The sequence below is a fragment of the Myotis yumanensis genome, unplaced genomic scaffold (assembly GCF_028538775.1).
Source record: "Myotis yumanensis isolate MYYU_CA2020_CCGP unplaced genomic scaffold, mMyoYum1.0.hap1 SCAF_4, whole genome shotgun sequence".
Classification (NCBI taxonomy): domain Eukaryota; kingdom Metazoa; phylum Chordata; class Mammalia; order Chiroptera; family Vespertilionidae; genus Myotis; species Myotis yumanensis.
This window is the reverse complement of record NW_027223755.1, coordinates 67711786-67833681: the sequence shown is the minus strand read 5'-3', so window position 1 is coordinate 67833681 and position 121896 is coordinate 67711786. Positions and strand designations below refer to the sequence as shown.

The 121896-nt window shown below is 38.6% G+C and overlaps 4 protein-coding genes and 3 pseudogenes across 10 annotated transcripts; 4 read left to right on the top strand and 3 right to left on the bottom strand.

Annotated features, from left to right (window-relative positions):
- Positions 1-7245: 7245 nt before the first annotated feature.
- Positions 7246-61029, bottom strand: AP3S1 (adaptor related protein complex 3 subunit sigma 1). 6 transcript variants are annotated; one of them, XM_070412497.1, is made up of 7 exons: positions 60832-61026; positions 39052-39143; positions 33886-33997; positions 18354-18425; positions 17169-17276; positions 9272-9319; positions 7246-7879 (listed from the first exon to the last, which is right to left on the bottom strand). In XM_070412497.1, exons 1-7 carry the CDS (start codon positions 60898-60900, stop codon positions 7751-7753), a joined length of 630 nt encoding a protein of 209 aa, XP_070268598.1. In that variant the 5' UTR covers positions 60901-61026; the 3' UTR covers positions 7246-7750. The 6 variants fall into 6 exon arrangements, with proteins under 6 accessions (XP_070268598.1, XP_070268592.1, XP_070268596.1 ...); XM_070412492.1 differs by lacking the exon at positions 9272-9319 and adding an exon at positions 13667-13707 and having other exon boundaries at positions 7792-7879; XM_070412493.1 differs by lacking the exon at positions 7246-7879 and adding an exon at positions 13667-13707 and having other exon boundaries at positions 60832-61027.
- LOC139008386 (cytochrome c-like) lies at positions 29944-30319 on the top strand (annotated as a pseudogene).
- A 126-nt stretch (positions 61030-61155) lies between the features above and the next one.
- Positions 61156-72144, top strand: ATG12 (autophagy related 12). 2 transcript variants are annotated; one of them, XM_070412499.1, is made up of 4 exons: positions 61156-61547; positions 65978-66114; positions 70290-70352; positions 71781-72144. In XM_070412499.1, the coding sequence occupies exons 1-4, from the start codon at positions 61385-61387 to the stop codon at positions 71838-71840; spliced, it is 423 nt and encodes a 140-aa protein (XP_070268600.1). In that variant the 5' UTR covers positions 61156-61384; the 3' UTR covers positions 71841-72144. The 2 variants fall into 2 exon arrangements, with proteins under 2 accessions (XP_070268600.1, XP_070268599.1); XM_070412498.1 differs by lacking the exon at positions 61156-61547 and adding an exon at positions 61584-61788.
- Positions 72145-72510: 366 nt separating this feature from the next.
- LOC139008829 (large ribosomal subunit protein eL39-like) lies at positions 72511-77518 on the top strand. Its single transcript, XM_070412500.1, has one exon. The coding sequence runs from the start codon at positions 77122-77124 to the stop codon at positions 77272-77274; it is 153 nt and encodes a 50-aa protein (XP_070268601.1). The 5' UTR covers positions 72511-77121; the 3' UTR covers positions 77275-77518.
- A 1967-nt stretch (positions 77519-79485) lies between these two features.
- CDO1 (cysteine dioxygenase type 1) lies at positions 79486-92763 on the top strand. Its single transcript, XM_070412490.1, has 5 exons — positions 79486-79897; positions 83878-83955; positions 85443-85597; positions 90830-90999; positions 91886-92763. Exons 1-5 carry the CDS (start codon positions 79728-79730, stop codon positions 91913-91915), a joined length of 603 nt encoding a protein of 200 aa, XP_070268591.1. The 5' UTR covers positions 79486-79727; the 3' UTR covers positions 91916-92763.
- A 12357-nt stretch (positions 92764-105120) lies between these two features.
- Positions 105121-106466, bottom strand: LOC139008140 (large ribosomal subunit protein uL1m-like; annotated as a pseudogene).
- Positions 106467-118502: 12036 nt separating this feature from the next.
- On the bottom strand, positions 118503-119113 carry LOC139009443 (ras-related protein Rab-9A-like; annotated as a pseudogene).
- Between the last annotated feature and the right edge of the window lie 2783 nt (positions 119114-121896).

Genomic DNA, 121896 nt, shown 5'->3' with positions numbered 1-121896 from the left:
TTGGAGTCTGAGTGAGTTAAGTCAGCACCTGGAGGCCCAGCAGCAAGGTCCTAATGATATCTATTTCCAAACTAGTTAGCATGATAGCTATATATATATATTTTTTTAGCTCTGAAAGACACTTTTTGGGTTAGACTTCAATGAGATGTGGAGGGATAAAAGATGGAGATTCTTTTCTTTGCCAACTGGTTTTTTGATATGAGGAGCTTGAAATGACTGGAGGGCAGCTGTACATTAAAGGTTAAGATAATTCATGGTTATCTGAAGGAAGCATTTCATTTCTGGGAACCAAGTCCTCTACATCTATAAATCTTAGAGTTGTGAGGACAGGAAGCACAAACTCCCCTACATGGGTCACTGGGAGTGATGTAAGCAGAGTACTCCTACTCTACCGCTTAGTGTCTGGACTCAGGTAGTCCACCTGTTGGAAACAGAGCGCTATATAAGGGTTGGTATGTTACATCCTGGAGAATGTTCCCCATCTTCACAGAGTATCTATCATCATGTGTGCCTTTTTAAAAGACCATTATATTGCTCTATCAGTCCAGCAAATTCCGAGTTGGGCAGCAAATTACAAGATCAGTTGATCTCTCTGTTCTGAATTCACTGCTGCACCCCTTTTGCTATGAAGCCCTTTGTGATGCTATGTAGGATCCCAGGTAGGTGCTTGAATAGTGATGCTGGCTATGGCTATGCAGCCAGGAAAGAAAAGCTCATACCCAAGTTGTATCAATTCCAGTAAGGATTAATTCATTACCCTTTCTAAGATGGAAGGGGTCCAAACTTACTTGCCACCAAGTGGCTGCTTGGTTTTCTCAAGGGAAGGTGCTGTATCAGGGGCTCACCATTGATCTCTGTTATTGGTAGATAAAATACAAGGTGGAGCTAAAGTAGGTTTACAGTTGTAAGTACACAAAACAGTTTATTCTTGTATTATTATTTATTAATTGTAGAACTGAGGCTGCCACCCTGACATTGCAGTTAGTTCATTAAGATAATTTACCCATACAAACAACTGTAAACCTACTTTTGCCCCACCCTGTATTTGACACAAGCAGTAGCTAAATCAGCCTTGATGAGTAGAAGGCCCATGCTGTTGGACCATGGGTATCCTCCATTCCTAGCTACTTCATTCAAATTCCCATTGTGCCAAACACTGCAGTGGCCAATAACAGCCACATTAACACTTTGCTGAGTCATTCTACTTGGTGGTGTCTTTGCTGATGAGTAACATCCAATTGATTCAAAAACCTTCATATTTTCATGTTCATTCATATAGATCTACCCACATGCCTCTTCCCTAAACTTTTTGTTCCTGATCTTCTAATCTTTCTTCTTCTAGGTCTTTGGTTAACAACCAAGCCATTAGCTACTGCCTGAGTCTACGTTGTTGATCTGCTCAAAGATACCATATCAGGCACAGCAACTACAAGTGGAGTTACAACTTAGTAAAATTTGGGGCAGTCCACTGTCATCCTCCAGGATCCAACTCTAGGGAACAGACTGGCCAATGAAATGGGGATGTGATGGAGACCACCATTCTAGCATCTTTTAGGTGTTTAAGTGTGGCACTAATATTTTTCTCCTCCCCAAGATGCATATTGCTATATACTTATTATTGTGGCTGACAGTATGGGGACAATTTCTAAGCTTCCACTTAATCTTCCTTTCTACAATAGTTCTTATCTCATAGGCCAAGGAACCACTATAGAATTTCCCCCAAACACTAACAGATATATTGAGTGATGAGGAAAATGACCTCTAGGTGGACCTGTGGACCCAGTGGACTCGCTGAGCTAGATGTGGGCCAAGACTGAACTTATTAATCAGCCCCCTTATGCTCCCACTCTAATACAAACTGGACCTTGCCATGTTTTTGGCTCTAGCTACAACTTCCTGCTCCCTGCCCTGGACTTCTCTGCCACCACAGTTGGAATGTTATAGTAACCTTCTTGGCACTCCTATATGCACTCTAATAGGGACAAAATGGGCATAATGTTTGGTCTCTAGTTATCAACGTCAACTTGGAAACAATGCCTAATAATCCTCAAAATATTGGGTATTTTCTATTTCCCAGTGTATGGTTACCCAAGTCTCTTTAGAGCAGTGGGAAAATAATTAACATGCACTTGCTGTGGTGTGCAGGGTCCTTCCTCTTTCTGTCAATCAGTGAGTTCTGGGTCTGAGAACTAGCTCAGGAACAGAAACTGAACAAGAGTTCATAACATTTTATTGTGATGGCTGCTCTCAGCCTCTTGATCATCCATTTTTTTAAAATTTTATTTCTGATTATAAGATTGGGCAATGCCTTTACTGGTTGGCCATCTATCTGGTGCTTAGGGTTCCATTAACCATCTCCATAGCTTTCTGCAGATCAGGAACTGAGGCTGCCACCCTGACCTTGCAGTTAGTTCATTATTTACCCACTTTGCTCCTGCCAGTTAAGTGCCACAAGCTGGTATCTATTATTTCAGGATCCATCATCTCCATTGTTATTAGGGCACCCAGATCTATAACACCATTTCCTACCATAAGTCCTGGCCTTAAGAAGACAGCCACTACTGAACTTGCTAAATACCCAATGGGGGCTTCAATCTGGGAACTCATGTTCTTATGATCTACATAATCTTCAAAAAAATTTTTTTATAATTGTCTCCCCTACATTTTCTTTTTCTTCCTCTTCTGGAACTGGTCAGAGAGTGAATTACCTATTGGACAGAGAGTGATCCTCTAATTTTACCTTTTCTTATCCATCTATTTGTCTTTTTTTCCTACTTTCTGGGAATCCTCTCAACTTTCTCATCCATTCCTTCATTAAATATTCCATGTTATACTACTTAAAAATATGCCCAAGAGCTTCATCTTGTTCCCCAAATGTTCCTTTCTTGCTCCTATTCTTGACCTTAGCCTGGGTTCCCTAAAAGCAGAGCCTCGAAACAGGCTTATACACAGGCAATTTTGAGAAGAATGTAATACCAGGAAAGTGTAGAAGACGGGCACTAAATGGAGGAGACAAAGTTTAAAATTTAAAAGTAAAAAGAGGATGCAGATAACTGGCTCTCAATCCCAGAGGACTTTCTGAGAAATCTTTATATATATATATATATATATATATATATATATATATATATATATATATATATTTTATTGATTTTTTACAGAGAGGAAGGGAGAGGGATAGAGAGTTAGAAACATCAATGAGAGAGAAACATCGATCAGCTGCCTCCTGCACACTCCCCACTGGGGATGTGCCCACAACGAAGGTACATGCCCTTGACCAGAATCGAACCTGGGACCCTTGAGTCCGCAGGCCGATGCTCTGTCCACTTAGCCAAACCGGTTAGGACGCTGAGAAATCTTTTTGAAATATTCTCAGAACTCTAAGGTACAAAAAGGAGAAATACCTATTCAATTCACAGGTCTCAGATTGGAGTTAATTTTCCCTCAACTCCAAATTGTGCATATAGGAGTGTCAAGGTTACTACATTCCAGTTGGGGTGGCATAGAAGCCCAGGGCAGGGAACAGAAAGTTGTAGTTAGAGCCAAAAACATGGCAAGGTCCAGTTGTAGTTGACCATGAAGAGTTAGTTACTGCAGCAATGTCTGGACTGAGGTTTCTGGAGTGATACACAAAGGGTGTCTGATACAGTGGGACTAGTAATGACTACTTTTAGTTTTTTAAGGTCTTTCCTGTTAGTTTCATTATGTTTTGTGTAGGTCTCTATCTTTCAAATCAGCAGCTCTCCTCAAGTGTTTGATGATCTGTGCTGTGTGCTCATATGCGAGGCCCTAAAAACCAGACTGCAAGCTATGTGTGCATGGGAGAGGCTTTTCAACAGAAGAGCTCTAGTGAAGGATGATATGGATAGCCCTATCAGTAAGAAAATTTAAAACATCATTAATTGTAGGTCTTTTCTCTTGGGCGAATTTCCCTGTGGAAGAATAGACTACGATTTCCTGCTGAGAATAGGGTATAAGCCTGACTGCCCACAATCTGGGTGCTGTGGGGACAAAGCACCAGTGAGAATGTATCTTTAGGGTAATCACCTGGCTCCTAGTTCAGTTCCCCTGTCCTCAACTGTGCTTGTACCTGTAGTCTCCTGTAGGGGAGAATAAAAGGCTAAGGCAATTGCTAAGGTTTGTGATATGGTGAATGGGATAGACAGACTTCTAGATAATTCTCCCATTTTCACTTGTATCTCCAATTCCTAAAATCTTCAGGGTTCTGCAGTGCAAATCCACATGCTTCCACAGTTATTCTACTGCCAACTTAAATTTCAGCTACCTCAATTATATACCTCTCACTTATGTTTTCCAGTTTCCAAAATTATACACCTGTTATCATCTCTCTGATTTTTTTTGACCTTTTGGATTTATATTATTATTTAAAAATTCTTTACCGTCATTCACTTCAGTGTGGTCTGAGAGAACACAAACATAAATGTGTTTAATAATCAATGTTTAACTGGAAGTTTCTGACTTGTTACTTCCCAAAATATTAAAAAGTTTTAAGAGTTATTTAATAGCCTGGCTGACGTGGCTCAATGGTTAAATGTCGACCTGTGAACCAGCAGATCACGTTTGATTCCCAGTCAGGGCACATCTCTGGGTTGCAGGCGCTATCCTCAATGGGGGCGTGCAGGAGGTAGCCAATCAATGATTCTCTCTCATCACTGATGTTTCTATCTCTCTCTCCCTCTCCCTTCTTCTCTGAAATCGAAAATATATTTTTAAATAGTATCCCTTATTGTGCACCATTCATGAATAAACAGTGTAAATGACTTATAATTAGGGCCATTAAATAACTCACTCTCCCTTTTGCCCTTTCTGCTATGGCTCCTTAATGTTTTTCAAACATCTCAAGCATGCCCTTACATATCTGGGCCTTGCCAATGCTATTTCCTCTGTCTGGATTACTCTTGCCCCACAAATCTCCACAACTCCCTCCTTACTACTTCCAGGTTTTTATTCAAATATTACTTCATCAGTGACGCCTTCCCCTACCCACTCTATGGATCACAGTAACAGCCCAACTCACTCCCTAACTCGCTACTCCCTATACCCTTTTCTCCAGCGTTATCTATCTCCACAGTACTTATCATCACCTGACATATTATATATTTATTTGTTTGTGGCCATTTAAATTTATGCTATAATATAAACTATTTTGTTCCCTGCTATATCCAAGTATAGTGGGGCCTTGACTTACGAGTTTAATTCATTCCGTGACGGAGCTCGTAACTCAAATTACTCGTATGTCAAATCACCAGTGAACGAGTGAGACACGAGATGCTGGACTGATGTTGTGGCGTTCTCTGTGACGTTCGCTGCGCCAACTAGCAGTGGGGTATCTGAAGCTGGCTCATAACCCAAATTTTAGCTCGCAACTCAAAGCAAAAAAATCAGCTGAGAGACGGCTCGTATCTCGAAAAATTCGTTAGTCGGGACACTTGTAAGTCAAGGCCCCACTGTACCTAGAACAAGCCTGGCACATAGCTGATGCTCAGTATTTACTAAAGGAAAAAGGAAGGGGAAGAGGAGGAATGTTGATTGGTTGTTTGAGCATTGTATTTCATAGAATATAATGGAAATAAAACCCTTTTGATTGTTTCTTTAGATTAAAGTATGATCTTGTCCAGAGGTTTCCCTAATATGGGCACATCCTTAACAAACAAAACGTAATCTTCCCATAATCCCCCCACCCCCAAAAAAAAGAAAGAAAAAAGAGAAAGGAGGAAATACTGCCAGACTGCCAGGCACTGTGTGTGGTACTGTATATAGCTCCATGAGAACGGGGACTTACTCACCTGGTACAGCAGGCACTTAAACTTTGTCGAATGACTGAAGACCAGGGATCTCCCCGAATGTTGCTTTGTATAACCTTCCTCTAAGACTTTTATACATCTGTGAACTGATGGAAATAATCACCGACTGAATTTCCTGTTGCCTCAACAGGAAGAGGCTTAGAGTCAGATTAATTTTATTTAGAAAAAAATAAAGTGACTTTGCTTACATCCCACAAATCTAACGAAATGTTTCAGAGAACATTTGGGGAGGGAAGACTAGAACTGTAAGGAAAACCTTGGTCTAATTGGAAGAGGAACCCCACCCACTGTCCACAAGGTAAGACCAAATAAGAAAATGTGGGCCAATTATGAGAAATCAGAATACGAATGTTAGGGCTTAGGAAAATAGTATAGCTTTGACTTTGGGATGGGCCAATCAAAAGGAGTTCCAAAGGGTTTTGTGTTCAAAAGAAACTAAGTATTTGCTAAAATTATTTTTCAATATCTGAGCAAGAAGAGAGCAGACTCAAGGTTTAAACCTTTATGTATAAAATGGATTCTACAATTTTTAGAAAAAGATGTCATGTCCCATTCCAAAACTCATCCTAGATAATGTGTTACGAGATACACTACTTTTGATTCTGAAATAATTGAGCTTTAGAATAATTCAGTGAGTTCCCGAATACAGTGAAACTGCAGTTCTTGAACTTAATTCATGCCAGAAGGCTTTTCGAGAAGCGATTTGTTTGAAAACTGAATCATTTCCCCCCAATTGGAAATAATGTAAATTGAATTCATTCATTCCAGACCCCCAAATGATTCCATTTTAACCTTTCTCAGTTGCATTGTTTTGTGAGCACTTTCATACTCTTAGCATTTTAAAGTTGTGCTAATCGTCAATTTTGTATGCCATTTTCAGTAGCCAGATCAATTATTTTTTTTTTAAGCTCTATCGTTGTTCTCACAACTTTCCTTTCCATTTTGCTGCTATCACTAACCTCCGTAGGACCCATGGGGACTTACTGTAAGTATTTAATAATAACAAGCAGCAACAAAAGAAAACAAAAAATATTCACAGCACAATTTCCTGAGATGTTAACAATGTGAGGTTTAGCGGTAAACTGACTCAGACTTGCATATTCTCTCCTTTGTTTGCCACCTGAGAAACACGTGACTGATTATACAGGTATCTGCATGAAAGGGTTGTCCAGTTGAGAACTGAAGTATTTTTTGACCACCGAGACATTTTTTCTGTGAACAACTTGGTCAAGAATTGAATTGTTCGAGATGGGAGATGCTCGAGAACTGAGGTCTGACTGTATTAAAGACAGAAGTATAAATTTAACACACTGTCATTAACAGCTGCTTAACAGTGATAAAATACACTTTTATTTACTTTGTTGAGTAGGAGGGTCATAAAAAAATTATTGCTAAAGTAGATATCAGGCGAACAGAAAGGTGCTTTAAGAGTCCAGTTACCTTGGAGTTTATTTAAACTAAGAGGAAAAGGTCATAATGTTTTCATGCAATACATACTTGATTCTTTAAATAACAATTGTGACAAATAACAGAAAGAATTAAGGAATGCTATACTTGTGATCCATACAAAACTCCAGCAACATTTTGAGTAGTACATAATTTAAAGAAATGCTTCAAACACTTTTCGAAATACTGTTGTTGCCAATACATAGAAGCATGCCTTAGGTGGGCATAGGAATGCAGTTTAGAAAAGAAATTTTTTTAAAAATCACACTGAAACTACTCAATTTCTTTAAAATCACTGAACAAGAAAAACAACATTGAACCACCATACTGATTTTACACAACTTCTATACAGTACCTTGACTTAAATCCAAGAGCAAAAGTTAAGACTCTCCTCCTCTATTTTTGGTAAACAACTGCATGGTAAACTTAGATGACTTTTCCCCCTGGATTTTACCTGGGAGTGGCCTTTTAAATTTTTTTTATTTAAAAGAGGGCAGGTTTGGCACTTTTATACTGATGTCACCAATGTTAATATTTCTTGGGATCTCAGGAAGATTCATATTCTTTACAGCTGAAACAGCACGGGCTGGAGCTCCTGCTAAGCCAGCCTGTATACAAAAGCAAATAAAAGAAAAAGAAGATGTACAACTCAGGTGTAGCTCACCAAAAAACACTAAGAATGGAGGACAATAATAAAAGATTTTCATATAACAAGCTAGAGACCAGATGGTAAGTTTGAATTGATATGGGATGGTTACATTGAAATACTAATCTATAAAGAGAAAACAGTTGACACATTAAAAAATACAGTGAATACATGCAATGACAATGTAAAGATTTAAACACAAATTAAACTGTACCACTTGTATATTACACATAATATTCAAGTGACTAAAAGCTAGATCTCTACCTAATATCTTGATATAATTGACATATAAGCATGAAGCATATTTTACATTAGTTCTCTTTATTGAACATCTCATAACAATCATGATATATTCGGGGGTTTTGCTTTTAAAATGGCATTTATTATCAATACATGCTGTGAAATAAAAACGAAAAGTAATAGATCATGCTTGTTTAGTTTTTTTACTTAGGGCTAATGCCTTAAAACAATAATTTTTTTTTTTTTAATTATGGAGACTATTCTAAACTTAAAGAAAGTTCTAGGACACTTAAAAAAATCAGGCTTTTAAAGTAAAGCCTCAATCCAAAGAGAACAGGTCTGCCGAAAAATGAAACTGCAACAAGAGGATCATTCCAACCTTTTATGCATTAGTAAAGATATAACAATTAAAAATATTCTGTCATATCAAGTGGATTCAACAACATATATTTAGTTTACAAAATACAAATTTAAAGAATAGCATAAATGTAAAAGATAGCATATATAAAATTTAAAATTTATAAATAAAATTTAAAATTCTCAGTACCATTATTGTACAATATTTGGCTTTTATCTTAGTAGGAAAATTTATAATTTTGTGAAGTAATTTTGAAAGAAAATATGCTTAAAAATAAAAGAAAAATGAACACATATCATTTTTCTCAAGTAGCTACATTAACAGTATTTGTACTTTTAAGGATTAATTTATATACCAATTCAATTTCATCAATTTTTAGTCATGCTATATAGTAAAGCCAACAAACATCTCAATTCTGTGGCATACATTGTCTTGCACAAAGATGACAATTAAGTAACAAAAACAAATCTTCAACTTTGATTAGATTACATATATATAGGGGTTGGCAACAGTAGGTTTACAGTTGTTTGTATGGAAAATAATACAAATAATCAATAATTAATAAATAATAATAATGCAAGAATAAACTCTAGTTTGCTTACAACTGTAAACCTAATTTAGCCCACTCCTATATAAGAAGCAATGTTCATGTTAGTAGGACACTAATTTTAAAGTCCCGTTTTGTAATTTTAGATCATTTTTCTTATGTAATCCTACCTCTTTTGTTAATTAAAAAAATAATAATAAAGCTGTTACCTGAGAAAAATCTTGACTGATACAAAATAGGCCAGTGTAAACTATTTGCTGAATAAAGGATACAAACATTGTTAAGCAATGAAATAAAAGCCATGGATTATCAAGTCAGAATTGGAAATAATAGAAAAATCAGTAAAGTAGTATTAATAGAGGTGGTTCACACAGGCAATGCTAAGGGTGATATGGACGAAACACTCCATACGCAATTAAAGACTTAATAGAGCTGGGACTTCAATTTCTGTAATTTAATAGGGATTAGTTGTTTTGATGTATTATTAAAAATTTGATTGACCTCTACATTTATGCCTACCTGAAGTAATGCAGTTTTTGTTACACCTTACTTTTCTCCCATTGCCCCCAAAGACAAAGATATATATGAATATTACTTAGGGTAGCATAAATCATATTGAAAAGGGTCTTTAAGCTGATCATTTCAAGAGAATCAAAGAATAATTAAGTTCAAATAGCTTTCCCATGTTATAGGCTCTCTTCCTTTTAACAGGAAGTATGTTGTCTGCCAACGGCACAAAAATTATTTTACAAAATCACAGATATCCTGGAACTAGTATCATTTTTCGAGGTAGAATGAATTTTATAATTTTTCTAAATAACAAACCAATTTGCTACTATTGTTACTTTGAAATTTCTATACAGGGTACAAATGATGACTAGGCTATAGAAAAGTATTGTTTAAGATATTTAAATATAAATATTTTTAAAGGTATAAATTATTAGAGGATTTTGTGAAAAAGAGAAAAGATAAATATGTGTGTGTTTTACTGGATGCTATGATTTATATTATAAATAGTTAAAGTAATTGTTTTCAGTATTAAACTAAATATAATTGTCAAGACGCCTTCTTTTCCATAATTCCCTATATGAACAGCTAAACTGAACTTAAGCAGAGAAAATGAGAATAAAAATGCCGTCTATTAGGTTTCATTAGATTAAGTAATTTCTTTGTGACCAAAGATGGTGTCAACAGTTGGTTACTAATGAGAATATATAAAATCAATAGAGCAGTAGATTTAAGTAGTATATTTGTGCCAAGTTCTTATTATGTAAAACCAAAAGAAGTTTCTAAGTACAACAAATTACAATTCTTTTAAACATAAGCAGCAAGCCATAGACATGCAAAGGATGATAACTACTCAGAACACGCAAATGGATTAAGAGAATCAAATTATTTCTCAAGCATGTTCAATACTTTTGTGTAGAATGTCATGAATTTAAATGGTACAAAATTTTAAAATTGTGATGTGTATGTCAATTAAATTGTAATTAAAGAAACATTTTAAGAAAGCAGATTCTACAGAATATAAAATGTTAAGGAAAAATACAAGAAGGACTGTTGATTACTAAGTAGATGCTTATATGAGCTGTTAATGTTTATATACAAAAACTTAGGGCTTAAAAAAAAACAAACTTCATGTTACCAGGTAGTCAACATCCTAACTGCTATAAAATCAATTTCATTTTCAGACTTCCATGAAAGTGAAGTCTGAAACATTTTATTAAAGAATAAATCATAATTTGCCATTAGAAAATCAATTTGCCAACACTGAAATATAATTTTCATCTTAGTTTTCTTCTCAGTAAAGATATATTCAAAGCAACAAGACAACTTACACTCAAATTTATAGAAATGAGGTTTACCTGACTTCTTAGTAATTTATACAATTTAAAATGTAAAATGACAGTACAACATAGTTCTTAAAGATTTAGGATTACATAGTTGACACAAGCAGAAAAAAAAGGAATGAAATCCTACTGGAGAAATAACTTGTTTCCATCTATGTTATTTTACTTGAGCACCACCATGGCACGTAAACTGCAGCAACTCCACTAACAAAAACAAATATATGAACCCAAAGCTGTTAAGAGTATGAATTAGATGAAGGAATGAAGTACAGTATATAAAAGAATGGTCATGTTTTCTCTCCCATGAGATTAAATAAATTAACAGAATTAAGAGAAAGAAAACAAAATGAAGTCTGCAAGTATACCAAAATGAGGCCAAACAGATAGAAGACTTATACAGACATACTCTTGGAAATTTCAAGCACTGGAATCACAAAGATAATAATGGATGGATATGATTTTTTTTTAAATTTTGTTTTTAAATTGCCAGACCCAAAAATAAACAAAATATGTGCAAGCAAAACTAAAAAAGCAGCATTACTAAAATATATTTTAAAAAATCTGAAAGCTCCCTTTTCCTCATGCAATAGCAATTAACTTTCTTGAAGGGGAAAGGAAAGAATCTAAATATTTATTTTATCTAAGACATAAAATACCAACCTACCATCTTAAAATATTTTTTAAGCCTGAAATATAGCATAAGAAGATGGTAGTTGGAACAATTTGTACATACTAAAACCTTTACCCACCCTTCCTTCTGGAAGTTGGTATATGCACAGTCAAAATTTTGACCTAACAGCAAAGTGAAAGAACATCAACATTAATAAACACAATATTAAATGGTTTCAGACTCAAAATCATTAACAAAATAATGGCAGATTTTTAAACATGTTTTGAATGGAATAGAAAATGCCAATATTTTAATTTCTGAATGTATGGTAAAATAACTTTTAATCTGGGAATTTATAAGAGGCTTGCTCTTTGCTTTAAGGGCAGTGCTTTAATACTGCAATTATAAACAAAGAGATGAGAAATAGTGATGACAATCCTCTAGTGAGTAAGAATATGGTATTTTATTAAAAATTTTATCAACATTAGAATATTTTATATAATCTTCATTTATAGTTTAATTTCTAGCACAAGAAGTGCCTGTGTGAAAATAATATAGTAGACTAATGCCATTCATGGATTTAATATAACTATTTTTGACCTCAGGGGTCCCCACTGTAATTTTGTAGAACAGAATAACTGCATGTCAACATAGAGGGGCAGAACCAACTCACAGGTTGACTTCCCAACATCTGTTACTTAAGTCCCTTTTCTTATTCTATACTCTTTAAAAATAGAAACTTGATTTTAAAAAGTAAAAAAGCCAATTACTAGTTCTAGGTATGGAAGTTAAAAGACCCAAGTGGTTGATGGTTCTTTGTTAGAAAATAGCAATTTAATATAAATTAAAAACTGGAACACTGGCAGTGATTTGGATCAATAGAATGACTTATTTATTTTCTATTGCAAGGATAAAGTAATATGGATCTAGGGACCAAATGTGGTACACCCAGCTTCACAATATAGCCTATGATCCTGGGATAAGATCTTAGAAAATCACCTGTCTGATGCTGCTTCTTAAACACATCCAGAAAGCAATAATTTAGTGGCTAAATAGCCATATTCTCAGTGACATTTTCCTAATGATAAGGTAGGTAATCTAACTTGTTAAGTTGATAGATTTTTTTTCCTTCATAGGGCTCAATAAAGTATTTTTATTTTGAAGTTTTTAAATGGGGTCCTATAAACATTTTCATTTTTCCTGAAATGGCTTTGTACAAAAAAGTTGTTGCTCATCTACAGAGAAATGTTTAAAAAGTAATTCAAACAGTTAACTATGGTGTAAAAAATTTTTTTCGGAGAAAATTTAGTTTCGCAAAGCTAGTAGTCTATTAAAAACATTTCTAATATTTGCCAATATGCTTCGCAAAAACACTCAAAGTTTATAATATTTTTTGTCTTATTACGATATGTTTGGATGTTAGAAGGTTCCTACAGTAGAAATCCACTCTATTTTGGTAAATATATTTAATTCCATTTTTTAGAACATTTAATTCAATTTTAATAATTTCTGATCTTGTTTTTTATTGGCTACTTTTAATATGTACCTATTAGTCAAAACTAGTAAAAGCAATTCTGTTAAGACTTTGGAATTGCAGTACTATTTAACAGTCACTGTTCTAAGCCTTCACTGTTTCCTACTTTGTATGCAAAACTTTGAAGGCTCAGCTTTTGGGTTTTAAATTCACAGTTTCCAAAACCTAGAAGGCAATTTTGTGTTAGAATCCTAATTTAGAAAGATGAGGGGAAAAATCTATGAGTGTTAAAGTAAGATTGGTTCTGCCACATGATGCTCAAAATAAATTCTAAATTTAACATACCAAATAAATTGTCATTTCTACAAAATGTAATGTCAGTTAAATGACAATGTTTAAAAATAATAACAAAAAACTTAATCTTTCCTTTCACAATGCAGGCAGACAAAACAGAACAAAGATGACATTGATGATATACTAGAAAAATACACTAAGTCCAATAAAAGATGAGGAAACTACAAGGAGAAACTAGAATGAAAAATAGGCTACAGGGACTATATGGGTTCATTAACACAAAGAATTTTTGAGTCTGGCCTACATAATTAATTGCCTTTGACATCATTTTGCTTTCCCTTTTGTTAAAGTACATTTTTCTCAAAGTCAGCAATACCTTGTCTACCTGTCCTGTCTGGGAGATTGAAAGATAAAGGTCTGTAAAGAGAAGAATGGAAAGAGCTAGAAAGATCAGATGTTCGGAAAAAAAAGAGGACTAACTTTAAAAAAGTAGTAACTGAAATCAGAGTCATTTTTCATCTTAAAAATAACATGAAATACATAAAAACTAACAAGTCTCCCCAACCCATCCTCCTCCACCCACAGGGAGTCCTTTCATTCCTAGGCAACTTCCTGGGTGCCTTTTAGACTTTTCCCAAATCCCACCAACTTCCCAGCTTAACCCCTCCTTTCACAAGATCCCAATGTTACAAGCAAACCATTTTTCTATCAAAGCAGGATAGCTGAAAATACACTGAAAGCATATCTTTGCTTCTTCTCTCTTTAACCAGTTAACTGCCACGATATTTTGAATTTGATTAAAAAGGTCCACTGTATGCGTCTATAGAAGCTTATTGCGTACAAATGGTTAAAGATCTGGGTGATCTTTGCTCCTACCTGTCTAGGTATTGGGAATGAAACTGGTTCACTTTTGATTGTTCTCTTTTGATTGATACTACCATTAATCCAAAATAATAAAATTTTTGAAATCTGACAAAGTAAAGGCACCTAGATAGACCTATGATATATTTTAAGAGCTTATCTTAAATTAAACCCAGGCTGATTTTTAAAAGATAAATGCTATTCTACATATCACTTAAATTAACTTTAAAAATAAGATAACCAGATCTTGTCATCAATTATAATACTCTGAATTTTAATTAAGCCTTTCATGGTAAGTTTTTGTTTACATAATAGATCTTAATTAAATTAGTAATTTTGGGTTATTCTGCATTCATATGTTTGGTAGATATAACCAATTTAAGTAACCTGGAAATAGAACTCACATGAAAATTTCTGACATTTCCGTGTGTCTAAAATAAAGCTGGTAGACTTCTAAAGATACTTAAAATATATGAAAATTACTGAAAAATTACAAAAAGTCAACATTATATTTCAACACAATTTCTTAAAATATGATCAGGACTAAAGAGTCTCACTTTGACTTTTTTATAACTAAATATTAGCAGACATCACATATAGAGAAACACTTACTGAACATATGTTGGGTTTTATCCCCAATCAGATTTAAAATATACTTTCTTGTAAAGGAGACAAAAAACAAAACAAAACTAATGTGGTAGCAGATAACAACTAACTATATATTAAAAGATTATTAGTGGATGAAAAATGGGAGTATTCACTAATATTCAGAACTATTTAAAATAGTATAGTATTCTTATAACTTTCTATCAAAAATGTAAATTCTGCATTTCACTGCTCTTTATAAATTAAAAAACTGCTTAACAAAATATCACTGAATAACCAAAAAACAAATATCCATTATGCAATTATTATAGGTCTTTTATGACTTTTGTCAATATTACATACATCACACACTAAGGAGAGAAAAAAAAAGAAAAGGACACCACCAATGGAAAGGTGTTTAAATACCTGGAAATTTTCAATGTGAAAATTCCAGGCAAGAAGTCTATATATTTTTACAGATGATTACACAGAATTGACATTATCACATCCATTCATTTTATAGTGATTAATGGATTGTGTCACTGTCCGTCTCTTGGCATTTAAAATCTGTAACCATCGTTTTGTAATGAAAAGTTTAACAGATGATATAAATTGGCGAGATGGATTAGAGGAGATGTCTGGGATTTGTGTTGCAGCAGAGATGGAGTGGAGGTATTTAGCCTTCTGCCCTATGGTGCCACTGAGAAGGGACAGGACCTTTCGGAGGTACCTGTGAAGAAAGGGGAGCAGGACCTCTCCCTCCTCCAGATTCCTACCCTCTAGTGCCAGCCCCCTGTGAACTTCATCCCAAAGTGGAGCCGGGATAGAGCACAGGTTTGGGTGCTGGATGAAAGACAAGGGGGTGATTTGTGAGTCCCATGTAAATTTGTACATTGAACTATTTATGTTTGCATATATATTTGGTGTGCATGTAAAATGAGCCAATAAACCAGATTGTGTGTAAAAAGAAATTTTCAAATTATAATTTTAAGACTTTGAAAAACTACAGCTTAGAGTTTATAGTAAATCTTTTACTATACATTATATATTGCAAACCAACCACACTAAATAATATTCTGAATTGTTTTCCTTGTCCTAGTTTAATCTAGTTTATATTTTCCCCTTTCAAAAACCAATGCTTGAAAAATTGGCTGTAGAACACACAAAATACATAGTTACTTAAAAGAGCCATAATTTTAAGCTCTTCACTATTATAAGTCTCTCCTTTGGAAAACCAATAGGGATGGTAAATTGAGATAAGAAGAAATTTTAAATAAAACACTGGTAAATGATTTTATCAAAGTTTCAACTGTTTTTAACCCTCAGATTTCAGATTTATCCACCATCCTGTGTTTTATTCAGTTCTAATGAGCATAGTATTTATTTGTATTAAACTGATCCTTTAAAGTACCAATAAATTAATAATTCTTCAGAACTCACCTGTTGTGAATTAATGCTAACAGTTTTAATATCTTGCTGCTTTTATAGTACTTTATACCAACCAAACATCTGAACTTGTCCTAATAATTATAAAATATATTTTCCTAATCTGAGTTATGACTATAAATACCAAAGGTAAGAGTATCCTCAAACACATCACTGAATGAGATATTAAGATGTTATCTATCTAAACTTCTGCTACAGTAATAAATAACCAAAATAATATGAACTTGAGTGGCTCTGCTAAAGCACCAGTCACTAATATTCAGCCTAGTACATGTGGGAGGAGTCACTAAATTCCAAAGTAGGGTTTTATACAATGCTAAAGTGCTGGCTGGTCCCCATTCACCTAACCTAACAGAACAAAGTTAGCACTGCATAACTAACCAAATCTTTCCTTTATAGAATACAATAAAAGCCATGAATATATGTATCAATGAATAAAATATATGACTTAGCAAACTGGTCAGTGACCTTTGGGTAGGATCCAGAATTAAAAGATTAAGGCACTGAATTTCCCTTTTCAATATGTACTCAGGCTTGCTAAGCACCTATTATAACTTACTATTTCCTCATGAGAATTCCATTGCCTTTTCTTTCCTCTTCCAGAAATAGTTTTATAATGCTAAATTTATATATCTTTAAAATATAAGTTTTAAGATGTCCTTGATAATTACTGACTAATGTTTTAGAAAGCTAATATTCCATTTTCAAGTAAATAATTTCATTTTTAAGCAGTAAGAATTTGGAATTGTGTTAATTACCCAAGGCAGGTATGACCATGGCTAAAAGAAGGATGCACAACTACTTGGTGGGTAGTAGCCACAGAACATCTGGCATACTACAATATGTATATCCCACTTAAAAACTGGATAAGCATACCAATTGTACCTAAAGGTGATACTAAAGGACAAACAGTGAAAGCTACAAATCATGCATAACTTATGACCATGTTTACCACCTTCACTAACTAGAGCACTTTCTGCTCTTACCTCAGATTTCTCCAGTTTATTTTGTGCATCAATTTGTGTAACAATCTCATTCATGTTGGTCTCCAATACCATTCCCCCCATCACCATTTCTGCAAGAATATTGTGAACCTAAAGGGAAAAAAATAATACACGCCTATAAAGAAAACTCACTATAAAAACGTTTCATAATTCCAGTAGTTTTTGGTTTAAATACTGCTGTGTCTACTTTATGAGCTGTATAATAAAATAATTTGGAATGAAGGCTTAAAACCTGCTTTCATCACTACTGTGAAGCTTTAGGCAGTTATATATAACCTCTTTAAGTCTTATTTTAATGGGCTATAAAACAGAGATAATAATAGCATCTCCTTCATAGATTGCTGAAAAAATTAAATGAGGTCATCCATGGAAGTACCCAAAACAAAGTAAATGATCAATAAATATTAGCTACCTAATGATTTTGTTAGAGAGAAGAAGTGAGAGATAGAAACATCAATGATGAGAGAGAATCACTGATCAGCTATCTCCTGTACACCCCACAACCTGGGCATGTGCCCTGACTGGGAAACGAACTGCAACCTCTTGGTTCACAGGTCAACGCTCAACTGAGCCACACCGATCAGACAGAAGGTAAGGTAATTTTTTAAAATCACTTTTTTGCTAAAAATTTAGGCCACTTATTTCAGACTATTTTATTCAATGGCTTAATAATTCAAAGCAATGTTAAATTACATAACCTTAATACAGAAAAAAATCTATATATAGTAAAAGTGGAATCTCTTTCTTCTAAATTCTGTATTACCAATACCCAATAATACTGATTAGAAAACTCAGTCATTCTTCCCTTCTCTTACCTCCAGCTTTCAATAGGCTATCAGGGTCCTACTCTACTCTCTTTCATCCTTACTATACTGTCTTAGTTCATTTCTTTCTGGACTACTGCAACAGATTCCTAAATTGATTTCTCTGTTTTTAATCTCCTACTTAACAATCCAACTTCCAAAAAAGAGCTACCACTCCTTTTCTGTCTGTGAAAATATCTACTAATCCTTAAAAATCCAGTTTAAATGTAATTTCCTCCATTCACACAATCCTAGGAAGAGAATAAAAATAGCCTTATTCACTAAATACATTTTTACTTTGCAAATAAAACAACATTTTTCTCAGGTAAAAAGCTTAGAAGATTTGACAATATAGAAGTAGTACCTTGTCTACATGGAAAATTAAATCCAGTTCACAGACATTTTCAAAACACTTGTCTAATGTTTCCACAAATACCTAAGGAAAAAGAAAAGAGAAAAAGTTAAAAGCTTTTGAGAACTGTGTAAGTTCATTCAAATCTATTATCTATAAGGCAGACAATCTTGTGACAAAAACTTTTATAAATCTATTATTACACTAGAGGCCCGGTGCACAAAATTTATGCACGGGAGGGGGATGGGTGTGTGTGTCTCTCAGCTCAGCCTGCACCCTCTCCAATCTGGAACCACTTGGGGGATGTCTGACTGCCAATTTAAAACCCTCTCACAATCTGGGACTGCTGGCTCCCAACCGCTCACCTGTCTGCCTGCCAGCCTGATCACCCCAACCGCTTCTGACTGCCAGCCTGATCACCTCCTAACCACTCCCCTGCCAGCCCGATCGTTCCCAACTGACCTCCCCTGTCGGCCTGATTGCCCCCAACTGCCCTCTCTTGCTGGCCCAATTGCCCTCAACTGTCCTCCCCTGCCGGCCATCTTGTGATGACATGGGGGCGGTCATCTTGTGAGGGCATGATGGTCAATTTGCATATCACCTCTTTATTATATAGGATATCTGTTTTTTAATTAAAACATTATATTAAGTGCAAAATAAGTAATTATAAACTATTCTTCATGTAAACTACTTTTCAATACATTAATATATAAAACAAACATAGCTGAAAATAAGAACTAGAAATTCTTAGCACCTTTTACCTACAAAGCACCGGAAAATACTCAAATCAAACTCCCTATCCTCATGTGAGGAAAAAGAAAGCTTATTAGTACTTTATCAGGCCTTGGCTTGTGTGGCTCAGTTGATTGAGCATAGTCCCATGAACCAAAAGGTCACTGTTTTGATTCCCTGTCAGGGCACATGCCCAGGTTGTGGATTCAATCTCCAGTCAGGGTGTGTGTGGGAGGCAACCAATTGATATTTCTCCCTCATACTGAAGTCTCTCTCTCTCTCTCAAATCAATAAAAAACATATTTTTTAAAAAGAAGAATTTTATCAGGATAGATGGGCATAGTCCAAGTCACTATCACATCTAATGTAACCAGTAATTTCCAATTAGCAAATCAGTATAAAAGATCTCTAAAAATTACTTATGGAAAGAACAGTCTTTGGAATCAGACTTCCTGGGTTCAAACTCTGGCTTGAATACCTTCTATGACCATATATGAGAAAGGATTAACTCAGCCAACATGGCTTGCTGAAAACTACACATTCCCCAAAATGATCTGATTTCAGACTAGCCCTCAGCTAGCTCCTGGGAACCGAGCCCTTGGAAAATTCTGTCTGACAAGAGTGTTTAATGGGCCTGTGGTCTTGGGCCACACTGTACATATGAGCAGTTTATGCTACCAATATGATTTACGGCAAACATCTCTTTTTCTCTGAGGTTCAGGAACTTAATAATCAAGGTCAGTCACACAGGTGCTACGTACCTATATGACTGACCCCCAATAAAAATTCTGGACACCCAGGCTAAGATGAGCTTCCCTGGTTGGGGACACTTTGCACATATCATCATATATCACTTCTGGGGGAATTAAGCACATCTGTGTGACTCCAGGGGGAAGGGACACCTGGAAGATTGCACCTGGTTCCATCAGACTTTTCCTCATATGTTTTTATGATTTTACTCTGTATCCTTTCACAATAAACCCTCACCATGAGCCTAGCAACTTCTGAGTCCTGTGAATCCTAGTAAATCATTCAGATGACCTTGGGACCTCTGATACAAACAATTTCTAAAATTCTACCTATTTGTATTTCTATTCCTACTATCTTTCTCAATGGTAGCTTTCACAGACAGAGTAACTATTCAATTTATCATCCAAATTGGGGGAGGGGGGGATTAAGAGTAAAAAAGAGCATCCATTAATTATTATTATCCTACTAGAGGCCCAGTGCACGGAATTCATTCACTGGGTGGGTATCTCTCAGCCCAACCTGCCCTCTCTCACAGTCTGGGAGCCCTCAGGGGGTGTCCTACTGATGGCTTGTGGGGAGCGGGCCTAAGTCACAGTCTGACCACAGCAGCTCGGAGCACGCCCCCCTGGACAAGTCTGTGGGTCTACTGGGGGTCTTGCTCCCAGGGCAGGCAGTGCAGTGTGCCTGCCCTCAAACCCCTGGTGGGAGTGGTCTCGGGGTTGGGCAGCACCAGGGCTGAGGGGGTGGGGGTGGGGGTTCTGAGCTGCGCCCCCAGCCCTGGTGTGTGGTGTGTGTCCGCTGGGGCTGGAGGCTTGCTCTGAGCTGGTCATGATGTCCTGGCCTAATTTGCATATTTCTCTCTTATTATATAGGATATAATAAAAGCCTAATATGCAAATTGTCCTCTTGGGCGCTCGTTCGACCAGGAGTTTAACTGGGAGACCAGGAGTTCAACCAGGAGGCCAGGAGTTCAACCGCTCACTATGATGTGCGCTGACTACCAGGGGCAGCACTGAATATGGTGGCCACTGGCAATGTGGTGCTGGCAGCAAGCGGCAGTGGAGGCACTCTGGTACTGATAGGTCCGACAAGAGCGGGACCGCAGTGGGATAGTGGAGCAGGTGAGTGGGTGGTGCCAGGCTAAGGCGGGTGTGAGCGGGGGCCCAGGTGCTGCCCAGGGCCCAGAGGTCAGCTGGAACCTGCCCTTCCACTCCAGACGCTCGTGCTTTAATCGCCAGCCAGGCCGAGGGACCGTACCCATGCATGAATTTAATTCACCAGGCCTCTAGTTATGTTATAATAATAGATGCAATGTTATCATAATAAAACAACAGCTTGCAACAACAGATGTGAGCAGGACTGTTCCTAGCATATTGAAATGTATGGTCACCCTATTCATAGGTGATCCAATGGGACAAAGAGTAAATTCTAAATAGCAGGTTTCTTGCTATAACTGCTCTTCAGTAAAATGTCATAATTACATATTCTTAATTTAGGAAAATAATTCCTAAGACTTAATGCACTCAAATGTTAAATTTGGCTTTAAAGAAATCAAAGACCCTCTTCAAAAAACTTTCCAATATGAATAACACATGGACACAGACAGTATGGTGGTAGAGGTATGGGGTGGGAGGGCAGGGGCAGGTAATAAAGGGGTCAGTGGGAGAAAAAAGGAGACATATCTAATACTTTCAACAATAAAGATTTTTTTAAAAACTTTCTATTACTTTTCTTTTCATTTAGCAAAATTGCTTAATATAATTAGAAATCTAGAGCCCCTCAAATAGATACATACTGTCAATCTGTTACATGGAGAAGGCCAATACAAAACTAATAATCTATAAACTGAAGTAAAAAATATAAGAAAATAAATTAATGGTTCTAGCCAGAACAAAAAAATAATAATAAAGTTGCTATTGCACCCTATTTCACAAGGAGAAATATTTTTTTAAAAGCAAAACACTAGTAGTGAATAGTAAATAGCACCCTCTTGTGTTTCATTTTTAAAATGATATAAAATTTAAAGTCAATTTCAATATAACAATTATTTACTAAATAGCTACTCATTAATCTATGGCTTTAAGGAATTCAAAGACTAGTGGAAGAAAAATTATTTTTAATTTACTAAGAGAATTGTGTTTTACATTTTCCTTCATTTTAATAATACCTAGTTTAAACAAAATAGCTATTTAACTCTAAGTCTCAGTTTCTTCATTTGGGCATATTCATGGCACCTATCCCATAGAGTTGTTTTAGTGATTAAATGAATAAATATAAAGGGCTTCAAACAGTGTCTCACTAAATAAAGTAATACATATACATTAGCTAGTACTATAATACTATATATAAAATTTCTTTCTGAGTTTGGGGACTTTGGTTAAATTTCAGGAGGACTTTATCCTACTGTTTCTAAGATATAATATTAAATGAAGTACATAAATGTAAAACTAACAAGTTATACGATAGAAAAGGTCTTAAGCCCAAGAACAGTAGGAATAAACTTAAGAATACAAATAGAATGGCAAATAGTCTAAAAAAAATATTTTCTTAGCAGCAAGATATTCTAGAGCAGTGGTTCTCAACCTTCCTAATGCCACGACCCTTTAATACAGTTCTTCATGTTGTGGTGACCCCCAATTTCATTGTTACAAATTGAACATAATTAAAGCATAGTGATTAATCACAAAAACAATATGTAATTATATATCTGTTTTCCAATAGTCTTAGGCGACACCTGTGAAAGGGTCGTTCGACCCCCAAAGGGGTCGTAACCCACATGTTGAGAAATGCTGTTCCAGAGAGATAACTGGTTTCACTCAAACCAAGAATAAAATATGCCACTAAAAATATACCAATAAAGCTAGGGAAGAGAGACTGAACTTAAGTACCTTTAAAGAAAAATTATGAATGTAGCCTAGGTACACACTCCAATGTATACCACTGAATAATATTCATAACCTTAAAGGTATGACTGGATTTGCACTAAACCTGACCCGGACACTAATGTGCCAATGATTATAATCCTAGTAGAAATAGAGATATTTATTGTGCATATACTATGAGAGAGAGAGAGAGAGAGAGAGAGAGAGAGAGAGAGAGAGAGAGATGAGAAACTTCAATCAGTTGCCTTCTTGTATGCACCTCAACCAGAGATCAAATCGGCAACCTAGGTATGTGCCCTGAACAGAATTGAACCCACAACCTTTTCGTGTATAGGGCAACACTCCAACTGAGCCACATCAGCCAGGGCTAAATTTTCAATTTCAATATGAAGGAATTAAGAGTTGATGAAGGGACTACCTGTATTTTATATTCATGTCATAATGATTCTGAAAGAGATCACATCACTGATTCTTTTTGTGCGATTATTTCTCTTAGAAAAGGTTAGTAATGATAAACTATCATTTATTGAGTCTATACTATTACGGCAGTGTTACTGTTCCCAGTGCTTTAAGTAGATTATTTTTTAACCCTTCACAGTAATCCCATAAGGCAGGTATTTTTATTAACAACTATTTACTGAAGAGTAATCTAAAGCAAAAAGTTAACTACTAACACAGTTATGTAGTGAAGTCTTTATTAAATTCCAGAAAGTCTCACTGCAGAACCAACATTCTTATTTACTAGGAATAATCCTCTCAACAACAATAAAAAACAGCACTTTGTTTTCAATGTAGTAAAAAGTAATTATTTAGAATATTTGGAAAATACAGAAAAGTATAAAGCAAATTTTTAAGTTTCCATATTTTTACCACCCACATTAACCTAGAATTGTACAAAACAAAAACTGCTTGTACTATAGGAAATTACATTGTAGCCCCTGCATTGAAGTGATTTAATATTATTTGTATGTTGGATTTAGAAATCTAAGGAAGAACTGGGGCTTTTAGTTTGTAAGACTAATATATCAAATGTTAATTTTAAAAATGAAAGTAGCCTCTGATTATTTCTTTTTCTGCACAAAAGCCAATCATGATAACATTTTAAAACACATATTGATATAAATTATTAGAACTATATTTAAACTTCCAAGCAAAAGTTGATTTAAAAAATGGTATCTGGCCCTAACTGGTTTGGCTCAGTGGATAGAGCGTCTGCCTGTGGACTGAAGGGTCCCAGGTTCGATTCCGGTCAAGGGCATGTACCTTGGTTGTGGGCACATCCCCAAGTAGGAGGTGTGCAGGAGGCACTGATCGATGTTTCTCTCATTCCCTCTCATTGATGTTTCTAACTCTCTACCCCTCTCCCTTCTTCTCTGTAAGAAATCAACAAAATATATTATAAATAAATAAATAAATAAATAAATAAATAAATAAAAGTGATATATGGCCTTGCAAGATAGTCTACCTATAATTAAACATGGTACACTTGATGTTTTGATCATTGATTTCAAACAAAATAAAATGAACAAAAATCTTAGAAAGTTTTCCACTATACAATTTTGACTAATAAGTACATAAGGCATGATGGGAAAATCACTATTTGGCAAATACTACAAATAATAATTATTTTGGGCAAGAGTTATCAAGAAGTTAAATTAATGACCAAAAACATGATTAGGAAAAGAGTATTTATGTAGTCTCTAAATTACTCCCTAAAAAATACTTTTAAGCACAAAGGGAAAATGGAAGTTTACAGTAAACCTGACAGGTACTATTTTAACCAAGAAATCAGAATAAATATCACAAGTAATGGGACAAAAATGATATCATGTACCTCCTGATATGATGCATTAAAAAGGAAGTAACATCACTTCTATGGTATTCTTGCTAAAAATACGTAACATGATTTAATTATTAAGAAATATCAAACAAATCCAAACTGAAGAATATTCTACAAAATAACTGGCCAGTACTCTTCAAAGAATCAAGGAATGAAAGACATGAATAAAAGACAAAAATTGAAGAACTACTGCAGAGTAAAGGAGACATGAAAACTAAATGCAATATGACCTGAATTGAACTGTGAATGAAAAAAACATTATATTAATGGGACAGTTGGCAAATTTCATATAATGTCTTCAGGTTAGACAATAGTATTGTATCAGTGTTAACTTCCTGATTTTGATCACTGTGCTTTGGTTATATGGACGATGTTAAATTTGGGGAATCTGGATGAAGATAGGATAGGGAAGAATTATTTGTATTATATTTGCCATTCTTTTGTAAATCTGAATTAATTTATAAAAAATAAAAATTTAAGGAACCCCAAAACTTGAATAACCAAACTCAGAGGGAACTCTCCTGCTCTATATCCAATTCCTTCCTGAAAACCTACCATTCTACACTAGGAAATAAAGAATTCACCTTAAAGAGAAACACTATAAGTTAAGTTGTTTCCTCTCTCTCAAACATATTTTGAAGGATAACAATTAAATTTTAAGATGCTTCCAGCTCCAAAATTCTGACCTTAGGTACCTGAGTTCCAAAATACTTCCTTCACCACTATTAAGTGAATAATAAGAATGTCTACTGCATTCTAGGCTCTATGCCATCAGCTTCACATATATTAGCTCTAATTCTTACAATGCTGGCAAGGTAGGTATGAATATCAGCCCCTACAGATAAGAATATTCAGGATGGATAAGGTTAAGTAATTTGCTCAAAGTCATATAACTGTTAGATGACAGAGCCAACAGTCAAATCCATACCATATGACTCCAAACACCAATTTCACACTATGATGCCTCCCAAGAGAACTGTTGAGATGTCAACAAAACATGTAAACTCCAATAGCAAGTATCATCAATTTGATTCCAGGGTTTATCATGAAGAAGTAGCAATGCAAATAACAGAAAAGTAAATTTTACATTTCTAATTATTGAAAATTAGACTTCTCAACAAGAAAAAAAATAAGAAAAAAAATCTTAGAAATGCTGAATCAGTCTAACAGTCTCTAATTCAATTGTTTACAGAAATATTGTTTGGTTTCATATATATATGAAACTTATCTTTCTGAAAATGAAAATTTTTAATACTCTGGTAATATAGTATAGTGTAGCAAGCAGAATTTTCCTAAAATGATCTTCGGCACTCATTCTGGATTACCTGGAAAATAAACCAACTGGGCCAGTGCTCCCTCTTTCGCCAGCAGGAGGAACTGCACCAGAACTCACCTTCCCATGGGATCAGGGTTATATCCACACCCCCCATCCCACAACCGCCCAATAAGAAAGCTGCAACCTCCCACATGCTAGTCAGCTGAGTTTCCCAGATTACACTTAAAAACAGGTGGCAACTGAACCTATACAACCTAAAGCTTAAGTAGTGTATATGTGTCACCTCACTGACAAGGGTGCTTTCAAGCCTACAGAATAATAATGTGGGGTGGGGTGGGGCAAGGCCTCCATTGGCACACCATTCTATGTTAGGTAGCACCTACCTCAGCACAATTTCCTATGAGATACTGGGAAGATTAGGTGATCTTTCTTCACCTAAGTATTCTTGGCTTACAAACTAAGTCTATTTCTTTTTTTTTTCTATTTCTTATCATATAACTCTATCATCATGTAGAATTTATCCAAAGCCATCACACACATATATAGAATAAAAAGATTCACAAATTCTTATAAAAGTGAAAAAGATAAAAGGACTTCTTATCTGATTCAATTTGTATACTAATAATACTTCATATGACTTCCTTAAAAATATATGCTTTAATGATGTTAGCTAAAAATGACTGACATAATTTTTCCACAAGCTTCATGTACAATATCATTTTTTTAATCATCACCTGAAGACATGTTCTTTGATTTTTAGAGAAAGGAGACAGAGACATCGATGTGAGAAACACTGAACACTTGCCTCCTGCACACATACCGACTAGAGCCAGGGATTGAACCCACAACCTAGATATGTGCCCTGACTGGGAATCGAACCTGAGATTCAATGTACAGGATGACACTCCTACCAACTGAGCCACAGCAGCCAGGGACACAATATCTTTTTTAATACCTGTACTTATTCTATGAGTTGGTATTATCATTACCCCCATTTTGCAAAAAAGAAAAAAAGAAAAAAAAATATGATCAAAGAGGTTAAACAACTTGTCCGAAGTTATATACCAGTACAAAGTGGAGTCTGAATGACTTTAACCACTATTAGCTTGCTTTTATTCACTGATCTTTCAGACAATCTCATGAGGTCTATAGACAGCAAATTGAAGCAGGCATAGTTTACAGATAAAAAAAGTCAAGGTCTATAAAGATTAACTGATATGCTCAATTTCATACTAAATTAGTATTAGCAGCCATCCTATCTAATAAAGAGTGAATATGCTAATTGACCCTCACACCATCACAAAGATGGTGGCGCCCACAGCCAATAAGGAGAGAATATGCTAATTGACTACCCCGCCCTCAAAGATGGCGGCACCCACAGACAATAAGGAGGGGCTATGCTAATTGACTTCCCCACCCTCAAAGATGACAGCACCCACAGCCAATAAGGAGGGAATATGCTAATTGACTGCCACGCCCTCAAAGATGGCAGTGCCCACAGCCACAAGATGGTGGAACCCAGTCCCCTCAGCCCTGCCGGCACCCTGCCTCTGGAGTCCCCCAGTCCCCTCAGCCCCCCAGCTGCCCAGGGCCGGCCCAAGGCGCAGGCAAGCCTCAGATGGCAGCTGCAGCAGAGGTGTGATGGGGGCGTCGCCTTCCCTTGATCGCCAGGTTGCCTCCCGCCCCTGAGGGCTCCTGTACTGTGAGAGGGGACAGGCTGGGCTGAGGGACCCCCTCCTCCAGTAACTAAAATAATTTCACACTTGGTACCATAGTAATAACAAATGCTATACATGGAGCTCTAGTTTGTATGTTTATTGTAACATAGCCAAAACTTATCTTTCTATATCTATAGAAAAGTTTAGCTGTTAGTTATCAATTATTTCTAAACTACAACTGAACAAGACTGATGGTGATTTAATTGCTACATGGGGTCCAGTAAACAATTACAGAATTTGAAATCACCTAGTGAATTTTTATGCCTCCATTAGTTTGGCATAACAAATTAATTGAGGACAATATGACTGCTTATAAATAACTCATACAACCAACATTAATATTTAATGAGCTTCTATTCTCACTCTGTAAATATTTTAACATTCCCAATGAAGATATGCTACAATAGAAAGGACTCTAAAAAAAGCTAGCTATCAACTCTGAAATTTGCTTATTTGGCAGTCAATACCACACTAAAATAGTACACATCAGATACAAATAAGGTTACTTTTTCCCCAACTTATAAAGAATTAAAAAAAGGAACAAGAGAAAACAGAAGCTGATTATTCAATTTTAATTCAATTCAATGCCTTTCTCAGATTTTATATAACATATAAAGTCAAATCTGGGACAGCATGCATGTCTTAGAAGCATGAAATCTTTGCATAAAAATATGTCCACGATCATCTGAATGGTCATTTTTAATATTCAAAATACCAAAATTAAACATATATTTAGTAATTATATGTTAATGTTTAATAAGTTTTCTCAATCCGCTTTCTAAAGAACATGCAAAACCAAGAGATTTTGACCTAAACTCTCTTGGTTTATAATTTTCCACACTTACTTTTTACATATCACTTGCCTTTCTCAAAACTAGAGGTTGGACAAAGCAAGAAAATCAGTTCTAAATAAGTTCTGAATAGCTGTTTCATGAAAGAAGGAGAAACAATAAGCTACTTCTTTCCATCTTTGTTCACTCAATGTTTTTAAAGTGACTGACTCATGCAGGAGCATTCCCTCATGATAACCTTAACTCAATAAAATTATTTATAGCAACTACATTTTTTTTACTGTTAGTTAATACGTTACATAGCAACCACTATATTTTATCTTTCTAACTAACTCTTCTCCTAATTAACCTTTGGGTTTTGCTGTCACTTATTTTATAAAAAATGGTAAATATTAAGCATTCAATACTACATGCATTCATTCAACAATCACCTATTGAGGATCTACTACATGCCTGGACCTTTGTACACACTAGGGATAAATAAGTGAACAAAATAAACAAAAATCCTGACCATCACAGAGCTTATATTCTTGTAAGGATAAATGACAATAAACAAGATAAAGTCAGTCAAATATATGGTATACTAAATAGTGGTAGGTACTAAGGAAAATAATACAGCAGAAAAGGGGTTAGAAAATATGAAAGAAAAGGGCTTCGGAATACATATTGAGAAGGTAACATCTGGGTCAAGACCTGAAAGAATGGAGCCAACCATGGAAATATCAAAAGGAAGAACAATCTAGGTAGAAAGATTAGCAAGCACAAATGCTCTGATGTAGAAGCATGCCAGTATGTTTGAGGAACAGCAAGGAGGTCAGTGTGGGTAGAGAAAAAGGAAAAGAAGTAGAAGATGAAGTAAGATAATTAGGGTATGGGGAGGGGAGTCAAATTATGTGGGGCCTCATGGGTCATTTGTAAGGAATTTGGCTTTCCCTTTACTCTGAGTGAGAAGAAAAGCCATTGAAGAATTCAGAATGGAAGAGTGTAAGATGTGACATATTTCAATAGTATCACTTTGGCTGTTTTACTGAGATAAGACCAAAGGGAAAAGACAGTGGAAGCAGAAAGACCAGTCAGGAAACTACTGTTATAATCCAGCAAGAGCTAGTGGTGGCTTGGATCAATGTAGTGGCAATGCAGAGTGTAATAAGTGGTTATATTCTGTATATCCAACAGGATTTGCCAAAGAGATGGGAGAGGTCATAAAACCAATAAAGCAATACAGAAGTAGGATGAAAACCAGGCAAGTAAGGTGTCCTACCAGCCAAGCGAAGAAAAATTTCATGAAGAGAGTGATCAACAATCTTAATCAAATAAAGGACTGATGAAACTGATCAGCAACTATAAGCTGAAAACCTGACTAAAGTGTGTTCCAGACAAAAAGGAAAAGTTGAGACATTTTATACAGACGTCTTAAAAGTGTTTTTGCTGTAAGGGGTGGAGGGAGAAATGAGGCAGTGTCTGGAGAAGGAAGTAGAGAGAGGTCTTTTTTTTTTTTTTTTTTTTAAGATGGGAGAAAATATTATGGGCTAGTGGGAATGATCTAAAAATAGAGGGAAAATGGGAGCAAGTTCAGTTGCACCAATATGGATACGTAGGCGCAGATGGGGCATGTCCTTGGACTTAGAAAGCAGGACGTCTGGCTTGGTGAGTGGGAACCTCTGTGTAACATGCGACCAAAGAGCAATTTAAAAATGAATGATGTTGAGAAGGGCAAGAAGATTTTTGTTCAAAAGTGTGCCTGGTGCCATTCTATGGGAAAGGGAGGCAAGCACAAGACTGGGCCAAATCTCCATGGTCTATTTGGGTGAAAGAAAGGTCGGATCCCTAAATTTTCTGCCAATAAGAACAAAGGTATCACCTGGGGAGTGACGGAGTATTTGGAGAATCCCAAGAAGTATATCCCTGGAACAAAAAATGATCTTCGCTGGCATTAAGAGGAGTGCAGAAAGGGCAGACTTGGTAGCTTATCTCAAAAAAAGCTACTAATGAGTAATAGGTGGCTACTGCCTTATTACAACCAACGTCTTATGACATTTTTTATTTGTACCATATTTAAATTGATCTCATACACCAGAAATCAGATCATGAACAGCTGGTAAAACATTTCTTTTGGGCAGTTCTGATTTAAATAAGATTGGCATGTGGTTAAATTAATATAATCAGCATTTTGAAACTTGATGGTAATTTTGGTTCAGCAAGTGCTATCATTGTTTTCCCCTTCTAAAAATATGATTGGCCTTGATTCATAATGTTTAACTTTTCAGAGAGATGGTGGATGCCATCAAAAACCCTGTAGGGGATTGGTTTTATACTTAGATTTATACAACTGGTGTATTAATATGTTTAAATACTGAGGAAATCCCTTTTCTATTTCTTAGACCAGCAAGACTTGCTTGTATTTCAAGTTGTGCTCATTAACAAGATATGCTGGCAGTGTCCATTTTATCATTTTGGTCCTAACTATGCCAATTCAATTAAAATTCCCTATCGAAACTGTTGCCTTTATCTAAAGAGTTGCCTTTTATTTAATAAAAGGCATTTCAGTGTGATTTATGTATAATACCAAATAAAGAATACTTAACACTTCTCACATTTTATAGATGATCTCTAGGGTCAAATGCTTTTAAAATTCAGCATGAGCCCTAGTCAGTTTGGCTCAGTGGAAAGAGTGTCAGCCCTCAGATTGAAGGGTCCCTGGTCCAAATCCAGTCAAGGACATGTACCTCAGTTCCAGGCTTGATCCTCCACTTGGGGAGGGCGTGTACAGGAGGCAACCAATCGATGTGTCTCTTTCACATAGATCAGTGGTTCTCAACCTTCCTAATGCTGCGAACCTTTTTTTTTTTAAATATATTTATTGATTTTTTACAGAGAGGAAGGGAGAGGGATAGAGAGTTAGAAACATTGATGAGAGAGAAGCATCGATCAGCTGCCTCCTGCACATCCCCTACTGGGGATGTGCCCACAACCAAGGTACATGCCCTTGACCGGAATCGAACCTGGGACCCTTCAGTCCCCAGGCTGACGCTCTATCCACTGAGCCAAACCAGCCAGGCACAATGCTGCGAACCTTTAATACAGTTCCTCATGTTGTGGTGACCCCCAACCATAAAATTATTTTCATTGCTACTTCATAACTGTAATTTTGCTACTGTTATGAATCGTAATGTAAATATCTGATATGCAGGATGTATTTTCATTGTTACAAATTAAACATAATTAAAGCATAGTGATTAATCACAAAAACAATATGTAATTATATATGTTTTCCGATGGTCTTAGGTGACCCCTGTGAAAGGGTCGTTCGACCCCCAAAGGGGTCGCGACCCACAGGTTGAGAACCGCTGACATAGATGTTTCTTTCTGTCTCTCCCCCTCCCTTCCACTGTCTCTAAAAAAAAAAAAAATGGAAAAATACCCTCGGGTGAGGATTTAACATAAAAAATTTTCAACATGACAATATATAGTAGCAAACTTTGCTTATGAATTCTTTAAGTCAGACTAAGTTATAATTCAGGACTGTCTTGAACCAGTTATTCAAAAAAACAATTATAGAATTACTGTATATATTTGTGATTGGTAATGGTGCTGTTGTCAACTTACTAGAAGGATTAAAGTAGAGAATAGATTATCAACACAAAATTGTGAATTTTGTGATCATAAGGCTTAAGATAATTTTTAAAAATCATAGATCAAGAAATAAATAAAAGAGAGGGGAAATGACACAGAAGAAAGAGGGAGAATTGCTATAGCAACGAGGAGAAAACTAGTATATAAGTGGGTGAATTGGCCTTAGCTAGGAGTACAGTGAGTTCACTTCTCATAGAAGAGAGAACAGAGCACATGGACACAGATGTTCTCCTCTGATTGCTTCAATTTTCTCAGTGACCTAGAAAGCAGAGGTGCTAGAAGTGCTAGAGGTTTAAGGAGAAAGGAGAGTGTATCAGTAGTTGCCTAGAGTATGGACCAGTGAATGGACTGAGTAGCATTAAGGACTCTTGGAGATTAGGGATTATGAATTTAAAGTAAAGCCACAGTAAGTATGGTTATGTTTTTTCCCCCTCTTTGTATGTTGAAACGTATAGTTACAAGAAAAAAACTGAGCACTATATACAAGGCTATGATTATCATGATGACTAAGAATTTAAGCTGGGTAAGGAAAGTCAGACATCAGAAGGATTGGGAACAGTGAAAATAAAACAGGTTTAAAAGACTTAAGATCCCAACAGGCTCAAAGATTTGTAGGAGTAACAGAAATTGTGATATGAAAGGTAAGAGGTGGCAGAGAGTGCAAACTGTGAAGTTGAAATGATGGAGGAATTGAAGTGTGAATAAAGACAAGATCAAGAAGTAAGTAGTGAGGTAGGGTAAAGGGCAAAATTTATTGGAGAAGAGGAATTCCAATGTTTGAAGACACCAGTGTACTGAAAGAATTATCCACATGAACACTGAAATCACAAGCAGTATTGAAGTGAAGGCAGTGAATAATTCTTCATTTCTGTACATAATGTGAGCAGAGTTACTGACTGTCTTTATTGTGGACTATCTTTTCAAGCAAGCTTGTCTAGCAAACAGCCTTAGAAAATGGAGAATGTCTCCCTCCAAATCAAAGGGTAGGTTTACTCTTAGAAAATATTATCTTCCTCCACTTCAAGGGCAGACATGCTTAGTGTCCACTATCAAAGATTCAAGTTCCCTAAGGTTGTGGTTCCTCTGCTATCATTCAATCTACTGTGTATGCAGGTATCACATGGCCCTTTTCAAGTCACACTTTGGAAACTGGGACTTGAGGACCCAGTGTAAGCAAATGCTTTTACTTTGGCTACTGCTTTTGCTGCTAGTAATAAAGTCCTTTGTTTCTGGCCCAGAAATCTCTCCTCTTCTGCCAACATCCATGAAACTGTGATAGTTAACTTATTAGCTTGCAAGTAAGATAAAATCTCAGACCCTTGAAAGTTTTTCATAGAATCTCCAATGAATGGAAGGTGGGAATAAAAGATTACTGCAACAGGATGGGTAGAAGGTGGTATAGTTTAATAACGTGAGATAAAGTTTGGAGATGTTTTAGAAGAGATAATGATCTGGAAAAAGCAATGAGAAGAGAAGCAAGGGAAGACCTCCAGGATCAATGTTATAAAGAAAGCATGAGAGGCAATGTTACAGAAGAGGTTGAAGATAAAGAGAAATTTCCTGATGACTGACCTTGAGATCCAGGGACATTATGAAAGATTTTCAGGAGACAGAGAGGAGTGGGTTTTGGGGTCAAATCTGGATACACATGGTAAGAGATTCATGACTCTTGGGCTTCTTATGGTGACTTACATGAACAAGAAAAAAGGAGCGTGATGAAATTAGTTGTGATTAGTCTTAATCAGATTAAGTTAGTCTACGTGTTTTTACATCCTTCCTCCCTCTTTTACCCACCCAATACTACTATGGAATGCTTCATTTCTTACTAAACAAAACATCATTTTAGAAAATTTGTAACATACACATTTTTTTAAATGTAAATGGCAAAATTGTTATTTAAATAGAGGCAAATGTTAACTTACTTGAATTAGATCTAAAATGCCAAGTTCACTTTCTGAAGAATCCACACAGAAGACAAAATATAACGTTGCATAATGTCTATAAATTAGTTTGTTGTCAGATCCTCCAATTAATCTAAATGACAAAACAAAACAATTGGAAAATTATAAGAACAAAATGAAAAACATTTTCATTAGCTCAAGCAAACTGATAATTTACTTAAAAACATTTTATAAAATAAAAGGTAACATTTACTGGCATAGCATTCAAGTGATCTTGTATCAAAGACTGAATAAATTAAGGTGGTTGTTTTCTTAAAAAATGTCAAGTAAAAGATGTTGCTGCTTCATTTTAATTCATTCATTCATTAAACTATCTACTGAGTATATACTATGTGTCAGACACGGATAGTGGATAAGGAGCAATAAACAAACATTATCAGAGTGGAAAGCACTACATAGAGAATCAAAATAAGATGATACCATATTGATGGGTTCATTACTTCAGATTAGATGTTAAGAGTGATATTTAGGCCAAGATCTAATAATAATGAGGCAGCAATGACAGAATTTAGAGAAGAGCATTTCAGGCAGAGTAACTAATAAAAAGGCCATTTCATCAAGAACAAAGTATGGATGTTCAGGGAAGAGAAAGGCGGTCTATAGACAAAGAAAGATTAGTAAGCAATGAGGTCAGAAAGAGGGCAGAAATCAGATGACAGGACATTTGAAAGTGCTTACTAAATTTAATTACATAAGTCACAAGCTTAAGACTGATTAGAAATGAGGGGAGAAAAAAAAAAGAATGACATTTCTTCTTAAATTGGACAGATTTCCCAACAAAATCTCCAAAAACACATTTTGTTTTGAAATATAAATGCAAAACAACAAAAATTGAGCTAAGAGATATTAAATTCTTTCATCCAATGTTTTTACTTATATTTGTTAAAATTACAGCATTTTATAAATAATCTTTCCAAACATCTTACATTTTTCTAAGTACAGTTTAACTATCATAGTTAAGTTTACAATAATTAGTTTGTTCATCTTCTCAAAAGACCCTCTAACACTAACATAAAAGCTAACTGAACACTCAAAAAAGGGAAAATGGTATATATTACTTACTCAGTAAAATAACACTGAAACCCTAGCCAGTTTGGCTCAGTGGATAGAGCATCAGCCCATGGACTGAAGAGTTGTGGGTTTGCCGAAACCGGTTTGGCTCAATGGATAGAGCGTCGGCCTGCGGACTGAAAGATCCCAGGTTCGATTCCGGTCAGGGCATGTACCTTGGTTGTGGGCACATCCCCAGTAGGGGATGTGCAGGAGGCAGCTGATTGATGTTTCTCTCTCATCGATGTTTCTAGCTCTCTATCTATCTCCCTTCCTCTCTGTGAAAAATCAATAAAATATATTAAAAAAAAAAAAAAAAGAGTTGTGGGTTCAATTTTGGTCAAGGGCACATACCTCAGTTGCAGGCTCGATCCCTGGTCCCGGTCAGGCAACCAATGGATGTGACTCTCCCACATCAATGTTTCTCTCTCTGTGTCTCTCTCCCTCCCTTCCACTCGCTCTAAAAATTCAATGAAAAAATATCCTTGGGATGAGGATTAACAAAAAAATAAAATAAAATGGGTAAATAAATTTAAAAAGTAATACTGAATTTATAAGTTCTATAGAAACAATTTATCTTATGTTCTCTAATAGCAAAAGGAGGAATAATTTTTGACAAAAATTTTTTAACTATGCTAGATGTTTATAGAAAAGATTCAATTAGAAAATATGTATACTTTAAAGATTCTCTGACATTATTTTTATAGGTTACTAGAGGCCCGATGCACGAAGATTCATGCAAGAATAGGCCTTCCTTCCCCTGGCTGCTGGTACCACCTTCACTCTGGCCGGAGCGGCCTTTCTGCCTTGGTTCTGGCCCAAAGCTGCCTTTCTGCCTTCCTCCGCTGCCTAGAGGCCAGGAGTGGCTGGGGTGATGTGGAAAGCCTGTGTTGTTGCCATGGCGCAAGTGTCCTGCACCGCCCCCAGCCGCTGGGTGCCTGCATATGCAAATTAACCCGCCATCTTTGTTGGGTTAATTTGCATACTCACTCCTGATTGGCTGGTGGGCGTCGCAAAGGTACAGCAATTTGCATCTTTCTCTTTTATTAGTGTAGATTATTGCAATTGTTCCACGAAAGACACAAAAAGAGCACAAGCAGCAGATTTTGCTTCATCAGAAATCAGCAATTTAGCAGTTGTCTTAAACTTCTGTTTGGCTGTTTTTAAGAAAGGACCAAATTTTGGTGTTATTAAATGGCTATTAATGTTGTTAAAAATGGCTATGAATGTTATTAAAAGAAAGCAAAGATATTAATATGGCAAGTATATATTTATCTTTAAAAATATAATTTCATCTTTAAACTACAGTACAATACAGATAAATACTGATACAAATTCTTATATGGAATGCAATACACCATATAAAACCACAGAATTTTAGAAATCTTCTTAGTCCAAATACCAGATAAAAACTGCGATAGAAGATTTTAAGTTACCTGACCAAAAAAGCCAGCGTGTTAGTGACATAACTAGGACTAAACCAGATGTGTATTCTCATCTCTGATGCAATATTTGCTATCTACTTTTTATAAGGTTGGAAAAGAATAATCACAAAGTCAAGCCATAATTTATAGTTGAAACAGTGCCTGATTAGATCAATCAAGTTTTTGCATGTCTATCATATGCAGCGCACTATGGTGGGTGGTAGTTTCTTATGGGATAAGAGATTAAGAGACTGATATGACAGAAAGTAATAGTGATGGCAAAGACATTAAATTATAAAGGTGTAAGAGAAATAAAAAAATACAATTAAAATATAAAAACAGAAACCAGGTATACCTGTCTCAACTATTAAATTGATAGTCATAAGTTAATAGCAAAATTTACAAATATTTATCAATTTAAGTGCAGCATGATATAACCTTTTATGAAATAAAACTTTCTACATGGTAAAAAGTAATTATGTTCAGATAAGAGTGACTTCTCTATTATCCTATTTTTCATAATATGCATTATATACCTTAAAATACTAAAGTGTAGGCTTCTTTGACTAAACCTGTGATTATTTACAGTGGGACTCGTTAAAGTTCAGTTTTTGAATTGTCAATGAGGAAATTTCTTAATCTTATTAAGAAATCAATTATAGCCCTAACCAGTTTGGCTCAGTGGAAAAGCGAGGCCTGCAGACTGAAAGGTCCCAGGTTCGACTCCGGTCCAGGGCATGTACCTTGGTTGTGGGCACAACCCCAGTAGGGGGTGTGCAGGAGGCAGCTGATCGATGTTTCTCCCTCATCGATGTTTCTAACTCTCTATCCCTCTCACTTCCTCTCTGTAAAAAATCAATAAAATATATTTTTTTAAAAATCAATGATATAAACATGGGGGAACATTTATAAAACTATTTGAGAGCACATTATTTTCATGAACCCCATTAATTTAAAAGTATTTATAATAGTTGGCAAGTTAATTATAAGTAATTTTATTTTTTAAAGTTATTTTTGTTGCAGTATGTGTGACATGTAACACTACAAAGTATAAGTAATTCTTAGTTTCTCATTTAAAATAGAAAAATATATTAGCTGAATTCTAATCTATATACAGAAATGCCTATACATATACACATAGACATAGATTTAAAAAGCAGACTTCAGTCTTGTTTGTAATAATAAAATAAAGTATGTAATCTAAAATTTAATGAACAGATCTATTCACTCTAAGGCAGTGGTTCTCAACCTTCCTAATACCGCGACCCTTTAATACAGTTCCTCATGTTGTGGTGACCCCCAATTTCATTGTTACAAATTGAACATAATTAAAAGCATAGTGATTAATCACAAAAACAATATGTAATTATATATGTGTTTTCCGATGGTCTTAGGCAACCCCTGTGAAAGGGTCGTTCGACCCCCAAAGGGATAGTGACCCACAGGTTGAGAACCGCTGCTCTAAGGACTAGCCTGTAGTCATTACAAAGAATGAAGTTGCTCTAGATATGTTTATAAGGCAAAGCTTTTCAAATTACTAAGTGAAAATAAGAAATATGCAAACTAGCATACATAGTTTGATCTTAAGATCACACTTTTATATGTTAGTCAATGCAAAATTAATTTTCTAGAATGACACACAAGAAATTGGGAAGGAGAACTAAAATTCGGAGAGACTCTAATTTACATTTTACATTTTATACTTCCTTATAATGTTCAAATTTTCACCATATACATATATTGCCTTATATAAAATCCTATATAATAAAGATGTAATATGGAAATGGTTGTTACACCATGAAGCGTTAACGACCGACCTTATAAGTACCGGATCAGGGATCACAGGAGGGTGAGGCAGCGAGATACAAGTGGGCAGAGAGCTACAGGAGGGGGCAGGGGAGAAAGCTATGAGGGGAGGGGCGGGGCGGGGGGGCGGAGGGAGCTACAGGAGGGCGGGGCAGCAGGCGGAGAGCTACAGGAGGGTGGCAGCGAGCTACTGGCTACAAGCAGGTGGCAGAGAGCTACAGGAGGGGGCAGGGCAGCAAGCTAAGCAGGGTGGGGGGCGGAGGGAGCTACAAAAAGGCAGGGCAGCGGGTGGAGAGCTACAGGAGGGGGCAGGGCAGCAAGTTATGAGGGGGGCGGGGGAAACTACAGGAGGGCGGGGCAGCGAGCAGAGAGCTACTGGAGGGCGGCAGCAAGCTACTAGCACATGGATTCATGTGCAGGGCTACTAGTACTTTTATAAAATTCTTAAAAAGAACAAACAAGATTATATATCTTTAAAAAAATTTTTTAAGTATATTTTTATTGATTTCAGAGAAAAAGAGAGAGATAGAAACATCAATGATGAGAGAGAATCATTGACCGGCTGCCTCCTGCATACCCCACATGGGGGACTAAGCCTGCAAACCAGGCAAGTGCCCTGACCGGGAATTCAACCGTGATCTCCTGGTTCATAGGTTGACGCTCAATCACTGAGCCATGCCAGTCAGGCTAAAAAATTCTTTAAGTTAGATTTATAGCTAACATAGTTGGCAATTAATTCACCTGATGAAATTAATTAAAATTAAAAAAACTTTTACCATAAACAGATTAAACAGTATATATTCTAAACATACAAAGATTAGAATTGTCTATGAAATGCTTTACTTACAATCCTCCTTCTAAGAAATTACAAACATTTTCATCTCTCTTAGATACCAAATGGAATGTCTCCCTGATGATTTGCTGTTGTGTATCTTCACTCTGAGAAAGAATAATTCATATATGTTAGGATTGGATTTGTAGGTTTAACAGCATTTAAAATTTTTAAAAATAGGTTTCTGGTTAAGATAGTGGAGTAGTAAACGCTGTGTTCATCTCCTCCCACGACCACATCAAAATTACAAAGAAACTATAGGAAAACCATCATTGAGAACCTTCTGAAGACTAGCTAAGGATATACTGAAGTTCCATAACTAAGGATATACTGAAGAAGCCACATGGAGTCAAGGGGAGGGGGTGGGGGGTGAAGATGCCAAATGGGCTGGTCCCACACCAACATGTGGTGGCTAAAAATCGAGAGGGGTATCTTGGCTGCTTAGGTGCCACCTGAGAAGCGAGGGGTCCCAGCCCCACACTAGGCTCCCCAGACCAGGATTCCAGGGTTGGGAAGAGAAGTCCCCATAACTTCTGACTATAAAAACCAGAGGGATTGTGACTGAGTGAGATGGAGGGTTGCTGGAGTTCCAAGCATTTGTCTTAAAGGGCTGGCACACAGACTTACTTGCTGACAGATTTACTCGCTGTGGGGAGGCAGCTCAAAAGGTTCCAGGGACATACGGAGCACACTGATTTATCTGGCTTCAGAATGAGGGCTGGAGGGGCAGCTTTTGCCCAGACAGAAGTGCTGGCAGAGAACACTGTTCCTTTGTTGATCCCTCTCTCAACCCAGCCTGCACTCGCAGGTGGGTGCTGCATCTGAGCCTCCATCCACCTAGCTAACAGAGTTAACCCAACCCTGGTGATTCCCTGAGACCCCACCTCACCCAACTTGCAAGTACACCCAAGCTGCTTCCAGTGGCTTTTCCATACAAACAGCCTGTCTTTGGCTCATGCTTCAGACTTTCCCAAAATCTCTTAAAGGTTTACAAATCCAAAGAAGCAGCATCTGTCCTTACTGTGCCCTGTTTCTCTTGCAAAGAAGCCCCAAGCCTGACAATAGTGGTAGCCAGCCTCAGTCACCTTAGCCCAGGGGTGGGCAAACTTTTTGACTCGAGGGCCACAATGGGTTCTTAAACTGGACCGGAGGGCCGAACAAAAGCATGGATGGAGTGTTTGTGTGAACTAATATAAATTCAAAGTAAACATCATTACATAAAAGGGTACGGTCTTTTTTTTTTTTAGTTTTATTCATTTCAAATGGGCCGGATCCGGCCCGCGGGCCGTAGTTTGCCCACGGCTGCCTTAGCCTCTCCCAGGCACCTCCAAACCCAGTCAAGGGGCAACTATCTGTAGATCACTTTGCAGCTCATACCAAGTAGCCCAGATAGGGCAAAGGCAACAGCTAACTTTGGCCTGCACCAGAGTCCCTCCCAACAACTTTAAAGGTTGGGATATACTCGAAGTGCAGACTTTGCAGGTGTCAGAATACTAAAGCAAATCCTCCTCTGTAGGGCCACCCTCTGCACAACAGCTCCTCAACTGTGGTCAGAGCCAGTCCTCACAACCAATCAGCCTGAGGGTCAATCTCTCCCACTGATGTGCCAACAGTAATCAAGGCTCAACTTCAACAGGAGGGACACACAACCTACACGACTGGCTCACTAGGCCCCTCATGACACTTAGTCCATAAGGCCACTCTATCAAGACCAAGAAACATGGCAGCTCTACCTAATACACAGAAACAAACACAGGGGAATAAAGAAACATGTCCCAAATGAAAGAACAGAACACAACTCCAGAAATAGAACTAAACAAAATGGAGATAAACAATCTACCAGATGCAGAGTTCAAAACACTGGTTATAAGTATGCTCAATTATCTCAGTGAGATCAACAAAGAGACAGGAAACATAAAAATGGAGAAAGAAAAGATAAAAAAGAACAGTCCGAAATGAATAATACAATAACTGAAATGAAGAAAACATTAGAGAAAATCAACAGTATATTAGATGAATCAAAGGACTGAATCAGCAATTTGGAAGATAAGGCAGGAGGAAACACCTAATCAGTATAGCAGAAAGAACCCAAAAACAAAATAAAACAAAAAAACAAGTATTGTTTCAGGGGCCTCTGGGACAACTTAAAGCACACCAACATTTGCATCATAGGAGTACCAGGAGGAGAAGAGAGAGCCAGGGATTGAAAACCTATCTGAAGAACTAATGACTGAAAACTTCCATAGCCTGGCAAAGGAAATAGACATATAAGCCCAGGAAGCACAGAGTCCTAAACAAGATGAACCCAAAGAGGCCCACACTAAGACACATCATAACTAAAATGCCAAAGGTTAAAGACAAAGAGAAACTCTAAACAGCAGCAAGAGAAAGACAGATAGTTACCTAACTATAAGACTGTCAGCTGATTTCTTAACAGAAACATTTCAGGCCAGAAAGGATAAGCATAATGTATTCAAAGTGATGAAAAGCAAGGGACGACAACCAATATTATTCTACCCAGCAAAGCTATCATTTAGAATCAAAGGGCAGATAAAGAGCTTCCCAAACAAGAAAAAGTTAAAGAAATTCATCACTACCAAACCAGTGTTACAAGAAATGTTAAAGGGATGTCTTTAAGAAGAAAGGAAAAAAGATCAAAATCATGAATAATAAAATGTCAACAAGTACATATCTACCAACAATTACTTTAAAAGTAAATGGAGTAAATGCTCCAATCAAAAGACATAGGGTAGCTGAGTGGATAAGTAACCAAGACCCTTATAATCGCTGCCTAAAGAGACTCACTTCAGATGGAAAGACACACAGAGACAGAAAATAAAGAGATGGAAAAATAAATTTTTTAAAAATGGAAATTAAAAACAAACAAACAGCTGGGGTAGCAACACTTATACCAGACAAAATAGACTTTAAAACAAAGGTTATAACAAGAGACAAAGAAAAACCCAGAAATTTCACTTCTTGGTATTTATCCAAAGAAATTCAAAGCACTAATTCAAAAAGACAGAAAAATCCTTATGTTCACTGCAGCATTATTTACAATAGCCAAGATACAGAAGCAACTTAAGTATCCACCAATAGATGAATGGATAAAAAAGAAAGGAAGGGTACATATATACAACGAAATATTACTCAGCCATAAAAATGAATGAAATCTTGACATCTGCAACAACATGGATGGACCTAGAGCATATTATGCTAAGTAAAATAAGTCAGCCACAGAAAGACAAATACCTTATGATTTTATTTATATGTGAAATTTAAAAAACAAAATAAATGAACAAATGAAACAAACAAATTCATAGATACAGAGAACATTTTGATGGCTATCAGATGGAGGGAGGTTAGAAGAATGGGTAAAAAAGGGTAAGAGATTCAGAAGTACAAATTGCTAGTTACAAAACAGTCAATAAAAAGCATAAGCTCAGGTGAGGATTTAAAATAATAATAAATAATATTGTAATAACTATGTATCATGTCAGATGGGTACTAGATTTATTGGGGTGATCACCTTGTAAGTTATATAAATGTCTAATTACTATGTTGTACACCTGAAACTAACAATATTTTATGTCAAATGTAATTGAGAAATAAAAAAATTACCAATAAAAATAATTTTTAAAATGCAAGATAGTGATATCTGTTGGGAAATTCATCTGATAGTTGCTTGAAGAACTTACATATCACATCTCACAGAAACAGAACCCAACATTTTCTTATGAAAAAAACAAAACAAAACAAAAATCAATGCTTTAGCAGGGGTCCTCAAACTACGGCCCACGGGCCACATGCTGCCCGCCGAAAACATTTATCCGGCCCGCCGGGTGTTTTTGCCACTGCTGCCTGTTGCCTAGCAGCCGACTAATTTTTTTTTAAACTATAGTCCGGCCCTCCAACGGTCTGAAGGACAGTGAACTGGCCCCCTGTTTAAAAAGTTTTAAGGACCCCTGCTTTATAGTTTACCACTACAATATAACTAGCTTATTTCTACGTTTCAAGACCAACAAGAAAAATATTAGACAAGGGAATTATAGACATTAGTAAAAGGGACACTAGATATTAAATAGTTAAAGTCCACTGTTTTATAAATGAGTAAACTGAAATAGAGAAGTTATAAATAATTCATATAGCTAATCTATTTTTTAATGGAACAAAGTCTGGAGCTTCTAATTAAGTAAGCTTAACTAAATGCAAATTGAGGTAAGAGGCCATCCATCTTACTCAACTTTATATGTTATCAGAAAATGGGTTCTTGTATGTGCCCTGACTGGGGATCAAACCTTCAACCTTGGCATATTGGGATGATGCTCTGACCAACTAAGCTGACCAGCTAGGGTGCAATATACAGATCATGTATCATAAAAATGTACACTTGAAACTTATAAGATCCTATTAACTAATGTCCCAATAAATGTAATTTAAAAAGAAAAATGGAAACCAGAATAAAGAATAAACTATGTAAGATGCTCATGTTCTCACAGGAACAAAAGAGAAAGGGGGGTGAGGGGAATCCCCTGCTAATTTAAACTATAATCACATCATCAAGTACCCATACTATTGATGAAGACATGTAAATATGTCTAATAATATCAAGTATTGTCAAGAATGCATAACAACAAAGCACTTATACAATACTAGAAGAACTGTAAATTGGTACGACCTCTTCTGAAAACAGATCAGCATTACCTAGAAAAGCTAAACATGCAAGTACCCTAGGACAATGTTATTCAACTCCTAGTTATGTCCTAGAGAAATTATAAAAGATGTTTGCAAGACTGCTTATAGCAGCACTGTTTGTAACAGTAAGAAAACTACAATGTAAACGTCCATTAATCATAGAATGTATAAATAAACTGTGGTTTATTTGTGCATGGAACATTACACAGCAACGAAAATGAATGACTACAGTAGATATGATGCCAATGGTGATCTTAGAAATGTTGAATTGGTGTGTTTTTTTAAATTAAGTCACAGAAGACTATAAACATCATCATTCTATTTTTAGTTCAAAAACATGCAAGACTAAACAATAAATTGTCTAAAGACAAAAATATGTGGCAAAACAAAAATATAATATTACTTTAAAAATTCAAAATGGTAGTTATAGAGAGGAAACAGGATGAAATAAAAGAGAAATACAGAAAGACTTCAAAGTTATTGGCAATTTTTCTGATAAAAAGGTGGTGAACGCATAGTAATGAGGGCACTACTTATCACATTTTACAGACATTTATTATATAAATATTCTTTTGTACCTATTCAATATTTCATTAAAAAGTTGAAAGGGCCGAAATCGGTTTGGCTCAGTGGATAGAGCGTCGGCCTGCGGACTGAAAGGTCTCAGGTTCGATTCCGGTCAAGGGCATGTACCTAGGTTGCGGGCACATCCCCAGTAGGAGAGGTGCAGGAGGCAGCTGGTCGATGTTTCTCTCTCATCGATGTTTCTAACTCTCTATCTCTCTCCCTTCCTATAAAAAATCAATAAAATATATTAAAAAAAAACAAGTTGAAAGGGGGGAGCCATGTATAAGACAGTTGCCCTTTTCCTTCATGATGTTTGCTTTATTGTCACCTCCTTCTAGTCTTCATCTAGAGCAGCGGTTCTCAACCTGTGGGTTGCGACCCCTTTGGGGGTTAAACGACCCTTTCACAGGGGTCGCCTAAGACCATCGGAAAACACATATATAATTACATATTGTTTTTGTGATTAATCACTATGCTTTAATTATGTTCAATTTGTAACAATGAAATTGGGGGTCACCACAACATGAGGAACTGTATTAAAGGGTCGTGGCATTAGGAAGGTTGAGAACCACTGATCTAGAGCTAAATGGTGGCCCTGGGATGACCTTATCTACTCTTGTGGTTTCTTTTTTTTTTTTTTTTTAATTAAATCTTTATTGTTCAGATTATTACATTTGTTCCTCTTTTTTCCCCCCATCCTCTCAGTTCCCACCCCACCTTCCGCCCTCACTCCCCACCCACTGTCCTCATCCATAGGTGCACGATTTTTGTCCAGTCTCTTCCCGCATCTCCCACACCCCTTTTCCCCCCAAGAATAGTCAGTCCATTCCCTTTCTATGTCCCTGATTCTATTATAATCACCAGTTCATTCTGTACATCAGATTATTTATTCACTTGATTCTTAGAGTCACTTGTTGATAGATGCATGTTTGTTGTTCATAATTTGTATCTTTACCTTTTTCTTCTTCTTCCTCTTCTTAAAGGATACCTTTCAGCATTTCGTATAATACTGGTTTGGTGGTGATGAACTCCTTTAGCTTTTCCTTATCTGTGAAGCTCTTTATCTGACCTTCAATTCTGAATGATAGCTTTGCTGGATAAAGTAATCTTGGTTGTAGGTTCTTGGTATTCAGCACTTTGAATATTTCTTGCCACTCCCTTCTGGCCTGCATAGTTTCTATTGAGAAATCAGCTGACAGTTGTATGGGTACTCCCTTGTAGGTAACTGAGTTTCTTTCTCTTGCTGCTTTTAAGATTCTCTCTTTGTCTTTTGCTCTTGGCATTTTAATTATGATGTGTCTTGGTGTGGTCCTGTTTGGATTCCTTTTGTTTGGGGTTCTCTGTGCTTCTTGGACCTGTAAGTCCATTTCTTTCACCAGATGGGGGAAGTTTTCTGTCATTATTTCTTCAAATAGGTTTTCAATATCTTGCTGTCTCTCATCTTCTGGCACCCCTATTATTCTGATGTTTGTACGCTTGAAGCTGTCCCAGAGGCTCCTTACACTATCTTCGTATTTTTGGATTCTTTTTTCATTTTGCTTTTCCGGTTGGGTGTTTTTTGCTTCTTCGCGTTTCAAATCTTTGACTTGATTCTTGCGCTCCTCTGGTCTGCTGTTGGGTGTCTGTATAATATTCTTTATTTTAGTCAGTGTATGCTTAATTTCTAGTTGGTTCTTTATCACAACATGGAGGGTCTCATTAGATTTCTTGAGGCTCTCATCAAGTTTATCAGCAGTTTCTAGAAGATTATTGAAAGACCTTAAAAGTGCGTTTTTTAGCTCTATATCCTCCATTTCTGTCATGTTTCTTTGTCTCCGCATTTTTTTATGCTTTCTTGGTGCACCCCCTTGTGGTCTTTGTGGGCAGTCTTGTTGTAGTTAAGCCTTGATTGCTGCCAGCAATACTGGGGGTAAATTGTCCTCCAGGCTAACTGGCTATGAGAGTCAGCTGTGTCTGCAGTGGGAGCGCTTCTGTGCTGGATCTCTAGGGCGGTGCTAATCTAGCCTTTGCCTGAGGCTATCCGGCAAATGCCCCTGTGCAGGGCTTGGGCGGGGCGGGTCCAAGGGGATCTACAGGGCGGGGCGGAGCGAGCAGTTATGGCTGCTCTCAGTTCCATCCCCAGCGGCTCTGCAACCGCTGCAAACCTCGGTGAGAAAGCTGCCTTCCCGCTTCTCTCGTTTGAGTCTGGGTCCCTAGAGACTCGCCCGGATCTGGAGCTCAGAGTCTGAAACTCCCTCCCGATTGAAAACAACAACCACGCCCTACGCCGCCGGCCCGCTCCACATGCACTCCGCACCTTAGTATTTCACTTCAGCACTGTACCTCCTCTGAGTCTGGGTATGGTTTCCTCTTTCCTCCTAGTTGTAGAACTTCCACTCAGCCAGCCTTCCTGTGGTTCTGGATGATGTCCATTCCGTCTTTTAGTTGTATTTTTGAAGTGGTTGTTCGAGGCAGCAAACTCCGGCGTTAACCTATGCCACCATCTTGGTTCTCCCTATTCTTGTGGTTTCAACCATGTTATTATCTCCCTAATCTTTAATTCTCCCATATCTCCAGTGCCTAAAAGAAGGCAACATTCTTTTCTGAATTGGGATAGTATTCCCAGCTTCCAACTATACAGCTCCACTAATAGCTATAAAGTCATATTAAAACCCACTTTTTGAAGACTAAAAACATTACATTTTTTTCTAAAACCAATTTTTCTTACTATATTCTAATCTCAGTTAATAACATCACCATTCACCAGACTCTTAAGGCAAAAATCTTTAAGGTTCCTTTCCTTTCAATTCACATGTACATTCAGTCACCAAGTCCTGTTAATTCTATTTCAGAAATAGGAAAGCTAGATTAAAAGACATTACCTCAACTCAGATTCTTATTCTTACTCAGAATACTGTAAGAACCACCTAAATGTTCACTCTGTCACCTCTCTCTACTCCATCCTACAAGCCACCAGAATTACTTCCTAAAAAAACAGCACTTTTACCTACTTTCTTAAAGCCCTTTCATTTGATCTAAAAAGTTTCCATTTGATCTAATATAAAGTCCAAACTCCCTACCATGCCATAAAACACCCTCCAAAATCTAACTGAGACTTATGTCTCAAAATCCATCTATTTCTTCTTCCCTATACAATCTTCTCCAACCATATTGAAGTTCTCGCCATTTACTCCCTTCCTGTTTTCCTACATCCTCACTCCATTCTCTAACAACATCCTTTTAAGACTTAACTGAAACATGATAATTCTATGAAGTTCTTTTTTACTTTCTCAGGAAAAATTAGTTCCTTCTTCTTCATTGCTTCCTTGGCATTATTTCTATTCCTGTTATACACTTATAAGGAAGTGTTCAAATTTCCTTTGTGCATATCTGAATTCTACCAGACTCTGAGCTCCTCCAGGTATTCTTTGAATCTGAAATTCTCAACAAGTGGCTGGCATAGAGTAAACAATAAAAGTGTGCTGAATAAGTGAATATGTAATCTAAAAGATAGGATCCACATCCCTTTATCTTATCAAATATCTAGGTTATCTTACACACACACACACACACACACACACACACAGCGGTAATGAAGTAAAGACAATACAATGTAGTACTTAAAAGTATGAGCCTTATTCATAAAAATTCCTGCACAATCTTTCATGTTGGCTAGATGCAGAAGTTCTCTTGATTCCTTCTCAAGAATGACAAACAAATGCTTACATGGAAGGTTCTATCTGATCAGGATGACCAATACTGGACTTTATGTGAGTAAGAAATAAACTTTTATTGTGTTACGCCACTAAGATTTGGGGGATTGTTGTTACACCAATTGCAATTCTTATTCTAGCTAAAACTGCCTGATCAACTCAAGTAAAGCTCATACAGACAACTCCTAATCATGGATTCAGAGCTTCCAATTAGCTTTTAGTATCCTAGCCTTAGATAAGAGCAGACAACCAAGGATATTGGACAGCTAACATAAAAACTAAGGACAAAATGGGGGGGGGGGGGGGGGAAGCAACTCAGAGGAAACAAACCAAGTAGGGAGAAGAAAATTTTAAAATATATACCATTAATATCAGAGAGATAAGAAAGGTAATACAACTATGAAACAAGAAAAGAAAGGCATACTAGTAAACAGTAACATTCAGAGATCAAAAAGGTGCTCATGAAAATTAAAAATATAAGGAGAAATTTTAATACTCATGAGAAAGACTGAAAAATAAACTTGAGAAAAACATCCAGAAAATAGAATCAAAGGGTAAAAAGATAGAAAACAGAAGAGAAAGGATTAAAAAAGTAGGACAGAGCTGAGGAATGCTGAATAAAAGTTTCAAAAAGAGAACACAGAAAACTGATAAATTTTTCAAGCAAGGAGGACAAGAGTTTTCAGAATAAAAGGGCCCATCAAGTACCCAGCACAACTGATGAAAATTGACTGATAGCAAGGACCTGTGAAACTTTAGAAACTGCAAACAAGAGTTTACATGCATTCTGGACAGTAAAAACAGATCACATGCAAAGAATAAGTACTCAGAATTATTACCGGCTTTTTGATAGCAATACTGAAAACTAAAAGGTATGGAGCAATGCTATAAAACTGGGAATCAAAATGCAGGGTGATCAGATTTCCTACCACTGTTTCATAATCAAAGTCAAAAGAGATATATTTCAGTTAGTCACAATTCCTAGATTACATCAGTCTAAAGACAACTAGTTACAAAAGTCTATATTATAAATACTTCTTGATGCATGAATGAAAAATGAATTTTAAAAATTAAGTAACCCACTAATAAAACTTTCTCTTTTCCTATGTTCCTTTCCTGACCTTATCTATATATATAAAAGCCTAAGTGACCGGCCGACTGGCTGGTAGCTATGAAGAGCAATGACCACCAGGGGCAAATGCTCTGAGTGGTAGCTATGATGCACACTGACCACCAGGGGGCAGACACTCAACGCAAAGATACTCAATGCAGGAGCTGCCGAGCTGCGGTGACTTGGCAGCAGCGGTTCTCGGGTGACTCACCCAGAACCAGAGAGGAGGGAGCCCGATTTTGGGGTGCATCACCCGAGAACCGCCTTCTTGCAATCCGGGACCCCTCGGGGGATGAGAGCTGGTTTTAGCCCGATCCCCGCAGGCCAGGCCGAGGGACCCCACCAGTACACAAATCCATGCACTGGGCCTCTCGTACAGCAGTCACCAACTGGTGGTCCGTGAACCATTGGTGATCTGTGAGGTCTGAAAGGTTGGCAAACGCTGCTCTACGGGATGTCATAAAAGGCAATGTCAGAACCAAAACTTCCCTCTTAATCCAACAGTAAATAAGTCATTATCCTTATTCCTCCCTCCCATGTACACTCAGAGAAGAATTTTTTTAGAATATAAAGGATTACCAAGATGAAAAGAAACAGATCCTTTCTCAAAGCTTAACACAAGAAATAAAACATGAATATAATTGTTTTTTAAACTTTTATTTAATGTTCTATATATTGCCTTTATATACCAAAAAAGAAATAGATCTTTATTATCAAAATTAGAGGGCTATCCCTGACATATGAATAGTACAAATAGTGTCATAAGAACTAAAGGGGAACAAAGACTTTCAGCAGCAAGATTATCATCTTTAAAAGTGGCATACATTTAGGAAGGTCCATAAAGAATAGGTAGAATTCAGAAATACAAAGAACAGACAGAGTAAAGTTGCATGACATTTGAGGCATAAAGAAAAATTTGAGCTAAAGATTAAAATCGGGAAAACAAAAATCACATGGGAAATAATTAGTTCTTTGTGCATTAAAAAGAATAGAAGTCTGAAGATTAAGCTTCAAAGCACTCCAATAATGAGGAATCAGGAAAAATCCACAAATGTGATTTTTTTGCCAGGCTTCTCCCAGGTAGGAAGTCTGGCTAGAGACTTGGTGTATTTGGGTAGGCCTCACTTCAGGTGATCAGGATGGGGCTATCCTTAAATCCCAAAAGTTGAAGCAAGGTTCCAAGACAATTTAATGGGGAAAAGAATAGTCTTTTCAACAAATGGTGCAGGGAAAACTGGATATGAAAAGAATGAAGTTAGATCCCTACCTCATACTATACAAAAACTCAAAATGGATCATAGACCTAAATGTAAAAACTAAAACTAACAGTTATTAATCTTTATGACCTTGGATAAAACAAAGATTTCTTAGATATAACACCAAAAGCATGAGCAAAGAAAAAAAAAGATAAAGTAGATGACATCAAAATTTAAAATCTTTGTGCTGCAAATGATATCAACAGGAAAATGAAAACAACCCACAGAATGGGAACAAAATATTTGCAAATCATATATCTGATAAGAGATTTGCATCCAGAATACATAAAGAACTCTTACAACTCAATGATAATAATAAAAACACAACTTAAAAATAGACAAAGAATTTGAATAGACTTTTCTTCAAAGAAGATATGCAAATAGCAATAATCACTTGAAAAGATGCTCAACATCACCTGCCATTACAAAAATACAAATCAAACTCACAATGACATGTTACTTGACATCCACCAGGACTGCTAGAATTAAAAAGACAGACAATAGCAAGAATTAATGAGAATATGGAGAAATTGAAACTCTCATACATAGCAGATGGTAATGTAAATGGTACAGTCACTTTGGAAAATAATCCAGCAGTTTTTTGAACAATTAAACACAGAGTTTCCATATGGCCTAGCAATTGCACTTCTAGATATATACCCAAGAGAAATAAAAACATATTTTCACACAAAAATTTCATATGCGTTCACATGAATGTCATAGCAGAATTATTCATAGTAGCCAAAAAGTAGAAACAACCCAAGCATCCATCAACAAAATGTGGTATATCTATATAATGAAATATTTGGCCATAAAAAGAAATGAAGTATTGGTATATGCTACAACATGGATGCCTCCTGAAAGTATCATGCTAAAAAGCCAGTCACAAAAGACTACATATTTCATGATTCCATTTATATGAAATGTCTAGAATAGGCAAATCTATAGGCACAGAAAATAGATTAATGGTTGCCAACGGCTGTGGGGAGTAGGGGTTGCAGATTGTCTGTTAATAGGTACTACGTTTTATTTATTTTTTATTTTTCATATACTTTTATTTATTTCAGAGAAGAAGGGAGAGGCAGAGATAGATAGAAACATCAATAATGAGAATCATTGACCGGCTGCCTCCTACACACCCACTACTGGGGACTGAACCTGCAACCCAGACATGTGTCCTGAATGGGAATCCAACAGGGACCTCCTGGCTCACATAAGCTCAACCACTTAGCAACACCAGCGAGGCTAGGTTTTATTTGGATTGACGAAAATGTCCTAAACTTAAATTATGTGCACAATGGTGAATACAATAAAATTAGGTAATTCTTTAAAAAGAAAAAGCTGGGGCAAGTTTTATAGCTACACTCTTTCCTAAAAAGTCTCCCTATAGATATATTCTCAGAAATAATAGTGGAGGAATTTGCATTTTGTAATAAGAAGGAAGTTCATTCCTAAATAAGACTCAGATAATTTAAACATTGGAATATTTGAGAATAAAAATAAAAGAGGCAATTCAGTCTGAGGAAATACAAAGAATAGCTGCGAACAATCTCTGGAATGTTCTACAGTTCCTTTAGCTACATACTCTTCCAAATTTTCAATTGGGGAAGATGAAAAAGTTCTGGAGATAGATGATGGTGATATTGTACACAATGTGAATGTACTTATTGTCACAGGACTGTACACTTAAAATGGTAAATTCTGTTATATATATTTTACCTCTGCAAAAAATTATTTGAAATAATCACACTAAGATACATTAATGACAAGAAATAGCAAGACATATATATGGTGGGATGAACTAACAATTTTTCTCACTTAGGTACCACACAGGAATCAAAATGATCAATGGTTCTGGCAGACTGGTAAAGAGCCCTTTCTTCCTGGGCAACAAAGAGAACAATGACTGACAGCTACTGATTCCTGTAATTACACCAGATTTCAACCAAGGCAGGAAAGATGGAAATGCTTCTTAGTAATAATAGAACTGGTCTAGTGGGCTTCACATAACCTCTGCATGCCTCTAATTAAGAATGTGAGATGTCTAGGAAAAATAAATTATTTTCCTCTTGACTTGTGTTATTTACAAGTGTCTTAGAAAATGGAACCAGCTTGATCATTGGACTCAGTACAGAGGCTGCAGAGAATTGAAGCACTCACTTTTACCTTTATTCATACCTTTCCAGAGCCTAAGATAACTAGGTAGAAAAGAAAATAACTGAGCAGAGACAGCATCACTGCCTCTCCTGCAGAGGCCAGAGGCATTATTCAATTGTGCAAAATACAAGTAAGATTCAAGAAGAAATATCTTTTCTTGTAGAGTGTTGGGGATAATGTCATCAGACTGAAAGGTCTGAAGAAGGGGCTGCATGATTTGGCATTCAGGCCCAATCTGGCCCTGTCTTTCTCTCGGACCTCATCTCTTACCACTCTTCCCTGTAATCACTCAGCTTGCCTTCTTGCTATTTCTCAACACACCAAATTTGCTCCGATTTGAGGGATCCTGCACCTTTTCATGCCCCATACATTTTCTTCTCAGGTATTCTCATACACTCCTTTACCTCATTCAGTTCTCTTTTCAAATGTCAGGTTCACAAAGTTTTCCCTGATGATCTTATCTAATACTAGAGGCCCGGTGCACGAGATTCATGCACTCAGGGTGGGGGGTCCCTCAGCCTGGCCTGCGCCCTCTCGCAGTCCGGGAGCCTTTGGGGGATGAACGACTGATGGCTTAGGCCTGCTCCCCACAGTCAGCAGTCGGACATCCTTAGCGCTGCCTTAGCACTGCTGCTACAACCGCTGCACTCCCCAGTCGTTAGCCCAGCTTCTGGCTGAGCAGTGCTCCCCCTGTGGGAGCGCACTGACCCCAGCCTCTCCCCCATCATGCTTTATCCCATTACACTGTTTCATTTTTCTTCTTTCATAGACTAATCACAATCTTACATAATTTGTTTACTGTCTGTCTTCTATCACTAGAATGTAAACTCACAAGACAGGGATAACATCTATTTTACTTAGCACAATATTACCAGTGCTTAAAACAGGGCCATACAAACACAAATATTTGTTGAAAAAATATGAAAAGAGAAAAAGGAGTGTAATGCTCAGGTCAGATAATATGCAACAAGGCCACTTCTCTTCTTAAGAGACTGTCTATAAGTGCCTCCTTGGGCGTCTTAAGAACTTAATACTCTATTAAATAGAATGATGCCTTTTATTCTTCCTGCAGTCGAAGGATTTGGTAAGGGGAAGGCTGAAAGGGCAGAATGGGCAAGGAATGTGAGTTTTATATAACAATTAGAGGCCCTGTGCACGAAATTCGTGCATGGGTGGGTCCTTAGGCCTGGCCGGCAATCAAGGCCAATCGGGGCCTTCCGGCTGCCATCCAGAGCCTTCCTGCCTGCTGCCGGCTGCCAACCGGGGCCTTCCTGCTGGCTACTGGCCTGGGCCTTCCTGCCAGCTGCTGGCTGGGGCCTGCCAGCAGGGGGGAGGGACCATGGGAGGTTGGCCAGCCGCAGGGAGGGACCAGAGAAGGTTGGTCAGCTGCGGGAGGTTGGCTGTGGGAGCGCATTGACCACCAAGAGGCAGCTCCTGCATTGAGCGTCTGCCCCCTGGTGGTCAGTGCACATCATAGCAACTGGTCGTTCCAGTCATTCCGGTCACTTACGCTTTTATATATATAGATATGCTTGAAAGGGACTGGTTCCTCTTTGGTCTACAACTCAGAATCACCTTGGCTTATTGGCAGCAGATAAGAATTCCATAACCTACAAGTACAAAGACGACTACAAGTGCTTACTTTCCAACAAAAATTAGCAAATACTTCCCTTCAGGATCAGAAAAGGGTAGGGCCCTAATACACTCAGTTTACATATATGAGTTCAATTTTGTAAAAAAGAAAGATATACACAGATAAAAAACATAAGCAAATTATTAAAGTGCTATAAACATATATTAAAGTATTATTTAAAGTTATTTTTTTTAAAAATATTTTTACTGATTTCAGAGAAGAAGGGAGAAGGAGATATAGAAACATCAATGATGAGAAAGAATCATTGATTAGCTGCCTCCTGCACACCCCCCTACTGGGGATTGAGCCAGCAACATGGGCATGTGCCCTTGACCAGAATCGAACCTGGGACCCTTCAGTCCACAGGCCGATGCTCTATCCACTGAGCAAAACCGGCTAGGGCTATATTAAAGTATTTTTAACGATTCTAACAATAGAGTACCCAGACATTAACAAATCTGGTTATCTTAAAGCCACAAATTTTTAATAAATCCAGCAACGGCTTTGATGCATTCATTTTGTGATACTAATGTCTAAAAAGTATATACTCTTCATTAGGACATTCTGAAAGGAAATCTAAAGAGTGGAGAAAATATAACTAAATGTTAATAGCTATCTGTAGAAATGAAATCAAGGATGACCTTTCAGATCTTAATACTTCAACATTTTCTACATTATCACAAAAAAGAATACATTTAAAAAATAAAACAAATGCTCATGGAAGGAGACCTGACTTGGGATGGAGAACACAACAGTACAATATACAGATGATGAATTATAGAACTGTACACTTGAAACCTATATAATTTTATTAGCCAATAAATTCAATAAAACTTAAAACAATAAATACTTTAACAATCAACAACTTTGCTAAAGAAACATAAATATAAACACCCTAAACAAGGCCTTTCTCTGTTTATAAAGTCCAAGGAATGACCTATCCCACTGCCCAACTTATAATCCTCCCCCTAAAGCCAAGAATCACTGTAATTTTAAATATTTTAATTCTTCCTTTAATTTTCGACAGGTTTAATCTTAATTTTTTTAAAAGCAAGTCTTCAAGCATACTACCTATAAAAACTGTGATCATATTAGAATGGAAATGTTCAATGATCCTTTGATATAAGAATACCTTGAACTAAGATATTTTGTGTGACATGTTCAGAATCACAAATTTCAAGGACCATTCCTGATATTAACAACCTCAGAAGCAATCTAAAATTACAGAGAAGAAAACATTAATATTTATTCAAAATAAATAACATGAGTTAATAGAGCGAGAATAGTGGACACCTGTTTGCATACCCAATGTCCATTCTTCTCTTTCACCTTTCCAACATAACACCAATTTTATTTTTTTTAAATATATTTTATTGATTTTTTAGAGAGGAAAGGAGAGGGATAGAAAGTTAGAAACATCCATCAGCTGCCTCCTGCACACCCCACACTGGGGATGTGCCCGCAACCAAGGTACATTCCCCTGACCAGAATCAAACCTGGGACTCCTCAGTCCACAGGCCGACGCTCTAGCCACTGAGACAAACTGGTCAGGGCGACACCAGTTTTATTCATGTTTCCATCCTCATCCTCAGTTCCAAGGGTAGATCCTGATTAGTGTAAGCTACTATTGGTCTTGGGTAGGACTAACCAGACTGAAGGGAAAGATATATTCTAGCACTGCAGGAACCATCACTCCTTATGGACTGAATTGATTACCACTGATTTCAAGGAGGAAATCAGCTTTTGGATATCAACTTTGTGAAGAGCAAGAGAGAGTAAGAAATTGGATCTATAATGAAGTCACTGATTTGCTAAATCAAGTAATTGTGGAATCTGTCTACTTACTCTGCACTTCCTATTATGTATACTAACAGTTCTTTCTAAGCAAAATTTGAGTCAGACTACATAAAACTCAACTTATGTATCCAAAAGCATCCTAACTAATGTGACAAGAAACCAAATCACTTGGGATTATCTTCTTAATAAAGCAGCTCAAATACTATGTGTTTATATAATATGTGTTGCCTTGGCCGGTGTGACTCAGCTGGTTGGGTCATACAAAGGTTGCCGGTTTGTTTCCAGGTCAGGGCACATGCTCAGGTTTCGGGCTCGATCCCTTCCCCTCTGTATCTGTAAGTCTGTTTCTACTAAAAAAATTATAATAAAAATATATAGTATGTGTTAATACCTTAATTAATACTTAGAACTGCTGACAATTCTATCTTGATCATAAAAATAATTTTAAACATACCATCTGAAACATTGTCTTAACAGCCACTAAAAAAGACATCAGTAAATATGGATGCATCTTTCTTAAAGATTTTTTAAAAGAAAAAGTTATACATACTTTTAATACTTTATATATCTGTTATGTAAACAAATTCAAAAAACGAAAAGAACAATCTTAGAGTTCCTTTCTGCATATGGTTGCCAAACAACTGAATAATCAGATACCGTTTATATGAAAATTGAGGCAACATGTATATGTAACCATTTGAAAACTTTCCTGTTTGTACTTGTGTATGTGTATATAAGCTTGATCACGAGTATACATATGCAAACATACACAATCTTTTTTTTTTTAATCCTTACCCAAGGATATGTTTTTATTAATTTGAGAGAGAAAGGGAGGCAGGGAGGGAGGAAGAAAGAGAGAGAGAGACGAGAAACCTAGGTATGTGCCCTGACCGGGAATTGAACCAACAACCTTTTGGTGTACTGGATGACTCTCCAACCAACTGAGCCACCCAGCCAGGGTTACATATACAATCTTTTAAATCTGTGGAAACAACTAAGATAATTCATATAAAAGGAAAACATTTTTTACTATTAAAGTGATTCACCGAAGGATATACCATGGTTCATTAAAAACACAGGAATCATAAACAGGTGTGTTTTTTTTCTTGACTGATGGCTATGTAAAAATATATCTGCTTTAAGAAATATTAGTCTCATTAGTTATTTATAGTAACACACAACTATTGCCAGGCAAATATTAAAAGACTAAAAACATTTGAACTTGTACAGTCATAGCTTAAAGATATAGAAGGCAAAAACAAAAGAGAATTTATTCTGAGTCTACCCTTGACTTCTTAATGTCGACTCTTGCAGAATGAACCAAAAACTTCAGTTTAGCCAAATATGCATGTGACTCCATGTGTCTCACACATAATAGCAGCTTGGAGGCACAATCAAATCTAAAAATTTATTACAGCAGGAAATGGAAATCTGCACTATTAAAGGGTAAAGGTGAACATATAAATTGTTATATGAGAGGAAAAGTGAGGAATGAAAATCCAATGCAGTAGGGGAAGTGGGTTGTTAAGCACTATTCAAATTGCTCAGTGTTAAACCATTATTACTGAATTCAAATCTCAGTACTCTATCAGGATATGAAACTGTTAACCCACCACACCCCTAAATATTGCTTAATAAATTAAACACAAACTGTCAATCTTATTGGATGTGCACTTCTTAGAAATTTCTTTCAACTTAAAACAGAAACAGTTGATGTAACAGCTATTCCATCACTACTTTTGTTGTAAAGGCATGGATTTTGAGAGCCTCTCATCAATGGAGGACGAAATTTTAAGAACTGGAAGGAAATTTAGGAGGTCACTTTTAACCCAAACACTATCCCAAACTAGGAGACATTTAGCAAAGATTTATTGAGAGGTCTCTACTAGTATAGTCAAGACTCATTATTGATTGCTGGGGGTGACACAAATAAATCTAAAACCTGCCTCAGGGAATCTATAGAATGCCCCAAAGGAATTCTAGGCTGAGAAACAGAATATTAGACTGTAATAAATATAATGTAAAATCCTAAGAACAAAGAGGCTTCGGGGAATGGTTAAGTGATATCTGAGTTAGGCCTGGAACAAAGCGTTGAATCTAGACATTTGGCAATGGAAGAAAAGAATATTTCAAGCAGTGAGGATAGAATAAACACTGACTCCCTATACAAATACACCCATTTCCAACTACTCCCTTACTGGTACATATTCTGCTCTTGCCATGCCAGGTTTCCTGGTGTTCCTTAACATTTAGGCAGGTGCTTCAAATAGGCATTGCCATTGCATCTCCTGCTTCCTCGGCTTGGAATGATCTTTCCCCAGATATCTGCAAGCGGGCTTTCTTACCTCTTTCAAGCCTTTGCCCAAATGTCTCCTTCTCAATGAGAACTTACCTGCCTACCCTATTTTTTTTTCTCGTTTTAAATAGTTCATTGATTTTTAGAGCGGGAGGAAGGAAGAAGAGAAAAACATCGATGTGAGTGTATAACATCGATCGACTGCCTCCTCACGCCATCTCCTGGGAATTGAGCCTGAAACCGGGGTTTGTGCCCTGCCCAGGAATTGAACCAGCAGCCTGTAGGTGCACAGGAATACTGCCCAACCAACTGAGCTACACAGGCCAGGGCCTGCCTATCCTATTTTAAATTATCATCCTTGCACTCCCTGTGACCCTGCCCTGCTTTATTTTTTCCACATCACTTGTAACCACTTATTAATTTTGTGTATCCCCAACCCCAGAAAGAATAGAAGTTATGTTTGTTCATCTTCAGATTTTAAAACACTGCCTGCACTTGGTAGGCATAAAATAAAAATTTGTTGACAAACTGACTGAAATAAATGGGTGAAAAAGATTTCTGCCCTCAAATACGTTATGGTCTAGTGAAGGAAGCAAGTATATAAACAAAAAAATAACCTCCCATTATTTTCTGAATGACAAAAATACAGTTGGCAAAACTCAATTTATAAAAGACTAATACACAAAAACAGCTCTGGCATCCCTACTTCTACATGGCCAGTGACCACTAGATCCTTCTTTATACACCTCTCGGCCCCTGACCCCAAGAACACTGTCATTTACCCAATGGCCAAAATGACACCAAAGCTGCCACTGTTGCCAGAACCTCCTCTTCCCACATTAACCTTCACTGCGACCTCCTGGGTTAAAGGTAAAACATATTCTATTCCCATTGCTAGACAAGAGAAAGATGTATTCCTGCATTTCCAGATGAAATTCATTTTTCTGTAGATGGTTAAATTATAAACGGCAAGAACGGTTACACTGATATTATGGATTAGGCAAGAAACCTATTTTTAATATTGCTTAATTACTAAGTGTAGACATGGAAAAACAAATGTTTGAATTCTCTTTCATCGCTGGAACATACTTTTTTTATACTGCGAATGAATGGCACAAGCAAAATGGTTAAGAGAAAGTTCCTTCAATAAAGACTAGTACTATATTTTAGGCAAATGGGTAACACTGTACAAAGTTAAAGGCATGTTTTTTAAACCCAGAAGGATCAACTAGAATTTTATCCCGGATTAAGGAATGATGTAGAATTCTTAAATAAAGCATTAGCATTTAAGTTGCATTATACTCAAGCCACACAGTAGTAGAAAATGTTCTTTATCGCTAGCAACAGCAAAACTAAGGAAATGAGCAATAAGCTCAAGATTTCTCACGTCAACTAACACCTCCACAGACTGCATTATCATTTTAGGCAAAGTGACATTTTCACATTTAATTTTTAATAGCAGGAATGATTTATATCTGGGACTAACCTGCATAAAAGTGTTAGCCTTGGCTCAATTTAAATATTTAATTGAAGGTTCATTTCTGGCTATAAGCAAACAGCCCCAATACTGCACAATATTTATATCTTTACATAAACCATACCGATGATAGCCCAACATTATGTATTTTATCTAAACAGCGAATTTTGCCCTCAGATAGGCACTGAACCCTCCCTCCATCGTTACTAAATTACTTACTAGTATCTTTCCTACCTTAAGATCTCCTGCATTTTAAAACAATATTTACGCTTCTAAAAGCGTTTTTATAAACATTACTCTTCTTCATAAGTGGAGGAAAAACTATAAATTAGGACAAATTCTCTTACAAATTAGAGAGACACCAAACCAGCAGCTTTCAAGTACAGAATCACAGGTCTGGCCAGTCACCCACAAACGTCAATAATAATTAATTTAAATAATAATTAAGCAATTTACAGCCACTAAGAGAAGAGCCCGATGAAAGTGTTAGTTCCTCACTTATCTTTTTTTCTTTAACAAAGAGACACGTGGAAGTCAAACTGGGCAGTGGACCACGTATCACCACATAGAGGAGAGAGAGAGACTGCCCAAAGCGTGCGGTTCCCAGCGCGCAGGAAGCCGAAGTTCTGCGCGATGAGAGGGTGAGATGAAAGCCCCAGCCCGTCTGTCCACGGAGGAGAAAGCAGTCCCCCAGGAAAGGCTGGGAGTCGGGGAGGTGGGGCTGCGAGACCAGCGAGCTCCGCCGTCTTCCTCGCAGGCGGGCACGGGTGTCAGGGAGACAGGCGCGCAGGTGGGCTCGCGGGCGCAGGTGGGCTGCAGCCCCGACCCGCGAGGGCCCGCGCCGGGACGTCTCCCGGGCCTCGCCCGCGCCGCCGGGAACCACTCAGGCAACAGACGGGCGGAGGAGCCACCCAGGCAGAGCCACGTCGGAGGATGCGAGCGCGGCGGGACGTGGGCACCCGCTCACACCCACCGGGAGGGAGGCTGACCACCCGGGAGCGGGAGGCAGCTGGGGCGCGAGAAGGGCCGCGCGTGCCGGAGGGAGTCGCCCTGAGGGCGCTGCCTGCAGCCCACGACTCCCCCTCGCCCGCATCGGCGGCGGCGGGATACTCACGTACGGCTGGTAGAACTTGGAGAGCCGCGGCTTCCCGTGGTTGTTGAAGATGAGGATCGCCTTGATCATGGCTGAGCCGGGCGGACCGGGTGGGCGCTGGGGGCCAGGGCGGGGGCGGGCGCGCGAGCCTCGCCTCGGGATCTCGCCGGCGATCCTTCCCAACCCGCCCCCTCCCGCACGCGCGCGCGCCCCCGAGCCGCGGGGCGGGCCCTGGGTGGGGAGGGGCGGGGCCTGGGCGGGGCTGGCGCAGAGGGAAGCGGAAACACTCCAGGCCACGCCCACTGGCCAGAGGGGCTCCTGCGCGCTCCCAGGTCTGTGGCGACGCCGACCGCCGTCGCCTCCCCGAGTCGCGCTGCTGTGGGAAAACAGCAGTCGCGGTATTAATGGTCAGGGCTCTACGACAGGCTCGACATAGAAGGTAGCCGGCAATCCCAGCTCTCACTGTGGAGTTGGGTCCCCTTTCGCCGTCGCCAGCCTGACGACTTCCTGGCGCAAAGCCCGCCCACTGCACGCTGAGCCCCCCACTTCCTCTCTCGCCTCCCCCCCGAACAAGATGGCTGAGGAGCCGGAGGCCGTGCTCCCGCTCCCTCCTTCGGGTGCGGCGGACGGCGAAGGGCCTACGGACGTCTCCCCAGGAACAGCCACGCCGGAGCCCCCTTCTTCCGCCGCAGTCTCCCCGGGAACGGAGGAACCTGCCGGCGACACCAAGAAAAAAAGTAATTTGGAGAGTGGTTTCTGGGCAGAGGCGGGAGGTGTAGGTCGCTTCCCACTGGGGATGGCGGCCAATGAAGAAGCAACATTTAGAGGAAGGCCCGTGCCCGGCGTGGTGTGTGACGGTTAGGAAGGGACGTGGGCGTCTCGGCTTTGAAGACCTGCCTGTGGAGGGCCTTGCCAGAGGCCGTTGCTGGACGCTTGGCCATGTGGTGCGGCCCTGGCCTGACCTCAGACTTTCTCAAGGTGGGAGCGGAGGGGGATCTCGGGAGCCCCAGGTACTTAGCCCGGTAGCTAAGTAGAATAATGATTGAAGATGATAGGGCTAGTTCACGCCTTCCAGCTAGTTAGTTCGCAGGGGTTTGTTTTGTTTAAAATACCAATTGCGTGTGAATTCACTTCTTGAACCAAAAAACTGAAATTTTACCCAAAATGAAGAATGTTAAAGGAAAACTAAAGGCACAGGCATCGCCTTTCTAAAACAAAACAAAACAAACACACACACACACACACACACTCACACACACAAACCATTTTGGAACCTTTGTGAATCGTCATTGTGTGAACTCGCTGTCATCTACCCTGTCATCGCTTGAGAATTCGTTGCCATGGTAAAATCCAGACATTCCTAAGTTTACTTGCCCTGGAGCAGCACTCTGTGTAGAGTTGCTTATGAGAAAAGCTTCAAGTCGGCACCTATAATTCAGAAAGGTGGACCCGGGGCCTCAGACACGTTTTGCCAGTCCAGAGGCTTAGCCCAGGTATTGGCAGGTGTCTGCTCAGTGACCTCACAGCCTGGCATCGGACGTCATTTTCTTCTGCCGCGGGAGGTAGCTGTTTCCTCCAGCGCTGCTCCCCGCCCAGGTTAGACGGCTTCTCCATTTGGGGGGAATCTGTTGTTGTCCCCACATGATGCACTGCTGGAGAAACAAACCTTTGATTATTTTTATAGATAACCGCTAGAATCTTTGTTGAGAAGAATTCCATGAGTTTTACAGAGTTTTGTTCCTTGTTTCTTCCATTTTTATTGTAAGCAGGAATAGACTTTAAAAGGGCTTGTTTTAAGCTCTAACAGTCTTAGTCAAAAGTGTACTACTACTCCCTGAAGATAGCTTTGCAAAAACAGTGGCTAAAGATGAATGACCTGCAACAGGGATACAGCCTGGGGTTATATGGCATGGTCTCTTGGTTCCAAAATATATGTGCGTGTGTGTGTGTGTGTGTGTGTGTGTATTTTTTAAGCCGTCATTTAAAAATTGGTTCTTTTTCTGGCTCCCATGAGCATTTGAGTTTGCCTCTCTGATGGTATAAAACTTGGTTTCTAGCTATTGGATTTCTACCCTGACATTGTCATCCTTTTTTGAGGACCTCTTCTGATGAAAGAAGCTTAGCTGTTACATATGCTTCACTTCTGGTTTAATCTACAGAAGAACAAAGATTGTTGCAGCAAACCGAGGTTGTTGGTCCTGGCCTCACATTAGGACCACCTCAGGGAGCTTTAGAACATACCTGTGCCAAGACCCTACTTCCAAACATTCTGTATTCTTGTAAATTAAATTTGTTCCCCCAGTTGCTCCTAATGCATAGCTAGGATTGAGAACTGTAAAGCAAATCATCTTTAGAAATTAAAAGAAGTAGTTACAGTTTAAATAAATGTGTCCTCTAGCTCCTATCCCTTCCAGTTTTTTTTTTCCTGCAGTAGTACAGCTCATAATATTTTCTCCTTCACTTTCTTGAAATGCTCAGTTGCAACTGAGTTATTGATAGCCTCAGGAGATTGAAGGGGGCATAGAAGGTGTTACTCAAAATCCCCTCATTTATCTTTCAATTCATCTCTGTTTCCTGGATAACTGAAGCTAGAGTTTTTAGTGGAGGAAGGAAGGTAAACTTTTTCAAGAAGAATACAGTGTGCATTATGTGTTCCAGGTGCCTTCATTCCCAGGGTAAACTTGAATAAATTAACCTCTGACTCCATTGGATCCCAATTGTTAACACCAAAGACTGGGACAAGAGAGATGTAATATACTAGAATTAACTTTAGGGGGCAGCAGTACACTATTTTGCTTTCACTGTTGCTTTTGATTGAGAGAGACGTCTTTTTTTTCCCCTTTTTATTGAGTGTGTTGGGGTGACATTGGTTAATAAAATAATACAGGTATCATGTGTACAGTTCTATACTACATCTGTATATTGTATTGTGTGTTCACACACATCCTTTTAAGTATAGTAACTTCAGGAGGCAGATTCATAGGTTGTGTTTGTATTTTGGATTATTGAAACCTTTAATTTCTCTAATTGAAACTTTTTGGCCCCTAGTTGTTTTTTCTCCAATAATTATTATGTTTCTTTATTAGAAATGTTGTTATAGAAAACTTGGTGGTTACAAAAAGTACCAGTAAAACCAAATATTAATCACCTATAATGTCACTACTGAGAAATAGCATTTTGGTGCACATTCCACATTTACATGAATATGTGTTTGTGATGGTTTTAATGAAATTGAGGTCTTATTATACATGCTGTTTTATATTAGTACATTTTGATAACTTTTCCATGCTGTTAAATATGCTTTTATGCCCTAACCAGTTTGGCTCAGTGGATAGAGCATCGGCCTGCGGACTGAAGGGTCCCAGGTTCGATTCCGGTCAAGGGCATGTACCTTGGTTGCGGGCACATCCCCAGGAGGGGGTGTGCAAGAGGCAGCTGATCGATGTTTCTCTCTCATCGAGGTTTCTAACTCTCTATCCCTCTCCCTTCCTCTCTGTGGAAAATCAATAAAATATGTTTTAAAAAATATATATGCTTTTATAGCATGTTTTCTTTAATGGCAACTTATAATCTTAAGGTTCAAAAAGTATGAGTTATGAGCTGATACTGTTCTAAACGCTTTACATGTATTAACTTATTTAATCCTCAAAACAACCTTATGAGGTAGATGCTATTGTCTTCATTTTATAAAAGGAAAAACTGTAGCACAGAAACATTAAAGAATTTATCCAGAAATATATACATAGCAAGTAGCAGAGCCAGGATTTGGAACCCAGGGACTTCAGAGTGTGTACTCTTTATGGAATTATGTAAATTCTATTATAGATAATATCATTTTTCAACCAATCCCCTCTAAATACCATTGTTGAATATTTAGATTTGCCAGGTGTTTTGTGTTTTTTTTTTATAAAAATAAATGTTTCAATAAAGGTGAAATCCTTCTAAGTGAATCTTTTTACATCTCATATTTTATGAGACTAGATTCCTAGTACTATTATTATTAGTACTAGAGACCCAGCGTGCACGAAATCGTGCCTGGTTAGGGTCCCTAGGCCTAGCCTGGCCTCAGTCGCATGGCCTCTGCCGCCCTGCAATGTTACGTGAAGCTCCCCGCCCCAGGGCACTCTGCGATGCTCGCAGCCCCTCAACTGCTCTGCAAGGCTCCCCCCACCCCCACCCCTCGACTGCTCCGTGAAGCTTGCTGCCCCCCTGCAAAGCTCACCACTGGATGCTCCGCGAAAACTCGCTGCCACCCAGGTGACTGCTCCTCTAAGCTCACGGCCACCCCGCGAAGCAGCCCACCACCGCAGCTCAACAGTCCCCAGTCCCGCCCCGCCACCAGCCCCCCCCTCATGGTGAGGGGCTCAGGGTCGGGGGGAGGACCAAGAGGTGCTCCATGCACTTCATGGTGACTGGTTGCCTGTTCGGTCGTGACGGCACCTAGCTCTTTATATATATTAGGATTATTGGATCAAAGCATATCTTAAGTATTTGGTAATGTATTACCATATCATTCTCCAGAAAGGGTGTGCCATTTTTTTATTCCCAACAGTAGTGTCATCTACAGTATTATTCTAATTTTTTTGCTAATTTGGTTGGTTGTAAAAAGCCATGACATTATATATGTGTGTGTGTGTGTGTGTGTGTGTGTGTGTATACATAAATATATACATAAAATACATTTTTATTGGTTTTAGAGAGAGAAGAAGGGAGAGGGAGAGAGATAGAAACATCAATGAAAGAGAAATGTCAACATCCATTGACTGTTTCCTGCACACCCCCCATTGGGGATCGAGCCCGCAATCCAGGCATGTGCCCTGACCAGAAATTGAACCAGTGATCTCTTGGTGCATGGGTTGACGCTCAATCACTGAGCTATACCAGCCTGGCGACATTTTATATATTTTTACATATTTATTGACCATTTCTATTTTATTATTATTAAAATGAAATTTAAAATTACATTTCATGGAGAGTCCTTTCTGAGACTGTAGAATCAAGGGGGGGAGAAAAATGACGAAAAAGAATCTTACAACCTAACATTTGTATATCTTAGACATACCTCCAGTATCTTCAATATATGTACTATGTGTAGATTAAAGGTTTAACTTTTCTAAAGTCATTATATGTTGTAGTGTAATTGTTAATTTTTTTTTCCCTTTTACAGTTGATATCCTGCTAAAGGCTGTGGGAGATACCCCTATAATGAAAACAAAGAAGTGGGCTGTAGAGCGAACCCGAACCATCCAAGGACTCATTGACTTCATCAAAAAGTTCCTTAAACTTGTGGCTTCAGAACAGTTGGTATGAAGCCAGTGCTGACTATTTCCCTCAATTATCTATAATGGTTACTAGGCAATAATGAATAACTGTTGTATATAGAAATACATATGGAGCCATATATTTTTACTTCAGTAATGTTCTTTTATTTCTTTTGTTGGTGGGATTTATGTACTTTATTGAAGGATTCTCTGGGGAACTCTGAAGTGAAATGAATTTTAGATTTACATTTACAATGTGAACTGATTTTTTTTTTTTTACCACTGAGATGGTTTTTCTCAAAAAAGTCACTGAATGCCCACGCAGAAAGATCTATCAGGGAACGTATGGAAATATTTAGGTTTTATAATTTGTTTTGATATTAATGTTGTTTCCTTTGTGTTCTATTAAGGTAAGCAATATGTCCTCGCCATATGTTATGGAAGAACTAAGAGATATTCTTATTTCATATTAGTACATGTTAAACACTTCATGGTAGCAGTTGGAAAGATTAATATTTTAAATGCCACTGGTTTTTAACTTGGCATTCAGCTACAGAAATTTAAATGTCTACTTGTATTTGGAATATTGTAGCATTTTAATTAATATAGCCGACACCTTTATTGGCAGATCACATCTTGGCCAATATTAATACTGATCTAGTAGTTTGGCTTTAAGTACCTCTCACAAAATGAACATAGTTGCAAGAGTAAGTATAAGATAGATCAATCACTACAAGTCATTTGAGGAAGAATAGCATAGAGCCTGGGATTCCTCCAAAGGAAGATGTTTAGAAAAAGTGTGGAAATATTTGAGTTTTGCAGCTGAACATCTTCCTCTGTAATCAGAGTGAGAAAAGCATCTGTGTTATTACAGTGCCATATAGAATTTAATTGTCAGAGATGGGCAAGAAGATTATAGTGTCATTCACATGCATATTGGAGCTAAACCCTCAGGAGCAGAAGACCTTGCCTAGATAGAGTTTGCTCAGAGGTTAGAGCTTCAGCCCATGGACCAAAGGATGTCAGGTTTGATTTACAGTCAAGGGCATATACCTAGGTTGCAGGTTTCAATCCCTGGGATAGTGCAGGAGGCAACCAATCAAAGTGTCTCTCTCACATCGATGTTTCTCCCCCACCCTTTTCCACTCTCTAAAAGCCAATGGTAAAAGTATCCTTGGTGAGGATTAAAAAGAAAATCATTATTCTTTAAAACTAAAATAACTTTATCTTCCCAAGTTCTAGCATTTATTAGCAAGATTACATTTTGAAATTGTTACTTCCATGGAATTTTAAACTAGCTGAATTGCTTTTTTTTTTTTTAATTATAGTCACTTTCAGTTCCTGACTCATGTTATAAATTGTAATGAGTTCTTATAGTTCTGCTCCATTTACTCTACTGTCCCCTTAAGACTAAAACCATCTTACTTTTGCCTACAAAGTCCTAATTATTCTTCCACCTAGTTAAATCCTATTTATTATCTCTTAGAGAAGGCTTTCCCTGATGTTTTTGCTAGGTTAAATTAATGCCACATCTGTTGTGTACTACACACCTTGTCAGATGCACTTTTTTCATCTATAGTCTTATCTGCATGTGTCTGCCTCTCCAGTAGATTGAAAACTCATTAATGGGAGTCATATTAATCTTCACAGTTCCACACCTTGGGAAATTCCTACCACATAATAGATAGTGAATGTTTGCTGAACTAAAAACTGTCATTAAGAGCCCTTCTCATTTAAAATGTACCAGAAGAATAAACTATCTATGTTCATTCACAGTTAAACTGCTAGGACCTAAAGACAGATTCTTATATCTGTTCTAGAGGCCCAGTGCACGAATTCATACACAGGCGGGGTCCCTCGGCCTGGCCTGCAATCAGGGCCGGAAGGTTGGCCAGGGAAAGAGGGCCTCATGAGGTTGGCTGGCCGGGGAGGAGGGGCCGCAGGAGGTTGGCTGGCCGGCCGGGGGGCGGGGGGAGGGAGGGGGCAGGGAAGATTGACTGTGGGAGCACACTGACCATCAGGGGGCAGCTCCTACGTTGAGTGTCTGCTTCCTGGTGGTCAGTGCATGTCATAGCGACCAGTTGTTTGGTTGTTTGGTCACTTAGGCTTTTATATGCCAGTATATAGATTATAGAAATTCACATTTAAATGCACACTGATTTCTAACTTTATGAAGTTTTTGTTAAGAGTATTACTCAGCCTTAACCATTAGTTGATATTTATACATGAACTTTTTAAATAATAATTAAAACTAATGTATATTGAGTACATATACCAGGCACTGGTGCTATCTCATTTTATGTTTCCCAGCAGCTCCAAGAAGTATAGGTGCTATTATTTTCCATATTATAAATAAGGAAACCAGCTGAGAAAAGGTATTTGTGTTTAGAGCCAGAATTTAAACCTGGATCTGTCTCAGTAGAGCCTCTGTTTTTAATTACCACACTGAATCACGTAAGGGAGAAATGTAGTCATTATTTGTTTTTATTACAGTTGGTGACCCAAATAGTGTCTATCAACCAACTGTTTATTCTGATATTATTGGGTTTTAAAGGCTATATTATATATTAAGTCCAGGAAACTTTAGTCTTAGAATTTGACTATAGACAAAGGATCAACCAACTATTCTGATATTATTGGGTTTTAAAGGCTATATTAAGTCCAGGAAATTTTAGTCTTAGAATTTGACTATAGACAAAGGTAAATTGATATGTTACCTGCAAATAATGTTTTATTTTCTAAAAGGAAAATTATCAAAAGTTACTAAGACACTGTCCTTTTGTATCTGCAGTAATTTTTTTAAGTACAGGTTTCCACCACTATATAAAAGAAGAACATTCCTATGAAATCTTTTCAAAGCCAAAATGGCATAAAACAAAAAAGTAATTACGATTAATTTATGTGAAAAAATTTTGTGCATACTAAGATCCCCTCAAATAACCCACCAAACCATAATACACTTATCAAAAGTTACTAAGACACTGTCCTTTTGTATCTGCAGTAATTTTTTTAAGTACAGGTTTCCTCCACTATATAAAAGAAGAACATTCCTATGAAATCTTTTCAAAGCCAAAATGGCATAAAACGAAAAAGTAATTAGGATTAATTTATGTGAAAAAATTTTGTGCATACCAAGATCCCCTCAAATAACCCGCCAAACCATAATACACTTAATTATATCCAGTTTTATGCTAAGCATAACACCCTTATGAGCTCTTTTAGGCATTCTGATATTTTAGGTCACATCTTGCTAACAGATGTATAAAATTGAGATAAAGCACAGATGCTTACAGACAGAGTCCAAAGCTATGGTGGCTTAATGCCAAGATGCAGAGTGTAGTTCTCAGTGAAAGAGATTGGCGGCAGGGCTAATCTCACCATTTCTATAATGGCTCACTGCAAAACATGCTGAACGTTATTTTTGCTTTCTTCATAAAAGTGAAAATCCTCTTAGGATTTCTCAGTTAAAACAGGTACTAATGTAGGTCATTCATAACATGAACTTTCAAAAAGCAGAGGATACATGTATGAGAGAGTTTTCATGAAAACAGACTAAACTGGAACATTGAACAATGAATCCTTTAAAGAACAAGGTTATAAGAACATTAGGTTTCATTATGTTACCATCTTATTTAGCTACAAGTGACTTTACAGTAGTGGCACCCAGCCTGGAGTTCAGTACTTTTATGAGTTTTCAGTGGTGGTAAAGGTAAAAAAAATCCAACTGTATGTTATTAACCAAAAATGCTCACACTATCTCAAAGATTTCCTGTATGTTATTAATCCAACTGTAAGTTATTAACCAAAAATGCTCACACTATCTCAAAGATTTTCTGCTTTTATACTGTATATGAAGTTTTGTTAGGAAAAATTCTGTCTTTAAAATGAGTAGTTGGAAAAAGTAATACTTTTAATAATTTCTTGAATAAATCTTCAAAAGCTATTTGTAAAAACATTTAAAAGTTATTAGTTTTAATAAGTAGGAACTACTGCTCTAGAAGCAAAAAAATCTGGTTTTATTCCTCCAGGTAGGAACTAATCTTCATAAAGATCTCATTAGTTGACTGATTTATGAGAAGTAGGAAAAGGAGTTTAAGGAAATTTCTTTCAATTCTGAAGACAAAGAATTTGAAAGAGCTGGCTGATTGAACCCCAGAAAAATGCAAATTAATCGGGATACCAGTAAAAATGAATCGCCTTTTTTTTTTTCTTTTGCAGTTTATTTATGTGAATCAGTCATTTGCCCCTTCCCCTGACCAGGAAGTTGGAACCCTCTATGAGGTAAAACATAACTGCTTTATTTTTTTAATAAAAGATGCACATCTGTGAATAGTATTATTAATTAACATCATTATTTTAAGAGATGCTATTCTTAATTGCCTCTCAGGGAAAAAGATTACTTTCTTGTTTTCTGTTATATCTCTTAACACCTTGAACATTTACTACCTCAATAAATTACTCAGTGATTAAAGAATTAAGGAATGAATAATACAAACAGAAGATGTCCAGAAAATAAGGACTTCTTTTTTGCCTAATTTGTTTCTTTTACATTGTTTATATAATTAGTAATCCAGATTTGCTTCCAAGAAATTTAAAAGAAGTCTACATAAAAATGACTGTATTCAACATACTAACAGTTTCATGACAAAAATTATTATAGTATACACATTAGCACTGCTAGTAGAAAACAGTATATACATTACAGTTAAGAGATACAGAGAAAGGGCAAGATTAAAATATGTAAGCCCATCCATGCCTATGATGTTTAAAGGACAGGTTTTATTCAACACTAGAGGCCTGGTGCACAGATTCTGCACCGGTGGGGTCCTCGGCCTGGCCTGCAGGGATCAAGCTGAAACCAGCTCTCTGACATCCCCCAAGGTGTCCCGGGTTATGAGTGGGCAATTCTCAGGTAATGCACCCCAGAATCAAGATCCCTTCTCTCTGGGTCCAGGGTGTGGGTGAAGCAGATTCAGGGCCGACAGTGCCCAGCGGCAACCTAACCCATGGCTGATTCCATGAGGAATTGGGCTCCCTCCTCTCTGGGTCTGAGGTACAGGTGAAGCAGAATCAGGGCTGACAGTGCCCCATCTACAATCTCTAACCCACAGCCGATCCCGTGAGGCTCCCTCCTCTACTGGTCGGAGTGTCATAGCTACCAGGCAAACAGTGTAATGGTCACTTAAGCTCATATATATAGATTACTAGAGGCTCAGTGCATGAAATTTGTGCACTGGGTGGCGGTGTCCCTCAGCCCAGCCTGCACCCTCTCCAATCTGGGACATTCCTCTCACAATCCGAGACTGCTGGCTCCCAACCGCTCACCTGCCTGCCAGCCTGATTGCCCCTAACAGCTCCCCTGCTGGCCCAATCGCCTCCAACTGCCCTCCCCTGCCGGCCTGGTCACCCCCAACTGCCCGCCCCTGCAGGCCTGGTCCCCCCCAACTGCCCTCCCCTGCAGGCCTGGTCATCCCCAATTGCCCTCCCCTGCTGGCCTGGCCCCTTGTGTGAGGGTGTGGTGGTCAATTTGCATATTACCTCTTTATTACATAGGATGATTACTGGTATGTTAAAATAGCAACTTGCATCTTTTGAAAGAAATAACTTTGTAGATAATTTACACCTACATGTATAAGGATATTTATGATATGTATAACATTTTTCTGTCATCAAAGAATTAAGTTTGTTGCTGTTATTTTCTTTTTGTAGTGTTTTGGCAGTGATGGTAAACTGGTCCTACATTACTGCAAATCTCAGGCATGGGGATGAACGACAGAGAAAAAGATCTTGATAACTAAAAAGGAATCTTCACAAAGGACACAGCTCTGAAAAGTTTGATACTTATGGCAAGATACTTGTGGATATGATCTCAGCATGTTATCTGCTAAGACCCATGTTTATGCATGTAAAAAATCCATAGAGTTGACCCACAAAAATGTGATTTGCATTAATACAGGAATCATCGTGAAAGATTGACATTAGAATATATACAGTACTACAACTATTGCTCCAGATATACCTCCAGGATATTGAAAAGGAGACTAAGATTGTATAAAGCCTCTTATTTATTTTTTGTGTGTTTGTTTAATTTATCTTTATTGTTGAAAGTATTACAGATGTCCCCTTTTTTCCCCCATTGACCCCTTTTTGGCTGCACAGGTCTTCACCACACTATTGTCTGTGTCCATGGGTTATGCATATAAGTTCTTTGGTTAATCCCTTCCTACCCACCCCACCATCCCTCTGAAATTTGACTGTTAGTTCCATGCTTCTATGTCTCTAGAGCTATTTTGTTCACCAATTTATGTTGTTCTCTAGATTCCACATATGAATGAGATCATGTGATACTTGTCTGTCTCTGACTGACTTATTTTGCTTAGCATAATACTCTCCAGGTCCCTCCATGGTGTGTCAAAGGGTAAGAGATCCTTCTTTTTTACTGCTATATAGTATTTCATGGTATAAATGTACCACAGCTTTTTTTATCCACTCATCTACTGATGGGCACTTGGGCTGTTTCCAGATCTTAGCTATTGTAAATTGCGGTGCTATGAACATAGGGGTGCATATATTCTTTTTGATTGGGTTTTTAGGTTTCTTAGAGTATATTCCTAGAAGTGGGATTACTGGGTCAAATGGCAGTTCCATATTTAATTTTTGAGGAAATTCCATACTGTTTTCCATAATGACTGCACCAATCTTCATTCCCACCAGCAGTGTACTAGGGTTCCCTTTTCTCTACATCCTCACCAGCACTTGTCATTTGTTGACAAAGGAGGCAAGAGCATATAGTGGAGTCAAGACAGTCTGTTCAATAAGTGGTGTTCGGAAAGTTAGGTACATGCGAAAAAATGAAATTAGACTACCAACTTACACGGTACACAAGAACAAACTCAAAAAAAATGGTTAAAAGACTTAAATGTAAGTCTTGAAACCATAAAAATTCTAGAAGAGACCACAGACTGCAAAATCTCAGACATCTCCAGTAGCAATATGTTTGCTGATACATCTCCTAGGGCAGGGGAAACAAAGGAGAAAATAAACAAATGGAAATACATCAAAATAAAAAGCTTCTGCACAGCAAAAGGAACCATCAACAAAATGAAAATGGAGCCCACTATAGGAGAATAAATTTGGCAATGATACATCTGATGGGTTAACATATATAAGGAAGTTGTACAACTTAACAAAAGGAAGACAAACCAATTAAAAAATGGGCAAAGGATATACAGATGGCCAAGAGACATATGAAAAAATGCTCAATGTCCTTAATCATCAGAGATGCAAATTAATACAACAGATACCACCTCACACCTGTCAGAACGGCTGCCATCAACAAATCAACAAAACCTCTTTATCAGTTCTTAAAATGACTGAAATTGTTTACTTGTAGAATTAGCACTGTAAAAGTCAGTTTAGTTTACTAAAAGATTATTTTTGTGCTGCTCCTGGGAAGTTCAGTTTGAGGTATGGGATATACTTTTTCTTGTATATATTTATATCTACAGTATTATGAAAGAAAATCTCATTGACCTGCTGGCTTTATACCTTACATAGTCCAGTAGAGGGCAGCCCAGATGGCAGAAATAAGCAGTTTGGTTTTACCTCTTTGCCAGATGATAATGGAGGAGAAAACTATTTCTAGCAAATACCTAACCAAGAGAACATGTATGTTGACACACTGAAAGACTGCTTTAGAGAATATGCAAGGTTTAGATTTAATTGTTTTATTGTGAAAAAAATTTTAGACGAATTATACACCTATTTTAGTCCTAACATTTGATGATTGTGGAGTCCCAATGTTTATAGCTATGATCGTCTTCTGTCTCTTTTACAGTGTCAAAAGTACTCAAGTAAACATGGCAACATCTTTGAGTTTTTATAATGTCTTTTTCAACTTGAAAATACTCAAAGAAAAACTGAACAAAAGCCTTAGTTTTACGTGTATTTCATGCCATAACTAAAAGTACTTTTTTTTCTAATGCCATTAGACTGGTAATTGCTTGAGGTGAGATTTAACTTTTTAAAAATTCTGTATTATATTTGTAATGCAGCATTAAAAAAGCATTCCAATAAATTGAATGGAATGGCCAAACAGAATCTAAAGTATGTACAAGAATTCTCTTAAGTGTTTGTTTTCAAAAATAATGTACTTTATGATTAATGATCTGCCATACATTAGCATTAGGGGGGTGCTAAGGAAGAATTCCATTTATAGTGATGAAATTGCTGTTCAGTTCTCATTTTCTGTCCAAGAATAAATTCTTTAGTCCCCTTATGCCAATGTTCTGGTGTAATAAATTAATACAGCTAGTAATTAGCACTGGAATAGTACAGGTTGAATTGTGCAAATTTATCTTGTCAGATTAGGTAAGAAATTTATATATATGTTGGAAGCTGGAAAGTATACTATCATTTTCAAGTCAAATAGGTTGGATGTGGATCTGTTCTGTAGCTTCCTCCATTAATAGTTACTGAAGGATGTGAATGTATTTATATACATATATATTTAACAAATAGCAAAAATGTGTTTAACTTAATATTTGCCACTAAGGTTTTAAGTGATGGGATATTTACTACTTCAATAATCAAAGCTATTTGAGTTTGAGTTTGTGACATCAATTTAATTGTTCCTTTTTGATCTAAAGAACTTATTAATTAAATCTAAGGTTAGCTAAATATGTATATACCTTGTGGGGTTTTTTTCCTAATAACCTTGAAGATATAGTACAGGGTTTTACATTATTACAAACCATATTTACACTATTATCTCTTTTACACTATTATCTCTTAATCCTTAGCCAAATAATTAATTATTCTGTGCTAACTTTGCAACACTTACTTGTAAGCCTGGATCCCCTAAGTTGCTGGGTGATGGGCACCTTATACACAATTCACAAAACTTTTTGCAGATGTCTGGTTTAAACTGTTAACTGTAATTAAACTTGGCAGGGGGGAGAGGGTTATATTTTGTTTTTTATGTTCATGAGAAAATCATTGTCAGTAATGTCATGCTTTATCTTACTGTGCAAAGATGACCCACAACATACAGAGGGCATGTAATTATTAGAATATTGTGCTTCCATCTTAGAAGGTATCTACACCAAGAACTTCATAATGAGTTCCTCATATTTAGGGTATAAATTAAGCTAAGAATATCTGTAATCAAAATAAGATTGGATACCTGACCAGCTGGTGTGGCTTAGTGGTTGAACCAGGAGATCTCAGTTTGATTCCTGATCAGGGCACATGCCCGGGTTGCAGGCTCCATCCCCAGTGTGGTGCGTGCAGGGAGTTAGCCGATCAATAATTCTCTCTCATCATTGCTGTTTCACTCCCTCTCCCTCTCTGAAATCAATAAAAATATATTTTTTAAAAAAGATTGGATACTTCTGGAATCTGAATTTCTAGAAGTTTTAACCCTGAAGGGACCTTAAATATCTGCTCTAAGCAGGTTAAAAAACTGAAAAGTGCAGACTATGCCTTCGATTATATAGCAGTTCAGTTGTGTATAACCCAAAGTGGGGAAGTGCATTGTTCAAGGGAAGGGGTATGACAGTCACCTTTCATATAGCTTCATTTTTCAAGAATTATACTGGGTAAGCTTCTGGCAACAAGTAAGTCAGCTACAGACCACATAATGGGAGGAAAAGTATTCAGAAAGCAGTACAGCATGTTTAGTCCTACAAGTACTATTTCTCTACATCAGTATTCAACCCACACTGGATTACTCACTAGTCTCTGAATGTGCTTGTTTTTTCTGTTTCTTAACCCATTGTATGCCATAAGCATCTGTAGACGCAAGTGTTGAACCTTCCCCACAAGGCACTCGCATCTATAAAAAAATGCTTTCCCAAAGTGGCAGCCCTGACCAACTTTAAAATCCTTTTTCATGAGAATTTTCAGCTGAAAATATTAAAGAACACCCAAATTGTGAGTAATATATTTTTATAATCATTGAAAATTGATTTTTTAAATTAAGAATATCATGGCATGTGGGGATGGTTTCCATTTTGATGCGTGGCAGTTAACTTGGTTAAATCTGCTCATATAATTCAGTATGGAAGTGCACTGACCTTCCCCCTGTCATATCCTGCCTCTGCCTAATTATATTTTAACACTTCCTTAAAGCTTGTCTGAATCAGTCAAGGGGGAGATGTTCTGTCTTGTAAGAACAGTTAGAGTAAACTACCACTATTACAGCACTGCTGCATACTACCTTATAAATATTGTGTCCAATACCCTTTCATGATTGTAATGTCCCTAAAAATAGGATTTTGGGTTTTTTATTTGGTACCCACGCACATAATACTTAGTGCTTTGCCTTACACATACCTAATCAGTAATTCATTATATATTAAGTGAATGAAATTAAGTGTGGCTTTCAAAGTATAATTTAACTTTGAAAAACAATAATAAAGGAAATTTGTGTAGAGTAGTCCCCACCTTACCCCTGACCTCCAGTAGATTCCTAAAACCCTGGATAGAACTGCACCCTATAGGTATTGTTTTTTCCTATACATACATACTTACGATAAAGTTTCCCATACATAGATATACCCATACCTATAAATTAGATACAGTAAGATTTAACAATAATAAAATAGAACAATTATAACAATATGATGTAATGAAATATGTGAATGGTATCTCAAAATACAGTTCTCACCCTTCTTGTGATGATGTGAGATGATAGAATGTCTGCATGATGAGATGGCCTCCCATATCAGCAAAAGCTGAAGACCTAGCAAGATCTTCTGTGATGAGTCCCCACTTGTAAACCCTGCCATGCATATCCATGTTCATCTGTGTTATTCAAAAACTAAGCTTGCTCCCCATCCTAGGGCTTTTGCACTTCTGTTTCCTCTACTTGGAAACTTCCCTCAGAAAACTATGTCTCACATCTTTCAGTCCCTGATCCAATATCATCATCAAGAGTGTTCCCCTCCCCACCCTGTCAGTGCCACTAAATACGTCCTTCCCGCTTCCTTCTCTCTCTCCTTCTCTCTCTCCCCGCCATTGAGGTGCGCGCATTCGCTTCTCCTTCACCATGTCTTCCCACAAGACTTTCAGGATCAAGAGGTTCTTGGCCAAGAAACAAAAGCAGAATCAGCCCATTCCCCAATGGATTCGGATGAAAACTGGTAATAAAATCAAATACAACTCGAAGAGACATTGGAGAAGAATCAAACTGGGCCTATGAGAAATCACACATGAGAGATGACTCACATATTTATGCTGTATCCAGGTTGCCTACACCCTTAAATGATTGAAAAGATGCTACTGTCTGGACAGTTGGGGCATTTTAATTGGAAGATTAATGAACTTGTGATTTTGCTCTGTTGATTTTTTCCCCCTGAAATAGTAGGTTGGTTCAGTACTAAATGTGAGATCTTTAAAAAAAAAAAAATGTTCCCCTAGGCCAGTGGTCGGCAAATCGCAGCTTGTGAGCCACATGTGGCTCTTTGGCCCCTTGAGTGTGGCTCTTCCACAAAATACCACATGTGGGCGTGCACATACAGTGCTATTGAAACTTCGTGGCCCATGCGCAGAAGTCGGTATTTTGTGGAAGAGCCACACTCAAGGGGCCAAAGAGCCACATGTGGCTCACAAGCCGCGGTTTGCCGACCACTGCCCTAGGCCCTCTAAAATACCACCACCCTTAACTGTCCTCCCCCTGCTTTAGTTTTCCTGCATTGTAAATAGTATACAGTATTTGTGTCCACTTCATGTATACTGTATGTAATATTTCTTGGTGTGTCTACCTGTGCCCTCCCCCCTGTTAAAACATAAACCCTGTGAGGGCAGAGACTTCGTTTTGTGAGCAGTGTCCGGCATGTAGGGCATGATTTTAAAAATGGATAGATAGGTGTATATTTATAGACCTCTATTCTGGGTCCCTCCTTTGGATACCCACCCCATGTCAATGACTGTCTTAGAATGTGTAAATCATTGCCCTGATCAATGCAGAGTACAGTAAAACTACCTCTCTGGATCTAAAGTATTAAGTTACTAGATCCTCTAATTGCAACACATCACAAAAGGTTGTCTTCTGGCATGGTTTCTACCCAAAGTCCTTTCAGAACAATGGTGATTGAGCTGTCATTTGTACTTCTGAAGAACATTGTTAACACAAGTACATTTGTACATAATATATACACTCTACATACAGGGGTGGGCAAAAATAGGTTAAATTACCAGCCATCATTATCTAAAAGATACATCATAAGTAATAAATCATTATAATGCCAGTGAATAGAAAAGAATAAATTTCTGTGTACTTACAACTGTAAACCTACTTTTGCCCACTCCTGTATATACATACATTAAAGCAAAGTCTAGAAGAAGAAAAAAGACTAGTCTTCCAGAAGTTTAAACCTTTAATAACCTTGAGTGCAAGTTATTCCCTGGGTCCATTAATGAGAAAAAAGGAATCTACACTTGCATTTCTTCTGCCCCTCACATTTTTCTTTTTTTCATTCATACTTAATTTGCCTTGTTTTCCAAGCACTGCTTCTAGAAATAATGTATTTAAATAGTCTAGTAGAACACTTTAAATACTGCATTGGGAGAAAAAAAATACCACACTCACACACACACACACAGCATTTCCTTTCACCATGAATTGAAATATCAGGTCTTTCCACTGAATAATTTTTAGGTAATGTTTGATTTTAAAATCAAAGAGGGATACCTGGCCTTCTATCGATCTACTTGCTAATCTAGCTGGACAGCCGAGTCTCCTTTGTCAAAATGTACTTTCAGTAGAGTACACAATACAATATACAGATGATGTACTATAGAATTGTACACCTAACACCAATGTCACGCCAATAAATTCAATAGAAGGTGTTTTTTTAATTGAAGACTTCCACTTCTTTTCACCTTAGCCTAAAGCATATTACCTATAGTTTCAATCGATCAAAACAGATCTCCATCTTGGAAGTGGAATCCATCCTCAACCTTCACAAGCTCTTCACAGTTCCCCAGCTCTCTCTGACGGGTAGGGCCCCCTTCCTTCTTCACCATCTACCCCCAGCCGTTCTCTCCCGAACCCAGTGGTCTGCGTCCCAGGGTGTGGAACCCCGGTGGCCAACAGTAACCTCCCAGGGAACGCCGGCGGAGGGGCGTGTGGGAGGGGGTGGGGATGGGAGGCCAAAATGAGCCTGTTAATGTGGGGGAGGGATTGCGCGCAGCCCCCCGCGAGTGCGGGGATTCGCGAGAGAAGGGCTCGCGGGAGGGCTGCAGGGCTGGGAGGGCGGACGCTGAGTGCGTGAGCCTGGCCCGCACGCTCTCGCCGTCGCCACCACCTTCCTCAGGTTGCACCCGCCTCTCCCCACCCTCCCAGGGCCATTGGTACATTCCCGCTGACTCCGAGAGCTTAAAAAGGGCTGGGGAGGCTAAACCCAGCGGATTCGGTCCTGAATTGTGTACGGCGCACGTCCTCCTAGATCGCAGGTCCACGCCGCCCCGGTGTGGGTGTCTTGGTCTCTTGGCCAGGGATTCTTTAGCTGTGGCTCTCAAGTGTTTGGGGTGTGTGTGTGTGTGTGGCTGTCTGGCTGGCAGCTCGGGTCCCTCGTCCCTGGTTCCTAGGCTCGCTCAGCTCCTTCGCTGAAGCCCCGCAGTGAGAAAGGCGTGCCGCCAGCTCTGCAAAGGATGGAGCAGACCGAGGTGCTGAAGCCACGGACGCTAACCGATCTGATCCGCATCCTGCACCAGCTCTTCGCCAGCGAGGAGGTCAACGTGGAGGAGGTGCAGGCCGTCATGGAAGCCTACGAGAGCGACCCCGCCGAGTGGTCCGTGTACGCCAAGTACGACCAGTACAGGTGAGTGCGCTCTAGCCCTGCGCGCCGAGGATCGCGGCGCGGGCCTCCAAGCCCGGGGGTGCGCCTCTCGGAGTCCGCGGAGAAGCGGGCGAGGTGGGAAGGGCGGGGGTCTTGCTTCGGGAGAGTGCGGGCCCCTGTGCCCACGCCCCCAGCGCCCCAGGGCCTTCAGCTGCGCTGCGCCTCCTCCGCCCGCCCGGCTCGCCCTCCGCGCTTTGGGCCGAAGGTGGAGCCTGCGTAGGGGAGGCAGCCGCATATCGCCCGTTTTCTATTTACTTCTCACGAGTCAACTTCTCAGCTCCCAAACCCCCACTCCTTCTGCTCCCGGCCTCGGATGCAGGGCCCTGGGAAACCGACTGGCTGGACTGAGGGAGGCTGATGCTCCCGGGGGAGAACTACATCAGCGTCCGGAGAAAGGGTAGCGGTGGAGGCACAATTCCCCGCCGCTGGTTCTCCATCATTCGCCCTCTGTCGCCTGCAAGCAAGCACCTGCCAACAGGCATTTTTGTGTGTGTGTCTGTCTTGGAGTTGTCAACTGCTCGTTTTCAGTTTGTGGTGACCCCTCTCCCAAACCAATTTAACTTCCCAGACGATGGCTTTATTTAAACCCACTATCGATTCGCAAGTTAAAGGACTGTCTCTCGGTTCTCCCCACCCCCAGCAATATGCTTTCTCTTATCCTTAATTCTGAGGATCTGGAATGTAAATTGAAGGCCGCTGCTTCCCAGCTGTGCTGGAGTGAGATGCCCTGGGAGGCCTGGTGATTAAGTAAAAATGAATCTCTACCAGTCCTCTGGGGCCAGGAATGAAATTTAGTCACTCGGAAGAGTGAGAGGTTCTTTCTGAAAGGTAGCCAGCGCTTCAGTCTTTATGGTTAGTTGGGTTGAAGGGCATAGTTGAAAGAAAAGAATAAGGAAAGATTAAGCTTTCCTTGGGAGCCGATTCTGTTAGTCATTTCACAAGACATACTTGGGGCTTTTGGTAAAGTTTTGTCGGCAGTGTCTCTAGGAAATTCCTTTTGTTCCTATCAACTCATTTCTTCTGTGGCTGCCAATAAAGTTACCAGAGTCTAGTGTTGTTGTTTTGTTGTTGTTGTTAATCCTCACCTGAGAATATTTTTCCATTTATTTTTATTTATATATTTATTTTTAGAGAGAGTGGGAGAGAGGGGAGAGAAAGAAACATTGTGTCCTTGACCGGAATCGAGCCCCGGGACACTTCAGTTTGAGGGCTGACGCTCTATCCACTGAACCAAACCGGCCAGGGCAGAGTCTAGTTTTTAGTTTTGCCATTAGCTCCAAGTAATTGAGGGGCTGTTATGGACCAGATGCTATTGCAGTCACTTTACATGTGTGTTAACTCATTTACCTCGGCAGTCCTACAAGATTGGTACCATTCTTATCCCTATTTTACAGGCAAGAAAGGATAAGCAATAAAAAGTTTGGATTACCTGTGCAAGGTCATACTTATGTCAAGAAGTGGCACCAGGATCCAAATTAGCATTATTGTTCCAGAGCCCACACTCTAAACCACTATTAAACTTTTTGTAGACATATGGCATATAATAGTAGTTTTCTTGTTCTGCCTGAAGATATTCTTGATCAAGTGAAATTAATTAACCAGGCTGTAAGTGCCCTTAATCTTTAGAACAAGGATATTTCCAGGGGCTTTGAATTTATATTGATTGACAAGCTCTAAACCATTTGAAATGCAACTGCTTGGATTGATCTATTCCACAGGTATCTGAGATACCGCTCACTAAGATAACAGATGGGTGGGTGTTCCGTGGAAGAGAGAGGGAGGGAGAAGGGACAGCAGAAATCAATTCGATAGTATTTTCTGCCTATGCAAGTCCAAACACTGAGGAATTCTGATCTCTGACCTTGGGAAAGCCAATGCAGAAGAACCAAAACAGAGTGTTCCAGTGTAAACCAAACAGTGAATTCTCTGTTAGAAGCCCCAGAGAAACAAAAGGGATGACCCTAAGACTGGTGGAGGAGAAGTAGGATCCTGGTCCAGGAGCCAAATTTACTGTGAATTAAAGGCACAGCCCCTTGCTAAGTCATAAAAGTTGATGGCTTACATCTAAAGAGCATTTACTAATCACTTCCCTTTACTTATCCTGCTCTGCCAGCACCTGGCCTTCAGCTGGGGGGCTGGGGGGGGGGGGGAGGCCGGGGGGGGGGGGGGGGGGGATGAGGCATGTAGGACTTAAGTGAACAGATGACCATATGAACAAACACTACCCCAGAAATGGGGTAAAGATTGCTTTCCTTAAAAGTGACAGTCTAAGTCAGTGGTTCTCAACCTGTGGGTCTCGACCCCTTTGGCGGTTGAATGACCCTTTCACAGGGGTTGCCTAAGACCATCCTGCATATCAGATATTTACATTACGATTCATAACAGTAGCAACATTACAGTTATGAAGTAGCAACGATAATAATTTTATGGTTGGGTCACAACATGAGGAACCTGTATTTAAAGGGCCAGAAGGTTGAGAACCACTGGTCTAAGTGAATGTCATAAAACTTTGCTAATTAGATGACATCATCAGTACCTCTTGGACCAATAGAAACTTTAAAGTTGAGTTTTATTTTCTGATGGTGTGGTTGTGGTTGTTTTTGGTCAGGATTTATTTTATTATTTTTATTTTATTTTATTTTTTTGCTTATTACTCTCTTCTCATCATTGTAAAAGGTTTAGAGCAGTGGTTCTCAACCTGTGGGTCACGACCCCTTTGGCGGTCGAACGACCCTTTCACAGGGGTCGCCTAAGACCATCCTGCATATCAGATACTTACATTATGGTTCATAACAGTAGCAACATTGCAGTTATGAAGTAGCAACGAAAATAATTTTATGGTTGGGTCACAACATGAGGAACTGTATTTAAAGGGCCAGAAGGTTGAGAACCACTGGTTTAGAGTGTTACTTTCCTAATATAGTGTCCTATGTTCTAGTACTTAGATCAACCCCCGCCCACCCCCACCCCAACACACACACACGCACCCTGTTTGTGGAGGACTTTTCATTAAGGGTACTTTTGAATGTGGTTTGTATCTGGGCTATAGTAAAACTAAGGAGAATTCTAGAACAGCTATTTAATAAAACCTTGTTTCTCAAATTCAGGTTTATCTATCCAGGGAAAACATGACAATACAATAGCAACGTTCTTGCCTAGCACACTAATGCACTTTGCAATTACCTTCTGTGAGAAACCTTTTTGAATTTGAGGCAGTCACATGGAGAATAAAGGAATTTACTTTATTTCCTGTTAACTTTTTCATGACATTAATTAAAACTGAGTAGCTGTAAATGCAGCGATTCAAAATATTAAAATGTCTAAAATGAACTGGGAAAAATACTTTTCATTTGTGCTGGATTAAAAAACCACATTCAGCTGGCTGGCGTTGCTCATGGTTGAGTGTTTACCTATGAACCAGGAGGTTATGGTTCCATTCCCAGTCAGGGCACATGCCCAGGTTTCGAGCTCTGTCCCCGGTATGGGACAGGCAAGAGGCAGCCAATCAATGATTTTCTCTCATCATTGATGTTTCTGTCTCTCTCCCTCTCCCTTCCTCTCTGAAATCAATAAAATTTTTTTTTTTTTTTTTAAAAGAAAACCACATGCCGAAACCGGTTTGGCTCAGTGGATAGAGCGTCGGCCTGCAGACTGAAGGGTCCCAGGTTTGATTCCGGTCAAGGGCATGTACCTGGGTTGCGGACACATCCCCAGTAGGAGATGTGCAGGAGGCAGCTGATCGATGTTTCTCTCTCGTCGATGTTTCTAGCTCTCTGTCTCTCTCCCTTCCTCTCTGTAAAAAATCAATAAAATATATTTAAAAAAAAAAGAAAACCACATTCTTAGTTGCTTAGAGGTAGAAATAATAGCATCTGTAAATGAATGATACTTTGTGACACACTTATTTTTACCAGTGCTTGTTTCATCAACCAAATTCAAACTTCTGAATACATTCCTTTCAGGTACACCCGAAATCTTGTGGATCAAGGAAATGGAAAATTTAATCTGATGATTCTATGTTGGGGTGAAGGACATGGCAGGTAATACAACTATTCACAGATTTTTATTAGAGTGTCTATTCCAGAATATGCAGTGTACAGTGCCAGGCTGGCCAGAAGGCTTGAGAGAACTAACAAATCTCATTTTATAATTATTTGTCCCCTAATCCTAACAAAAATCGCATGGGAATTAGCATGAAGGGTTTAGGCATACACCATGAATATCAAAACCAGCCCCCAAAATGAGTAATAAATCAAATAGGTGGTAACCAGTTTAACTTATTCTCTCTCCAAACTTTTATGGGATTGTGCTAAAACTTGACTTTTGTATTTTGAAGTGTGTAAATAATGGTGGGACTAAAGACCTAAGTGTCCAGATTTGGAGCTAGAAAAGCAATTCATGAATTGAGACAATTTCTTTTCACTTCAAGTTTATGGTTTTCTTTCTTTTTATAGAGAGTAAGGCAACTTAAACTAATATAAATTCTTTGAAACTTGGTTCCTTAATTGTCCTTAGTTTAAACATTTGCCAGCATTATTACCAATTGAGTATTAGTATCTCTTTAAACAGATCCTTCTCAGTCTTTTGAGAATGGCGAGACAATAATCCAGACCCATTTTTGATGGGAGAAAGGAAACAGGAGTTCATAAGGTTTTGGATAATTAGGTTTATAGAATAATTTATATACTCATATAGAGTGGAGCAGTTTTCCCTTAGTCAATATTTTTTCAAAGCAGATTACATATAAAGAGTAGGACTAGGCTCTGTGAGTTTAGGAAACAAGTTCTTCCTATGGTTTATATGTATATATTTTAATCAACCCTACAGCTAATCCTACTTAATAACTTAAATGCTGTTTACTATAAGCTTATATGAATATATTATTTTCCCAAATCAAATTTACTTTCTTTCCCCCGCAAATATTGGGATGCAATCATAGGTAGGATACTCTAAATCTTCAAAATGTTAACATTATATATATATATATAGTATAGTATAATTTTAAGATGGTGGCAATAGATACATGTACCTGTTGTCCCTCAAAGGAAGGATAAAAGAGAGAAAGCCTGGGAAAAATCATTAAATGTTAAGTGATCTTCTCAGTGTGATGTAATGATTATAGATGATTATTTTTGTCCTTCCTAAAAATTCTCCAATGTAGTTTTATGATCAAGTTTTAGTGTAGCTTAACTGAGTTATTAAAAGCTGTATCTTGGAGAAGATACAAGGTTGCTGGTTTTGTGTTTCTCATGAAAGTAGTATTATAACAGGGTTTTAAAAAATTAACTGTTCTTTAGTAGGGGGTATTATGAAAACCTCTCATATACATTGATGTGGCAGACATTTTCTCTGTATTGCACAATGTTGAATTATAAATTGATGACATTTCAAAATTCAGCTGAAATGGATTTTGTCCTGGGAGATGTCCTATTGACAGTGTGCAGCCTTCAGCTCTGGGCTGGCTGTTACTGCAGGTCTGGGTACTGGACCATCTGCTGAGTTCAGTTGTCCTTTTGTGTCTATATAGCAGTATCCATGACCACACCAACTCCCACTGCTTTCTGAAGATGCTGCAGGGAAATCTAAAGGAGACATTGTTTGCCTGGCCTGACAAAAAGTCCAACGAGATGATCAAGAAGTCTGAAAGGGTCTTGAGGGAAAACCAGTGTGCCTACATCAACGGTAACATCCTAACCTTTTCCTAAGGGCAAGTGGGAAAAACCTGTAAATCCCATCGGAAATATTGGTTACTTACACATGTGCAGTAGAACTTGGATCACGAAGTCACTAATTTCAAATGCTTGGAAAAGGAACCTGAGAGCAGTGGGCTTTGCTTTTTAAAGTTTTGCATCTGGACTAGAGACACTTATTGGAGACACATGCTTGTAGATTAGTGCCGACTGAAACGTCATTTACATGCCAAGTCTTAGGATAGTTAGAACTGAATATGAATTTATGTATGTAGTCTTCTAATGAAGGAGTGAGGCCAAGGTGGAAATAAATAAATAGAACAACAAATTGGTGTTTCTCTCTTTCTCTCTCCCTCTCCCTCTCTTTCTCTGTCCTCTCCCCTTCCTCTGTCTCTCTAAAATCAATGAATAAAGAAACAAATTTTTTAAAAAGAAAATGTAAAGCAATGTTCTGGAAGTAGCTATGAATGCTAGCTAGTCCCTATTTTTCTAAAATGCATATACTTAAAAGCATATTCTCAAGGGAAACTTTACAAAGCACATTATTCAGCAGTGATTTATAGATCTCTCACTAAGAATTCATTCTTTCCCCTGAATGTGATATGGAAAGCCAAATGCTTTTTAGGGGAGGCAGTGATTAACATCTGTATTCTTAAAGGGGATAATAACTTCCCAGAAAGCTTGTTATGCTTATATGAGATCATTTATTCCCATTTACAGATGAAATTCCAACACATAGGGAGATTAAATAACTTGTCCACATTACTCAACTTTTAAATGGCAGCCAGGATTCAAACCTAAGCAATTTGATTCCAAGGGCCATACTCTTATTGGATGCTATTTCACTTACATATAATAAGATATTATAGAGATTTTTCTGGCAAAGCAGGATCTTCTTTAAAGACAGATATTGGCCTTGGTACTGGCTTAAATTTGTTCATTAGTTTCAGAGTACACTTAGAAAGGTCAGATTACAAAGTTGTTCCCCGTTATCTGAGGGGTAAACGTTCTAAGACACCCCCCTCTCCCCGCCCTGAGTGGATATCTGAAACTGTTGTTAGTACTGAACCCTATATATACTATGTTTCTTTCCCATACCTGGGATTAAGTTTAATTTATAAATAAGGCACAGTAAGAGTAAAAGCAATGATTAATGATAAAGTAGAACAATTATAGCAATATACTGTAATAAAAGTTATGTAAATGTGGCCTCTCTCTGTAAATCTGATAACTAAGATAGCTACTAAGTGACTAAAGGGCAGGGAGCCTATACAGCAGGTTGGACAAAGGGATAATTCACATCTGGGTGGGATGGAGCGGGAGATTTTTATCACACTACTCAGAACAACATATAATTTAAAACTTATGAATTGTTTATTTTTGGAATTTTCCTTTTGATATATTCAGACCATGGTTGACTGCAAGTAACTGAAACTGCAGATAAAGGGGGACTACTGTATGGGAAGTTTTTCTTCTCATTCACATAACACAAGGTGTTAGTTTCTTATGTAGCAGAAAACTCTTGAGGGTTGCTAAATATATGAGGCACACCAGATTTTCAAGAACAAGTTTGTTGCCCATATAACTCACAGAAAAGCAAAAAAAGCTTTCAGAATAATTACTTTCAGCAAGTCACAGAGTCTTTGTGAACCTAGATAGATCTTGAAGAATAGGTAAAGAGTCTACAATGCAAAGAGTATAGGAGCCAAACAGACACGATAGATGAGTGCTGCAGGCTGGGAATAAGGCTTGGGGACTGATGTGTGCAAGCCACGGGGCAGCAACAGGCACCCAGTTCCAGCAAGATCATCCTGGCTTCTTTTTCCATAGAAGTGGGAAATTCTGATGTTTATATGGGAAATTTTGCCAATTGGTAAAATATTGGTGGAATAAGCTAAATATTTCTGTAGACTAATTACTCATATGATTAAAAATCACATATTTACAACCTTTTATTATTACAGGTGCAAGAGGAGTGCAAATAGATACTGATCAGTGGGAAGGATGTTTTAAGTACAGGGAAGAGCACGAGTAAAAAATAACTTGTCAGGAATGGTCTACCTGGAGGGAGGAAGGAAGAATGAGCATGGACAGGAGTAGGGGAGAATAAAGTGGGATCAGGTCCTAGGCCTCTAAGACCAGCTTAAAGTAAGAGCTTGCTTTGGTGAGCAGAATTTTTGGGGGAATATCTTGATCAATATGGTAGCAGTGTGCAACATAGGGTGGAGGAAAGGGAGAATTGGAGCAAGGAGACCAAGTTACCTACTGTAATAGAAAAAAGATGGACATGGCCAGGATCAAACTGGCATCCATAAGTATTACCAAGTTCAGGATTACTGTGACAGAGGGTACACCATGGGGGCAAAGAAAAAGAGGCATGGACCAAAAATAATAATGCTGGAATTCTTAACAATTGGGATCAGACATGAGCCTCAGGAACTTCTCTAATGGATAGGTAACTAGTTTTTGCAGGGCCTTTGTTTACATATTGTCCAGCATGCATTGGGTGGTGTATGTATTTGCAATTGGAGAAACAAATCATTTGTGTAGAGGCAGTCAGTTCTTAGGAATATTGAACTTTTGTTCAAGATTGTGCTTAAGCCAGTATCTTATGAAAGAAGTAAGCTATAGAATTAAAGAGTTTATGGATCTGAGAATCAGGCCCATTTTTAGAAGTGAGCAAAACTGAGGGTTCTAGAAGTTGTGAGTTGTTTCAGGGTAGTCTAGCTGGGAGTAGAACCTAAGTCCTCTGCTTCCAGGCTTTGCTCTTTATCACGCAACCTCGTGGAGCTAGATCATAAAGCATAAGGCCAAATTGGGTGCCTATATTAGCTACACTAATTACACTAAATTCCTTCCTTGACTCATCCTCAAACCCTCTTCTAACTATAAATTTCTTCTCAGCGTAGTTTTTCAAAATCATGTATCTTGTCGTTATTTCTTAATATTAATCTTCTTTGAGACATCTCCTCCTGGGCCTTTAGACCAGCTTCAATCTGGATTGGTTGATCTCAAGGCCATGGCTCCACTGTCATCCTGGGGTCCCCTCACATCATCCGGGCTTTTCTTTGCTATCTTCTTTTGCTAATCCCCTTGTTTCCTGATCTCATTTCTGCCTCGTTCTTGGTCCAGGCCTTTGTTTTAGTGGAGCATATCCTCCAGTTGCTCTATGAGAAAGCATTCCGGAAAGGAATTTTTTGAGACCTTATATATCTAAAATCTCTATATTCAACCCTTGCAATGTGATTGCTAATTTAGCTGGATATGGAATTCTGACCTGACAATCACATTCTCTCAGAACAATGGAGGTAATGCCGTATCGTTTAGTTTTTTGTCTTAAAAAATTATTATTATTGATTTGAGAGTGAGAGAAACATTGATTTGTTGTTTCACTTATTTATGCATTCATTGGTTGATTCTTGTCTGTACCCTGACCTGGGGATTGAACCTGCAACATTGGCATATCAGAACAGTGCTCTAACCAACTGAGATACCCAGCTAACGCTTTCAGTCTTCTTGTTGAAAATCTACTGTCATTCTGATTCTTGAATCTTTCTATGAAACCTGTTTTTCCTTTCTAGAAACTTTTGAGATATCTTTTGTTATATTTTCTCTGTCTCCAATATTATAGTGACATATACCATGTTGCATGAATTTCATTCATTGTGCTGAGTACTCAGTGGGTTCTTTCAATCTGGAAATTCATGTCTCTCCCTCCATTCAAGCAAATATTGTATAGTTATTTCTTTGACTTATTTTTTTTTTTGCTCTGTTTATGAAATTCCCAATGCTCAGATATTAAACCTCCTCTTGATTTTCTTTATCTTTCTTTCCTATTTTCTATCTTTGTTATTTTGTTCTTTGAGTCTTCCTCAGCTTCCTTAGTTTTTCTTCCAACCTTTCTATTCAGGTTTTTATTTCTAAAAGCTGTTTTTATTCTCTAGTCCTTTTCTAGTATTTTGTCTTATCTCTCTAAGGAGATTAATGATAAGTTTGTTTTTTAAGCCTTCTCTTGAATTATGTCTGTTTCCAGCTGCTCTTTTTAGGTTGCTCTGGCCCCTGTGTTTCATACTAGGGGACTTGCTCAAATGGCTGGTGACCTTGGCTGTGTGCTAATATTTAAAAACCAGGGACAAAAAATAACAGTTGGTAGCTTTAAACACTGGACTTCGTTCTAGGCTAATCTGGCAGAGCTTTTTTTCTTGATGAACAACCAATGGCAGTTGTTCTTTGTTCTTGAGCCAATCAGATTCCCTGAGAAACTGCTTCCCATCTCCTTCCTGGAGAAGAAAATTCCTATCTGGAAGCATTCTGGCAGCTATGTGGTGAAGAAAGTGGGGCTCTTCTCATTCAATATGTAAATTTTCACTTTGGTCACCTCTTTTTCACCTGTCCTGAGTTCATCTATTATATTCTTTCTAGAGACCAGATCTCAAACTTCTACCAGAAGGAAGGAGAGGGAGAAGTGGTAAACGGGATGTAAGACTCTAAAATGAAATAGGCTTTTAACCAGTTCTTGTACTTTTAGCCCCATCTTCTTCCCCATTTTCAGAAATACCCATGCTGCCAATTCCTGAGCTGTTTGGGCGGGGAGGGGGAGTTTCACAATATAAATCACTTTATTTCTTGGCTATCTCCATGTGTGAATGAATATTTAGCTTTCTTTCTCCTGCAAAGCTATTCATCTATAGTTAATGATGAACAACTCAGGTTTGAACTGAACGGGTCCATGTATACCCAGATTTTTTTTTTCAGTAAGTACCTGTAATGTTTTCAATTCGAGTTGGAGGTCCACGGATGTGGAGTGCTGACTGTATGCTTTGATGAATGCTATTTTATACAGGGGGGTGGGGAACTAGAGCATCCTCAGATTTTCATATCTACAGGGGGGTCTGGAACCAATTCCCCCATCGATACTTGGGGACAACTTAAGTTTTGAGAGAGTCAAAAGTTATATGTGGATTTTTGACTATAGGGTATGGGAGTTGGCACCCCTAATGTCCATGTTGTTCAAGAGTCAACTGTACATTCAAGCTTTTTTAGTCTTTTACTGACATTGTAGGATGTTTTCAGGAAATAACAGAGTGCATGTGCCTTATTATTTTTAACAAGAAATTCCATTCCTAATGTACCTAATTGATTTATGATCTTAGGTGATTGACAAAAATTTTACCTACAGCAATCCTCTAAAACCCTTCATCTGTTCTTCTTGGTTGTTGTTTAGATTCCATTGGCTTACATCGAGTAGAAAATATTAGCCATACAGAACCTGCTGTGAGCCTTCATTTGTACAGCCCACCTTTTGATACATGCCAAACCTTTGATCAAAGAACAGGATATAAAAACAAAGTCACCATGACATTCCATAGCAAATTTGGAATCAGGACTCCATTTGTAAGTATAATTTCTCTCCTTGGTTTAGTGTTTTGTGGGTTGGTAACATTACACTGTATTCATAGCTTTTTTTGTTCTAGATATTACTTAAATATTTTAAGTATTCTCAAATTGAAGTTTAAATGAACCTTAACTTAGGGGAAAGGCTCCTTATATCCTAATTCATTAACTTTGGAGACTATATTTTCAATTTATAAATAAATCTAAATTAGATGCAAAGATTTATTAAGTTCAAAATATGCTCATTTCTAAAAAAAGTTTTCATTTATTAGAGAAATAAGAGTATAATATATTTGATATAACTTCAGCTGTGACTTAATATTAATAGGTCTAATTTGCTGGGACAACACAAATAACTTGCAGAGTTAACCTTTCCAAAGTTTGAGACCCTATTCCAATTATACAAATAAAGAAACATGCCTATTTTGATTGCCAAATTGGTTTTTCTTTCAGTAGTGATGCTGTTCAGACCACAAATAAATGACAGTAGATGATCATGTAGACTAGCATGTTCCCCTTGAGAAACAGGTGTTTCGACCTAAAAATAATAAGGCAACAACCAATGGTAATATGGTATGGCACTCTTCTACCTCTGGAGAAATAAGTTGGCTATTTAGGGGAATGTAAAGACTGAAAATAATTCTCATGGATCTTACAAAAGTACAGCCTTTGAGAAAAGCCAGGGCAGAATTTTCTCAAGTGATTGCCCTGCTTTGTTTTCAGCATTTTGATTCCCAAGAGCTACTCTTAAAACAGGAACAAAACAATACGGCTCCATTGCATAGCTGAGTTTCCATACACTGATAAGAAAGCAGAACTACTTAGAACAAGCTGAAATGTCTGGTATGAAGATTTTTACAGAGCTTTCTTTTTTTCCTTCTTACAGGCAACTTCAGGATCACTGGAGAACAACTAAGGAGCACCCGCCATTTGCTGTTCAGTCATACACTTTACAAAGCCAATACTTAGATCTCCTGTAAGGCAGATGCTAATTATAAGGCATTAAGGAAGCAAATAGTTCCCTAAGCAACTACAGAAGAAAAATCTCACTAAAGAAAAAAAAAAAAAAAAAGGCTTGTGATTTTAAAGGCCAAATCAAGTACTCTCCTGGTCTTATTCTCTAAATCAGGAGTGGGAACCTTTTTTCTGCCAAGGGCCATTTGGATATTTATAATATCATTCTCTGGCCATACAAATATCAACTTAAAAGTTAGATTGCTACATTTTGGTCAAACATTTAATTAATTCACCTCTAATGCCTTAGCATTAGACCAAATGATTTTGCGGGCCTTCTACAACCTGCTGACCAATACTTCCCACCCCTGTTCTAAATCTATTGGAACCATACTGGGAATGTCAGTGAAGGGTTTTATAGCTTTTGGGAACACTTTGGTCTCTGAACTATAATTAGCAACATATAAAAACTACAGACATCAAATGCCTGCCTTGTGACTTGGATAACTAAATGTAGATGTCTTTCGTATACTTTGTACGTTCTTAATATTTGAAGAGAATTTTTGGAATCTGTGGATTTTATTTTTTCAATCATATTTTACAAATTCTTGTTCTATAAACAATAGGGTTTTGTAGATAGAGAAACTTAAAGTACTTGGACATTTGGTAATGAAATGAAGGATTTAGAAAAGTAGATGTATCCAAACCCACAACAAACCAAAAACGTAAGCTCATGTCTGGTGTGTCCCGTGGTCATAGTCAAAGACTTTGTCCTAGTCTCAAATTCTAATAAAACTGGATTTGAACACATTTTGAAGTTGTCTTCTGTTTAATTTCATAAAACTCATTGTTTCTTAGATTTGGGTAAACTACCAAAATCAGTGCAAAGTATGATTTTATGATGTAAGACTATGAGAGAACCCACAAAATGCATTAAAAAATAGCTTACCTTGCCCTAGCCTGTTTGGCTTACTGATTAGAGGACTGGCCCTCAAACTGAAGGGTCTCAAGTTCAATTCCTGGCCAAGGGCATGAACTTTGGTTGCAGGCTGGATCCCCGGCCTGGTTAGTGTGCTTGCAGGAGGCAACCAATGGACGTGTCTCTCTCTCAGTGATGTTTGTCTCTCTGTCTCTCCCCTGGGTGATGATAAATAAACAACAACAAAAAAGTAGCTTACATGTTCACTAATTGGCTAGAGATACTAACCTGAGGGGCTAAATGTAGACATAACCAAAATTTTGCCTAAAAATTGTGTGCGGGGGTCTATAAAGGCATACCTCGTTTTATTGTACTTGGCTTTATTGCACTTCACAGATGTTGCATCTTTTACAAATTGAATGCAAGACCCTCCACCAGCAAAAAGATTACTAGTACAACTCGCTTTATATCGGTAGTCTGGAACCAAACCTGTAATAAGGTATGCTTGTCTGATTAAATGTGAATTGTTTTCCAACATGTAAACACGGGATTTCATAGCAGAAGAAGATGTGGATTTCTGCTTCTTGAAAATTTGAAGTATCTCAGAATCCTGGACCTGCATTGCATTTTCATTGTCATCAGTCAGCTAGGCTAGGGTCTGTCCCTTAAGTGGGGCCACTCCTCTAATCTGCAGCAGCATCCAACTTGCCTATTTCCCTTATGTGTGTTACCAGCAAAGCCCACATATGCATTTGAGTTTGCTACCCCTGCTTTAGGCAATTTTCTTAGGACTATCTGTCATAATCTTGGAATTTCTATTATCTCTAGAAAATAAAGTCCTTTGAAGATAGTTCTACACAGGTCATTGGTTGCAGTTATACCATCTCGGAATTATCTACCTCTTTACATCTTTTTTTTTGTTAATAAAATGAACCTCCTTATAAATTAGGCACTGTAATTGTTTTCTACTGCTGTTGCAACATCATCACAAACTTAGTGGCTTAAACCAATACAAATTTTGTTTTCCTACAGTTCTATAGCTCAGAAGTCAAGCAGCTTTACTGCACTAAAATCAAGACAGCAGGGCTGTTTCTTTCTGTAAGTTCTTGGTAGATAGGATCTGTTTTACTGGATTTTCCTTCTAGATACTGCTGTGGCTTAGTATCCCTTTCCTCCATCTTCAAAGCCAGCAAAGGCAGCCTTAATTCTTCTATCTCTTAGCACTCTGACCTATTTCTCTTGTACTTTGAAGGACTCAAGTGATTAGAAACGTCTCCATCTCTAGGTTATAACCTTAGGGCTAAATCTATCTATAGAGTCTCTTTTGCCATATAGTCATAGGTTCTGGGGATTAGGATGAGGACCTCTGTGAGGTCATTCTGCCTGCCACAGTTTGCCCACTTGCTCGAAACAAGCCATGCCTATCCCACATGCAAAGTAGGTTCACCTCATCCCAAGATCCCGAAAGTCTCATCCCATCCCAATGTCAACTGAAATTCCAAAAATCTTATCTAAATTATATTTCATCATTTAAATTCAGTATGGGTAAGGCTTTATTATAACCCATCCTGAACACAATTATTCCCAATATTTATACCTGTTCAACATAATTTAAAAACCTGCCCAAAGTTATCCAGCCAAGAAATTATAGAGCTAGAATTTGATTCCAAGCCACTTTCCTTTAAAACTCATTCTCTTTATGCTCAAGCCTTTCAGGGTAAGAGAAACCTAGGCCACTTCCAATTTTTGTTTTCTATTTTGAAACAACGATATTATGGTATATGTATATGTTTTGTATGTGTGGTATATTTAAATGTTTAATATCTTGCACTTTTAACACACGAATGCAGTCATACCCTATGTGTGACAAGTAAAGGCCAAATCTGATTTGAGGATCCTTGTGCCTGTGAGGCTCAACCTAAATGGCTGCACTGGTGGTCCTGGCTGTCCTGGCCGTGCTGCCCACCTCGACCTCACGACTGGCCCTGTTCTCTGCTGCCCATGACAATGTTCACAGAGAAGCAGGCATCCTTCTCCTCAAGGAGCTCAGCACACGCTTGGGTCGATGAAATGTATGCACACACGGCAAGGCAGTGGAGCCATCAAGGGCTCAAAGGGAGGATGTAGGAGGGAGAAGGAGCATTGAGGGCTGGAATCATGCTTGTTGCTAAAGGTGAATGGATGTAAAAGAAGAGGATAAGGAGCTGAGTCTAGAAGAGGAGGAATGAGCCCTGTGTGAGGAAACAGTGAAGGGTGGTGGTGAGCCCTGAGCACTCAGGACCTCCCATCGTACCTACAGCTCAAGCTTCAGCACTTCTGTTCCCTCTGCCTGGCATGCCCTTCTCCAAGCTCTTTCCATGGCTGGTTCTTCTTGCCCTTTCAATGTCAGCTCAGATGCCATCTCCCCAGAAAGGGATGCCCCAACCACTCTACCTGAACATAAAATCTCCAGGCTATCTTCATCCAATTTCACTGGCACCCTTATGGTTATCTGAAAACTGTCATTTCTTTTTTCACATTCTACTAGTAGGATGCAAGCCCCATGGGGGTAGAAGCAGTGTTTCATTTACTGCTATATCCTGAGCACTGAGACCATGTTTGACACAAAGGGGCTATTCAATGGGTATTTATGAAATGAATGGAAAACCCCCCAATATCCTTACATAAGAGTTGTATTAACAAACCCTTGATGCTATGTTGTCTTCTACACACTACCAAAGTGTGTGCCATGTTATTTTTTTTTTAGTATAGAAGTCTATACATAAGTTTTCAGTCACAGACTTATTTCTCCTGTGGACTATGTCAGAAGCTTATCGTTTGGTATGGGTTCATTAATCATATACTTAGACTAATTGATGATTTGGGCTTTTATGTGTATTTCATAGGAAGATGCAGCATTAATTACCCCATTTAGCAATGGTGGTTAGCCTTTTTTTCTCTAACAATCTCCGAATGCTAAAGAACTTCTCTTCAGAAAGACTAGCATACAACAAATGTGCATACAATTTCAGAAGAGATTTCTGGACCCTCTGAAACCCATTAGGGGCCCCATTTAAAGAACCCTGTCGTATGTGAGTCAAGATGTATGGGAAGTAGCTGGTGGCTATTTCACTTCATTTTCTGAAATAGGAGGGTGTTAGCAAGCTGGGCAACTAGTTAATCTTTTAAATGTTACAACAGGGTTTCTAGGAAACACCAGAGACCATTGCTACTTTGTCCAAGGCACGTCCACACATTGCACAAGATCTGTTTTCTGTCTTTCTAAAAACATTTCAGGAAAAAAATGTTTCATAATATTATTTATCCACTTAGTAGATGCTTTTTAAAAAAAGTGTATGTGGAATAGTGACATAAACCAGATACAGAGGACAAATATTATATGATTCCACTTATACGAGGTACCTAGAATAGTCCAATTCATAGAGACAGAAAGTAGACTAGTGATCACTGGGGTGGCGGGGGGTGGGGGTGGGGGGAGTTTTTGCTTAATGGCCGCAGAGTTTCTTTTGGAGATGATTAAAATAATTTGGGCTGAAACCGGTTTGGCTCAGTGGATAGAGCGTCGGCCTGTGGACTGAAAGGTCCCAGGTTCGATTCCGGTCAAGGGCATGTACCTGGGTTGCGGGCACATCCCCAGTGGAAGATGTGCAGGAGGCAGTTGATTGATGTTTCTCTCTCATCGATGTTTCTAACTCTCTATCTCTCTCCCTTCCTCTCTGTAAAAAATCAATAAAATATATTTAAAAAAATAAAAAATAAAAAAATAAAATAATTTGGGTATAGATCGTTGTAATGGGTCCACTGCATTGTGAATGTATTTGATACACCAGATTGTACATTTATGAATGGTTAAAATGATAAATATATATATATATATATGTATATATATATATATATATATATATATTCCCACCATAAAAAGGTTATTTCCTTAAAATAGGTACACGTGGGAGAAAGTGTACATATGCTGTGTGGGTGTCTTGTGCTGGAATAGGAGAGACCTATCATAGAAAATGGAATAGGTAAGAAGGCATATGGTGAAAAGTTTCCTCTCCTCTGGCTCTCAGTTTCCCTCTCTAGAGGAAACCTGTATTACCAGTTTCCTGTGTTTCCTCATGTATCTTTCCCAGTGTTTATACAAAGTGTAGCATCCTAAACTTCATGCTTATAAGGAGACCTTTCCGTATCAGAACACAAACAGTTTCTGCATTCTTTTGTACTGCTGGCTGTGCGGTACGAACGTACCATGGCTCGGTTCACCAGTCCTCTACTGATGGACTTTGATGTGATTTCCAACCTTTTCCAATTGCAAACAGTTCTGCAATGAATAACCACATACATAAAGTCATTTCACAAATGTCAGTTGATCATTTCTTTATTATGAAACCACCAAGATAACTAAGCCCCAGGAAATGAGGTAATGGGAGAAGGTCATGGCAAGCCATCCTGGCTGAAGAGTAACCCTTCTGTGCAGAATCCATCACCCGATGTCATCTCTATTTAAATTCAACCATTTCCACTCTGCTCATTACTTAATGAAGCGTGTTTGTGTGAGCCCTCCAAGGCTGCCAGAAGCTTAACACTCACAGAGACTAGTTATTACTTGCAAGAAAGCCCAGGGAAAGCCCATGTGTTTGTGACAAAACTAAGGATGTAGTCACGGTCACTTTACAGTCCTGCCCGTGCTCAGCAGGAAAGGTGTGCATTCCTGTTTTTGTTTTCATCACTGAGCTTTTTGAGTGGTTGACGATGTGGTAGACAGCTTCGTGTGCTATTGGAAAACATGCCTCGGAGGTTGCTTAATGAGGGGCATTTGTTTATTTTTTTTAATAATTCACACAGAGACAATAAAGAAGTTGTGAGACACAGAGATCTACTGAATATGGTTCTGAGCGCTGATTTAAACCTGTACCAGTCTGAGAGATATCTACATATAAGCTCAAGGAAATGGTCATCTACTTAAAATACTTATATCTATATGCTATAGCGCTATGTATAATGTTTACCTAAAAGCACAACCAGAAAAATTCCTTGCACATGACAGGTAGAAATATTATAGAACTAGGAAATAATCTAATGAAACTGAAGATTGATTAGCCTTCAATGCCAAGATCCCTCCTAGGCATATCATAGCAAGAAGAATTGTCATTACAAAAATAGATCACTGTGATGTACCTTTCAGCAAAAGCTGTAGGATAATCATGAGTTTATGCAGGATTCGTCTAACTGATAAATGTAAAATAATCATATTATGGAATCATGAAGATGAAATGTACTTGAGTGAGCATTTAGCCAAACAAGCCTTTTGATAACTGAAGAAATTGAGGCAGGTAAGGTTAAGGTAAACCAACATACCTGAGCAACATTGTGCTAGGGCAGGTTCATACAACCCCATGGGAGGTGATGTTCAGGAATTTTGCAAGCTGATTGGCAGGTTAAAATTGGCCCTATTGGGAGGGCTTACACTGTGGAAATCTGTCATTGCTACAGATCAGGGTAATTCTCTTTCCCCAGGGAGTCTGTTGTCAAACATTTGCCAGCATACCATTTTATCTAAGGCTGTTCAACCAATTCAAAATAAAGACAAGGTGCCCTAACTAGTTTGGCTCAGTGGATAGAGCGCCGGCCTGTGGACTGAAGGGTCCCATGTTCTATTCTGGTCAAGGCATGTACCTTGGTTGTGGGCACATCCCCAGTAAGGGGTGTGCAGGAGGCAGCTGATCGAACGATGTTTCTAACTCTCTATCCCTCTCCCTGCCTCTCTGTAAAAAAAAAAAAAAAAATCAATAAAATGTATTTAAAAAAATAAAGACAAGGTCTGCCTGGTCCATTTAAATATACATTTTTATTTTTTAATTTTTATTGAACTTCCGAATTTTTAAGTCACTTTTGTATATATAGATATACATTATTGTCACCTCAGAGAAATCCTTTGAGGTAAGACAGGGATATTATTTCTCCCTGCCTCATTGCAGAGATGAGAACATTTAGGCACATGTAGATGACATATTTTACCCTAGGACACACAAGTAGGTAATGGAAAAACCCAAATAGATGTTGGTTCTGCCCAGGACACACTGTACCTTTGGCAAAAGAGAAAAAATTGCTAAGCAGGAACAGAAAGTCAACAATGTTACCAATGCAATGGTACCTCTATGGCTTTTCTATCTGAAATCCATCATTTGGTTCCTGACTTCATAGTTTAAAAAATCCCTCAAGAAGTACTTAGGCTGAATGGAATAGTGAAGAGTCTTATTTTTCCAGAGTGAATCCAATTAATTATTATGTCATAGCAGAGCTTGGGTCTGGCCTGTGCTTTTATTCCTACTTATTTGACAGGGCACAGGTTATCAACTTAGGGACTATGTTCATAGTTCTACCCCATGGCACCAGTTCATTATTGTTTCGATTAGGACTCACTCAATTGCAAGTACAAAATGTGACTCAAACTAACTTGACCAAAACAAGTTCATATAACTATAAAGTTCAGTAGATTCTCAGGCAAGGGTGGCTTGAGGGGTTCAAACATCTTTTTAGGACTCTGTCTTGCTCTCCACCTTTCTTGACTCTGAAGTCTACCCTTGTGGTGTTAAGATGACTCCCAATATCTTCAGGCTTACAATTTTAGTTTCAATTTTGGTGCAATAAGGGGCTCTATCTTCACAGTGTTTTCATAGAAGTTAGGAATTTAGCAATAAGGGCTCTGATTGTGTCACATTCCCATCCCTGATGCACTCACCATGGCCAACAGGGTATGATCTTTGCCCTGGCCCAAGTCATGTGGTTTGCCCCTGGAGTCAGGAGTGGAAACAGCCTACCAAATCAGATGGGTTGGTGTGAGGGGTAGGGTCACCAAGAAAAATCAGAATTCTCTTATGAGAAGAAATGGGGAGGGGCGGACTAGTTGCTAGGCAGACAAAATCAATAGATTTCTACTCCATAGAAACTGAATAGCTCAATAGATATTTGTTAAATTAATGAGTGAAGAAATGAATCAAAGATTATAGAAACGAAATCACCATCACCTTTTTACTCCTGATAACACTATTTCAAACAATTCAAGGGTAGTTTTTCTTTCTCTTTCTGGTGAAACTTACAAAACACCCTATCACTCCAAAAAACAGAGGACTTTACACACCCAAGGAAACCACCATCAGTTCTAACCCATGTCAAGATTCGTCCACTAGAATTATAGCTCTGTGCGATAGGAGGCAAGTGAGGCTTTCCCATTGTCCCAGAATCTAGCTAAATCATAAGGTTAAAAATGAAAGATGTCAAATACTCCCATATTCTAAAGAGAATAGACATAGTCTCTAAGAGATAGGAGTAAGAATTTCCCTTCAGGGTTTATTAGGAGCTGGTAGACCTATTGTCCTAGTAGCAACCCTATCCCATCACTCTTCCCCAGCCTGCATAAGATACGGCTGAGGAGTTGGAGTTTGCATTGCCATTGTGAGTTACTCAAATCCCTCTCCTGAATCTATATGACTGTATTTAGCCTGTTAGAACCACATTCCAGCTCCTGCTATGACCACACCTCTTATGTCTCCTGCCCACTACCCCTCCCCCCCCCCAATCCAATCCTCCCTCTTCCTCCCCAGCTGAGCCAGATTTTCCATTCAGATCTTAGGCCTCCCGGTGCTTTGGCCAAATAACACTTTCCCACTTCACTGGTTTTGTTCTCCTGTCTCCTGCCTAAAATACACTCTGCCCCAGTACCCTGCCTTCTGAGGGTAATAGCAACTCCTCTCTCAGGCCCAGCTCAAAAATCCTTTCAGAAGTGCTCCCAGTGGGAGGGAATCTCTTCATTTTGGGGCTTCCATGAAATTTAACTTTCTTGTAGCACTTGCCACTTTCTGCTCTAAGTTACAGAAATGTGTGTTTGATCTACCACCATATAACACAGTGGTTCTCAACCTTCCTAATGCCACGACCCTTTAATACAGTTCCTCATGTTGTGGTGACCCCCAACCATAAAATTATTTTCGTTGCTACTTCATAACTGTAATTTTACTACTGTTATGAGTCATAATGTAAATATCTGATAGGCAGGACGTATTTTCATTGTTACAAATTGAACATAATTAAAGCATAGTGATTAATCACAAAAACAATATGTAATTATATATGTGTTTTCCGATGGTCTTAGGCGACCCCTGTGAAAGGGTCGTTCAACCCCCAAAGGGGTCGCGACCCACAGGTTGAGAACCGCTGGTATAACAGATGCCCCAGGTGCTGGACAGCCCCCAAAACAGAGCCCATGCAATGGGCCACAGCTAATTCTTGTTGTATTGTGTTGTAGCAAGACATCTTTTTAAAGAGTACAAATTTGTGTCTTTTTTTTTTTTCTTTTGCTACTTTAGAGAAATCAGAAAGAATACTGGCCATTGAAAACATTTTTTTTCTGATTATATTTCCCTGTCCGATTTCAGGGGCTTCTGAACAATCTCTTCTACCCCAACCCCCCTTGTTTTGTTCTTTTCAAAAGCTTAAACGGAAGAGATGATAGTAGGTGTTCAGGGGTGGAGTAGGGTGGGAGGCAGGCTCCTAGAAGCCTTCGTGGATGGTAGCTGAATGGAAAGGACCTGGAAGTATTTGGAAAAGAGTGAACTTGTGGTACACCTCGGAGGGCTGTACTGAGAACTGGTGTCGGCTTTGGCACAAAGCAGAATCTTTCCAAGGACCACGCAGACTTAAGCAACAAGCTTATCAGTGTCTACAAGGTGAACTGACCTAGAGGCATTTACTTCCTCAGCATCGCATAAGCTCCTCAGACATTTGTGTAACCCTACGAGGGGGAAGAAAGCCCCTCCAATAAAGACTAACATTGAGTTTCCCACCAGTAGGGTATTGGCCAAGACTTGGAATTAATCTGGTTCACAGAGAAATAAAATAATACAGCTTCCAATCTTGCATAAGATCCCGGCTGTTGTGTTGCTTCAAAAGGGATTTTCTTTCAAGCTTAGTTCTGATTCATAGACGTACACTCCACTGAACCACAGGGTAAGAATCTGCTGGGAGCAACTGGGTTTCTAACTCAAAAAGGTTTGAATTGTGAGCAAGAGCACAGACAAATAATATAAAAACAGAGGATGATGTCATCCAGGAGTTAGCCGAGCCCCTGCAGGCTATGGAGCTGAGAGCTGCACTTTGCCTTGCCTTCTTCTGAAAATGTGCACTTCTGCATTATGGCAGCTTATAAAACAGTCATTTTTGGTCCCTGGCAGGCAATAGACAACATCAGAGGTTCAAATTTTACGCCTTCATCAACAAATATAGTAGTTGTATACCTCCTATAAACATATGTTAAATATAGAAGCCTTCAAATCTTTGTCAGGTAAGGAGATGAATAAGTGTTATGGGATGCCTTGGTGTTTTTAGAAACTTTGATGACATTTTAAAAATTGAGAAAATAATATGATTTTTTAAAATGTAGGCACTTTGTGAATTTACTTTTGCAAAAAAAATAACTCTTTATTTTGGAAAATATTTTCAGACAGTCTTTCAATAACATAAGTGACAATCAAGGGACCCCCCCCTCCCCCCATTTTTGGGAAAACTGGGATGCTATCATTTATTTCTATACAGATGGTGAGATAAATAAGCTAAATGCTCTGGGTGATCATGAAAATTGATTTTATGTCTCTGCAGACTTCGTTGTTACTTTGGAATAAATGGGTCTTTTCTCTGGATAGATGGCGTGCATGGTCAAGCTGGGGCCCATGGGAGACTAGCTACAGAGCCTATGGGAGAGGCAAGACAGCCTCACAGTCACCTCCCTCTGCACAAGAAAGGGTGGGGGGTAACTGGCCTGCTTGACATGACTTTGTAGGCATTCCTCTCTCGGTGTTGTTCAAGACAGAGTATGCCACGCTCTGGTAATGCAGGTGGACTGTGTTTCTTTGTGAGTGTCCTGCTGGAGCCAGAGGCCAGATCACACCAGGAGGTAGAGGGAGGGATGGGGTCAGCAGGCTTTCGCTGAAGGGACTCTATGTTTCCTCTCAGTCACTCTGAGAAGAGGCAGGTTGTGGCTGAGGGAAAGACAAGGTGGGGCACAGACTAGAAGGGGGTGAGAAATCTCTTCCTCTTCCCCAGCAGAAGGGTGTAAAATGCGGAGCAAGTCAGCATTTCTGTAGGGGAGTACGGTTGCTTCCTCCAGGTGGAAGCAGGAGGCAGCCTAAGGGACCTCAGAGCAGGTCTGAGTTTGGAGTTTCAGGGGAGCCATATGCAGCAGTACGATGAGGCACTGTACCAGCAAAGTCCATTTCACTGTGCCCAAACCCTCAGTGATGTTGCAGGCTTCTGATTGGAAGCAAGTTCTGTCTGACTCCATAGTGTGTGCCCAAGCACACTGCTGCTCTGCCTCTCCAGCAGGTTTTTCTCACACTTGAGCAGACCAGATGAGTATCCTGACTTCAGGCTGATCTGTTCTGATGCTGAGAGCCAGCAAACTGAGCCCTTGGGCGTAAAGCTGAGACTCCAAATTCCCCTGGCAAATCGCCCTTATTTTAAAAGTTCTTATTTTTCCATTCCGCTCACGGTAATTTTCGAACTTCTCCTACTTCTAATAAAATAGATATTTTTGTATTATTATTTAAAACAAGATACAAAGGGTTATTATTGCCTTTCTATTTAACCTGGTGATGTTTTTATTTCCTCACTCTCTAAATGTCAGCTTTAGTATGCAATTACCTTTCTTATCTCCCACCCTCTCCCAATTCCTGTTTTTTGAGATATGTCTAGGAATAGGCATAGTACTTATTTTCTAAGATAGCCTGGAACTCAGTACACCTTTTCAAGGTGATGACTTCAGTCTTTATTTAAACCAGACTGTTGTCCTTTGATTTGAGATACCTCTTCCACTTGACTATCATATCATTAACTAGATTATCAGTTTCATCTTTCCTCTTTTTCCATTTTTTCACTGAATTATTGAGCTTCAAAATAATCCCTTTTAGGCCCAGAAAGTCCCCTTGATGGTGTAATAGAATCTCTTTGAGTGCTGATTTATTATTAAATTTATATTGTCTTCTGTCTCCTCTAGCAATTACTACTATAGAAGCTAACCCAATTCTGGGTGTTCTGGTTGCTCTTCATTCTTTTTTTTCTGCTAGGTTGCCTAAGACCATTTCTTTGTCCACTGTTGGCTTTGTCTGCCCCTGAAGTTTTAGTCAAAATGATAGAGTGAGTGACACTGCAGATGCAGTGGTCTCTGCTCTGGTGGCCCTGTGATGGACAAGCAGGCAGACTGGGACCCTTCCTTAGAACCAGAGAGGAGCTTTCTGTTTCCATCTCACCAGTGATGGCTGTGTTCCTCGGGGAAAGAGAGCAGGCTGTGTCCTTGGTTAGCTGGGTGCACCGGGTGCCCAGCAGTTTTTCCTGGGCCACGTGGAAGCAGATTGGCATCATCTGTCCTCTCAGGTCCTGGTGCAGTAACCACAGAATGAGCCCAGGTGCATTGCAAGAAAAAGGTCTCTCTTTTCTTGGTCTCTGCCTCTGATCATATTTGCTTTCACTTCCAATTTTAAAATTTTAATCTCACTGAAATGTGCTTCAGTTTTTAAAAATACCCAAGCTTTTTATTTATTATTTATTTTTTTGCTCTAGAACCATTTTTTCTCAAGCAATCCACCATGAATTATTATGACCTAGGGGTGGAGGAATTGGAGCCTGGACTTGCTAAAAGTATTCCCAAATCCTAGCTGAACCTTAGTGAATCAACAACTAATGGGGGATGGAAGCCTGGAATCAGCAGCTTAAATATGTTTCGTAAATGATTTTTAAGTACATGCACTAAAAGTTGCGGAACGCTGCTATAGGAATATGAAAATACATACATTTTTAGAATAGAAACTTAAAACATAGCTTCATTTAATTTCCTTGGGGGTTTTTAAATATACATTTATGGCTCTTGAAACTAGCAGTTTTCTTTTTTTATTGATGTCAGAGAGGAAAGAAGAGGGAGAGAGAAATAGAAACATCAATGATCAGAGAGAATCATTGATCAGCTGCCTCCTGCATGCCTGGGCATGTGCCCTGACGGGGAATTGAACCATGACCTCCGTGATTCATGGTCGATACTCAGCCACTGAGCAACACTGGCTGGGTAAAACTAGCAGTTTTCAAAGTTCTCAAGATCTTTCATGGAGTCCACAGGTCAAACATTTTTTTTTAAAGAAATTATACAGTTTTATGATTTTCTCTGTTGCTTCTTCATTCACTACGAATAATTTCACAATAAAACACTTTCAGGCAGCTTCTCTGCTACTTTCTTTGGTTTCCACTTCTTTAGGCAACAATGGCTCCATCTTTAGTAACAAGCCTTTGCTTGTTTAACTATAAGGAAAGCTCATACCTTGGGAAGGAATGAGTGGCACGTATGCAATGATAGGGGTGCTGGACGTGTGCCCAGCCTACTGCACAGCCACCACACCTTGATCACGTTTCACTGTTCTCATGACATGATTAAAATCTTGTTTCTTTCCCAAATTCTGTGGTCTGTGCCTACAAACTTCATTGATAACAGCATGCAGATTGGCAGCTATCTGGTCACTTGACATATCTAGAGTTGCTATTTTGGTCTCTAGAAAGTTCTCCCTTTCTTCATCTACCTTAATTTCGATTCCAGTTTTGAATAACTCAAGCATTTTGGGATGTCATGGCCAATAGGATTTTCTTTTTTTTTTTTTTTAAATATATTTTATTGATTTTTCACAGAGAGGAAGGGAGAGGGAGAGAGAGTTAGAAATGTCGATGAGAGAGAAACATCAATCAGCTGCCTCCTGCACACACCCCACCGGGGATGTGCCCGCAACCAAGGTACATGCCCTTGACAGGAATCGAACCTGGGACCCTTCAGTCTGCAGGCCGATGCTCTATCCACTGAGCCAAACTGGTTAGGGCCCAATAGGATTTTCAAGTAAGCTTTGGAAATCTTTTTTCTTTTACTTCTTTAATGGATTAAGCTCGGGCATTATTTCTGGTTCAGCTACATAAAAGTCTGGTTTAGTTTTATCACCGAAAATCTTCTGAATCCAATTAGTTCCTCCTGCAAACACAGCTACATGTTTTTCTGCTATTTTACTCTCTGATGCCTGCCCTGTAAATACAGCAACTTTATTGATTTCTGAAAGAAATGGTGTGGCAAACTAATAACACTGGCAAATGGCTCCACTTTTTTCTTCTTCCCCAGTGCCATATCCAGTGTCAAATCAAGATAAAAAAAACTTTGCTTTGGATATGTAAAGTTCAGATTTGAAATTTCTTAAGTAAATGAATAGCTTTCTTCACCTCGTATATCTGCCTTAGGTATAAGTGTTTTAAGTAAACATCATCTTCGGGTTTGCTTTCCATAAACTGGTATGACTTTATTTTTTCTACCTCATCTTGTTTTTCATTTGATGCTTTTTCTTTGGCACCTTCTCTTTGTTTTCTTTTCAGGCTTCCTAGCAGCAGCAGCAAAATGTCTTTTAGGCACATGAACACATGCAGAACAAGGATAAAGAGGTGTCTGATAAGCCATCTTGGGAAGACTATGCCTTTGAGGTATCAAGACTCTACCAAGGGATCTGAGGGCCGCTGCCACGCTGACCATTCCAGATTGTGTTCCAAACTACTTTTTTTTAATAATAGGGAGATGTCATTTGACTTTTTTATATTCATTCTCTTACGAATATGCAGTGGCATTTTCCAGAGGCTAACTGATGAGTGATGTCACAACAAACCAAATGCAGAAACAAGAAGGAGGATCTAGCTTTCTTCTATTAAGCTAGACATTAAAAAGAATCAAAAATGTAAAACAATGCCACTCTTCTCATTATATATATCCTGTTTTGAAAAATAGAGTTATTTTTCATAAAAATGATATTTATGTTAACATATTGTTTAAAATAAATTAAGCATTAACATATTTTAATTACTTAGTTTTAATATCCAATATCAATGAATATGATGCACATATCAATAGATATAATTTGCATAAACAAAAGCTTTTTGGGATGTTAAATAATTTGTAAGACAGTAAAGTTGTCCTGAGCCAAAAAGTTTGAGGACTGTTGTCTCATCTGTATTTTTCCTGTATAAAAGAATCCTAGAGGGTTGCAATGAAAACTCTCTCCTCATCCTTGATCCACTGTACATTCTGATCTTTGTGATTTATGACCAACCAACTGCTTGACCAGGTAAACATATATACTATTGGGACTTTGATGAAGCCCCTTGTCTACTCAATAGTAAACAGTGATAGTTTCTATGAAGACTAAATAAATTATAAAAAAAAAACAACTTGAAAACAAGCTCTCAGAATTTCATTCAACTAGCCAAGTTTAGTCAACACTGAAAGAAGAACAGATGGAACATTATTAAAATAAAGATGTCTTAGGCGTGCATAATATGACACAGTAAAAGCAGCGCTGTCCTTGAAGCAAGCATTTTTAGAGATAAGATTTTTATTTCTTGCTCTCTGATCTTGGGAAAATCAAACTTCTCTGGGTCTGTTTTCTCATCTGGGGTTTATATTAAAATCTAACATTTACTCATTCATTCTTTTACTCAACAAATACTAAACATCTTGGCTTCAGACACATTAAGTACTGAAGATATAGAGGTAAATGATCTTACGTCTGACTTGGAGGTATTCACAGGCTATGAGGAAGATAAATATATTTAAATTATTTAAGGTATTCTGACTAAAATATCTCCCCATATCACAACTTTTATCTCTTTACCTGCTAATTTTTCTTCATAGCAGTCATCATTACATGATGTGTTATATATTTAGGTACTTATTTGGGATGGGGAGGGAACTTATATCTATCCTCCTCACTAAACTATAAGTTTCAGGAGGACAGGGACTTTAAGACAATGTTTTTCCTGACACATGACTGACATTCAGTAAATATTTGCTGAATGAATGAAATAAAAGGGGGGGCTAAATACATATATTAGGGAAAGAAAGAGGAAAAAGAAGGAAAGAGAGAAAGATAACACATAGGACAACAAATCAATGTATTTATTGAGAAAAGAAAAATCAGTTGAAGTTAGGTAAAGTATTGAAGAGACAGAAAGAGTGTTCCAGGAAGAGGGAGGAGCCTGTACAAAGATTTAGAAGTGTGGAATTACTCTGTTAAATACAGAGAGCTGAAATGTGTTATCTGTAGGGCAGGGGAGGGGTGCAGCTCTATCATTCTATGAATATAAGAAGGAATGAGGAGCTTTGTGCTGTGAGAGGTCAGAACTAGATGTGCTGCTCTGGTATGTGGATTGTTTTTGAGCAAAGGGCGATTTGAGCTGTGGGCTCAAGAGAAGCTTCTGCCCCTTCCCTGACTACCTAGAAGAACTCGAATTGTCCATAATGGGAGATTATCAGAAATCACCTCTTTGACCTGTCTGTAGGCCAGGAAAAACTTCTATTTATTAAACATCTGCTTTTCTTATCATACTGTAATGACCTTTTGAAGTCCCCAAGGCACCCTCCTTCATCCTAGTTCAGAATGTCTTATATACCATGTTCCCTTTCTGTCCCTGAACCTCTCTGGTGCAGGTGGTGCCTCTGACTATGTCAAGTATGCAGAGTTCCCAAACATATGTATGTATTAAACTTGGTTATTTTCTCTTGCTAATCTGCCTCATGTCTATGTGACTATTAGAACAGCCAGAAGATCCCACAGTGCACCTTTCACTTTGCTACCTGAGTGAGCAATGTGGACTTCCCTGTGACCTGTACTGATATACGTAGGAATGTTTGTGGCTATTGAAAGGGAAAACCAATGTTTTCCTTCTCCACGCACACACTACTCTCAATACCTCACTTCTGTTCACAAAATGTGTGGGGGTTTTTCTCACACTGACCAATTCTCCCAAACTTGCTGGTGTCCTACAATTTAACTCAATCCTGACACTATCTACCTGGAGTTAGCCTCAGATTCCATAGCTTAAAGGCATCAGTCCTACAAGACGGCCCACTCACTTCAGACATCAATTGCAAGTCCAGTTCCTTACTTGAGCCTCTGAATGATTGGCTATCTATTGGAGGTCCCTACAGCCCACTCATCAGCCTTGATAATTTGCTAGACTGACTCACAGAACTCAGTAAAATGTTGACTTCTTAGGTTAGCAGTTTGTTATGAAAGGGTACATCTCAGAAACAGCTGAATGTAAAAGGTGCAAAAGGTAGGCAAGTGGAGAGGGGCACAGAGCTTCCACGTCCTCTCCAGGCTCATCATCCACATATTCATCAACCTGGATGCTCAGTAACCCTGAGCTCCATACTGTAGGGATGTTTACGGAGGCTTCATTCCAAAGGCAGGATTGATTAAATCACTGGCCTGTGGCAATTCTACCTCTAGCCCTAGCCCCCTCCCGGGAGGTTGGAGGGTGGAGTTGAGAGTTCAAACCCTCCAATCTCAAGTTGGTTTCCCTGGCTATCAGTCCCCATCTAGGGGCTTTCCAAAATTCACCTTATTGACATAAACTGAGCTGCGGTTGAGGGGCTCTTTATGTGAAAGATACTCCTTTCACTTCTAGAACTAGGCCAAAAGCACAAAAGATGCTCCCACTTCTCTTATTACTTAGGAAATTACTGTGGTTTTAGGAGCTGTGTATGGCAGGAAGATCAAATTCATATATGTTATTATAGATCACAGTATCACAGCCATCATCTAACAATGTTGATGATAGTATTATCATGACTGTGGTTAATGTATACTGAGTTCTTACTACGTGAAAAGCAACATCAATCACTTTTGACAGAAATGAGAGGCCAAAAGCTTTATGGGGAGGTCTTTTTAGGAATTGCTAATCCGGAAAACACAGATTTTGGTAGAAACCCAACTATATTCCAAGGGGAGAGGAAGGGAACCAAATTTATAAAGACAGAAAAGGGGCTTCCAAAAGAATTATGTAAGTTGCTTTGAAAGAGCTGTATTTGGTGCTGGCAAGCAGACTGACACTGTGCTCTATACATGGTTAATTGCTTATGTCTTTTGCTAAGCAAAAATTTATTTTTTTGATAGAGAGCTCAGTGATGCAGAGCCAGTTCCAGGAACTGGATCAGAATGTAGCCATTTGGTTTAACTCAGTTCAAAAGTTCAGGCTCATATAAGGGGCGGGGGGGGGGGGGGGGGGGGGGGGAGTTAGCTCAATGCTTCCCAGAGGCCTCTCAGCTCCATTTTACATTGCTCTCTTGACAATACCAACTCCATTGATCTGTGTGTTTTTTTCCATAGCACTTAGCATATACTATCTCACCTTCAAATAACTTCATCATGAGTTAGAGACGGTTATTGATTCCCATTTTATATAAGGACATCGGTGCTCAGAGGGGTTATGAGACTTTCCCAAAGTAAGTGACAGAGTATTTTAATAAGATCCCCACTTGATTGGTGTGCACACTGGTCTACAGAAGTGTCTTGCAATCACTAGTGTCATCTGTTTTCCAGAATACATCGTGGAGGAAAAAGGGGCCACATACCAAATTTGACAAGCTCAGGGGAGGCCAGCATGGTGGCCTTACAAACTTAGAGGCCTCCCCGCAAAAAACCTACATAGGATGGTCTGAAATTAAAACTTTCTAACTAAAAGTGAGTCATGGCAGGTAGTCATGTCCTAGGGCAGTATCTGCCCTGACAAAGGTCAATCTTTACCTTAACTGAACCTGTCTATTATCTTTTTGCATCTAAGATGACATACCTTTGGAATGTCAGGGTAATTTTCTTTTACCAGACCCTTCATAGCACAATCCCTGCACCAGAACTTGAGATCGCAGAACCCCTCATTATTATTGTTATTGTGTTGTTAACTATCCTATACCCAATTATGTAAAAGAAATAAATATGTTTCTCTTCTTTTTACTTTTTATCCAATTCCAGAGATTTCCTTGTTTTGATGTTTCTTGCCTTCAATCCATTGAGATTTCGCTTCCTAGCAGTTGTTGTTAGTTTTGCTCAAATAAACTCATAAGAATTCTCTACAGATATGGATGTTTGTCACAGTGACAGCATAATTTTTACTTCCATGAGTAAAAATGAGAGGTAAGCAGAAATTGCTGGATGAGGGCTTTAGGAAAAATTCTTCATAAAAGGAAAGCTTGGCTTGCTTGCACTTTTTTTTTACTTTTGTCATCGTGTCCTAACCTTTTTACTTCTGCCTGGAATGTGGACAAGAAGCTGTGGACAAGTGGAGCTGCCTTCTTATAACCAGGAGAACTAAAACCACATCAAGAGGATGGTGAAGGGAAAGTAAAAAGAAGTTGGTATTCCCAATGGGATTGTTGAACTGTTATACCAAACTGGGACTGCTTACATCCAAACTCCATGCTGTGTGAGAAGAATTGAGTCTGCTCCGACGAAGCCATTGTAGTCAGGCTTCCATTACATGCAGCTGAAATTATTCCCGAAGCAAGCCACAAATACACACTCACATCACAGCAAGCAAATGTTGGTTTTCATTTCTTCTGTAGGTGTGTATTTCCCCGATTGCCAAAATTTAACTACAAACTGTATGGTTTTTAAAAGTAAATTTTAAAAGGTTTGTTTACAATAATGTTTAATCATAACTGTGTAGTCATATGACCAGGAACAATGACTAAATCTATGTTAGATTTTGTTTTTTTCCTTTGTTTTTAACTAAGCCCATCAAGTGACTTCTATAAGCAGCCAAAATTAGTATTGCTAGAGTGCTTACCCAAACAGTACTTTGTTTTCAAAAATGAAATAACTGAGATCGAGCTTTATAATAGAAACACTTAAAATGCCAGATGTCAGGTAATTCTCATTCCTGATACTCCTTAATTTTTATTTAGGCATCAGAATGAATCTGTATCTAGCATTTTGAATCTACGTATAGAGCCAATAGCAAGCAGGTTGTCCCTGGCCAATTTTGCTCAGTGGTTAGAGCTACGGCCTGAGGACTAAATGGTCATGGGTTTGATTCCCTGTCAAGGGCTTATACCTCAACTCAAAGCCTCATACTTTGGTTGCAGGTTCAATCCCCCAGCCCCAGTTAGGGCACAAGTGGGAGGGAGGCAGCCAATCAATGTGTTTCTTTCACATTGATGTTTCTCTCTCTCTCTCCCTCCTCCTCCTTCCTTTCTTCCACTCTCTCTAAAAATCAATGGAAAAAATATCATTGGTTGAGGATTTAAAAAAAAGAAAAACTGAGCAGGCTGGCCTGAGAGGGCTTCTCTCCTTCTAGGCAGCGTGATTTTTCTGGGGCCAGGCATTCAAGGTAAGGTAAGGAATGGAAAGACACTCTTGGAGTTCGGGATAAGAATTCCAATACAGCCGAAACCGGTTTGGCTCAGTGGATAGAGCGTTGGCCTGCGGACTGAAGGGTCCCAGGTTTGATTCTGGTCAAGGGCATGTACCTGGGTTGCGGGCACATCCCCAGTAGGAGATGTGCAGGAGGCAGCTGATCAATGTTTCTCTCTTATCGATGTTTCTAACTCTCTATCTCTCTCCCTTTCTCTCTGTAAAAAATCAATAAAATATATTTTTTTTAAAAAAAGAATTCCAATACAGAGGCCATTTCTAGAGAAGCCGCAGAATTCATTTTAAGGTCACAACAGCCCTAGCAGGGGTCCTCAAACTACGGCCCACGGGCCACATGCAAATACAAATATTGTATTTGTTCCCGTTTTGTTTTTTTACTTCAAAATAAGATAGCTGCAGTGTGCATAGGAATTTGTTCATAGTTTTTTTTAAACTATAGTCCGGTCCTCCAACGGTCTGAGGGACAGTGAACTGGCCCCCTGTTTAAAAAGTTTGAGGACCCCTGCGTGTGCTTTGGGGAACGATGGAGAAGAGGCTGCATTCACATCGTGGCATAAAGAGAACTGAACAGAGAACCAGTAGGAGAATGGGAGTTTCCTCCCCAGAGGCTCTGGGTTTGGAGTTTCCAGAGTAACATGGGATGGGACTATAATTTTTCATCTGGGTGTTAGTAAACAGTTTGATACTAGGAGTTTGGAGGATTTTGGAGGGACTGGGATTGCATCTGTAAAATCACGTCGCTCATGTGACTGGCAGATGGTAAACATCCACTATAAGCTTGTCAAATGTGAATGTGGTCATTTGGTCTGTGCCCAAGGCAAGCTTAAGTAAAGCACAAAAGCTTATTGAGAATATAAATCAAAACAGCCGTTCGGTCAAGCCAAACTGTTGAAATTAAAGATTCAGAACGAACAAGCACATCGGGAGCACCTGCTTTGTGCCGAGCTCTGCTATGTACTTTTACACGCATTTTCACCTGTGCCTTGTTAACAGTCCTCTCCATGGCCAAACTTGAGGCCCATTGCTGCTCCTTCTGAGGACCTCCCTGCCGGCCATGCCCAGGATGTTCTGCCCTGCGGAGGAGCCCCAGGAGCTGACCAGCTGGCTCTGAGCGTGTGTTCCATTGTCTCGCCTTCGCTCCCCATACGGCTTCCGGGTAAGAATGACTTTTTTCCTTCTTATCTGTGTAGTGCTTTGCATTCCTACTCGGAGCTATATTTATGCCTGAAACATTTAATGCCCTCCTATGGGTGTCTTTCCACTGAGAGAGTTACCGCATATTCATTCCACAAGATTTGACATCTCATTTAAGGGAATGAGTGGGAAGAAGCCATGCAACAGAGAAACTGAGGTAAATACAGACTCATCCTGAATTATAGTTATGTGTTGTAGTGTTTGGTTTTTTTCCCAATTACGGTTGACATTCATATAATTTATAATGTGTTCACTCCAATAAATTTAGTACCCCTCTGATAGGTGTTATAGTTTTATTTTTTATTATTTTTTTATTTTATTTTATTTTTTAAAAAAATATATTTTATTGATTTTTTACAGAGAGGAAGGGAGAGAGATAGAGAGTTAGAAACATCGATGAGAGAGAAACATCGATCAGCTGCCTCCTACACATCTCCTACTGGGGATGTGCCCGCAACCCAGGTACATGCCCTTGACCAGAATCGAACCTGGGACCTTTCAGTCTGCAGGCCGATGCTCTATCCACTGAGCCAAACCGGTTTCGGCAGGTGTTATAGTTTTAATTTTGTTTAATGTACCAGACCAATGTTTCTCCAATTTGAGAACTATAGTAACCTTTTTCAGAGAAAGAAAATTCTCATAAAATCCCCCAAATATGTCCATTTCTTCAGTGGGAGAAACACTATTTTAAGAAATAAAAGTCTTATTTTACAAAAAAATCTTTTTCAGATGTGAATTATCAGTGCAAATGACTTTCCTTTTTTATAACAAGATGATTGTTATACCATCTTTAAAATGAAAACTCAACATTTAAAATTCCTTACAAAACTTTTAAGCCTCTAAGAATGTAGCAAGTCCCTCTCGCCCCCTTCCCAGTTAGAGAAAACCTATACCAGCCACAATTTTATTTCTAAAGAAAACAATTCCCAATCACATATGGAGTCTTTTGAGGCCCTGACAATGAATGTAAAGCACCACCCTACTGGTATTTCCTCCTGTGTGAGTTGAAGGGGAAAAAAAAAACCCAGCATAAAGCTTTCAACTTGTTCCTGTAAAATACAGTTAATCTGCATTCCATTTGTCTGGGTTTGCTGTGTGTGTGTGTGTGTGTGGATGGCTGATGTCATAGCCACAGGCAAGGAGTTCAACTTTGTTTTCCACAAGCTTTTAAGCCCCACTTGCATTATTAAATGCCAGGCATCTTCTGGGTTGGGTTCTCTGACCTGGAGATACCCAATCCAACTAGTCACTGGTGTTACAAGGGCTCCAACGGCCTTAGACGAGCTTTGTCCCCTGAGATTGCTGGCTGCCCAGAACTCTGAGTCATGCTTTTGTGATGACAGTTGGTTACTTGCCATATGGTGTCTCAAAGGGTCTGGTGTCATTTTCTGTAAGAAATCATTAGAATCATGTTACAGTGTCCAGGGTCTAAGAGTGGCACTTGACACTGACAGGAGAAACACACTGCTGGGTGACCTCAAGTACCATTTGGAAATGGGGAAAACCGTGGGAAGGTTTGGATTAACCCATTACAGGGCAAAGCAAGGAGAGGATTGGCTGGGACTCCCAACAAAAACTTTGTAAATCAAAAGACTCATCGTAGGCTTAGCCAGCGTGGCTCAGAGATTGAGCCTCAACCTATGAACCAGAAGGTCACGGTTCGATTCCTGGTCAGGGCACATACCCAGGTTGTGGGCTCTATTCCCAGTAGGGGCCATGCAGGAGGCAGCCAATCAATGATTATCTCTCATTATTGATGTTTCTATCTCTCTATCCCTCCCCATTCCTCTCTCTCTAAAAAAAAAAAAAATCAATAAAAACATATATTTCTTTAAAAGACTCATTGTAGGACTATTCTGAAATGTTGGACAGAAATTTCAGGGTGCTATTTATTAATAGTTCCATTTGGTGCTTATAAAAACTGTAGCTTCAAAAATACTGATCATTAAAAATATCAGAAATTTTTTGTCTTCCGAAATTTTGGTAGGACAACAAATGACCTTTTCCTGCTTCTATGGTTTGAAGAAGTTACCTTTTCCTGCTTCTATATACTTTCTGCAATTTCCAAAATCAGCTAAAATGATGCAATGGTAGAGATTTAGATTCAGACAAATTGTCTCCACTGTTTAATAGCTATGTGGCCTTGGTTAAGTACTAATCTCATGCCATTGGGTTTCCTTCTCTAAAATGGGGAGAATAGTATTAACAGTATCTGCCTTCATGAGGCTCTTGTGAGGATTAAATGAGACCTTTCAAGTAAAGAGCTTACAGTGCCTGATACACAGTAACTATCCTCACATTTTAACGCTTATTGTGGTTATGACTATATTTCATTAATTCTAAGGCTCACTTTTTTCTCTCTTTAATTTTGAACTGCTTTTTAATTGGGATATATCTTACATTAGATTGTAGACATGCTTAATGGACAGCATCTTCTTCCTGTCTTGGTAATACATGAAACAGAAATGCATCTTAAACCAATGGCATTACTTTGTGTCGGGTGAGCCGTTATTTCCCATTCTTATATTTCCTGTGGAGGATGTGAAGCGATAGCATTTAGCCCTGATGCGTCTGGCCTCTCTCTATCCCTATGATCCTCCCATTTGGAGGAGTACCTCCCCAGCTGGAGAGTAAGGCAGGAGACAGGCTGCAGAAACTCATCCCTGCCTTGCCTAGTCTTCTTGGGACTGCAGTATGGAGGGGTGAGTGGAAGCCAGGTGAGTGTTGGGCATTGGGGCATTTGCAGCAAACCTGGAGAAATAGATAAGGAGTAGAATTAGTTTGGGTACCCAAATGGCTGTCTTTGATGGAGCTTTAGGTGAGGCCAGGTCTCCCAGATTTTTGATCGTGGAGGTTTGACGCAGTCAGTCTGAACAGCTGTACAATTAACTTTTAACTGATGCAGCCTGGGCCAGAGTTTCTTTCCCTCAGGCCACGCAGGACTTTTGACTTGCTGGTTACTTCTGATTAGGAGTCTCTCTATTCACAGGCCAGTGTCTGTCTTTTATGGAGGAGGACTCAGCAAATGCATGGGGCCCATGGATGATCTCAGCAAACAGCCATGAGGGGCTGGTGAGCAGGCAGACATTGGCCTTGTCCTCAGCAAAGGTACTATCCCCCAGGGTTGGCTTTGCTGTGCAGGCTGCAGCTTGTCCTTGGATTACACAGGCAAGCATGCTCTGGCGTCCTGGCTTCTTGGAACACCAGTGGGCCCTAGAGGGATTCATAGCTGGAGGAGCTGAGGCAGTCTCCAGTTTTAGGGAAAAAAGGACATGCTTTTAAAGCAGCATACTTTTACTGATTTTATAATGCAATGCATCTGAGGGGTGGGTGTGAGTGTGTGTGTGAGTTACAGAGGTTTCAATTATTGGTGCCCAACCTTGGTAGGGAGCACTAGCTGATCTGCATCCAGGATGAACTGTGACGTGTGAAGCAGCTAACCCTGCATTCACAGTGCTTGTGCAGTCAGGAATCACTTCCCACCATGTGATCTTCATATAGCTCAGATGAGAAGGCTGGGTTCTCAGGACTAGTGAACCAGCAGCAAGAGGTAGTAAAAATAGTCTCTATGGGCAAAGGCAGCAAAGATACATAAGAATGTGAATGCTATGAAACTAACTGGGGCCTACAGTCAACTCAATATTGGGGTGATAGTGAGGGAAAACGAATGGGAAACTGTGTAACTATGTCACATCTAGATTAGCACACACTCTTCATAGTTACCTGATTCTGATTCTATGGGAGCTAGTTTACAACTCTGTAAGTCGAAAATAACTGATAGCAATGCAAAGTGATCCTTGTGTATAGACATGGAAAAGATTCCTTCTGTGAGGGACAACCCTTACACTGCTATCCTGTGCAAAAGCCAGTTTTGCATTTATTTGCACATTCATTTCAACATTCCTTACTCCAAAAAAATTTGTGCTTCTTTGATTTTTCCTTTGATCCAGTTGTCTGATTCTTCCATTGAATCAATTAAATAAAATCACTAGCACATGTTTATTTCATATATATATATGTCATGATTTTGCTCCTTTTAAAAAATATTTTTTTTTATTGATTTCAGAGAGGAAGGGAGAGATAAGAAACATCAATGATTAGAGAATCATTGATCGGCTGTCTCCTGCACACCCCCAATAGGGATCAACCCACAACTCGGGTATGTGCCCTGACCTGGAATTGAACCATGACCTCCTGGTTCATAGGTCGATGTTTAACCACTGAACCACACCAGCCGGGCTGATTTTTCTACTTTTGAAAATATTTTTTAACACTAGAAATGTGAAGTTCAAAAGGGAATTGGAAATTTAGAAGGTTTTTAATATACCTGATGGGAAAGAATGGAACCTCAAATAAGACTGGGATGCCACCAGGTCAAATTACTAGGCTATGTTCAAGCGTCAATATCTTTTTCCCCAAAATGCATTATATTTTAATCTTTTCTTAATCCTCACCTGAGGATAAGTTTATTGATTTTAGAGAGAAAAGGGGAGGGAGGGAGGGAGGGAGCGAGGGAGGGAGGGAGGGAGGGAGGAAAGAGAAGAGAAGAGAAGAGAAGAGAAGAGAAGAGAAAACATGTCTGCCTCCTGTATGTGCCCTGACCAGGAATCACACCCACAATCTTTTTCGTGTGTATATGGAACAATGCTTCAACCATCTGAGCCACCCAGCCAGGGCAGATTTTAATCTTTAATATCTAGCATTATTGCTTTAGGAATTTTTCCCTGAACAAGAAATAGAGCACTACTTACATAGAAATATATAGGGTGTCCCAAAATTCATGCAAGATTTGCAATTCAATTCAATTATACATATAATCATACATAAAAAGTAGTTCTCCATTTTCCCAGGGACAAAAAACAGTAACTTCTTGAGTATTCAAGTATTTTGTTGTGATTATAATTAAAGTCTTAGTCATCTCATTTATTAGCTCTGTAACTTATATATTTAAATTAAATGTTATTAGACAACCGTTACAATTTATAAATGTAAGGCGCCATTATTGAGTAAATGGTTTCATCCATGAGTGGATGTGTCCCTTCTCCCACCCACTAATGAAGCAGCAGTGTGGTTAGTGCAATTTCATGAGTAGATGATACATTGCTGCAAACGCTAATTCTCTCCACCTTGTGTGTATGTGTGAGTTGGTTAAAAGGCTCAAGCAGCCTCTATAATGATAAACAGCGAGATGAGCTAGGCTTGGGCTTTTGGTGCAGATGACCATATCTGTCTGAATCAGGTGGTCTGACTCATCCTCAGGAGCAAGCACTCTTCCAACTGCTTCCTCAAAGGCAGATGTGACATTCGTGGCATCTTTTGCACTTGTTTCAAAGTAAAGGTAGTCCCCATTATTCCTTCATCAGGCTTAGGGTTCTTCTGCACATACTTGCCGATCACTTATGTCACTCTTGTTACCCAAATCACAAAAGGAAAGCCTTCAGGCTCTTTTACATCTGGTAATAAAAAAATTCTTTCTTCCAGTTACTCAACTTCTGAAAGCTTTGAGAATCATTGACACTAAGAGTGAACAGGCAACAGTCAGAACCTATGTAAGATGGTGTCCTCGGGTTTCTAAACTGCTCTTGACCAGCCACGTCCCAAATTCACATGGTAACAAAATGTCCATCTAACTCCAAATCTTTATTTTAAAATTCCACACCTATTGTATAGAAGAGCTGGGTACCAAATTTATTAGTCACATATCTATTCATTAGAGAACTCTTCCCAACTTCGCCATCCCAAGAATATTTACTTTTAAAAGTGGTGATTTTCCTGCCATTATTAACCTCAAAATCTTTGATTTCAGAACCTTTAATTGTTCAGTTCAAGCATCATCATTATCTCTAGGGTTCTTGGGAAGATTTACTGAGACACAGAGGAAAGCAGTTCACCATTGTGCCACCCTCATTGTAGGAATGCAGGAAGTTTCTCTCAGCCACACAGAGGACGTCTGGGAGTTCCCAGCTGGCCTGTCCAGGTGCAATGAGAAAAGTGAGAGGGTTGGGGACCCGGCAGGCTGGACAAGGTGACAGGGTTGCCCCCACCCAGTGCCCAGGGAACAATGTCAAGCAACAGTATCTTCAATGTCCTTTTCTGAGAGGAGAAAGTATGCGTAGATGGATTTCTCCCCCCATCTAGAAAATTCATAGTCCAAAAAAATCTTTCCAATAACTATTTCCCAATTGATTTGAAGTTCATAGGTCATGGCCTCCAGACAACTGGCATAAACTCTGGCAAACTGATACAGCTCAAACCAAGGAGGTATCTACCTTTCCTCAATGCCGCCGAGTCTCTGCAGTGTCTTTGCCAACTCTTTTTGGTTGAGACTAAGTATCAAATTCTGAGAATATAATTTTGTTCTGGGCTAACTGCCCTAGGAACTAAACATCGAGTTATTTTGGAGGCAAAATCAAAACTGTTTCAGCAGTGGTTCCAGGATGCTATTCAATGAGGATCTCAGAACTGCTAATGTTTCCCTCCACGGGGTGGCTGCACCCCAGGATTAATGGTGAATAGAACACAAAACTAAAGAATGTGTTTAGGAAACACTCCTGATGTTTCCTCCCATCTGAAGGACATGCATTAGATAATGCTTTCCACTCCCTTACTTATCAGACCCATGAGTTGACAAGGAGAAATGGGCATGAAGAGCATAGACTCCTCATTTTCCTGCCTTCTGAGAGTGGGCTGCCCCAAAGGGAACCTGCGCCTTCCTCCTCACATGCAGAGGACAGCCTGCCCATGGGAGAGGGACTGTCCAATTCTGGTTCCAATATTAGGAAGCTCATCCACAGATACAAGCCCCCTTCTCTAGTACTAGTTTTATCAGTAAAAAAAAAATTAAAAAAAAAATCACATTACACAGCAACTTGCATAATAATTTCTTTTTTTAAGCAAGCACATTATACAACACAACAATGTGTATAAATTCTTTTAAAATTACATAGCTCTACTATATGCTAATATATGTTAATATATATTAATACTGTGGGTGAACTGGCTTTAGATCTGATGAGGCCAGGATAAGATTAATACCAACCCAAAGGCCTTTGAGAGTTCAACACCCTCCCCTGAGGTTTACGTCTTAATGTGTCTATCTGCCTCTGTACTTCTATACCCTTGTACACTGATTTGTTTCACCTTATAAAACTCATATGTAAAATAGTCCTTTCTCAAGAAATCTGTTCCCTGTAAGCCTTTTGTGAGTTTTTGCTGACTATTGAAGGTTTAAGAGTGTGGTGTTGATTACTTAGACTCCTATCTCAATAGGCCTTCAGACTTTATCCTGCCTGATTCTGGAAGCTTTGGCGCCAGCCAACATCTGGCCCCAAGAGAAAGGTGATAGAATAAAATTTTATCTTATCATTAGATATGTATATGTATGGATATATTATATAAGTATATATACATATACATGAATATGTCTGTGTTTATAATAGCATGTTTATATATAAAATATCCCCTGGCTTCCTGGATATTTAAAAATTTAGAAAGCTATTTTTCAAGTTAACAATGGCTATCTGTGCATAGCAGAGGCTCAAATGGCTTTTACATTCTTCTTCAAACTTTTCTAAATTTTCTGAAATTTTTACAAGCATGTACTACTATTATAATAAGAAAAAAATACAGTTATTTCAGTTTTGAAGATAGAGGCATAATACTAATGACAAAGCAGTATTTCTCTGGATCTGTCTGCACCAGCTCTGCAGAAGCCCAGTGCCTTCAAACTCACCCCAAAGTGTTTGAGGAGCTGTAGTGGTATTAGGAAGCCTTCATGATGGGGGATCTCAGAACTGCTAATATTAGCTACCACATTGGTCTCCCATTTGCTGTTGCCTCTGTGGGGATATCTCCTGCCAGCATGCCTAAGGGCATCCCTCCTCACATGGTTCTCAAAGACCCCTACACTGCTGCCGGTGGGTGCCCACCAGTATCTCAGCTAAGGGGCTGGAGGTTTCACAAGGCCACCAACCCCTATCTTTGCCCAAATTGACCTTCTTCTATTGACTTTCCCTTTTGCAACTGCCACAGAGCACACTGCTACTTTCCAGAGCCAGTAATGACCTCTTTCTCCTTTTCTCTACTTTTGATAGGAAGGAAAGATTAAAAAATAAACAAGGCTTAATGTCCAAACCAGTCTTGCAGTTTTCGTTCCATCTCAGGTCAAAGAGAACAAAGGATCCCTGTATTCCTTCCTTCCTGGAACTATCACCACAAGGCCCTGGAGGCTGCCTGGAGCAGCTAACAGCCTGGCTGGACCACCCATACAGAAGTGACAGAAGCCTGTCTGACTCCCACTCTGCTTGTTTGGTGGATGGTGGGGAACCAGACAGAAGTCCCCCAAGCAAGCTCCCCAAGTAGACTTATGACAACTGCACTGTCAGTTCCAGTCCATCAGAGAAGATGTGCCAATATACCCTCTCAACATCCCGAGAACCCAACCTCTCTATGAAGGTTCACCCGCTTACAGTAACCCCTGCAGAGGATCCCTGGGTAGGGGAGCACTACCAAGCTCATAAATTATGGCCTCTTATTATGATCTCCACAATCTCAGGGTGGTGA

Coding starts and splice junctions, on each gene's coding strand:
- AP3S1 (XM_070412497.1), bottom strand. CDS start 60,900: ATGATCAAGGCGATCCTCATCTTCAACAACCACGGGAAGCCGCGGCTC. Junction 18,426..33,885: donor GCATTTTAGATCTAATTCAA/GTAAGTTAACAT, acceptor CTTTTTCCTTAG/GTATTTGTGGAAACATTAGA. Junction 17,277..18,353: donor TAATTTTCCATGTAGACAAG/GTACTACTTCTA, acceptor TTTTCCCTTTAG/GTTCACAATATTCTTGCAGA.
- ATG12 (XM_070412498.1), top strand. CDS start 61,617: ATGAAGAAGCAACATTTAGAGGAAGGCCCGTGCCCGGCGTGGTGTGTG. Junction 61,789..65,977: donor TGACCTCAGACTTTCTCAAG/GTGGGAGCGGAG, acceptor TCCCTTTTACAG/TTGATATCCTGCTAAAGGCT. Junction 66,115..70,289: donor TTGTGGCTTCAGAACAGTTG/GTATGAAGCCAG, acceptor TTTCTTTTGCAG/TTTATTTATGTGAATCAGTC.
- LOC139008829 (XM_070412500.1), top strand. CDS start 77,122: ATGTCTTCCCACAAGACTTTCAGGATCAAGAGGTTCTTGGCCAAGAAA.
- CDO1 (XM_070412490.1), top strand. CDS start 79,728: ATGGAGCAGACCGAGGTGCTGAAGCCACGGACGCTAACCGATCTGATC. Junction 85,598..90,829: donor CCAGTGTGCCTACATCAACG/GTAACATCCTAA, acceptor GTTGTTGTTTAG/ATTCCATTGGCTTACATCGA. Junction 91,000..91,885: donor TTGGAATCAGGACTCCATTT/GTAAGTATAATT, acceptor TCCTTCTTACAG/GCAACTTCAGGATCACTGGA.